Source organism: Pleurodeles waltl, chromosome 6, assembly GCF_031143425.1.
Source record: "Pleurodeles waltl isolate 20211129_DDA chromosome 6, aPleWal1.hap1.20221129, whole genome shotgun sequence".
NCBI classification, from domain to species: domain Eukaryota; kingdom Metazoa; phylum Chordata; class Amphibia; order Caudata; family Salamandridae; genus Pleurodeles; species Pleurodeles waltl.
In genome coordinates this window covers 1115606452-1115750630 of record NC_090445.1, presented here as the reverse complement: position 1 = coordinate 1115750630, position 144179 = coordinate 1115606452, and the positions used below count along the sequence as shown (strand labels likewise).

At 44.0% G+C, this 144179-nt stretch overlaps 1 protein-coding gene across 2 annotated transcripts; it reads left to right on the top strand.

Moving 5' to 3' along the window:
• Window positions 1–45674: 45674 nt before the first annotated feature.
• LOC138302095 (trypsin-like) lies at window positions 45675–134972 on the top strand. 2 transcript variants are annotated; one of them, XM_069242480.1, is made up of 7 exons: window positions 45675–45860; window positions 64436–64465; window positions 86141–86204; window positions 123843–123996; window positions 124073–124214; window positions 132574–132825; window positions 133490–134972. In XM_069242480.1, the coding sequence occupies exons 2-7, from the start codon at window positions 64457–64459 to the stop codon at window positions 133634–133636; spliced, it is 768 nt and encodes a 255-aa protein (XP_069098581.1). In that variant the 5' UTR covers window positions 45675–45860; window positions 64436–64456; the 3' UTR covers window positions 133637–134972. The 2 variants fall into 2 exon arrangements, with proteins under 2 accessions (XP_069098581.1, XP_069098580.1); XM_069242479.1 differs by lacking the exon at window positions 64436–64465 and having other exon boundaries at window positions 45677–45860.
• The last annotated feature ends 9207 nt before the right edge of the window (window positions 134973–144179 follow it).

The following is a 144179-nucleotide window of genomic DNA, read 5'->3' as shown; positions in this document are numbered from 1 at the left end:
GCCGCGTCGGTAGGCGGTATTTACTGCCAATGTTGTAATGAGGGCCTATGTGTATTGCTCCCAGACAGTGAGACAAAGAGCGGTAGGTGTTGGCAGGATAGGCCATCTCTGACTTGATGAGAGAGAGGAGCTGTCACCTACCACAATTTCACATCACAAAGGTTCTGCCTGAGCACCCTCACAAAAGGTTTGACACTGATCTTTTGTGATGCCAGACATGCTGGGACCAGGACAGGGAGGGAGGAAATTCCAAACACCTCTGGGAGTGGAAACCTCCAGAACCTTCACCTACTTCCAAACTGGCACAGGTATAAACATTGGACTCTTAGGCCCAGATTTGCAAGAATCTGGCGCAGCAGTACTAATGTGCCAGACTTTGTGTGCTCCCCACCTCCATATAATGATACCATAGGTGCCCCATATTTACAATAAGGCGCACCATTGCACAAGGTTAGGCCTATTGCGTCAAAATGTTTAATGCAATTGTGGCGCTTTGCTCCAATAGCCTCAAAAATTTTGACGGTAATGGAGCAAAGTACAAGGAGGCCCATTGAGTTCAATGGGCGTCCTATTATTGCCTGCTTTGAGCAGGCATTAAAAATGACACCAAAAATGGCCCAATTAAATCTTGTAGATTTCATTGTGCTATTTTTGAGGGCCTCCTAATGCTGGGACGCCCCCCCCGGAATACATTATGCCTGGCGCAGGCATAATGTGGCGCAAGGGGTTGCAAAGTGGGGCAATGCAAGCATTGCCCCACTTTGTAAATATGGCGCTGCAATTTTTACCTCATTGAGCCACATTAGCATAAAAGAATCATGCTAATGTGGCGCAAGGAGGCAGTAGGGCCATGGAAATCAGGCCCTTAGACCCAACTCCTCCGTACACGCCTAAACCTGTGGAAGGCTCAGAAGGACTGCTGTGCTGCTCTGCAAGAATGACTGTTACTGTGCTGCCCTGCTGCCTAAGTGAAGGGACTGGATCTGCATCCTGAACCCAGGACCACCAGAGTGACTCCAAGGTCTAGTTGGCTAAACTCCCGATCAGAGCCTCAGGGACAGAAAAGGCTCTTAGCACCTTGAACCCGGCACCTTGACCCTGTCCCCTGTGAGTTCTACCCCCAAGTGGTACCACCCCAGTTCTGGACACTTGGAAGAAGGTCTGAAGGTGCTCTGTCAGCCCACATTCAGTCCTGTGGGTAGAACAGACGCAGAGCAATGCATCTCCCAGCAACTCCAGTTTTGTACTGTCACAATGCCGTGCATCCCCAAAACAGGTATCACAAGCCCTTTGTTGAAGGCATCCTCAACGATGATGCAGGGAATCTCATCGCAGTTCAGTAGCTTCTTCAGGAACCACCATTGTGCAACACATCCTTGACGCTCAATGGCATCCTTGATGACAATGCAGGACTTCACAATGGATTGCGCAGCAGCAGTTCCTTGGAATCTTCGCTCCACAACGCATCCTCAAGTGGGATCTAGTAATGCTCCCCGAACCAGGATTTAAGGTACTCTGTTCAACGGGGCTAACTTGGTCCCTGCCTCCGGCCCGTGCCCCTTCGTAGTTGACCTGAAATTGTGATTTTGTCCTGGTCTAGGCAAACAGATAACCACAGTTGTCACTTCGTACTTCTAGATATTATTTTTCACTTAAATCTCCAACATTGCATATCTCTTGTTCTACTGATTGGATTTTTGTCATTTTGATCTCAAATCATTTATCACATTTACTTTATTTTTCTAAATTGGTGTGAGATTTTTCTTGTGTTGTATTTTTGCTTTATTTCTGTTTTAAATGCTGCATAAGTATTTTATACGTTGCCTCTAAGGTACGCCTGACTGCATTTGTGCCAAGCTACCAGAGGGTTAAGCACGGGTCAATTGGGGTTCACTTGTGTTTCACCCTGACAAAGATTGTGAGAGTTTCCTGCTCGGGTAGTGTTAGAAATGGGGTCTTTGGTTGACAGTCAGGTTACCCCCTGTTCAAGCAAGGACCCTCACTCTAGTCAGGGTAAAAGAGAATCACCCTCAGCTAACCCCTGCTTACCCCCTTGGTAGCTTGGCAGAGCAGTAGGCTTAACTTCAGAGTGCTAGGTGTAAAGTATTTGTACCAACACACACAGTAACTTAATAAAAACACTACAAAATGACACAACACAGGTTTAGAAAAATAGGAAATATTTATCTAAACAAAACAAGACCAAAAAAACAAAAATCCACCATACACAAGTCAAGTTATCAATTGAAAATCAAAAAGAGTCTTTAAGTAGTTTTAAAAACACACTAGCGCTGCTAGAGTGAAAATGTACCTGGTGCGCGTCAAGAATAACCCCGCACGGGCGGGTGTGCGTCAAAAATTATCTCCGCACGGCAGTACGCGAGTCGAAAATCCAGCTGCACAATGATCTGAAAATCCCGCAGCGCAGGTTGTGATCTCCCAGCCTCCGTCAGCGATGCTGCGCGTTGTTTCTCCTGCTCTGTGCGTCGATTCTTTGGTCGCGTTTCCTGCGAGTGTCGTTTCTCAGCTGCAGAGCCGGTGGCGCGTCGTTTTTCCAGCCGCAGATCGGATTTGCGTCAATCTTTTCCCCGCACGGTGCTCTGTGCGTGGATTTTCTTGTCTTTAGGCTGCCAGCTTCTCCTTTCAGGGTCCCAGGAACTGGATGGGCACCACAGGGCAGAGTAGGAGTCTCTCCAGAGACTCCAGGTGCTGCCAAAGAGAAGTCTTTGCTGTCCCTGAGACTTCAAACAACAGGAGGCAAGCTCTAGATCAAACCCTTGGAGATTTCTTCTCAAGATGGAAGGCACACAAAGTCCAGTCTTTGCCCTCTTACTCTGGCAGAAGCAGCAACTGCAGGATAGCTCCACAAAGGACAGTCACAGGCAGGGCAGCTCTTCTTCCTCAGCTATTCAGCTCTTCTCCAGGCAGAGGTTCCTCTTGGTTCCAGAAGTGTTTCTAAAGTCTGTGGTTTTGGGTGCCCTTTTTATACCCAATTTCTCCTTTGAAGTAGGCCTACTTCAAAGTAAAGTCTCTTTGGAATGTGAAATCTTGCCTTGCCCAGGCCAGGCTCCAGACACTCACCAGGGGGTTGGAGACTGCATTGTGTGAGGGCAGGCACAGACCCTTTCAGGTGTGAGTGACCACTCCACCCCTCCCTCCTAGCACAGATGGCTCATCAGGATATGCAGACTACACCCCAGCTCCCTTTGTGTCACTGTCACTGTGAGGTGCAACCAGCCCAACTGTCAAACCGACCCAGACAGGGAATCCACAAACGGAGAGTCACAAAAACGGTATAAGCAGGAAAATGCTCACTTTCTAAAAGTGGCATTTTCAAACACACAATCTTAAAATCAACTTTACTAAAAGATGTATTTTTAAATTGTGAGCTCAGAGACCCCAAACTCCACATGTCCATCCGCTCCCAAAGGGAATCTACACTTTAATCAGATTTAAAGGTAGCCCCCATGTTAACCTATGAGAGGGACAGGCCTTGCAACAGTGAAAAAACGAATTTAGCAATATTTCACTGTCAGGACATATAAAACACATTACTATATGTCCTACCATAACCATACACTGCACCCTGCCCTTGGGGCTACCTAGGGCCTACCTTAGGGGTGTCTGACATGTACGAAAAGGGAATGTTTAGGCCTGGCAAGTGGGTACACTTGCCAAGTCGAATTTACAGTTAAAACTGCACACACAGACACTGCAGTGGCAGGTCTGAGACATGATTACAGAGCTACTGTTAACGCGTCCTTTTATGTTAATTTATTACACATTAGGACTTGTTTTAGGCCAATGAATCTTGTGACCCAGTTGAGAGACACCGTTGGACGAGATAGCTAATCAATATGTCAATCAATATATCAATAATGTCATCAATATTTATCACAACAATACACTTTACTTTGGTTAAAGACATTAATCAAAATTGACGACCCAACCATGACTTTTCAGCCATGAATAACCACACCTTTAATAGAATTTTATGAATTGTATTCCCTATTACTTACAATCTAAGAGCAAAAGGGTTAATCTCAATACCAAGAAGCATAATAGCATAGTCACGATGTGGCAACTGTGATAAGATTTCATTAACGCGAGAATCACAATATTAGAACATAACACAGCGTAAACATAGATCAAGATAGCAGAGTTCTGAACACACGCCGATTCAATATAGCATCATGTCAGTCGTTTGTCTATTTGCGTCAGATTAAGTGAACCCCTGTCCTAACCACTGATTAGCATTAGCATGTTGGGCTTCATCCAAAACAATTTAGAACAGCAATTTGGAAAACATCTAACTATGGTCTCTAACAAAATGAGCAGTTGGTACTTAGAAAGGAAAAGCAAACAGACAAATTACAAATTGCATTGTCATAATTACCCTCCAAGGATTAGGTCAGCACTCAGGATCAGTCTTCGTCTTCAGGACATCAGTCAAAACGCCATCAGTCTAAACTCAACTAAAGGGCATGGGGGACACTTCCCTCATAAGGAGGAGAAGTGAAAAATGGGCAGTCTATGGGTGAGGATGGTTTTAATAAGTCTCAAAGTCACCAAACAGAGTGACAGAGTTTCTGGATAAAATCAATAGCATTCCCTACCTAGTTCTAATGACCCTTCTGTGACGTGGGTTTTTATCCCTTTTCCGTAGTACATTCCCCCAAAATTCTATTGGACATTTAGTATACCCCACTATCTCCAACCTATCAAACTTAGCATTAGGTAATTCCAATTGTCACCACACATTTATTCATAACACTTTGATTGGTCTCCATAATTGACGTCTTCGGAGGTGGCACGTCCGGTGTTACTTCACTCCTTGGCACGTCTTTTCAGGTCAGCAGATCCATTGTCCATCGGTCTAAATGACCTTGTACATTACATTAATCTACATTTGTTTCAATTTGTACACAATTCTTAAACCAAGGCACCAAATATGCGCTTGGGAACGGAATCAACATAGATACATTCATCTTCCAAGTTTGAAGAAAAAGAACATTTGCAGGGTCGGCACACTGGAAAAACAGAAAAATGCATTTAATATGAGAGCTGGGCAGCTAAACCCACAGCTTACGCTAACTTAAGGCCTATAAGGATTTTCAATATAAATTCAGTAATGCAAATGTTAATATAAGCTTAATCGAGCATAACATAACATTTTATTCATTATTATTATTTGCGTATACATTGGTGACCACCCACCGTGGTCACAATTCAAGTGCACGTTTTAAACAAAACCGCTATTATTATTATTGTTTTCTATGTAGCATCGTTACACATTGATATAAGCATTTCATTTTAGTATATATTATTTAAACTACGCTCTCTCACTAATTATGTGGGTGGCACAACCAGTGCTGCAGGCCCACTATTAGCATTTGATTTACAGGCCCTGGGCACCTCTAGTGCACTGTACTAGGGACTTACTAATAAATCAAATATGCCAATCATGGATAAGCCAATTACATAAACATTTTGTAAAGGAGCACTTGCACTTTAGCACTGGATAGCTGTGGTAAAGTGCCCGGAGTAACAAAAACAGTAAAATCAGAGTCCAGCACACATCAACAACCTGGGGAACACAGGCAAAAAGTTAAGGGAGACCATGCCAAGGATGAAAAGTCTAACAGGTAGGGTTTCACCCTCTCGACCAATAACCCAATTTCCAAAATTGGTGTTCAGTGGTGGGATTAGGACATGTGTTTGTTTAGTGCTATACAGTAATTTTATGTTGCATTAATACCCCAGATAAATGATTTGATTCCAATTTGAGTTTTTACATTCTTCTTTATTGGCTCTTTTGCTTTTTTCTGATTCACCCTCATTCTATATGACTGTCTGTGCCTGTGACCAGACCTGCAAGAATGGAATTTGAGCTCACCAACATAGATGTCTATGCTGTTGCTGAACTCCAAGAGGTCTGTAAGGAGAGGGGGCTTCCAGTCGAGAGGAATACCAGGAAAATGGAACTCCAGAAAATCATAATGAGCTCCTGTGTGGATGTTCACCAGCTACTCAAAACCACAGATGAAGAGAATGAGGAGAATGACATGGATGAGCAGGAGCAGGGCCTGGATGCAAGTTCTGAAATGCAACACTCAGGGGAGAGGGATGCCTCATTTCCTGAACTGGAACTCCCTGCCAAAGTGGAGAGGGTCTTCACAATGCCTGTCCCCAGAACAGCTGATGAACAGAAAGGCAGAGAGGGAGTTTAAAGGACCAAGCTCAAGTTGGAAAATGAAAATGAAAATGCTGAGAGATCCTTAGCAAGAGAGAAAAACTGGCTATGGGAGAGAGAATGATGACCCATGAGTTAAATCTCAGAGTGCTGGATATAAGAGCTAAGCAAGCAGAGTCCAACAACAATAGTGGCAGCAAATCAAGAGTGTCTGAGGAGCACGAAAACGTTCACATACCTAAAGATATGGTGCACAGCTATGTAGTAGGGGATGACATAGACAAGTGGTTTCTGCTTATGAGGTGGTCCTTAAGCTGCAAAGGGTCCCAGACAAGTTTTGGGGGGCATTGCTCTGGAAACACATGCCTACAGTGGGGAGGCATACTTTACTTACACTGTAGGTGGTGGATCAGATGAAGTACATCCCATTGAAAACCATCCTTGTCTCCAAGTTTGGATTCACCCCAGAGAAGTATCATATCAGATTTAGGGATATCCAACAGATGCAGATCCATGGTTGTGGGATTTTCTTCATCATGCCAGCAAGGCACTGAAAGGTTGCGTGTGAGGCAGCAAAGTTGATGATTTTACTGGGTTGTTTAAACTGATACTAGGAGAGGACATGTTCAATATCTGTTTTAAAAAGCTGCACCAGCACCTTGTTTATAAAAGCATACTGACCCCAGGGAGGCTGCAAAGGAAGCCGACCTCTGGGTCAGTACAAGAGTGTTAAAAATGGTATGGGGGGGTCACTTGAAGGTTGCCAATGACCCCACCAGAAGGGAGAGGAAAACTTAAATATAAGGAGTTTTCCAATGGCCCCCAACATTTTTTTTAACCTGTCTCAGTCCGAACTTACAAGAAAAGGTTTCTTTAACAAACAGACAGGGAGGTTTTCTCCCCAGTGTACTTTTTCTCTCCTGCCACACAGTCTTGCGCTGCATGGCCTTTTATTTATTTTGGGGTGGCCGGTCCCACCTGGGCACCCCGTGCAATGCCCATAATGGGGGGGCAGCCCAAGGAGCCCACCCCTGACTGCCCCCTCTGGCACCCTGCACGTGTAGCACTCTTTCATGCTGCCATGGGAGCCGGCCGATCTCTTCTGCCCTTTCAGCTCCTGAGGGCAGGGTGGAATGTCATGGGGGCCTCCCGCTCCCTCATGACATGGGCACGGGGAGCGGGGTGGGCCAGCTACTACGCTGGAAGCTTGACAACACTCCCTCAGCTTTCCCTTGATTTGGGGGCCCATGGATGAGGTCCCGACCCCTTCTTCTCTCCTTATCCGGGGAGAAAGGTGCTCCTCTGCCATCGCCTGCCATCAGGGGCCTGAAGTTGGGGTCCTTGGTCCTCCGAGAAACTAGCCTGGGGGTGGTGTCTACAGGTCCACAAAACACTGGGAGGGAGGGGGCCCAACAAACACACCCCTTCCAAGCATACAACTTGGGACTTTTCCTTGCGGCAACACCCGGATTTAAGCCCACCCCAGGGGGTTACAAAGGTTCATGCAGTGGAGCTCCACGTGCTCCGGGCCTAGCTATCAAAAATCATGATCCTTCTTCTGCTGATATCGTGGGCCCCATTGGGCCATTATACATGCTTTTGGGCTCTTTGCGTTATAAGTGGCAAGCCCTAGCCACCTGGAGAACTTTCCTTAGGCTTCCTGGCATCAACCTCTAACTTTGCAGGGTGAGGGTTTCACTGGTTCCCTGCACCAGACAAATCTTCACAGAAAGCCCCCTCCTGTGTTGGCCCCAGAGGTCAGGGCTCCCTCCTTTGTTCAGTGGGCTTGATCAGGCCCATCCATTGTACAGTTTGACAGCTGATTGATTGATTAATGCAGATCATTCCGTCCCACTCCTTTCCTACTCAGGAGCTGAGTGAATCACTGTTAATTGCTCCCTTTGTGTGGTGAGGCCTTTATTACTGTTGCTAGATAGAATTGTAATTAACTTGGCACAGAAGGGTGACAAAGTCCTGGGGTCTGATCCTGAGCTGAAATATTATAATCCTGGATGACTCATAAGCTGTGCAGATATATTTTTGGAACTTGCAGAATAGATTTTCCTATACAGGTTACACCCCAATTCAATATGTCACAGGTCTCTGTAGACCAAAGAGAAGCAGAGCTGCACACTAAGGCAGCCTTCCTCATAGGTCGATAATGGAGTGTCACTGCAGACAAGACAGTAAACCACACTGACTTTCCCTATGAGTGAACACCAACATTATGAGGCTTACCCCAGGTCAATATCTAAAGCTGCAGAGGCCTTCGGCACCAGGCTACCTGTGCAAAGTTGCTGGGCTGCACATGACGGGAGTCTCCCATGCATATCCCTCATACTTGTAACCAGCCAAGTGCCCCCTACCTTGCTGCATTGCAGCAGCCTTATCTTGAAAGGGGGACACTGGTGGTAAACATGCACAGTCCATTTACCATGAGTTTACCGTGGATCAGTCGCAGGTTGTGGGGCTCACCCACAGTAAAAAGGTAAAAAAACAGGTAGTCGAAAAGTGCAGACCTAAAGATACTACTCGTAAATGCCATTTGTGAATTCCCAGAAACGTAAACTTAGATGTTTGATCTAAGTTTAGACCAAACATCTAAGTTTACCTCTGTGAGTCAAGCCCAGTGTGCTTAAGTCACGCTTCATGTGTTTAGACCATTCTGGCGGGAGGTGCTTCTACAACCCCCAATGGTCTGTATGATAATCTCAGTATGTGCAATACTGCACAATATCTGGGTCAAAACAAATCACCCCTGGGGCTTAAAAGGTACTAGTACATCTGAGGAGGAATAGGAGGCCGAACCAGGTGAGAAGATTTAGGTTTTAAAAAGTTCATAAACCTACAAAATACAGCATATAATTTTGCCCTAACTTTGCACATATTTACACTTAATGAAACTGTATCTTTCTCATAATAGAAAAGAAGTCATCTTGTTTTGTCTCAATTCCAAACAAATAATGTCCTGTGTATGTAGAAGAATCATAACAGCTAGACATATGTCACGATACACTGATTGTTACAGTAAAAGTCTGTGACACAGATCCAGATTTGTAGAATCATGGTGAATGTGTGCAACACTAAAAAAGGAGATGAGGTGATGTGTCTTGGAGTATATGTGGAGTTTCAATAAAAATATCAATAGGTATCTCATGTAAATCACATAATGTGATTGCAAATAATAACCTACTTCAAAATAAAAAGTACATAATAAATATGATAGTTCGTTAGAATTACAATGAACAATCAGTCATGGTCTCATAGGGAATTGTTTTCATGTAATAGTTAGCGTATAATACCAGTTTTGTAAGTGTATGAACACATCATTTACATATATAAGTTGATATGCATTAATACATAGTAACCCACTTTGTGTGGCAATTTGTGTGACATGAAATTACTACAATTAGGGGCAATGGGTGTTGCTTCAGTGGGCTAATGTTAGTTGTAAAGGAAATACTCATTAGGATAATGTGTGTATCTAAGGATATATCTATCTGTGTGTGTAGCACATTTAAGTGGCATTGCATCAAAAGCAGTATATATCATCATGCTAAAGCAGGTATGATGTGGGGGAGGACCTGGTAATACGTGTAAACAGAGTGTCAATAAAGGGATGTACACAACATAGTATATCTTTATTGTAAGTCATGACATCTGTATTTTAGAAAAGAGGTTTGGGCCAAGTTATCGCCTTGCCCTTGCATCACGCAGGGTGTCGCAAAGCCAAGGAAATCTCCTAGGTTAGATTTATCAAGGCATGCAAGGCCACCTTGTGTGGCTCTGGGCAGCTAGCTAAATCTGGAGTAACCAAGGCAGCGCAAATCGCTTCTTTACATTACACTGAGAGATGGGAGTTTTACATGGGTGGAGCACGGGTGTTCCCACACACCAATTGTTAAACTTGGCATCATTGGCATGGTCTCCTCTAACGTTTTGCCTTTACTTCCCAGGTTGTTTCTCGGTGCTGGACTCTGTGTTTGCTGTTTTTGTTTGCTCCGCAGTGTAACCTGTATAATCTGATGGGCCATCTGGACAGAGGGGAGAAGAGGAGTGGTGACTTATACCTGAAAGGGCTGTGCCTGCCCTCACACAATGCAGTCTCCAAGCCCCTGGTGTGTGTCTGGGGCCTGGCCTTGGTAAGGCAGGATCTTGAAAACAACAGAGACGTTCCTTTGAAGTAGGCCTACTTCAAAGGCAGAAAGAGGTATAAGAAGAGCACCCAAAACCCCTGAAAATCAGATTACTTCTGGAACCAAGAGGAACCGCTGCCAATGAGAAGAGCTGGAGAAGCTGAAGGAGGAGTACTGTCCCTTTGCCTGTGACTGTTTTTTGCTGGGTTGACCTGCAGTAGCTGCTTCTACCTGAGAGAGGACAAAGACTGACTTTTGTGTGACTTCCCACTGGTGAAGAATCTCCAAGGGCTTGAAACTGAGATTGCCTCCTGTTATTGAAGTCTCAGGAACATCAAAGACTTCTCTCTGCCAGCACTTGGGCTTTCAGCTGAGAGTCCTGCCTGCCAAGTGGTGCCCTAAACTGTCTCTGGGCCCTTGAAAATTGCAGCTGGTGGAAGAGGACTGAAATCCATGCAAAGACCGTCGTGCTGGGAACCATTCGATGCACCACCCACTTCGCGGCTGAAAAACGACGTGCCGCTGGGCTCGCTGCTAAAATCAACGCTCCACCTGCATCGCGACTGGGAGATTGACGCTACGTGGCTGGATAAACGATGTGCAACACCTGCAGCGGCTGCTGTTAACAATGCAAGCCGCTACACAGCATGGTTTCTTGACACCATGCGACCGGATTTCAACGCAACATCACTGGATGCAAAAAAGTCAGCGCAAAGCCTGTGCGGACCTGAGGTGCCCGTCCGGATCGACTCATCGCTCCCTTGCAGGAGAGAAGAAACGATGCACGCCGACCCGACCGGAGGAGGAACGATGCACGCTCTCGCTTGCAATTGAGAAATCGACGCATCGCTGGCCTTTTTCGACACACGCTCACCCGTGCAGTTTTATTTTGACCCTACCCAGGTACTATTGTACGCTAACATCTTTCTCACTGTTTTCTAAAGGATTTAAGACTTTTGCTTTTTAAATTCCTAACTTGACTTGTGTATGTTGGATTTTTAGTCATTTTGGTCTTGTTTTGTTTAGATAAATATTATCTATTTTTCTAAATCTGTGTTGTGTCATTTTGTAGTGCTTTAATGGAGTTACTGTGTGTGTTGGTACAAATATGTTACACCCTGCTTCTGAAGTTAAGCCTGCCTGCTCGTGCCAAGCTACCAAGTAGGTGAGCAGGGGTTAACTGAGGGTGATTCTCCTTTACCCTGACTAGAGTGAGGGTCCTTGCTTGGACAGGGGGTAGCTTGACTGCCAACCAAAGGCCCCATTTCTAACACCCATCCATGTATACTGAAGCATTCCCAGAGTTACCAACACTGATAGACCTGGGAATGCGACAGAATGGAATGTCTTCCCACCAGAGGCTCATCAAGGAGAAATATCTTTATATCTGCTCTTTGTGTCCTCTTTCTAAGTGTGTTGCTTTCTGCAGCACACTTAGAAAGAGGAAATAGCCTATAAGGATTGCTTTTGTGCAGAACGGTGTCCCTTCCTGCCCTAAAACAACCCTGCGTGTAATGCAGGCACCCTTGTTCAATGGCGCAATGGTGCTTGCATTGGTGCTAGGCTGCTTATTGTGCCCCAGTGCTGGGAGAGGACAGGAATGTGCTATATCTTGATAGAGAAGGTTCATTCCTGCCCTCTCCGCTCATGTAGTTGTATAGCTGCACTGCATTGTGTGACAAAAAAGGTACATTAATTCAATAAAGTCAGTCACTAACCCAATCTCAAATGTCGATGTGTGATGCTAAATGCGGCATGCATAGAGAGAGGAAGCAAAACAGCGCAACTAAATATAGATGTTGATATAGTTCCTGGCCTTGGAAGACATCTTTATTTGACACATTTCCAGTACTTGAAGTCACTATGTCTGTTTGCCACATACCATGGACGCATGTGTGGGGATACCCAAACTCCACATGTTACACCTTTACAGGGCAGAATAATGCAAGGTTTTGATTTGCACTACCTTTTGTGAATCCAGGTACAGCATACTATAACAAGTAATGCAAGAAGGCTCCATTGGAAATATCAAATTAAACTCAAGTGTCTCTGTACTGTTGTGCTGTATTGTGGACAAAAGTAAGAAAAGCCAGATGGTTGAGAAGTGTCATTTTACTTCACAAATACAGAGTTGTGAATTAGATGGAACATCGATGCCAACATGCAAGCACAAATGTATGAGATGTATACCTACCTTTAAAAATTATAAATTATTTTTGGGTGTGTGCACGAGTGTTACATATTCACAATGTCTGTGTAAGGAGCATTAAAATGTAATAGGGTATGTGTAATGGATACTTACCATGTGTGCTGACAAAGGCAATTCATACTGGCCGAAGGCTGAGTGAGCTAAAGGTACAGTAAAGCATGGAGTGTACGTTGGGAGAGATTCCACAAACGCATGTGCTGTGTGTCAGTGGTGGAATTGAGCATCAACCTCCTGCATCACAAATGGGCTGGTATTGGTGCTAGGGAGCAGACCTGTTGGACTTCCGTGGATTGGAAATTGCAGGACCTGTTGGTATGCTTGTGTTGAATCACAATATACCTTGATTAGTTATGTTACATTGTTTGTTTTGAAAAGGACATACTGTGCTGAGACATTTGACTTAACAAGTAACACACTGTATTACTGTGAGTCACAGAATCACTCCAGGGGACGTATGAGACATTTTTCCATCCCTGGTCACAATGGTTTTACAGACGGTCTTGCAGATGTTTGCATCTCCTTCTTTAATACTGACAGGAGTGGCCTACATTTTGCACCATTGCTATTATGAGATGATGTTTCCTCAAATTCATGGGGGCTCGACACTATTGAAATGAGTAAATCACGTTGCCTCTGCACCTGCATTGTATAATGAACTGTGCACAGTGGCAAACACGCCTTTAGGAGGCTCACTGAAAGTCCAAATACAAAAAGTTTGCTGCATTTTCAGTGTGCTGCCTGAAAACACCCCTCTAGGGGAGTGAAAGGTGCTCCATGGACCCCACAGGCATCCCCCACAGACTGGAGCAGTCATTCACTGTTGCAGCCTGCAAGAGGATCTCTCTCCCCACTTCAAAGTGCAGGCACCTTGCTTGCTGCACTGTCAAATATACAGCGACATTTAAGCAGCCACTCTTATTTCATTGTAATTTGCTTGCCAAAATGCAGTATGAGCTTCTGGGGCAGTGATTCTTTTTAATTGGGCGCACTGCCCCTGTTACAGCAAGACACACCTTTTCAAAGGTGTGTTGTGCCGCAAATAGGTAAAGTGTGTTGTATGATTATTGCATCCCCATTATGGCACATATAGTTAATTTGGAAATGACTAATCCACCAAGCACCTGTCAAGTAACCACATTAGATAATTGCCAGTTTACACAAATTCTGGCATCTGGAATGTGATTCTGAATACAACAGCTTTTGAAACCATTCCTCTTTTCCTCTATATCACATTAACAATGATGTATCATTCAATATTATGTATAGTGCATTCGCTTACTTGGTGGGAGGAAGTTATCTACTTAATGGAGATTGTCGGAAACCTTTATCATTAATTTATCAATGCTATGCAACAAAATACTTTGCTGAGCTGTGCAAAAGGGCAGGAATGTGAAATCTTTTACATCACATGGTACATTTGTGCTCTCTGCCTGTGATTGTGCTGAATCTCCCGGCTTCTGTCAACCCATGGACCCTTGCCCCATGCTCCAAGGGTGCATGTGCTACAGTCAGGGTTTGTTATTTTTCAGGTAGGGACATTGTCCCATCAATGGCACCTATGATGTTGGGGATATGTCCCAAAGCATAGAAGTCACCTTTCACTGTAGGCAAATCCTCCACCAGAGGGAAAACAATGTAGCTGCGCATGTGTTTCAGCAGGGCAGACAACACTCTGGACAACACGTTGGAGAACATAGGCTGGGACATCCCTGATGCTATGGCCTCTGTCATTTGAAAAGACCCACTTGCCATGAAATGGAGTACTGACAGTTCCTGCACTAGAGGGGGATACCTGTGGGATGGCGGATAGCTGACATCAGGTCTGGCTCCAACTGGGCACACAGTTCATGGATTGTGGCACGGTCAAGTCTGTAGGTGAGAATTACAAGTCGCTCTTCCATTGTTGACAGGTCCACCAGCGGTCTGTACACCGGAGGATGCCGCCATCTCCTCACTTGCCCCAGTGGACGTGCTCTATGGATGAGAACAGCGAGCATAGGGTCAGCCAACACTGAGGTACGAAAACACAACTTTATTCCACACATTTGTCAATCCGCTATGTGCCTGTCTCTGTGTGTATGCAAGGCCTAGATATGTGTGACGCATTTTAAATTAATGCCATGTGGCCCCCTGAAATGGCGGCTGCCTGACCTGTAAGGTGGGACAATGGGATATGAAGTAACTGCGCTGGCATTGTACACCGTCACAGTAGGCGGTCGAAGACCGCAGTGCAATCCTGCATTGGTTAACATTGGACCCTATGGGTCCCAGGAGCCAATGACAATGTACGCCGGCGGTGACGTTACGCACCGCCGCGGACGTGACCGCCATTTTCTCTGTGTTCACTCACTTGATACCTGATCTTCGACAGGAGAGGACCTACACTGCAATTGCTGCTGTGACCTCAGTCTGGAAGCGACAATGGCTACAGTGTCTGGGGAAAGGGCCCCTGACTTCACTTCGGAGGAGTTGGAGGAACTAGTGGATGGGGTCCTCCCCCAGTACACGCTACTCTATGGTCCTCCAGACAAACAGGTGAGTACACTGTGAGCATGCTGTATGGACAATGCCTGTTTGGAGTGGTGTGGATGGGCGATGGTGGGGGGAATAAGGTGTTCAGGAAATGACGGTGAGTGTATGTGTGTCAGGGCAAGGGTGGGAACGTGGGCCAATGACAGTGACCGTCCGGACGGTTATATTTTCTCCTTTTCCCCTGTACTATTCCTCTAGGTCAGCGCCCACCAGAAGAAGGATATTTGGTGTGCCCTGGGGGTCCACCACAGACGGAGCACCCACTGCAGTAAAAGATGGGAGGACATTCGCCGCTGGAGCAAGAAGACGGCGGAGGCCCAGCTGGGGATGGCCTCCCAACGTGGGAGGGGTGCCTGTCGCACCATGACCCCCCTGATGTTCCGGATCCTGGCGGTGGCGTATCCAGAGTTCGATGGGCGCTTGAGGGCATCACAGCAGCCACAAGGGGGTGAGTACACTCTCATTCAGCTGATTCAGCGTGCATGGAAGGTGTCTGGGTGGAGGAGGTGGGCAGTGGGTGACCCTAGGCCAGGGCAAGTTTTGCAGGCAAGGACCCTTTGTGATGCAGGCTCAGTGGCACCCCATCCCCACCAGTGGTAAGAGCCATCTACACCTAGTCAGGCTCCTGTGACTTCCATGTGTGCAGCAATCGGGCATAGGCATTGTACCCCATGGCCCTGTGATTAATTAGGGAACTCTAAGTGCATGGCGTAGTGCAGAGGGCTGCTGTGTCTGTAGTGTCTGCCAACAGTAGCGATTTTGCATGCACTGAACATGTCTTTCGACTTTCTCCCCCCCCCTTTTTGTGATCTCCCTGTTGCATTAGCATCATCAGGAGGAGGAGCAGTGCCACCAGAGCAGGAGGGAGCTGCATCCCACATGGCCCTGGAGGGCGAGACTACGGACTCCGAGTTCACCAGTGGGACAGAGGGCGAGGGGAGCTCCACGGCGGGGACAAGAGCTGAGACCAGAGACACCGACTCCTTCTCTGATGGGAGCTCCCTTGCGGTGGCGGGCCCTTCTGTGCCCACCGCATCTACAGGTACAGCCGCCACCCCCTACCAGCACCGCCCTCCCAGCAGCCCCTCAGCGTGTGTCCCGTGGCCGCTCACCCAGGAGGGTGGGCATCTCCTTTGCCCCAGGCACCTCAGCCCCTGCCCCTGTCAGCACTGCTGCCCTCAGTGAGGAGGCCATTGACCTCCTCAGATCCCTCACTGTTGGGCAGTCTACCATTCTGAATGCCATCCAGGGTGTAGAGAGGCAGTTGCAACAGACAAATGCATACCTGGAGGGCATTCATTCTGGTCAGGCAGCCCAACAGCAAGCTTTTCAGACTCTGGCCTCAGCACTGATGGCAGCCATTTTCCCTGTGTCCAGCCTCCCCCTCCAACTTCCTCCACCCAGACCCAATCCCCAGTACCTCAGCCTATCCCAAGCACACCATCAGACCAGCATGCACACACCTCAACACACAAGGGTAGCTCTGGCAAACATAAGCACCACACATCCCACAGGCACTCACACAAGCATCATACCCATGCACACATGCCTACATCCACTGCCTCCACTGTGTCCCCCTCATCCACGTCTCCCTCCTCCCTCCCTGTCACGTCTCCACTCACACCTACATGCACTACATCTTCAGCCACTACGTCCATCACCAGCACGCCCACCACCACACACCGCTCACGTGCACTCACCACCCCCACTACCGTTCACACATCCCCTGTGTCCTCTCCCAGTGCGTCTGTGAGCCCTCCTCCCAAACTACACAAACGCAGGCACACACCCACCCAACAGCCATCCACCTCACGACAGCCTCCAGCCCATGCACCTTCACCCAAAGTCAGCAAACTTACACCTTCTACAACCACTACTTCTTCCTCCACTCCCAAACCCCCTCCATCTACCTGTCCCAGTGTGTATAAAAAATGTTTCCTGTCAAACCTTGACCTCTTCCCTACACCTCCCTCACCCCTTCCGTCCCCTAGGGCCCGACAGGCCAGGTCCCAACCCAGCACCTCAACCACCACATCACCGGGAACAGTGGTTCCAGCAGTAACCGGCTTCTGGAGTGCGCCAAGCAGCAGGGCAGCCAGTGTGCAAAGGAGCCAGCACAAGGACATTCCCCCACCTCAAAAACTAAAGAAGTTGGCCACAGGCCGGAGGGAGAAGGCCAAAACACCTGCCACCAAGGGCTCTCCCAGGACTACAGTTGTGAGTGGCAAGACAGCTGCGCCACCATCCAAGGTGGGGAAGGGCCAGAGGAAGAAAGGGAAGTCGCTGCCAACCTGCACGGCGGACAAGACCGCCACTGGCACCGCCACATGCACCGCCACATGCACCCCCGCCTAATGCACCGCCGCCACGGGAACCGCTGCCCAGGACACTGCTGCCAGCAGAATGCTCACTGAGCCACCCACCGGCACTGCTGCCCAGGACACCTCCGCCAGCAGCACGCTCACTGAGCCACCCACCAGCACCACTGCCCAGGACACCGCCGCCATGCACGCTCACTGAGCCACCCACCAGCACCGCTGCCCAGGACACCGCCACCAGCAGCACGCTCACTGAGCCACCAACCAGCACCACTGCCCAATGAGCACCGCAAGCACTGCCGCCACTGAGGCCGCCACCAGCACCACCAGCAGCCACACCACATCCTGTGCCAGTGGCACCACCGCAGACATGGCTGTCATCCCCAGTGGTCAGTCGTACGTGGCTGGTGGTCAGTTCCAGGGGCCTGGACAGCTTCCATGTTGGACCACCGTCAGTGGAGAATGACATCCACTACCTCAGTCCTTGGCAGGATGAAGCACTCTGGGCACAAAGCCCCCTCCAGAACCAGTGGAGAATGACATCCACTACCTCAGTCCTTGGCAGGATGAAGCACTCTGAGCACAAAGCCCCCTCCAGAACCAGTGAAGACTGTTATCCACTTGAGAGACTGTGGCTTTGCACTCCCCAGGATGCAGCAGTGGGCAAACCACCCACTGGAGAGACTTGATAGACTGTGGCTTTGCACTCCCCAGGATAAAGCGGTGTGCAAACCACCCACTGGAGAGACTTGAGAGACTGTGGCTTTGCACTCCCCAGGATAAAGCAGTGGGCAAACCACCCACTGAAGAGACGTGAGAGACTGTGGCTTTGCACTCCCCAGGATGCAGCAGTGGGCAACCCACCCACTGGAGAGACTTGAGAGACTGTGGCTTTGCACTCCCAGGATAAATCAGTGGGTAAACCACCCACTGGAGAGACTTGAGAGACTGTGGCTTTGCACTCTCCCGGATGCAGCAGCGGGCAATCCACCCACTGGAGAGACTTGAGAGACTGTGGCTTTTCACTCCCCAGGATAAAGCAGTGGGCAAACCACCCACTGGAGAGACTTGAGAGACTGTGGCTTTGCACTCCCCAGGATGCAGCAGTGGGCAAACCACACACTGGAGAGACTTGAGAGACTGTGGCTTTGCACTCCCCAGGATACCACAATGGGCATGGAGCTCCCTCGTGGAGCTGGCGTCGTGCACTCATCTGGCTGAGGTGCCCCCCTTCACTTCCCCCTGAGGTGCCTGTTTTATTTCGATCTGATGCCCCATCAGTGTTCTCTCCGTTTGGATCGGGTATCATGTGTGGGCCTCGCCCATGCATTTTGGGCCCAGTGGTCCACGGACTATGTAGGTGCAGTACATGGACTTGAAAACTTGGGGCCATATTTATACTTTTTGACGAACAACTGCGCCAACGCAGTTGTGCGTCAAAAATGTTAACGCCGGCTAACGCCATTCCAAAGCGCCATGGGGGCGCCATATTTATTGAATGGCGTTAGCCGGCGCTGCGGACTGGTGTGCGTCAAAAAAAATGACTCACACCAGGCAGCGCCGGCGTAGGGGAAAATGGAGTTTGGGCGTCAAAAAATGGGGCAAGTCAGGCTGAGGCAAAATTTTCACCTCAACCCGATTTGCGCCATTTTTTTGGACGCCCAACCCCCATTGAAATGACTCCTGTCTTAGCAAAGACAGGAGTCATGCCCCCTTGTCCAATGGCCAGGCCCAGGGGACTTATGTCCCCTGGGCATGGTCATTGGGCATAGTGGCATGTAGGGGGGCACAAATCAGGCCCCCCTATGCCACAAAAAAAATACGTAAAAAAATACCTACCTGCACTTACCTTAACTTCCCTGGGATGGGTCCCTCCATCCTTGGGCGTCCTCCTGGGGTGGGCAAGGGTGGCAGGGGGTGTCCCTGGGGGCATGGGACGGCACCTCTGGGCTCCTTCTGAGCCCACAGGTCCGTTAACGCCTGCCCTGACCCAGGCGTTAAAAAACGGCGCCCATCAGGCTGGGCGCCGTTTTTTAAGGCCTGCCCACTCCTGTGCGTCAAAATGACGTCACAGTATAAATATGGGGCACAGGCCTGAAAGTCATTTTTTAGACGGAAACGCCTACCTTGCATATAATTAACGCAAGGTAGGTGTCCACGCTAAAAAATGACGCACATGGTGGAACTTTGACGCCCGCTGCGTCGGACGTCAAAGTATAAATATTGGTCAGTGTTTGCGCTGAATGTGCGTCAAAAATTTTGACGCACGTTCGGCGCAAACAGAGTATAAATATGGCCCTTGGTGTACATATTTGTTAATAGTGTATATATATATTTTTGACTAATGGATTTTAACTCATTACAATCGTTCAAATCATTTCCTTTTGTCCTTGCGTTCTTCCAGGCGGGGTTGGGGGGTGTAAATGTAATGTTTCAACATGTATTTGTGTGTAAGTTGTTGTGGGTGAGGGTGGGGGTGTTGCGTGTTGCCTGTGTGTGTCACTCTCTTTTCCCTCCCCCCTCCCCTGTGTCGTAGGTGCAGTACTCACTGTGGTGGTCGCCGCTGTCGGTCATGCTCCTGGTAGAGGAGCAGGAAGAGAATGGCAAGTAGAATTTGGAGTTCCGGCTTCATGGCGTCCTGGTTCCTCGTGGGGTGTGTAGAGGTGAGAGTTTTCCCTTCCAAGTCCTGTTTCCGCTGTGTTTTTGTTCGCGTTAAATCCGCCCCAGAAAAAGTGGCGGATTGGCCTCTCATAATGGTGTGGGCGGTACATTGTCTTCCGCCTGTCTGTTGGCGGTGACCGTCATGCTGTTAGTTTGTACCGCCATGGCGGTCGGAGTGTTAAAGTGGCTGTCTATGTTGGCAGTTTCCGCCACAGTCATAATTCAATTTTTGCCGCCGGCCTGTTGGCGGTCTTACCGCCGCTTTAACACCGACTGCCAGGGTTTTAATGAGGGCCATAGTCATTTATGCACAACCATTTATGTGGTTAACCATGTTACAATATGCAAGTAAGGTATTACAGGTGTTAGTGCATCCCAATTGAGGCCCAGATGTAGGAAAGCCTTATGTAGGCCTTGCGTTGAGCAAGGCAGAGCAAGAATACGGTAGTAGGGAAGTGGAATATTATGCTGCACACAGAATCATCCTGCGTATTTTTGTGTGACATGTCATATCAGGAGTAATGCTAGGTGGCAAAAGTTGCAGCCTTTCTGTACACTCCCTCTGGAATAGTTTATATGGGTGGAGTGTTGATGTTCCTACCCACATGCCACTCGTATTTTCAACATTGACCAAAGTTGCATGCCTACTGACCATGGAAATATGTTGGATTTCAATACCAGTGGCGGCCCGTCCTTTAGGGCGGAGGGGCCACACCCCCTCACCTTTTGCCCCTCATTAAGAGTGTCTGTCAGGCTGAACAAAGGTCAGCCTGACAGACACTCTCCATGTTCAGCTCAAGCAGCCAGGAGCAGACATGCGCGATTTGCGCACACTTCTGGCTGCCTGAGCTGAACTTTGCTGGGCTGAGGAGGTCACAGCTCCTATGGGCATGACCTCCTCGGCTCAGCAAAGGTGCCTCGAGGCCCTTCCCTGGGTGACGAGGAAAGCGTCACCAATTGACACTCTCCCTGGGTGCTTCAGGTTTAAGCCCTGAAGTGCCCAGGGCGAGTGTCAATCAGTGACACTTCGTCACAGAGTGGGGTGGTGTTGTCGCGTGGGCTCTCATTATCCTAAATGAGACTACTGGATTTCTAGGCAGCAGGATCGATAACGGTGTGGGGACTGAGTCTGACTCACGTGTAAAGAACTCTGTCACCCTAAATCCGGTTCTTGCTCCGGCTAACTAGCAGTGCCTCATTTCTCCCAAGGGGGAGAGATGATTGGGCAGCCGAGCACATGACATCTTTGGAACTTCTCAGGGAAGTCGTGGTCACTCAGATCAAACCAACTCTTTCATTTACAGTATGATCGCATATACAAATGACAAAGACAGTATAAGTTTTATAAAATGTTTTAATAAAACGACTGTATTTTAGATAATAAGGCGTGAGCCGCAATAACCAGAACCATACAACACAGTAGGATTAAAATAGTCACCAGGAGAGTAAAACATAAAAACAAAGCTATCATTGTGTCTAATAGTTTCTACTCTCCCTCTGCTTGTTCTATTTAGAGCACAGCATGTTAAGCTTCTAGCTTGCCTTTCTGAATCACTAGGGAGACATCAGCCCTCATACCTGAGCAAAGGCCTGTGATCTTGGTTCAACATCTGCAACGAGGCAGCCAGCGTCTAGTTGTGGTTCCCTGGTCGGAATCTCCCTCTCCCTTGTATTGGGACAAGGAAGTGATTTTATAACTAACATGTCAGCGTGATCACAAAATGTCCCTAAGCAGGAATGCCAAAGACTAAACTTATACCACGTCTATCGGCAATGTACCAGACTGTATCCTTGACTGGAGCACAGAGTGAACAGGAATGTGTTATGGAGAACTCCAGTGTTGAAGTACGGTAAACAGTGTGATATGAATAAAAAACAAGACCGTAGAACTGGCTATTTGAAAAATAACAGTACGAAGCCTAATAAAAAGCATTTAGAGCAAAGTGCACCGAGGCTTCTAAGCTGCAAGCAAATGAATAAAATACATCCAGGGCAAAGTGCACAAAGGCCTAAAGCCTGAAGCTAATGCGCAAAGGATACGTAAAAACTAACCACACTACACCCTCCCCTTGTCGGTAGCAAGTGGTTCCAATAATATAAAAGTATGCCCCAAATATAAACAATACATAAAACTATATATTTCGACAAGGTCAGAAGACAACAAAGTCATAAATTTAGGAAACATGTGACAATAAAGCCAAATTCAATATAGTGTCAATTTCGCAGGAGAGAAAAAAAATCCAATTGTCAGACAGAAGCAATAGAACGTAGGAGCTCCTCCACTTCAATATATGTCAATATCGGAAGATCCACGCCACAAAGTACCATGGAGCAGGTGTGTTCCAAAGCCCCAAAACCATTCAGGGTGGCACCCCGTGCAGGGCCTATGAATGAGACAATACCATCTTCCTCCAGGAAGGGAATCTCATAAACTGCCTCACGAAGCAAACGCAACCGTAGTGCACAAGTCTGGGAATGAGCCCTAATCGGGAACATCAACAGATCAGTTTCGACCACTGGAGGGCGCTGCAGTGAGAGACAGAAAGCCAGTGCATGTTCAAACGAGCACCAAAGGCACCGAAACACGGGTTGCACACAATCCAAAACTGGTCGGAATGACAGAGACCAGTCACACTCCAAATGTCCCAGGAGTGTCGCTCCAAAATGCTGCATCATGCGTTCACGACACAGCTGCGCTGACAGGAGCAGCAATATAGGATCTCGTCGTGGCGGGACAGCCATAGCGAAAAAATAGCAACAATAGCAACACTCCAGCCAATAAAGCCAAAGTAATCGGGAAACCCCCAAAAATGCTTCAGAAAAAAGAGTGTATAGCCGAAGGTATTAAACCGAATATGGAAGAGAAGGTGTGAGCAAAACCAACACCAACGGCTTTGTAAAAATGTGCAATTCCAGCAGTGCTGGACGCATTAAATATACGTCCCACAAGTTCACCAAAGTGACTCGGAAAGTAAGTATTCAAAAGGGACTGTATTTCCGCTGATGACCTTGCCACCTGTAGTGCGTAGGTCTCGCTCGCAGATGTAAGGGCCACATGCTTTTGAAACAACAAAGCCTTCAGTCGACTCAACTTGTCGAAATTAACCTTGGAAGTAGCAATATGAGGCCAGATGTCCGCTACCTCCCTAATTTGAGTGGGGGGAAACAACACATTCCCGCAACACGTAACGGCCTTGGTGACAACGACAATGTAAACTATTCCGGCACGCATGCCACAGCAGCGTTCGCTGTTAAGAACAATGTAACTGCCGTTAGAAAGCACCTGGAAAGTGTTTTTAATAACTGGGACTGGAACTCCCTTCAGATAACAAGCTAAGTTAGCAATCGAAGCGTTACACGCTCCGTACAAGGACAGCTGTTTACAAACCATGGAATGTCTGACAGAAGTTTCGCATTCACTACCGCTAAGAAAAACCTCCCTAATACATCTGTATAGAAAGGGAAGCTCCCACACCTCGGGTATGTAACTGTCTCCCAACCGTTCATGTCTACCCACCGGAATGTGCTTCAAACAAGAAGTAAATTGCAGAGTGGAGATAGGCAGATTAATTACCCCATGAATCAACCACTCAGCTGACGGAATCTCAGCAACCGTGAAAGGCAGTTTCTCAAATTTTTCAATATTCAACATGACATATGTCGCTTCCTTTTTAGCCATCAGCTGTTGTTGACGAGTTAAATTAAAGGAGACAAAGATCTCCCTGGCACGAATGTGCTGCCACGGAACGCGACCTGCCTTCAAGGTCTGAAGAGTCCAACCCAGCTGCATGATGAACCGCGTCTGACTCTGTCCATGATATAAAGAAGACATATCTGATTTAATAATGTCTATAGCAGAGGAAACGATGCTGTCAATTGTGTAAACACGGTCAGAAAGGGTATGCATGCCATTATCCACAACAGATAAAGCCTGTATCAGGTTTTCCTTATCAATCTGCCTCAACCGGGCCGCTGCCTCCTGTTGTGAAAGCTTCCAAATCTCATTATATACTTCGTATAGAAATCGTTTCTTCCGTGGTACCTTAGGTCCTGACAAAAAATCTTGTAAGTCAGTATCATTAGACAGTAACGTGAGATGTGATTTAACTGCATCCAGTGTGGATGACTTCAACCATTGCTGACAAAGCTTCCCCACGCTGTATGTAGTTATGATATCAGCATGTTCTGGTGAAATGTAGCGAGGGTCTGCCCTACTAGTCCTGAACCCCCCTGAAGAGGTGACAAAACGTTGATGACATTTATTAGTGTCTACAGGCCATAATAACCACCCGCCTGGATGTACCAATGAAGTGTTAAGCGTACCATTCTGGACCCAGTGTGTAAACTCACTAAACGTAGCATTAACAGATCGCTGCCAATTGTTCAATTTGGAAGGGACAGGTATACTAGGCAAATTCAACTCTCTAATCGTTGCCAAGCCCAAACAGCTAGTCTGTTCTACTGTGTCATTGAGGAAAATCATCTGCACAGGGATAATACATGCTCTAAATAATGTGTCCCTGCCTTGCATTTGCCAATTTTTCGTTCCCCAGACACTTTTTAAATCAACAGTCTTAAACCAATATTCATACCCCTCAACCGAAAGTTTAGACACAAATAAATTTGAATACAGTAATTTAGTATCGGTCAATAACATTTGCTTATTAGCATACGGAGTAACTTTAAAATAGTAAGACTTAGCATTTTGTTGATTATGCCCAGAAAAATATGCAAATTTATCATAATACGTTTTTGAACTCCCTTGTGGAGGAGTTGGGCAATGTTCCCATTGCACATAATCAAATATGGACTTAGGGCTACTTGCTTTATGAATAAAGTGGTGTCCATAATAGTTGTAGCAAAACATGTCACCATGATTATCTCTAAATAGGTAAGCATCTTCATCGTCATAGACAGTATAATATTGCAAGTCTGTCAGCACAGAATCTACTGTCTTCACATCCCAATCATCAGAAACAATGCCTGGTATAACAATATCATTCATTGATAACTTGAGGACATACGGTATTTGAATCAATTCTGTGGGACCATATATATCAAACATTACTTTATCCCACACAATTCCATCCGGAATCGGTATTGCAGAAATGTTCACATTGGACAAGTCTCTTCGAACCATATGAGACGAAAAATGTTGTTTTAACACAGTTTCCATGTGCTCAATGTCAGATCGTTCAGGAAGAAAATGACCATGTATTCTTAGAAAAAAAGTAACTACAAATCCCAGCCACAAAAAAATAGTCAGAACAGCCATAAAAAGCCACAAATAGTTCCAAGGAAAGACAAAATATGTGCGTTTAAGCCAATACAGCAGCTTACGTGGACCTCGGACTGAAGACAATGAGGACGAAGAGCCGAACACAGCATCATCAGTGTCGTTGAAGCAGCCAGAGGCAGTTCTAGCAAAAGGTGCAACTGTGAACAAAGAAGCAGATGGAGGCTCTCGCCTTGGCACACTATAAACCACATGTTCAGAAACATCAGTAGAACGAACAGCAACTTGATCAAAAGATTCCAAATGAATTGTTGTCTGTGGAACAATCGCAAGATCATCTTCCACCCTCCCCAAGCTCGGAGAGGAAACAGTGTTGGTGTAAATCACCTGCAGCGGGACTTCTTCCCCAGTAGTGAGAGGGATTCCGGAACTACTGGGTGTCCCTCTTGGTCTCCTGTGCAGAATCGGCCACATGTTGTAACTTGACATTATCAATGGAAACTAAGTGATTGCCTTTGGCCCCTTGCAGCGGTGGTAAAATCACAGTTCTCGTGCCGCTAACCTCTAATACAGGGACTGGTGCTCGATAAGAAGGACCAAATTCTTTCTTTACTGCGACCTTTTCACGCACTAGATCCCCAATCCTGGGTATCCAACCAGTAGGAGTTACTGGCTCGTCCTTAATTCCTGAGGAGGCAGCACTTGCAGAAGAGTTATCTTCATGGAATTGTTGTAAATCCTGCAAAACAGTGACACGATCATTTATGTCAAAGGGCGTATCTGCCGCCTCCACACCAGGACCATCTAGATCAGGAACATACATTCGTGTTCCAAACAGGCACTCATATGAAGTACGACTCCCCAGTGACCTTCTAGGCAAGTTATTAAGTGCTCTCTGTACTCCATACAGGTGGGCTAGCCAACTACGACCCGTACCTATAACTCTGGCCGTTAAGGAATGCTTTAAATCACGATTTAATCGTTCCACGACAGAATTTCCCTTGGGATGAAATGGAGACGAGAATTGGAGTTGGACCCCCAACGAAGCCGTGGTGTCCCTGAATGCCTTAGAGGCAAAAGCAGGGCCCTGGTCCGAATGAAAAGCCGCAACTGCAAATGTATCAACAAAGATGCTCAAATCTTTAATAACAGTCCGAGCGTCAGCCGAGCGTTGTGGCCAGACCCACACAAATCTGGAGCACGAATCTACAGCAACCAAAATATATTTGTATGCACTGTCTGGGGTCAGTGGACCACAATGATCCAACTACGCACACTATAAAGGTTTGTTTGAAATTAGAAGGGGCGTCTGCTGCGGGCGTCTAGCCGACGAAGCTTTAATTTGTTGACAAACGTCACAACAAAGGACATATTGCTTTGTCTCTTTATAGAGACCAGGCTACCAGTAACGAGCCTGTAAAAGTGAAATCATGGCAGCCACACCAGCATGTGCAGATGCCGCCCCCTCATGTGCTGCAGAAATTAATCGAGGTCTCTCAATTTTATTTGGTATTTCACGTACAGCAATGCCTGGGATATTAACAACAGCATTCAGCGCACTACTCAAACAGTAGCTATATTTAGAAGGAAATCCTTTAGGAAATGGCGTGCCATCAGCCGTAGCTTTAACGGCAGCCGAAATCTCTGTGTCTCGTTTGGAACTCGAACGAGTCACTACGGCCACAGTGGCGACTGCCACTGCCGACTTTGCGGCTTCATCAGCCAAAGTATTCCCAGCAACGTGTATCCCAACGCGCTGGTGTCGAAGTGTATGCACAACATGGACTTTAGGAAGCGTTTCTTTCAGATCCGCAACCTTACCCCACAACAATTTGTGTTTAATGGTGTTGCCCTTAGAATCTCTGAACCCATTCAACTTCCAATAGTGTAAATATTCATTGAAAGACTGAACACAGTAGTAGGAGTCACAGACCAGCAAGGTTAAAATCGCCGGTTCCGTGTGTTCCAACGCTAACAATAGAGCTTTGAGCTCAGCCAGCTGTGCCGTGCAATCTCCCAAGGTTTTAGTATAAGTATGTCGGGGGCAGAACACTTCCCCCTCCATAGTGCCGCACAACACCGCACATGCAGCAGAATACTGTTGTTTAGTCCCAACCGCCGGTTGCGCAGAGCCATCGGTATACATGACCACTTGATATTGGTCAATAGGCAATGTGCCAGCAGGAACTGGGTACTCTATTTCATATTGAAGAAATTCCTGAGTCTGCAGTTTGGGGTCAAATATGTAATCTACATCAGTGGCTGTCAAAGACGTAGCCCATTGTATCCATCGCGGGTGTAATGCTTTCGAATTAGGAACACTCGCGTTTGTAACAGCCTCTAAGGCTGGAATCGGGGAAACGACAATGATGCGTTGTCCCTGGGCAAGCGGTCTTTCTTTAATCACCGGCATCTGTACTGCAGTGAGTATTTTCTCAGTCTGTGCAAATCGTTGTTCTGCAACAGAATACAAGTGAGACTTGTATGCAATCAGGACTGTCTCACCTTCATTAAAGGTGACATACGTAAATCCAACAGCCCCAGATATCACCCTGATGACCAAATGTGTCTTATTGTCCCGTGTGTGTAAGTGTTTAACTGCTAAGAGATCAGTCTGCAAATCTCGTAGTATATGTGTATGCTCAATCGTCTAAAATCTACTCAAAAAATTCGGACGAATCAACTCATATAAGGGTTTTATACGCGTAGCATAATCTGGAATGTAAGGTCTGCCAAAATTCAGTAACCCCAACAACGACTGGAGCTTCCGAACTGTATTAGGAGGCTGCAACTGAGCACATTTCTCCAAAAAATGTGGCGCTAAGCTCCTGCCCTCTCTCGACAACTCATATCCCAGGAAAATGACGCTGAGGAAGGCAATCTTCGATTTCTTAAAATTAAACTTATAGCCAATTTCAGCAAACCCCACAACAATGCGTGAAACACGCCTTAGATGCTGCAGAATCTCATTGTCTGTCAAATGTATATCATCAACATATGATAACGCTTCAGGGTCCAACTCGTGCAAAATTTCAGTTACACGAGCCGAAAATAGACCTGGGCTATTCTTATACCCCTGAGGCAAACGTCAAAAAAATTTCTGAGAGCCAAACGCACTGAAACTGGTATAGTCCCGACTTTCGGGCGCTATATTTTGGCAGAAAAATCCATTCGAGATATCTAACGTTGTTTTGTATTTTTTACGCACTATATTATTCATAAGCGCTGCGCTATGTGAATTCTGTATAGCATATGTGCGTGTATGACCATTTAAATGTCTGTAATCCACCACTATCCTATAGGAATGGTCCGGTTTAGCAACCGGAAATAAGGGATTATTCATCGGCGAGACACAGGGCTCAATTACACCCTGATACTCCAATTGTGTAAGAATTTTCCTAACCAATGCCCTTGCTTCAAATTTGATAGGATACTGCGGCTGTGGCTGATGTTCGCCCTTTATCGGAATTACATGATAAGGTGATTGTCTATCCCACCCCACATTATTTCTATATAGAGCGGGGGCCTGTGCAAGAGCCCATATCTTACTATAGGACTCCGCTAGTTCTCTCGGAGCAAGTGGTGAGAAGGAAGGTGTAATAACCTCTTCCTCCACCGGACACTCGCGAACAAAGTCAGGCGGCCAATCTTGTTTGGCCAGTAGAACATCATATGATTTTACCACATGGTCCCAAAAGATGGCGTGTACAATGCGGTCAATGTCCCCTTCTAATTGCAGAGTCACTTTATATACTCTATCAGGATCAGAGACTCGCATATCCGCCGTTTCGACTTGTATGAAATCATCAGTTGCTTTGACCTCCAGATGCTCTAGAAGACTCCGGCGAACTATTGTGACCTCTGCCGCGCTGTCTAACAGTGCCAACGCCCATGTCTTGTTCGTCAAGAGAACTCTCTTCTTGAGCGGCATATCTAACTGAGACTGCTGCCACTTTCTTCTTTTTAAATTGCTGTTTCTGTTGCAGTGGTTTCTCTTCTTGTTTAATAGAAACCTCCGTTGAGCGTTGTGAATCCTGTCTTGGTTTCACGTACTCTGTTCTCCGCTCTGACCGCCCACCTCTCTCCCTTCTCTTCTCTGAGGAGTCCTGAAAGGAACGAGATTGGCGTGTATCAGTATATTGATATCTATCAGGCGTCTTCAAGTTATCCCTATTCCTGAGATTATACCTATTTTGCGGGGTCTCGGGTTGTGGAGACTGTCCCCCATCTTTCTTAGGTGTTTGCTGTTTCTTTTCCCAGCGCTTTTTTGTACCCTCAGGTTGCTGTTGTTTAGCATTATCTTTATTATTTTTACCCTGTAATTGGGGTTTTTGCGGTCTAGCCCATAGGCTATCGCGACCAATACTGGAGTATGTCTCTGCTATTATTCTCGGAAGTTCCCGCTCCTGATTAATCTGCGGAACATCCCGAAGACGCATTCGCACTGCTAGTGCTACTGCCTCTCCCTTGAGATTACTCAAAATAATAGAAGAAACTGCGGCAAAATTGCCCATCTACTGCATGCCCAAATCCAAGGCATGGGCAGCTCCATATTCATCTTGAATTTGTTTAAGCACTTCCGGTAAATTGGCTAATGTCGGTGTACCGTGTGCCGTAGTATAGAGCGCGGCAAACACTGTGCCCCAGGTATTACTAAGGTCCACCGTAGGAACCATCCCATACGGCAAACATATTGTCAATATTCTATGTTTATCCTGAGGTCCCGTATGGGGAAATACTGGCTCCGGCGTATTAATTTTTTGCGCCAGACAAAATGGAGTCTCCTCACGCTTAGCCGGTACTTTACCCATAACTGAGTGCACAGTGGCCGGATTAATGCCCGGAACCACTGCTTGTGGGTGCGCCGGAGCAGCATGCGCTGCGTTCGTATTTAGTGTCTGCATTACAAACTGAACTAATCGTCTATATGTAGCCTTTAAGTCTGTATATAAACGACGAACTTTAACCACTGTCAATTGAGCAGCCGCAGGATGTGGTGTATATGTAGCCAATAAAGGCCAGGTAGGACCTTCATTACTTAGTGGACCTAACCTAACTTGTGCTACTGTGTGTGGGAGGGCGCCATCAAGCCAATTATGGTGTTCTTGATAAGATAAAGGTATCTCTAAATATACATAGGCCCTGTATTGTCCAGGGACATTCGCAACAGTGTATTCGTGAAAAGTGTTTGTACCCCCATCAACCGCTGGAAATACGACCCAAGAATAAAAAAGTTCTGTTCTATAGGCTGCATGGGCGTCCACCACAAAAGTGACCGGACCCCCCTGGACTGTCAGTCCATGTGCTACTAGATGTCCTGTGAGCGGTTGTCGCACATTGATTGCTATATTCACTACATTAGGATTCGCCATTTGTAAAAAACAGCACCAGGTCAGAGACGGCACACCAATATCGGTGTTTTTCCTTTCAAAGTTTAAGCTTGAACAACCAACCACTAAGTAACAGGATGTACCTATCCCGTGGCGGCGGAAATCCTCAGCCCCACGGACGTCTCCGCTTACGGAACCGAGTAGTCAAAATATATATGAGACCGAGAGAGTCAGCCGGACCTAAATATTAGAGCCAGACCAATCGTTGGTGGCGCCATGTCGCGTGGGCTCTCATTATCCTAAATGAGACTACTGGATTTCTAGGCAGCAGGATCGATAACAGTGTGGGGGACTGAGTCTGACCCACGTGTAAAGAACTCTGTCACCCTAAATCCGGTTCTTGCTCCGGCTAACTAGCAGTGCCTCATTTCTCCCAAGGAGAAGAGATGATTGGGCAGCCGAGCGCATGATATCTTTGGAACTTCTCAGGGAAGTCGTGGTCACTCAGATCCAAACCAACTCTCTCATTTACAGTATGATCTCATATACAAATGACAAAGACAGTATAAGTTTTATAAAATGTTTTAATAAAACGACTGTATTTTAGATAATAAGGCGTGAGCCGCAATAACCAGAACCATACAACACAGTAGGATTGAAATAGTCACCAGGAGAGTAAAACATAAAAACAAAGCTATCATTGTGTCTAATAGTTTCTACTCTCCCTCTGCTTGTTCTATTTAGAGCACAGCATGTTAAGCTTCTAGCTTGCCTTTCTGAATCACTAGGGAGACATCAGCCCTCATACCTGAGCAAAGGCCTGTGATCTTGGCTCAGCATCTGCAACGAGGCAGTCAGCGTCTAGTTGTGGTTCCCTGGTCGGAATCTCCCTCCCCCTTGTATTGGGACAAGGAAGTGATTTTATAACTAATATGTCAGCGTGATCACAAAATGTCCCTAAGCAGGAATGCCAAAGACTAAACTCATACCACGTCTATCGGCAATGTACCAGACTGTATCCTTGACTGGAGCACAGAGTGAACAGGAATGTGTTATGGAGAACTCCAGTGCTGAAGTACGGTAAACAGTGTGATATGAATAAAAAACAAGACCGTAGAACTGGCTATTTGAAAAATAACAGTATGAAGCCTAATAAAAAGCATTTAGAGCAAAGTGCACCGAGGCTTCTAAGCTGCAAGCAAATGAATAAAATACATCCAGGGCAAAGTGCACAAAGGCCTAAAGCCTGAAGCTAATGTGCAAAGGATACGTAAAAACTAACCACACTACAGTGTCAGCAGTCTCATTGACCCCATCCCACTCTGTGACGAGGCTAGGACTGCTGCCTTCCCTCATTGGCTGACCTAAGGTCAGCCAATGAGGGAAGGCAGCAGTCCCAATCCTCCTGGGACCTGGAGGCTGAAGGTAAGTGTGTGTGTATGTGTGTGATGTTTTAAATTGAATGTTTGGTGCAAGCGTGCATGTTTGAGTGCTATGAGTGTTGTTAATGGATGTGCGTGCGTGCATGCGTGTGCGTGTGAAAGAATGAGTGTATGCGATCTTTTAAAATGAATGTTTGGTGCGTGCGTGCATGTTTGAATGGTATGAGTGTTGTTAATGGATGTGCGTGCGTGTCTATGTGTGAAAGAATGAGTGTGTGTATGTGTGCTTGTGTGTGTCCCGCCCGCCCCCCTCCCTTCTAAAGCTGCCGGACGCCACTGTTCAATACCATCCCAGGTGAGACTTAAGAGGGGTAAAACTGTTAGTTTTTCATTATACTTTCCACCTGCTGTGTGTGCTGCATAAAACAAAAAACACATACAGAATGGAATATGAATTGAATCATTTTTTGTGTGTAGGAAGGTGTCCCCTTCCTTTAAAACTTAGTTAAATTATTTCTTTGACCATAGCACTCTTGCACTATGATGAATGGCTGGCCATCTTGGTGCAAGCCTGCCTAGTAAGCATGTGGTACAAGAATTAGAACAAGATGCATATATGTTTACATTCTTCAATTTTATGCTATGTTGCAGTAATATAACGGACAAATGCAAATATACTTTACGGCCTACAAAACTCACATAATCTATACAAATGACATGCAGGAGTTGGGCGTTTTAAGAAGGATTTTCGTTTCATTATGTCAGATGTCCCAAGCCCCATCAGCCCACCTAGAGTGGGCTTGTGTAGGTTGCAAAATCAGGAGAAACACAATGTTTCCCAAGGTGAAGCCTTTCTTTAGTCATCACAAGGTAAGCATTAGATGGATGGTGCAAAGGTGTTGTCGCACATTCACTCATGTATTTTGTACTCATTCATAAGTTTATGTACAAGGGTAAACCTGGGAATGTACCCATATCGTATGACCTACTAGGAGACATATAAATTTTCTTTTTTCCCCTCTGTCGATGTGAGCTGCATTCTATAGGACAATAAGATAGAGGGAAAATTCTCTGAGGATTGTTAATGTGCAGGGACACGTCTCGTCTCACACAAAAATAATCCTGCCTGTAAAACAGGCACCACTGCACCATGGTTCAAGTGTGTCTGTGTTGGCACTAGGCATCAGATTGACACTGAAAGTACATACACACATACATGTGATTCACAAATTGCTCAGTGACAGTGAGAAGGGATATCATATTTCAGTCACTAACAATTATTCAGACAAACAGTAAAGATGGCTTTACATTGTGCTTGCATCACCCAAGATTATAAAACGACAACGTAAAAGCATCACTATCATGCAAACTGCCACACAAATTCAGATTTCCATGGACTTACATGGCTCGGCAATGACACAATATAAGGCAGATGATTGGCCTGCAACGATCTAAATTTCAGGCTACGAGGCATTCCACTGGTGGATCTTGGGCATTTCTATGAATCTCAGCATATTTCCACATTTTACAAGACTGTTTAATCTGGGAATGCTTCAAAATGATATGCCTTACCAATGCAGCAATCGTTCACAGTGTGCTGCATTGTGCAGCCAACATAGAAGAGGAACATTATTTTTGTGCTGGGAGGATTTGGCTCCAGCCCAAATACAATACTGATTGCAACGCAGGCACCCTGGCACCATAGAGCAAGGGTGTCTACATTGTCTCTAGGCTGCACCAGGTGCACCATCACAAGAAGAGGACAGGAATGCACCATACCCTGGTTGATATGATGCATTCCTGCACTCTCCCTTTCACACAGCACACCACAGCAAGTTGTCTTGCTGTGTTGCATAGCATGAAACAGTAATAAATCAGGCCCTATGTATTTTATAACATATATTGACTATGTCAACATCTATTATTACATGCATTTTGGTATGTCTCATCTCAATGTCAGCAGTCTCCATAGCCTTGATTCCTGCAACTAACTCCATAGGAATGAAGTTGCCACCTCCTCCTCCAATGGGGTAACTCCTCCTGGACATCAGGTCCTCCTCCAGCCATCATACCAGCCGTCTGGTTCCTAGCCAGTTTTCTTTGATTCTTTATTGGTGATCATGCCTCCATTTCTTGTGCTCCAATGTAGTCTTTGTTGTTAGTGCAACACAGTTGATCTTGTCCACCACTGCTTGCCATAAAGCATCCTTTTTAGTGAATGGTAATTTAGAGGTGACAAACAAAAGATGTTCATTTTTGGACACCTCACTGATTAATATTTGGCTTTCTCCTCTGTGAAATTCAGATTCCTCTTACTCTTTGTTTCCACCTCAGGTCCATCTCAAGGACTGATTGCCTCATGGCTTCTTGATGCTCCTTCCATAGTGGTAGATGCTGAGTTGTGTTTTGAAAATACTTGAATGGTGCTGTGTGGCTTTGTTAAGATTTACACCATGCATTGGTCTGCTGCATGCCTGTAGACCGTCGGTCAGCTAATGACCAAGAGCACATTGTCTGGAAGGAAGTAGAGCAGAGGCCACAACTGGAGATGTTAGGTTTGCCTGAATGGGTTTGTATGACTACAAGGATTATGGCTGCCCTCTTGGGGTGTCTAGGAATTATGGGGCCTGGAAGAATGGATTGGACAGACAGCTGCAAAGATGAGGAAGAACAAGAGGCACTGTAAACCACCCCCTGAACTTCCCACAGACCTGGGAGATCTCCCTGAGCTTGTTGGATGGCAAGTTGAGGGTAGGCCCACAGGAGGATTTCTGCAAAGCACAGAAAGAGTGCCCACCTCTAAAGATCTTAAAAGCAGCGGGCTGAGCCCCAGGCAGCAGGTGATACCTCTGGAGATCACTCTACTGATTGGGGGAATTACCTCTTTTACAGTGAGCCTAAGGCACCTGGACCGGGCAGCCTGTGTTTTGTTGTTCCCCCCTATTATCTGGCCTTCCTACTACTAGCAATTGCTGTGACTAGGGTCCTGGTGAGGATTTTAACTTACGTGGGTTCCCCAAAGAAGTAGTGTTTGACAGCGGCACTAACTTAATTTCAGCATACATGAAGTCCATCTAGAATGTGTGCTGGGTAACCTAAACGATTTCCACATTATCACCCTCATACCAATGGACTTGCTGAGAGATTCAACAAGACCCTGAAAAGAGTGATTATGGGCCTGCCTGTGAGGTGGACGTGGGACATCATATTGTCATGCCTCGCCTACAGGGTGGTGCAACAGAAGGTGATTGGTTTTGGCCAGTTTGAGCTCCTTTATGGCCACCCTGTTAGGGGACCTGTCAGACTTGTGAGAGAGGGGTGGGAACAAGCTCCCAGGAAACCCCCTCAGGATGTGGTTGTATGACATTGCAACATGTGCCTTCACCACACATGCGTTTACCATGCAGTCTTTACCAAACTTTTATCATTATCAGACATGTCTTTAGCCCCAGAAAACATATAAGTAAACTAAATAAGCCATAATCACACATAACATTACCACACAGACATTAACCATGCACACCTTTACAACATAACTTTTTTGAGTATAAATAAATCATAATTAGTATGAAATTAATGCATTTATAGATTATATAATTATATTGTGAGGTATCATATTTTTTCAATCTTTGTTATAGAAATAAAAAATGATCCAGTGCGCCTCCCATCACATCAAAATACATCACTAGTCAACACAATACATCGAAACTCTATGTACATTTTTCCAAGTTGATATCACTGTGCAACACAAATCAAAAAAATGCATCAGTACTCAAAATCCATAAACATCATTATAAATCAACACAACGCCGAATTTCTCATCCATTCAAAAATCTTAAAAATAAAAATAGAAGGAAGCAACACATTACAACATGTCACAAATATTTTCTGGAGTAGTTCAACAATATATAACTTAAATAATCCAAGTTTCTTTGATTTCTGCATATGCTAAAACCATGTCCCCAAACAAGATGGCTGACAAAATTTGTGAAGAAGGTCAAAAACATGTTACATTTCCCAACAAAAATATAGCTTTAGTAACAATTTGCTGCAGAAAAAAACGTAGTTTTCAACATTTCTTTAATTGTAAATTATAGTATACCCTTCAAAAGCATATTTAAAAAAAGTATCCACCATTTGGTTTTCAGTGGTACACTGCCTTCCCACATGTTCACATTCAGCAGGGTGACAAAGGGAGTTCATGAGAGACAGTACAAATACTGACACTATTCTATTCAAGTAAGTATAATTTAGGAAATTAATAGGCACAGAAATAGTCAAGTATATCACAGAATAGGTTTTATTTTAAATGTATTCACTTTTTCAGACATTATGAAGCTTTTGAAGAGAAACAAATTGTGAAACTTTTTATAGTACTCGTTAATGTAAGGTTAAATGCAACCATGTTCTCCTTTTATTTGTAATTCATTAAAATAAAAAATAAAAACATTTTTTACAAACTGCAATCTACTCAGGAAAGATGCTGGGCAAAGGCTGGGGCTGGTTTACTATTCTAACTGTGCCAAGTACTTACCTCAGGGAATGTGCTGGACACTGGCTGGGGGGAAAACGTACTATTCTAACTCCGCCAAGTACTTACCTCATGTAAGGTGCTGGACAGTGGCTGGGGGCAGATTTAGAATTCTAACATTTCAAAGTGCTTTCCTCAGAGAAGGTGTTGGACTGTGGCTGGTGGGCACATTTTAAATTCTAAATCCACCAAGTACTTACTTCAGGGAAGGTGCTGGAATGTGGCTGAAGAGGGGCCAGATTTACTATTCTAATTGCTCCAAGTACTTACCTCAGATAAGGTGCTAGACAGTGGCTGTGGGGACGCAGATTTACTATTCTACCTCAACCTAGTACTTACATCAGGGAAAGTACTGGACAGTGGCCTGGGGACAGATTTACTATTCTGACTCTGCCAAGCACTTACCTCGGGTAAGGTACTAGACAGCGCCTGAGAGGCAGATTTACTATTCCAGCGCTGCCAAGTGCTTACTTTAGAGAAGATGCTGAACACTTAAAATAGTGCACATTTAAGGATTTTAAAAAAATGAACACCAAAGCTTCAAAAGAGAAGAAAATGTCTACAAACCAATAAAGACTCCTATTTCATCAAGCCACACTAAAATAAATTTAAGCAATTTAAAAGTCAATAGTAAACAAGAACATTTCAGAAAGGTATAAAAAGCAGAAACTATTTTAAACGTTTCTTTCTCACCTTAGATACACTACATAGAAATCAAGACTACAAAGACCTGAAAATATCTAACAGCCAAGAATACCACCTACACAACCCTGACTACAAAAATCACAAAGAACGAATCAACAGGTAAATTATTTCACATAGAAGTACATGTACAATAATAGCCACATTCTTTTTTCATAACAGGAAACTAGCAAAGGTTTAATTTCCTCAGGTTTAACAGTACAATGTAATGTTTTTTTCTCAACAGACTCCATCAATTAACCTAACAACATTTTTTCCTAATCAGGGCCAATCACAAAGAAGAACATAATATAATTATAACATTCAATGCATATATAGATTACCTACTGGCAATAGCCAGTAGGCAGTTATAGATAGGACCAACTTTTCCATAGACAAAGCGTTTTTGTTTTGCTAATAACTTTAGTGCTGTTTGATGAATCTTTACAAAATATTCCAAACTAGTATGTAAGTGAGTTCCTCTGCTGTCTGGAAAGTTTCAGGATGATTTGTCAAGTGGGGGGTAAGAAAAAGGGGTGGCCCAAAAAACGTTTCCCCCATTTTATGTTTATGGGGATTTTGCAATCTTTAGGCACGGCTACAGCCTAAACCACTGAAATGAATTACACCAACTTTTGCACAAACGTAAATCTTCGTATAGAAGGAGCCCTTTTTGTAATTTTGTGTAAATCTGCTAAGTAGTTTTGAAGTTATTAAAGGAAGAAAAATATAGATATCTAAGGGTGTGGATCCTCTGCGGACCCATGGGTACCCGTGGATCTGAGCAAAAAGCGAGGCCCTGATTGGCCGGCTGCAATCTGAAAGGAAAGTTGTGGCTGCCATTTTGTTTCTTGGCTAGGCCCCTGGGGAGAAGACATAAATGCAAATACACATAAGAGGTCAGGTTAGAGGTATCCTGACTCCATAAGACAGATGGAGCGCACCCCTCATGGGCAAAATATTGTCGTTGTTTTTGGGTCAAATTCATGGGTCTGTGGATCTGCCACGGCACACAATGTGACTCCCAGTATAAATCTGTGATGGATCTGTGGATCCAAAGCCCAATGGAAAGAAAAAACGTATCGTGCCACACACCATACCCCTGCCACACATGGCTAAAGGCCCTGCATAGCCTGGGGTTCAGTGCATAAGGGGGGTTGGTGGCATGGCCTGGCCACAGACCAGGTCCTGTTGGTGGCAGTGGTTCTATTAACATATGGTATTTATATATTACTTTTAAAAAAACATAGAAATTCACTGAAAAAATCAAAGCTTACAGGGATGTTATAGTTTGCATTTTACCCACACAAAACCGCAGAAGTTCAGCAGTTATAGTTATATTTATCTGAAGAAACTATAATTTGTGCCAGAAAGTAACTTTAGAGTTACAGTTTTGTAACATGAGTATCACAGGTCATTTAAAAATGGAAAACACAAGAGAAGCAAATTACATCAAATCTAAACATAGGAATAGACTATTAAAATATGGTGGCTATATTTGTTGTGAGGAGAAATTAACTGAGCCAAATAGTAATTTGAGGTGTGTTGAATACTTTTTATCCCATTGAAAAGGCTGAGCTGTTAGTCTTGGTGACACAGCATACTCAATAGAAATTGAAGTTATGGAAACTATACAACAAATAAACACACTTGCAGTCACCTCCATTGAAATCTGTGGCTCAGTTTTGAAAGAGGTGGCATGGAACATCACCATGCACCTTGCAAGTAGTATGCCCACGATCCAGAATTTAAGAAGAATGGTTCAATGACAAAAACAGATGATTTATCTGCAAAGAGTAACTCCTTCAGCCTACTCTGACATTAGCATCCTGCTGAACATACTGTTACGTTTACTAAAAAACCTTTTCTACTCTATGATAGCGAGAACCATTTAAAATTAATACTTATCTTTAGTACAGTATATAACACAGAAACCCTGAAGAAGAGTGAAATTTGGATGATGGATGTGACTTTTAAGTTAACTCCCCATCCATTCACCCACATTTATGCTATTTATGCAAACATTAAGAACACTACCATCCCTTTATGTTCCTGTTTACTTCCTGACAAACAATTCTCAACTTACATTGAACTTTTATTAGGTATAGTAAGTAAAACAGTAACTAAAAGTCCTAGGAAAATTATAATTGACTTTGAACTACAAATGATTAATGCAATTACTAAAATATACCCTAACACACAAATTCAAGGATGTTTTTTTCTCTTTTCCCAGGCATATTGGCAAATAATTAAAAACACATCCTTATCTGAGGTTTATTTGTCAAATAGTAAATTGAAATATAAACTAAGAAAGCTAACTGCATTCTTTTTTGTACCACCTGGATATGTGTATGACTTCTACACTTCAATTACACAATCAGAATTTTTTTCACAAAATGAGTTCAAATTGGCCCCACTTCTAAATTACTTTGAGGATGGCGACCACACAAATTGCATAGAAAGGAGCTCTGTAGCCCTCAGCTCCCAGAATAACGTCCTGTAACATCTCTGAAGCCCTCCACTATCTGAATAGTTGTCGGATGCCCCCAGCAAGCATTGACAGGTTGCGGATGCCTCCAATCCACCTGCTGCATTCCCTGGGGCTGCGGGGATTCGGGAACTGGGAGACATGGCCTGTGGCCTGTGGTGTGAGGGCACAGGCCAGACTAGTGTGGACCACCCGAGCCACGATACGGGGTGCCTGGACGGAATCTCCTAGGAACCCCACAGAAGAGGGATCCCCCCACTGAGATGATCGCTGTTGCAACAACCACCTCGCCTCAATGCTGCAAGAGGACACAACTGAGCTCCGAGCACAATGCCTACTCCGTCAAGCTCATCTGGGTGAGTGACCTGCATGGGAGTCGGCATTTATGCCCATGGACTCTCCTCTTCTCCCCTCAGTGAGGACTGGGGCGCCTGCCGCCATGCTGCCTCCTTCAATGGACCCTCATTTCTCCCCCCCTTCATTGAAGACTTATGCTGGCTGTCTTGGCTTGTTAAAGCATACAGCATTTAACGTAGCGGGGTCCCCAAGGTGCAGTTATTTGTGATTCAGCTGCAATAAGATGGGGCTTTCTCCTTTGCCGTACACTTGCAGGCCAGCATCAGCACTCTAAGAATACAGCCAGGGACTGGGAAGATCATGTGCTCAGTCTTTGCACCACTGCCTTATAACTTTCTCAATTGAACCTGCACATTTGTCCCTTTGTGACGCTGCCTCTGGGCAAGTGGTGATCATTTCTCCAGTGTAATATCCTGTGGAGCTCAAGTTCTGGAGCGTTCCTTTCTCTCCCCATCCCCCTTCCCTAGACTACTAGAAGTCATATGCTGACCTGAGCCTTGGATTGCACATTCCTATCTGCGCACAGTGCTTTGGGAGAAGAGAATTTCCAAGGCCATCCCACAGCATGCTCAATGGCATGGCGAACTGCCACCATGGTCTCCCCTAAGCAAAATAGAACAACGGTGGTAGCTCCTGGTGCCCAGGGTGGTGGCACAGAGGGGGAGAAGCTTCTCACCTCGGACGAGTCACTGGATGACACATTTACAGCACACTCATATTGATTTGATGAAATCCTCACTGCCATGCTGGCCATCACAACCACCCTGGAACTAAAGATTGATGTCCTGTGGATTAACATGGACCTCATGAGAGAGGATCACAAGAAGCTGAAGGAACGCGTTGAGTCAGCAGAATCTGCTCGAGCATCCCTTGGCTCATCGTTCTCCGACACTAGCACACACATCAAGGCCCTGCAGAAAGATGTAGCATATCTCCTATGACATGTGGATGACTTGGAGGGCAGATCTCGTCACAAAAATGTATGGCTAGTGGGCCTCCTGGACAAGTAGGGAGCCCAGCATGGAACTCTACCTCGAGGACTGGTTCTCAATGACAATCATGTAGGGCAGGCACTCCACTTTCTTTTTTGTGAAGTGCACCCATAGGGTGCTGGGCAAACCGCTCCCTCCAGGAGCTCCCCTGCACCCAGTGGTTATCTGCCTATTTAACTATAGAGATAGGGATCACATCTTGCAGGTCACCCGAGCCAAAGGTCCGAGGAAGGTGGAGAACTCCCAAGTTATTATTTTCCCAGACTACAACCTGGAGGTGCAGCAAAGGAGGCCCTACTTTTTAGCCGTGAAAAGGTGCCTCAGAGAGCACAACATCAAATATGCCCTCCCATTCCCTGCAATGTTCTGGATGATGCAGGGTGACAATGCCATCTTTTGTGCCAGCTCAAAGGATGCATGCTCCTGGCTGGAACAAAGGGCATCCCAGCCTCCCCACAGAGACCTTGTACTCTTCCACAGAGTGGAAGGTACAGAGATGACGCAGACCCTGAAATAAATGCTACCCAGCCAGCCCAATGAGGGACAAGCAACCAAGGAAAGGGTGCAGATGGTTGAGGAGGTAGGGCAACATGCAGCGACTCCATCCCCCTCTGGTTCAGTTGCGGGGAGTCAAAAGGATGAGACACTGGACACTGCCCTTATTTTGGTAGATGCAGTGCTTGGAGGAGGCACTGTAGTGACTCCTTAAACAGCTGAGAAAATAATATAGGAGTGCAATCATTCTGGGGTTGTCCTGCCTTACTTTATGTTCCTCTGTACAACATGCGTGGCAGAGTGGAGGGATGACATACCACTGGTGTACTGGCTGAAGGCTGCCTGTCCATACATAAGAATACCATTGCTGATATTTTACCACTACCCCAATTGCGGACAGTGACACAGAAATTGACTTGCTTATAACTTTGTTCTTTGTAGCATCACAGCGTTATTGGCCGGACACGAGTTGGTGTACAGCCCGGGTGGGTGTTTTCAATGTCATTCACAAGTTTCCATTAATTAGTATTAGCGTTGTTTTGTTTTTTCTTTCCTTTCTCTTGTTACACTGTCTATGTGGATGAGTAGACTGTAGGTTGTGGGGGCTTGCACATGTTTGGGGGAGCTAGGGCGATGCCAGAGATGTTTTACTGTCTTCTTCACTGCAAGTTAAATGGCTACATCAGATAGTAGATCTGTGTCACAATACCTATTATTGATCTGGAACGTTAAGGGGCTAGCAGGTTATGTGAAACTTTAACGTATGCACCAATATTTATGTAGGTACAACATTTATGTAACATTTCTCCAAGAGACCCATCTCAGTGCCCTGAACCTCGAGAACATGCAGAGACGATGGTGAGGCACTCTTGTGGGGATCACCTACTTCTGTTATGCTACAGGTGCCTCATATGGGTAGCACTAGGGATACCCCTGGAGGTGCTGTACTCTAAGTTATATCCAGAAGGGAGATATGTGGTTTTGGAGGGAGTCCTAATTGGCTCCCCTGTATCACTAGTCTACTTCCACGCTCCCAACACCAACCAGGCACTTTACATGCTATCCCACACTCCTTCTCTGATACATAATGCACTAGTGTCCTGGTGCTGGGGTGGAGATTTTAACTGTGTCCCAAACCTAGACCGAGACCGCTCACACCTGCCAATGCCTGGTGCTCATTCCACAGCGGTTACTCACCACTTGAATCACTGGGTTTCCTACACACAGGTGTCATATGCTTGGTGCAGCCTACGCTCCCACATCACCATAGTATTCCTATCACTATGAGCTTTATGATTTCCACACTAGGATTGACCTTTTTTACTGCTTTCCAGAGGTGCTAATGAAGGTCACCCCCACTGAATATCTGGGACTCACCTCTTCGGACCACTGCCCTTTACAACTCCAACTTTCATGGGGCCGGTGGTGCTCCTGCATTACCACAAGGAGGCTCATCAGAGAGACCCTGTGCAACAGGCCCTTCCTCACTACCCTGTCAGAACACATACCCACATATTTTAACGAAAATGAAAGCATTTGGATTGGGTCCTTCATGGACACGCCATTAAGACGGTCTATGGTGCCAAGCTGGTCCTGCACAGGTAGCTTCACTCCCTGGAAATGGATATCCTGAGAAGCAAGCGGATGTTACCGGATCACAGGACGGCAGCCGCTACCGTAGTGCGGGGACGGCTTGCTTATAACAAGACCCTAGATCAATTAGGAAAACTGGATTATAATGCTTAACTGACTAGAAAACATGTGGAAGGTGACAAGGCAGGTAGGCTATTTGTCTGGCTCCTCCTTTCTGACTCTCCCCAGATCCCTATCACTGCTTCTACAGTGAGGCGGGCACAATGCATAATACCCAAGAAGCCATCCATGATGCCTTTTGTTCTTACTTCACAAAGCTGTATGCAGCCCCAGCCCGGTAGATGTATCCCTAATTTTGTCATTTCTAAATAACATATGCCTACCACACCTGCAGGTGACACAATGGGCAGATCTTGAAGCTCCCCTATCAGACACCAAAATTTCATATGCAGTAAAACAAATAGCACACAGTAAGACTCCTGGGCCTGATGGTTGGCCGACTGGAAGACAACTCAGGTGGTTAATGGTCATGCAACAGAGGCCTTATGCTAACATCTGGTCATAAAACATCTTAGGCGAGTAATGTGCCTACACAAAGAATTGTGTATAACTTACAAGTTACATATTCAATTCTTAATATAGTGCACCCAGTACTAGTATTTTTTGCTGAGATATTTCTATAACCTATGGGTCACATATTCCTTTCCCGATTCACAGTTCAGTAGAGTTAGCATCTGCTACAAACACATACATGTAATCAATAACAGGGGCATAGCCCAGGCCCTGAGGCGCAGGGGGACTTTCAAGTATTCGGAGGGCCCCCCCACTCTTCAAGGGTCCCTCATTCAGACCAAAGTCAATGAATGTCAGTGAGATATGGGAAACTCAATGAGCCCTCATTCCATTCTGCAGGGAAGCCCCATTACTTTGCATTATGTGCTGAACACCAAGGAGCATTGGAACCTTTCAGGTCTAACCAAACTTCAAGTGTTCTGACTGAGGTTGATAAAATGAGCAACAGTGAGTTAGGTGGCAATTAACAACTAGAATCAAATTCAAAAAATCCCAAAATTATTGTTTTGATTTTTGTGCTGTACAAATGGACATTGTTGGCATAATTATACCTGGACACCAGTAACTGTCCTCCATCAAACAGGGCTCCCCCCAACCAGAGAACCACCATTCTAGCTAAGGCATCTGAGATGGTGTACCGCTAAAATCCCACACCTCTAAAGACACTTCAGTAGCATGCCCACGGGTCGTTGGATCATCGATAGTGTTAAAGCTCAATTTCATGAGGAAATGTGTCCCACAGACAAGATATAAAATGAGGGCATCAAAACAACTTGTGAATAAAGGAATTCATCAATAAGTGAGCTCTATGGTGGAATTAGAAAACGTACAATGATTTATTACAAATGTTTACAAGGTACAAAACAGAAATTGTAAAGTGCTGATGTGTAACGTCAGTGCCATGAAGGCTCTCAGTAATAGGACATTACAGAATAACAGGCAAAATTAAAGATAGATGAAGTCCCAAATGTGCATCAAAACCTGTAAGAAAGTGAACATCCCTAATAGTATAAGGAAGGTCTCCGACTGACTCCTAACTTTGAGCATTTATATAGGAAATCTCCTCATAGTATAAAATGAAGAGTGCAGATTCACCAAGGTGTGAGGAAAGAAATACATTTTCAATAAATCAGCATTCTAGAGTTAAGAGTGAAATGCAGCCTTACCACTGAAACCCTATCCCACTACATGAATATTGATTTAATCCCTCTGAACTATAATCATACATAGGTGTCAGAACAAACTAGTTACAAAAACAACAGTGAACCATTGTAAGTGAATACAATACTATGTGCAGGCCTGAGATCCTTAATGGAATGTTACATATGTGAGTATATGCTAGAGCATCTTCTTAGAGAACAAGATTATTTCTTAGAGAAATAAGCCTGACTTGGTTTACAAAGTGGAGTAGAAATTATTAACAGTGAATGTGTCATCCATTTTAGACAAGATGTTGTGGAGGCCAAGCTGAGGCATAGTTAAGATAAGAGGCCTCGTTAGCAATAGCACAAGCCAGGCAAAAGCACTGTAACAGGTCATATCAAATTTGTTTTAAAAGCAATAGTATCATGAATGTGTGAATGTATTAGAAGAGGAAGTTTCTGCTTTCAAAAAAAGACACCGCGCTGAAATGTCTACACTATGGATTAAGTCCCTGAGCAGTCCTCTTGTAACTGTGATTCCCCAGGGGTCCGGTTCTCTGGCCACGTCGACCTGTCAGGGGTGTAGCATTCCTCCCTGCCGTGCAGGAGCTCCCCAACCCTTCAAGGGGCTCCGATGCAGCCCAACACCAACGAATATCTAAGACATGCGGGATTCGCGCCCCTCATAAATGCCTGCAGCAGTGCCATCATCTCGTGTTGCGCCACTCCCGACCTGTGATTTCTTCTGTGGACTCCACCCATGCCCTCAACTGACGACAAGCGACACAAAAGGCAGAAATGCCCTTTTCTCGAGGGAACCTCTTCTCAATGGAGGAAGTTCGTCGTTATTAGGTCACTGATTGTGCAGTAGGAGGGCGAGGGCTTTTGTGTGTAGGACACAGTGGAGCTGTCTACCCATGTCAGCAGGGCCTGTGCTTTGCCGCACTGTCCCACTGAGACATTTTCACCACCCAAAACCCACGCTCCCATTCCACGACCGATCCTTCAGTGGTGAGTACTCACTTCTCTTCCCTCTCGGAAACATCTACGTTTATTGTTGTTTCTTTGGCGGGGTTTTCGAGTACCACGATCTAGTTGGGATGAGATCGCCTCTTAGCGCTACAACGTGATTGACAGTTTCAGCGTTTTTTTTCTGTTAGAAAGAGCAAGCAGTGTTGTGAGGTTAGTTGGGGCAATATGAGGAAGACGAGAGCATAGCGGAGTCGGCTGAATCTCAAATGAACTGACACAAAATCTATTTTCTGTATTCAACACTCTTTTATGGCACGTCGACGTTCGAAGGGGTGTCTGACATCAGTTGTATTAACTAGTCCTCAATTGTTCACTAGGGGACTCCACAATTGTAACAGATTCGACACTTTAGTTGACAAGGGCAGAGAGCAAACTATTTTTTTCGGGATCGCACCGTTTGATAAAATGGGGACTCTGGGATTGAAGGTATGTCTCCTGATTGAGAAGTGCGCAAATGTGATCCTAAACTACGCCTCCTCTTAAGTAACAATAAGTAAATTATCCAAAATCACTATTGCCAACCAAGCGCCTTTATCATTCAGCCCATCAGGTTGAAAGCTTTTGGATATTCAAAGTATTACACCTGGAAAAAGCCACCCTGCTATTTTCATGTGTAGGCACCCACTTCTAATATTTAAAGTCTATAAAGCAGATTTCAGTTTCACAATATTCAAAAATATATCCAGACCTCAGCAGGAAACAATCCAACACGATTTTTTGTGTTTACTTTGTCTTCAACTAAGTTTAGTAGCTGAAACACAGATGTGCGAAAGAGACCACTTAATATTTTTAAACCTGGGTTTTAATTTGCTCGCCTTTAGGTAAACAAAACACTTTTTTTCCTTCTGGATAGGTTTCCATATCTCAAATTCAATTTATTCGGAATTATCAACATCTAAGTTCTTGAAAATCACAGTAAACTTAATTTTAAGAAAAGTGAAATCATTAAAATAGAATCTGAAATCCCTAATCTAAATTATTGAGATTTCCATTTCAAATGCTTGTTATACACCATACTAGAAAAACTAAGCATCATTATGTACCAACATACTACTTAGAACATCCTTAGCAGTTGAACCCAATCTCAGGCCAGCATCTCTGGCTGCAGCAGTGGTAGAAAGCGATCCTAAGCAATTGCCAGATTGGAGCCAGGCCCGGTAGGAATGTCATCAGTATCAGTGGTCTTAGTTCCAGCATGGAATGTGAACAAGACATCTACATAGTTCTTCTTTTGCTGAAAAAAAAATCATGGGATTTCCTTCTAGTCCAGAATTTGTGAGGAGCAAATAGTGGTTTTCACAGGAAGAGCTTGAAAATGTTGAACCTCCAGGTGAAAGCTCCACATGTTAAACCAGCAGATTTTCTTAACATCATGTACCTATGGCGAAGTTTAGTCAACGAGATTCGGGGGTGGGGGGGGGGGAGAATCTCGAATTTCCCTACTAAAAAAGTAGTGGGCCACAGGGGGTATATGTGAGGAGACTAATGCTCATGATGGACTGTTCCAAGGAGGAGCAGGGTCAGTTCTATTTTACATTAGATGTTCCTCTAGGGCTGATTTACAGTTTGGCAGAGAGGTACCCTCTCTGCCAAACTCAAAGTCCACACCCCCGATTGTGACTCAGAGGGACAGCAAGTGTTACATTGTCAGAGTAAAATTTGCTTTGTCAGTGTAAAACATCCTTTGACAACCTGAAAGAGTAAGTGCCAACGGAAGAAAGCCATCCAACTGTCCACCCTATTTAGAGTGAAAGGTCAGATGACTTTTTTTTATTGGCTGTCACTGCCTGGCATATCCTGGTGGTGAGGGAGAGTAAAAGAAATATGATCCCCAAACCATGTGAGAAAAATAGTGTGGGTCATTAGTTTTATTTTTCCAAGCTAATTTCTGCTTTGATAGTTTGTTTTTGAAAAATAAAAACAAAACAGCGGCGGCTCCAAATGATACATTGAGAGCTTGCCAGTGGTTGAACTATTTGCAAGCATTCGTCCCATCACCTTTTAGGTGTTTGATAACCTGTTGTGTGTCTGGAAACCAGAGACTGGTGTAGCATCCCAAGCCTACCACTGCCAATGTTTGTGAATTCTAAGAGTAAAACATTAGCATCCATCCGAGAAGTACTTCTGCTGGTGCAAACTTGCTACTTTTTTTGTATACCGGACACTGAGGATCATATTTACAAAGAAGTGGTGCAGCGTAGCACAGCAAGCAATGTTGCTGCCTTGCACTACGTTGCATTACTTGAAGGGAGTAGAACTGCACCATCGCTTCAAATAAATGGCACAGTGCTGCTCTCACCATGCACTGCAGCACTTTATGCTGCCTAGCACCAACATAGACACCCTTGCACTGTAGTGCAAGGAAGGCTGTGTTATGGTCAGGATAGTTTTTGTGCAGGAAGAAATGTACCTCCCCGTTAAAAAAAACTATATTTTGAGTTTTTTTTCATCTTTGTATGTGTGCTTGGAATGTAGCACGCATACAAGGAGGAAATAGCAAGGAGAAATAAAGATATTTCTACTCATTACGCCAGCCTCAGGCAGGCTCACCATTCTGGTGCAAGCACATGTCTACAATGCTTTGTAAATATGGGTTTGCATCAAAAACCATGAGAGGATGCATGGAAACACCCAGGCATCACCTATGGAACACCTACCTGATGCAAAGGAATGCAAATCAGCACAATGCACTGCGCTGCACTACTATTTCTTACAAAGCCACGTGAATCAGTATTAGTGTGGCGTTATAAATACAGAAAATAATTTAGCATTGGTGCTGCCCAGAAAAGTGAGACAATTTAGATGCAAAATCTTTGTAAATCGTAGCCTAAATATGTCTAAGTACATGAGCCAAAAAAATGATCAAGTTGAATCTTTTTTAGTGAAATCAGGATGTCAAGAAAAACTGACACAGGTGTTACAGACTTGACTAGGCCACCAGATCCAACTACCAAGCCAATAATACATATATTTTGGGGGTGTCACACACCAAACACCCTCCCTTAATCTACACCCCTGTATAGCACTCACACATGGCCATTCCTATTAATCCCGCACTTCAGCACTTTCTGATGAAAATCTAACTCCCTAGCTTACTGGCCTTCCCTTTCATCCAGCCCCAGAGCACTCTTTGCTACGGCTGAATGCACTCCCCTAGGGAGCCACTTAGATCGCACTGTACTTGAATGACTGGCTATCTGTGCCGCTTCTTTTTCATATGTAAAGGGAGATTTCAAACAAATCTGTATACTATCTCTATCCCATGTAATTATTTTATTCTTGGCAGTGCTTCGCCATGACAGAAGCACCAGGGGAAACAGCTGTTCTTTTAGTCTCAGCTGCCTCTGATTTATCGGAGCTCTGGATCGGAGGACAACAAATCATCAGGCCCAATAAATTCCCCTTTCTCCCTTTGTTATGCCGCGGTTCCCAGCTTCACAGTTTTTTGGTGGAATGGGACAACCTGAATGAATCATAATTTCCCGAGATCTAGAAAGAAAATGTTATTTTTACCAACCTGATTTGACAGGGAACACCAGAGCTCTCTTAGGCCAACATTTATACTTTTTTAGCGCCGCATTTGCGCCGCTTTTTGACGCAAAAGCGGCCCAAACTTACAAAATACAGTGGTATTTTGTAAGTTTGGGCCGCTTTTGCGTCAAAAATGACTCAAATGCGGTGCTAAAAAGTATAAATATGGACCTCTCGTTCCATATTTATACTTTTTTAGCGCCGCATTTGCGCCGCTTTTTGACGCAAAAACGGCGCAAACTTACAAAATACAATTGTATTTTGCAAGTTTGCGCCACTTTTGCGTAAAAAAATGACGTTAATGCGGCGCTAAAAACGTATAAATATGGGATAGTATATACCAGCTGTTTATTCACTTTGTGGTGATACGCGCACGGGAACATTGTCACTCTTTTCACGGGAGGTGAAAGAATACCTTGTGGGTGACCTTAAAAAATTTTGGAAAATGTTTGTTGCTCCATTTAGTAATAAATGTAGTATGCCTAAGGGAAGTAGAGTGACAGAAAAAGGAGCTCAGTGTATGTGACGATAATAGCCCATGGATGTTTCTCTGACCCTAACGGATCTTACAAATCTGTTTTGTTGAAGGTCTAAATAAACATGATATTGTTTACTGGATATGTTTTTTAATGGCCGTTTTATGTCCGGGTTTCAAACAGACCTTTCCTGACAATACACAGGTCTGCTGCTGAAATGCCTGGTGCCACGTAAGCGCAGTGCAGCCACAGGAGAGAGGATGTGGCGGAACAGCCAGAGCTGCCGACCTTGGAGCTGGGGAACCAGGTTCGAGTGTCGGAGTTGGTTCACAAGCACGCTTGATATGTGTGGTAAAACAAAAAGTTTAAATCAAAGGGAGAAAGAACCCAAGCATTTGCAACACAACGGTTCTCGCATTTCTCCGAGTTAGAGCTTTTAGCAGTTGTAAACTCCCAACCGGTCTTTTCTAGCCTCATTAAATGGAAAAAAAACAAGCGTGAGAAAAAGAAGTCCACAAACCGGACGTAAAATAGCGAGCCTCGTATGTTTTCAGTACTTGTCCTGAGCTCAAGGAGGGCTAACCACCAGAAAAGGCATGACCTATGCATGCCTTCCACTAATTGTATTGTATTGTATTGTAATCGTATTTATATAGCGCTTACTACCCCTGACGAGGCGTCGAAGCGCTTTTCGATGAGTAGCACGCTACTCCGGAACCCAACAAGAATTAGTGATGGATTAGTATCATTTAATAATGAGTACAGTTTTAGTATTATTATGAGTTAATTTGAGCCGCGGATATGAGAGTTTGTTAGTTAGATTGACTGGAGTAATGGGGGGGTGGAGGAGGAAAGAAATCCAGAAGTGTTAATTGGGAGTATATCCTTCATTTACTCAATCCAAAGGCTTGGGATGAATAAAGGGGGGTGAAGGGGGGAAGAGTATGTGGAAGGGTTAGGGAGAGCATAGTAGCAGGGTGAGATGAATGCAGGAGAATTTAGTAGGGTTGTGTGGGAGGTCACAGAGGTAGAGTGAGGTTTGGTGAGTTAGATGTGGAGGGAAGAGCTTAGGCAGAGATATTTAGGAGATGAAAGTGGTCGAAGGGATTTGGGATGAGTCAAAGTGAGAATGGAGGATAGTTTGATAGAGACATGACATAAGAGTGATGAAAAATGAGAGCAGAAATTCATAGATATCTAGTATAACAACTTAAAAACCAGGAGCCATGCAATGATCCACAAACATGCCAAGCACAGAAACAACATATACACATACACATATATATATATATATATATATATATATATATATATATATATATATATATATATATATATATTTATACACACACACATGAATACACACACATATGCACATACAATACATAATTAGAATCATGGGTAAAAAATACTTAGACAGGATTAAAAGAGTGTGTGTGTATTTTATTGTTATGACAGTAGCAATACATATTTTCCAAAGAAACTATAAATAAATAGAAATATACATATAATCTGAAAAAATATTTATCCACATAGGCATATGCAGTTCATAGTTATTTGAAAAAGGTGGTTATGAAGGAAAGAGCCAACTCTTGAGTAGTTTTCTGAAAACAAGAAAGTTATCTGTGGCTCTTATAGTTGGGGGTAATGAATTCCATAGTTTGGCTGCTTGGACGGAGAAGGATGTACCACCTACAGTCTTTTTCTTGTATGGTGGTGTTCTAAGGCGGGGTGCCAGTCTTGAGCGGAGGGTTCTTTGTTGGATGTATTTGGTAATTTTCTTTCCGATAAAAAGCGGTCCTGTTCCATGTATAGCTTTGTGGGTGATACAAAGCAGTTTGAAAGTGCATCTTCTGGCAACGGGTAACCAGTGTAGTGCTCTCAAGGCAGGGGAGATGTGGGCTTGCGGCTTTATATGTAGTAGTAGCCTGGCTGCGGAATTCTGGATACGTTGTAGTTTTTTCATAACAGATAGAGATGATCCATGGTAGAGGCTATTGGCATAATCCAGTTTGGATAATACAAGTGAGATAGTAGCTTGCACCTTGTGTGGAAATCCGAGGTGGGGGAAGATGCGTTGTTAAGTCTTTAAGGTGATGAAGCTTGTGCATGCTAATTTGTCTACTTGGGCATTCATAGTTAGCTTGGAATCCATGGTGATTCCTAGGTTTTTCACTTCCTTGGATAATTGAGGAGGTGGTCCGAGATCTTCAGGCCAGATGCACAGAGGGTCATAATTTTTCCAGTCACCACATATGAGTATTTCTGTTTTGGAGGTATTTAGTTTGAGATGGCTCCAGGTCATCCACTGATCAACGGCTCTGAGGCAACTGAAGATTTGTGAGTTTTCAATGTTTTTGGGGTCTTCTAATTGAAGTAGTATTTGTGTGTCATCTGCATAGTTGTAGCATGTGAGATGGAAATCATTGATCAGTTCTGGTAAAGATATCATGTAGATGTTAAAAAGCAAAGGTGAGATGATTGACCCTTGGGGGACCCCTGTTTTTGTGAGGTAGGGTTCGGACGAGAAGGAGGGCGAGTGGATGATATTCGCTCTTTTTTGGAGATAGGAAGTAATCCAGTCGAGAGCAATCCCTTGTATGCCGGCTTCGTGGAGTCTTTGAGTTAGGGTGTCATGGTCAACCGTATCAAAGGCAGCTGAGAGGTCCAAGAGAAGTAGTGCAGCAACTCCATTTCGGTCGACTGTGTTTTTAAGATCGTCCCAGATTGCCATGAGTGCCGATTCAGTGCTTCTTCCTGGGCGGAATCCAGTTTGGAAGTCTGAAAGTATAGAATTGTCTTTAATGAATTGTGACATCTGGGCGAATGCTGCTCTTTCTATCAATTTGCCCAGGAAAGGTCCATTTGTGATAGGTCTGTAGTTGTTGGGGTCTTGAAGGTCTAGGTTTGTTTTCTTTAATAATGGTCGTATGTATGCCTTTTTCAGGTCTGTAGGAAAAGTTCCTGAAGTTAAAGAGTTGTTGATGATTCTTCTTACAGGTGTGGCAGCAGAAGTAGATAGCAGGATGTTCTTGAAGATTTGTGGTGGGCAAGGGTCAGAAGGGCAACCAGAAGGTCTGCTTGCTTTGACCAAATCCATAAATTCATCCTGGGATATTTGTTTGAAAGACTGTAGAGGTTGGGATGGTTTATTCTTAAAGGGTATTTTAGTAAAGGGGTTGGTGCTGATGGTTTTCTTCTGTTTTAAATAGGAGTCCAATGTGTCTGCCTTGGTTGTGTAGTGTGTTGCCAATTTGTTTGTGAAATCTTGAGTGGTGGGATGACTTCCTTCCATGCATGTGGGTTTTCGAAATTCATTGAGAATTTTATAAAATTCCTTGGTTGTAGATTGAGCATTTAGAATTCGGTCCGAGTAGTATCTTTTTTTAGCTTTTTTGATTGATGATTTGTATATCCTATTAAGTTTGTGAACTAATGAAAGTAAGCAGATTTTAAAAGGCAAGCCCACGAACCAATGAAAGACACTGACGTGACATGGACGGGGCTCCGAGCCCTTTTCTACTACTACAGCGCGTGCTACGCAGGCTCGACCCTAAAAACATGCAGACAACAAGCACGCTTCAAATGCGTGCTGGCGGGAGAGATTAGATAACAGCGCAAACAAAGGAGTTCCACACCAATGCGGATAAAAACGGACCTTAAGCCACGGGACACTGATAATAGCAAATAGATGAGGGGCAAGCATTGACAAATGCAGGAAATAGTGCTACAGCCAATCAAAAGAGAGGAAAAATAAGTGGCAAGTTCAAGGAAAGGAAAGTTGTGGAATGTAAGTCCCATCTAAGATTTATATTATATTAAGATTTATATTAAATACATTAGATTCCACAAGTCCAGCGTAAGCGCTGTGCAGGCAAAATCTAAAAAATGAAATAAGAGGACAAAGAACTTGTAAAAAATGGTAAAGTCACAGGGAAAAAGCACAGATAAAGAGATGGTCACGATTACTTAGTAAAAGTGGACATATATACAGAACAGTTAGGCAATAGTAAATGTGCAAGTTAAAATGGCAAATGTAAGTGGGGAAAAAGTCGCAAGGAGATTGTAGACAAACAGCAGGAGAGGAAATTGTATATATCCTTATATTTTGTTTACGTTTAAGTTAGGTGTCATATACTGCATCTTGTAATGTGGCAAGATGTCCTTCGGGTGGGATAAAGATGGTTGCAAGTAAATAACAAAAAAAGTTCTTTATATGTCTTTATTTATATTTTTAAAATATGGTGTGACATGGTGTACTTTGCGACTGGAATTTTTACAGGATAGGAACTGCTTCCTTGCGCTTGGTAAAGGTGTTTAGGAACTCCTCTTCTTGTGACCAGAGCTGATGATTCGGTTCTCTTAGTTGCTAGGTAAGCTGACCATCATGTCCTGGTTACAGTCTGGTGGCCTGGTAGAGTTTAACTGATTGAGACTATAGCTCAATGGACAGTAACTCTTTTAACTCTTGTATACAATTCACTTGCCAAAGGAATGGGGGTTGGATATTGGCCACTAGGTAATGTCTGCGATCTTTGGTGCCTAAAGTAGTTTCATAAGACTGTTAGATGTCCTGTGGTTGCAAAGTGGCGTTTGGGGTCTATTTTTAGATGAGTGAAATTTTCACGACTAGGACTATTGATGGGCCAAGATAGAAGTTTGTTTAGTTTTTTCTGAGCGTTGTGTATTCCGCCCACAGAACTCTTTATTTGTCTTATCAATGTGGGGACAGGATATGTTTTTCAAATTTGGGGAAGTTAAGGTGAGCAGTTACATTAGATGTAATGTTGGATTTCTCATGTGGTTCACGAGAATTGGTTCAAATGTTGACAGGATTTGAGCGCTGTTGATCAAAGTGAGTTCTTGGAAAGGGGTGGTTATCTTCTTTGAACCAAATAGCAGGCTCCTTTTGCTTCTTTATTTATTTAGTGCGTTACACGTACTCCTCGTGTCAGTTAGAGGGGGAGCAACAGAGTGTATTATCAATTAAAGAAAATCCTAATTGAAGGTTTTTTGAATTGTAATATTGTAGTTTGTAATGATTCTTGGACCAATGGATGCTTATAGTAATTCTACAATTCCTAAGAAAATAAAATAGAAAAAGAGGGGGTCTGCCCATCTCACCCCTCGTAACACGGACAGTGCATCTAAAGCACAAATACTGTGGTGACCATAGGGTCAAATTAGAGTGCAAAATAAGGGATCAAAGAGGAGACTAGCAGTTTTCACCAGTTAATGAAAATTCAATAAAAAATAATGTTAAGATCATATGCCTGTCTCTACAAACCTTTACACTCTGTATTGTTGTTTTCAAGTCTCAGATACTTACACAACAAAGTAAAAATACATATACCTACAAGTATACACACAAGAGTATGTACAACAACATTATACAATTCAAACATACATCATATTCCCTGATGAAATGTATAGTTATGTCATGCCTCTTTACATTAAGGATCCTTCAGTTACTCCTAAATTCCTTATTATTCAGAAAGTGGTGGTTACATTAAAAGTCCACCCAGAGGAGTCCTAGGGCACCAGCACCTTGCCAGGACTCCTTATGATTGTTCTAGTAATCTCATATTATGTTTTTTGGGGCTCCTTCTAAGCAAAAACTCAACATGTGTTGGCCTTAATACATTTAAGGCCTCCTCAGGACTCAGAATACAAATAGGAACTAAACAAAATTAAGGGCCTTATTTATAGTTTGGCGGAGGGTGTTACTCAGTCCCACACATGACAGATATCCCATCTGCCGTATTACGACCCCATAATAATCTATGGAGATCATAACATTTGTGACACAATAACCCGTCCTTTAAACTCTAAATCAGGCCCTTAATTATCTACCACACACATCCAAGGTATCAGTTCTAATTCCAGAAATCCAAATGGAGAGTCTCCACAAGTGTAGTAATCCCTATATCTTTAATCATGCTCCTCATGCTCATAAAAACTGATTCAAGAAGGGAGCGTGGCACATCTACAACGGAAGCCGAAAGTTGCATTGTGATATTCGGTATGGAATTTGAAGGTGGTGATTAAATTGTAAATAAAAGCTATGATTACAACGTTTGAATTTTTAAAGTTTGTGTAGTTTAAGTTTGATTGTCTAGGGAACAAAAAGTTTTCCTAACTATAACTAATCTTTAACCTTTTTTTATTACATTTTAATGTTTTTTCAATGTTTAAATAATGCGTTTGAAATGGTAGAGTCCATTGTCGTTAAGTGGAATGTTGTTATTTGGAGTGTTGTACAGTACGGTGGAGGAGAGTGTGGTAATGTCTACTATAATACAGAGGAGTGTTGTAGAGTAAAATAGAGTTGAGTAGAGTGGAGTGGCATATCTTAAGGTGTAGCAAAGTGTTATATAGTGTAGGGGCTTGGTGCCTCATATAATGGAGTCAAGAATTGCAAGACTGGAGCAGCAAGTTGTACAGTGGACTGGTGTGTCATACAGTAGAGTAGGGTGTCATAGGCTGTCTTAAAGTGGAGTTGAGTGTTTTAGAGTGGAGTAGGGTGAAGTAGAGTGTCAAAGAGTGGAGTATCATCGAGGGGAGTGTCATCCAGTATGGTGAAGGAGAGTGTTTCAGAGTGGAGTGCTGTGTCATATAGTGGATGTCGTAATATAGGGAGGGGTGGAGTTGTGTGTCATTGAGTGTCATACAGTGTAGCACAGTGGCATAGTGTGGATGGGCATAGAGTTTCATAGAGTAGCATAGAGTGTAGGACAGTGTTGTAGAGTGGAGTTGCATACAGTGGACAGTGGTGGCCTTTCGTTGCTTTGTATATCTGACTTAAGTATTGTGTTTCCGATATGAAATCATGTGTGATGCAAGGGTACCACAATACAATAATAAAAGCTAGGTATTAGTTATATTTTGGGCCATGGTATAATGTGGTACTTTTGCAGTATACTGTGGCACATGGAGATAGCAAATTAGTATATAATTTAGTAATGGCTGTTTTTAGAGACAGCCATATTGTTTTACTACACTTTGTCTGCATTCTGGATCAAGGCCTTTAATATAGGTAAGAAGTAGGCTTTATTGTTGTTCCCTATTTTTTAACATTATTCTAAATAGGTTTAAAGAGCACTGCTTTAGTACCTAGTAAATACGTTATGTTTTAGTTATTTTTTTCATTTATTAAATATGTTAAAAGTTTAAAGCAACTCTACTACACAATATTTGTGAAATCCAGTATATTACAGAGTTTTTTCAATTTTTTAAGATATATATATTTTTTATGTAGTCCAGTACTTCCTAGGTAGTACAGCAGTGCTCTATAACATATTTTATAATTCATAGAAACTAACAATATTTTCCCCTACTTATTATCCCTTTCTTAAAGTGGAAATATGTAAGGGAAAATATAAATATTGATACTTACCTATACTTACCTACATATAAGGCCCTAAGCCAGAACACTATCCAAACTGGCCTTAAAACATCATGGCTGCCTCAGATTTATGTAACGGCAGTCATCATTCAATCAGATAATGACTTTTCATCGCCATGTACCATGGTAGTTTCACAAAAGTTCTTAACATTTCATGAAAGTACTGTGGTAACAGAGATCACTAAGTTTAAATGCCTTATAGCTTAAAAATTCTCATCCTACTTACCTGTAGTACCCCAAAACTACCATTTGCACACCATCCTGTACAATCTTTGCAAACTTCATGCAAATCAGTTTGGCCGTTTTTGCACAATGTCAAATAGAGTAGTCTATGGAAAATGTATTGGTGGAAAAATGCGTTTGAGACCCCCCCCTTTTACCTTTGCACTCCCTTAACAATTCACCAAAAAATACAGAAAATACTTCATGTCTGGAAATTTGTGTGGTAATTTGTCAAATTAGTGGAGAGTTAATAGGGACCAAATATTTGAATTACTCTTTCTGGAAACCCTAACTGTAACTACAGAGTAGTAATTAGATTTATTATGTTTTCTCTATTCATATATTTTGTATTTGTTATGTATTTGTTTATTGGTTTACATAATCATGTAACCATAAATATGTCTTTAGTTGTTCATGTGGTAATTCTGAAACTTTACATATGCAGTCAAGTTTTTTTGGGCTTCCTTCCTACTTTTTTTAGGATTGTGCTACATGTGAAGCCTAAAGTGAATTAAAGCCTATCATTGTTTTTATTAAAATCGAGATTAATATTTGTTATCCTAGTGGCCAGTTATCATGTCCTCTATCTAGTTGTAGCTTACTGCTAGGTCACTTTTCCATTTTGTTACACAGGAAGCCATAAGGAGATGTTTTTGTTTGGCTTGTAGGACAGAGTTATATTTTGTGAACAAGAGAGTGTCACACACTCACCTAGTTCAAACCACGCCAATATGCTGGATCTCCAATCCTGGCTGGGGTAGCGAAAACAACCTAATTTAACTCACTCCCCATGAGGGGAAGAGGGGATAGGATAAGCAAGAAAAGATTAAATTGCGCCACTGGGTCTGCTCTGCTGCCTTGCAACACTATCTAGTAGGGTCTATACTCCGTCGACCTCCTTAGTGCTGATGCATACGCGGAGCACTAGAATCAACAAGATGCATTGTTTACCTACATTTCTTAGCTTATAATGTTTTAGCAATTGTTTTACAAATAATGTACACTAACAGGCTTCATCATAAATATTGCACGAGAGAGCAGGGATGGGGGTATTTATGCTGGAAGGGAGAGACTGCTGTAGAAAGGCAGGTGTCTCATGTGGAAGAGTAGAAAGGTCTAGGGAAGCCTGAGAAAGAGTACATGTTGCAAAAAACTGCATATGACCCCTTCTAGGTGCCCACTCAAGTAGAAGTTGGAAACAATTAACCATGATTAACGGAACCCAAGAAAACTATGGTAAAAGTCAAAAGGTCAGGGCGGATACTGTTAGTAGCCCAGGAAACATATGGTTCATCTTGCAGGTGCAAGAAAAATCTAGCAACAGTACAGGATGTTCAAGGGTTCAAGAACCTTAGGTAGGAAGACCATGGATTGCATGAGACAGAGAAGTGACACAGGGGAAGGGTTGCATGAGCCCGCTGTGTAAAACCTACAGCTCAGAGGGCACAAGAGGGGTTTGTGACAGAGAGCATGCAAAGAAAACTAGTGCAGGTTAAGAGGTGCTGTATTTGTTATGTATTATATTAATGGTTTCTTATCGCATGTGACCATAAACAGGTCTTTAAGATCATGTAGTAAATTTGAAACTTTACATATGCAGTCTAGTGTATTTTTTGGGTTTCCTTGCTACTTTTAATAGCATTGCGCTCCACAGATATCACTACGCTTTCGGCTCATGTGCAATAGCATACACATTGTCTCTAGGTTAAGCCTGACTGCTTTTCTGACAATGTACAAGAGGGTTAAGCACAAGTTCATATAGTGACTTGTGTTGTTCACTGGACATGGATTGTTGTTGTTACTTGAGAAGGGCTTTCACACACACTTTGTAGGAGGCTGGCCTGGCTTATAGTGGGTACCTAGTGGTACTTACACCTTGTGCCAGGTCCAGTTATCCCTTATTAGTAGATTAGAGGTGTTCTAGCAGCTTAGGCTGATAGAGGTAGCTGTAGCAGAGCAGCGTAGGCTGAACTAGGAGACATGCAAAGCTCCTACTATACCACTTATATCATATAGCACTATATCACAAGAAAACACAATTCTCAGAGTTACTAAAAATAAATTATTTATTTTAGTGACAATATGCCAAAAGTATCTCAGAGGATACCCTCCCTTAGGAGGTAAGTAATATACACAAATTATATCTACACAGACCAAAAAGAGGTAAGTAACAGTTAGAAACGTAGTGCAAACAATGTAGAATCACAATAGAATGCAATAGGTAGAAATAGGCCTAGGGGCAACACAAACCATATACTCCAAAAGTGGAATGCGAACCACGAATGGACCCCAGGCCTAGTGTAGGTATTAGAGGGTCACTGGGAGTGTCAGAAAACACTAAGGTTGTTCAAGATACCCTACTCCAAGACCCTGAAAAGTAGGAGTAAAGTTACCCTACTACCCCAGAAAGACAGTAAAGTCGAGATAGGGGATTCTGCAAGGACAACAACTGTCAGCAAAACACTGAAGACGGATTCCTGGACCTGAGGACCTGTAAAGGAAGGGGACCAAGTCCAAGAGTCACACAAGTGTCCAGGGGGGGGCAGGAGCCCACTAAACCCCAGATGAAGGTGCAAAAGGGCTGCCTCCAGGTGGAAGAAGCCAAAGATTCTGCAACAACGGAAGATGCCAGGAACTTCTCCTTTGGTCAGAAGATGTCCCATGGCGTGCTGGAGGATGCAGAGTTATTTCCATGCAGAAAGACCACAAACAAGCCTTGCTAGCTGCAAGAGTTGCAGTTGAGAATTTTGGGTGCTGCTGGGGCCCAAGAAGGACCAAGAGGTCACCCCTCGGAGGAGAAGACAGAGGGGGTGCTCAGCAACTCAGAGAGCCTCCGCAAAAGCAGGCAGCACCCGCAGAAGTACCAGAACAGGCACTTAGAAGTTCTGAGGACAGCAGTCAACTCAGAGTCACAAAGGAGGGTCCCACGACATTGGAGTCCAACTCAGCCAGTTGGGCAATGCAGGACGGAGTGCTGGGGACCTGGGCTAGGTTGTGCACAAAGGAAATCTTGGAAAAGTGCACAGAAGCCCGAGCAGCTGCAGTTCACGCAGTACACAGGATTACTGTCTGGCGTGGGGAGGCAAGGACTTACCTCCACCAAATTTGGACAGCAGGGCCACTGGACTGTGGGACACACTTGGACCCAGCTCCTGTGTTCCAGGAACCACGCTCGTCAGGATGATAGGGGACCCAGAGGACCAGTGATGCAGAAGTTTGGTGCCTGTGTTGGCGGGGGAAGATTCTGTCGACCCACGGGAGATTTCTTCTTGGCTTCCAGTGCTGGGAGAAGGCAGGCAGCCCTCAGAGCATGCACCACCAGGAAACAGTCGAGAAAGCCGGCAGGATGAGGCGCTACAATGTTGCTGGTAGTCTTTTTGCTACTTTGTTGCGGTTATGCAGGCGTCCTGGAGCAGTCAGCGGTCGATCCTTGGCAGAAGTCGAAGAGAGAAGTGCAGAGGAACTCTTATGAGCTCTTGCATTTGTTATTTGCTGAGATACCCACAGGAGAGACCCTAAATAGCCCTCAGAGGAGGATTGGCTACAAAGAAAGGTAAGCAACTATCAGGAGGGGTCTCTGACGTCACCTGCTGGCACTGGCCACTCAGAACTGTCCATTGTGCCCTCACACCTCTGCATCCAAGATGGCAGAGGTCTGGGACACACTGGAGGAGCTCTGGGCACCTCCCCTGGGAGGTGCTGGTCAGGGAAGTGGTCACTCCCCTTTCCTTTGTCCAGTTTCACGCCAGAGCAGGGCTGGGGGGGATCCCTAAACTGGTGTACACTGGCTTATGCAAGGAGGGCACCATCTGTGCCCTTCAAAGCATTTCCAGAGGCCAGGAGAGGCTAATCCTCCCAGGCCCTTCACACCTATTTCCAAAGGGAGAGGGTATAACACCCTCTCTTAGAGGAAATCCTTTGTTCTGCCTTCCTGGGACCAGGCTGCCCAGGCCCCGGGGGGCAGAAACCTGTCTGAGGGGTTGGCAGCAGTGGTAGCTGCAGTGGAGACCCCGGAAAGTTAGTTTGGCAGTACCCGGGCTCTATGCTGGAGACCCGGGGATGCCTGGAACTGTCCCCCCAATACCAGAATGGTATTGGGGTGACAATTCCATGCTCCTAGACATCATGTTCGGTGTTACCATTGTGAAGCTACATTTAGGTGTTGACCTAAATGTAGTGCACGCGTGTAATGGTGTCCCCGCACTCACAAAGTCCGGGGAATTTGCCCTGAACAATGTGGGGGCACCTTGGCTAGTGCCAGGGTGCTCACACACTAAGTAACTTTGCACCTAACCTTCACCAAGTGAGGGTTAGACATATAGGTGACTTATAAGTTACTTAAGTGCAGTGTAAAATGGCTGTGAAATAATGTGGATGTTATTTCACTCAGGCTGAAGTGGCAGTCCTGTGTAAGAATTGTCTGAGCTCCCTATGGGTTGCAAAAGAAATGCTGCAACCCACTGGGATCTCCTGGAACCCCAATACCCTGGGTACCTAGGTACCATATACAAGGGAATTATAAGGGTGTTCCAGTGTCCCAATGAGAATTGGTAAAATTAGTCACTAGCCTGCAGTGACAATTTTAAAAGCAGAGAGAGCATAAACACTGAGGTTCTGGTTAGCAGAGCCTCAGTGATACAGTTAGGCACCACACAGGGAACACATACAGGCCACAAACTTATGAGCACTGGGGTCCTGGCTAGCAGGATCCCAGAGACACATATCAAACAGACTGACAACATAGGGTTTCCACTATGAGCACTGGGGCCCTGGCTAGCAGGATCCCAGTGAGACAGTAAAAACACCTTTACATATACTCACAAACAGGCCAAGAGTGGGGGAACAAGGCTAGAAAGAGGCTACCTTCCTACACACATTCAATGAAAAACCCAATTTCTTACAAAACATCATCATTATCAAGTTCTGTTAGAAAAAATTATGACATAAGACAGTATCTTACATGTTTCAGTGCCAATGCTAGAGCTGTCAAAAATAGTATGTGGGGCAAACAGCTGGACACCTACATTTATATATGTAGGTACACAGATGTAGAGTTAAGATTTGTAAATCTATTTAGTCAACTTAGAGATGTATGCTAGTGGTATCCTGGTGTCAATCTTTTTGTAGGTCAGTATTAAAAACTCAATATTCTGCTTCTGCACCATATGAACCCTGAGAGTGAGAGCCAACTAAATTGTCTTGATTTAACAGGAAGGAAACGATGAGTTCATAGCATTAGACCAAGTTGGGATATGGGTAATTCCCATCTTATCTTGGCAAAGTAAGCTTAATGTAGCATCGAACAAATGAAAAGAAAAACACCAACTTCTAGTCAACGAGGGGATCGAGAAACTGTGAGAGGAAAGAGAATGTGGGTGAAAAAGTGCCATAAAAAGGGAACACTATGACTACCAAACAGCACGGATTTATTTTGGGTGAAGAGAGGAATGCAAGAGAAATGGCAGAAATAGAAAAATAGAAAAGACATAGATTATTTTCTGTAAGGCAAGGATAGAGGGATAGCACTACCATTCTTGCAAGACCAGGTCTATAATCCTTGCCAACACTAGTCTATTTTTGCAAGCATTTACAGCAAGAAGTACATAATCTAGTTTTTTGTATTAACTTCAGCATTACTACTGGTTATCTTGTGCTGTGGTCGCAGGTGGTGGAAGCGCAACTCAATTTTAGGTGCTGGGACTTGTTTTCATCACCAGGTGTTGAACAACAGAAGGAAAGAGAAATCCAGAAACTAGAAAAAGAGAGAGGGAAGAGAAAAGTAGGAGAACAGAGACGAAAGGAGAAAGTAGGGAAGGCAAAGGATCCGTAAAAGTGAGATAAAGAGACAGAAAGTGTATGGCGGTGGAAGAAAAACACATGAGGTGGAATCAAGACTAGATATTCAACAGCCTTGGTATTCTGCACCCCTGGCACTCAGCCGCTCTGCTGGTGAGATTCTAAGAAAATATAACAAAAGACCTTGCAGCAGGATGAATGATATCTCTATGTCACTCTTTTTGGCACCCAGACCAGGGGGAGTCAGACGGATGGTGGACTTTAAACAAAGAGATATGTACCACATGCACGTGAAAACGGAAGCACAAAAGCGTTCGGACTGACGGGGTTACATAGCATGTGGTCATGTGGTGTCATATTTAGCAGATTCTTTGAGTGGCTAGTGAAGGCTTTGCCTGGGTATAAGCATGTGCTGCACTACTTCTTGGGTTGTTTTGTTTGTGGGCAGAACTGATTGAAGTGGTTGAACACAGTACACTGTTGAGTGGGGAGTACATGATGGTACAGTTTTTCTTGGTGTTGGTAAAATCGATAGGAGGCAAAACTTTAGATTTAAAGTGTTTGTTATAATTTTACATTGATTAGTGAGTTACAAGTACTCTGCAGATAACCTTTAAAATGTGACAATCTTGGTCAAAGTGTGGGCACCTCATCAGAGGGACTTGTCCAGGGTTATTACTGACTGGTAAGCTACTTGGTATAATGACCTAGAAGGCCTGTCACAGGGCCAACAGTGATTTATTTGTGCTAGTGGTTGAATGTGGTAGGCTCCAAATCTCATTTTTAAGGACCAAGACTTATTTTGTATCACTGGAGAGCAAGACAGAATGAAAGACAGAAAAGGGGAGAAATAAGAAGGATATTAAAGTTGGGGGAAGAGTGTCAAAGGGAGAAAATTATGATTTCAAACAATTTGAAATATTGAGATAAAGAGACAGGAGTTATAGGCCGGCAGAAGGAAAAGGCATGCATTAGAATAATAACTTGCCTGTCTTGTTATTCTGCAACCATGGGGTTCAACAGGTCTAGTGTCGGGCCTCTAACAAAACCTTTTTGTCCCTGTACTCATATATTTGTGTGTATATATATATATATATATATAATTTTTTTATTTTTTATTTAAGCACTGACAGACTGGTGTACCAATGAAGCAGGTAAGGGTTTATGTAGGTAATCTGACTCCCATATTTAAATTTTTTGTTCTACTTAGAACTCTTTGCACTAATACCCCTGCTAAGTAGTAGAATGCATGTACTCACACTTAACGCATGGTTAGATTGGCTTATCCCTAACGGACATATTTAACTTTCGTATAAGTCCCTAGTATGTGGTGTAGAAAATGTACCCAAGACCTGGAACAAAAATGCATTTCATGTAATCCACAGTGTGAGCCTGTAAAACGTGGCTTCAGGCCTACCATGTATAGCCTGACAGCAGGAGCTAAAGACCTGCTGTGCAGTCTTGTCAAAATAACCTTTTTTGACAGAAGGGGAATTTTAATTAAAAAAAAATAATAAGTCACCCCTAAGGACACCTTGTCATCCACAAAGTAGGGTGACTGATATTTAAAAGTGGATCATGTGGGAAAATAAAATAGGCATGTTCCTTCAGTGCCTAGGCCCCAAACCCTATTTGTAAAGGCAGGGCTGGACCTTAGAAAATGTCAAAGTGTAAATGTTAATCTGTAACATTTGACAGGAAACAGCTATAGAAGGCATTCAAAGACTAATATTACTTTTTATTGAATGTCCAGTGAAGGTACATTTTTTTAATACATATTTGAGCAACGTCACCTATTAGAAAGTTACCTTTTTAGTGCCTGAAGCTCCAGAAGGCTAATTTGCATTATCTCATTGGCAGCTCCCAACAAGTGCTTACGTGTTGTGGGCATCCTGAATCCAGACCGTCTATCCCCTCTTGAACCCTGTAAAACCCTGTTTTACACAAGGAAGGCAGGGTGGACATCCCAGGTATGCAACCTGCTATTTCAAGCTGCTGGGACCTGGTTCGCAAAGGGTGGGACAGCCATATGGCCATTAGCACTCAATGATGTGGCTCAGGTTGATAGCATAATAACACTGATTAAAGTGGCTCAAGTTGATGGTGCAGTGACATTTAAGGTAGGCCCCACCTGTTAACTGGGGTTTGGCATATATGAGGCTGTGTATTGTGTCCTTGGCATCATGGAACTTTCTGGAACTTCAGTGGCCTTCCTGGAGGGCAAAAATACCACTCTCTTTGGCCCGCAGCCTTGCTAGGCAATCTTCCCTCTAGTAGAAAATGGCTCATCGCTCACACTTCTACTTACCCAAGTATTGGCAGAACATCACAGTGCATTCTACAAGTCTCTCTCAGCGTTAGATGCCTCTTCAGAAGAGGGCTTCAATTAAACAAAGACAACCCAAAGAAAAGAAGATAAAAAATTAAGACCCATATTTATACATTTTTAGTGCCGCATTTGCGCCGCTTTTTTAACACAAAAGCGGCGCAAACGTACAAAATACAATTGGATTTTGAAAGTTTGCGCCGCCTTTGCATTAAAAAGCGGCACAAATGCTCTCTAAAAAAGTATAAATATGGGCCTAGGTGCCATAGAACCAAGCATCACAGGCACGGGCATTGTAAACAACCAAACAGTATCCAAGATAATTCCAAGGCTACAAGCAGAACAAAGCTGCAGACACTTTCACGCTGAAGTAAGCATTCCACAGAAAGTTAGTAATCAAGCAACATTCATTCCACTAGAAGAAGGAACCTTTGGGATGAGACCATAAACATTCATCAACCAACTGGCTAACTTTTCTTGTTTTAACCCATTCCCCCAATCCCCTTGGCAACTTACCAGAGTGAGTGGTTCAATCACTTTCTCGGTCGAGCACTAGTAGGGGTGAACAGACTGTCTTCATCGATTGCACCTGCTGGGCCAGATTCACAGGTTAATGCAATGTTGCTTGTTAGTCATAAAACATTTGACATTGAGCTTAACATGGTGTGAAAACAGCTCCCAAACCAGGAACAATGGCCTTGGTCTGGGGAGGTGTTAGTCTTCCTCTTACAGGAAGACCAGTTAGGGTGGACCCAGGATCTTCATTAACTTATGAAGGGCTTGCAATTTCACAAGTAAATGTAAGGTGAGACCTGGAGAAGACAACCCTTTGACCCCCCAGCCCTTCAGCTAGCACCAAACCCAGTGGAAGCAGAGCAACCCCTGGAACCAGTTTGAGTGACCACAGAGCATGGCACTGCTCATTTTCTTGGCCGACCTATGAGTATACACATGTTCCCCACACAAGGGAGTAAGGGTTTCCCCTTCTTAGAGTTTAAGTGTGAGGAACACTGTGGGATGGTTTGCAGCAGGCCAAACTGTAACTTCTGAAAAAGTGGGTAGGGTTGCCCTCAAGAACGTTTTTCCCATTGGTTAGGGAGTGTCCATGAGTAACCCCCACCCACTGGCTAGTGTCAATCATAAATGTGATATTCCAAGGATCGCTCTTCAGAGCAGATTCTAGTCCTGTGGAAGAACAGAAAAGTGACTTCAGAGGATCTCTTAAAGACTAGGTTTGCTCTCTCTTTTACCCAGGATAAAGAAGTTGACTCCAAGGGTCAGTGGGATGACCTCCTCGATGGCTAAAGGGGCAGAACAAGCTGGAAGAGACCATATTCCTGAAGTGATCAGTTGACCAGTACAAACTAGACCTGGACTAGACCTTGCTGGTCAACTCTGCTATAGTGAGTCCTGACCCCTAGGTGCTGTTCCTGAGGTCCTGCCTTAGCTGCTGAAGCCCCAAAAGGTTGGGACCTAGAACATTTTTGAACTTGCAAGACCTCCAGAGCTGCCAGGCATCCCACACGGCAAATGTGTTTGATTTCCATCCACCTTCATTGCACATGTCTTTGGGCTTGCCTTGCAGGAGGATTTTGACCTTCATAATAGCGATTAAGTCAGATGATGAAATCTTTACCTGGAACAAAGTTTCCCAGGGTATCTGACCCACGCTGCATCGCAGTTGGCCTGAAACCATGCTTGGGCCCCAGCCTACAATTTACATAGAATATTGTTGCTTCCCTATCCCTTTTGGCTTCATTTTTACTTAAAACCTTACACATTCATATCTCCGGTTCCCCCATTGGATTTTTGTCATTTTAGTGTCATTTTTGCTTAATACATTTTACTCTATTTTACTAATTTGGATTGTGATTGTTATTGTTTGGTGTTTTGACTTCATACCTGTTTCGGTACTCCATAAAATACTTTACATATTGCCCTAAGTCAATTATATTAGGTTCATAGCTACTATAGTTTTGGGCTTAGGTTAATTTAGTGACTTTGGGGTTTACCTTCACAATTTAATGTCATTTGTTGCTTGAGGAAAGTGACCTCACACTCCAAATAATGATCCACTTTCTTGTACTGGTTTTCAGCAGTGGAATCCTGGAATTGTGGTTTGCAGTACCATGCAGTGATTGACGTTGAAATTGAAAGCCTTTTCTGAATTGACAGCAACAATAGGCTTTTTGGATTTTTAGTTGGCTTTTGACTTTTATTGTGTCCTTTTTGATTTATTCATTCTTGTACTCAATTGTTTTTGCTTTTAAGTCTTTGGGGAACATGGAGGTGGATCTGACTAACATGGACAGCCTTAGCATGACAGAGAAGAGGAGACAAATTTGAACAGTGAGGGCTGATGTTGAGCAGGGAATCCAAAAAGGAAGCTTACCACAAAGCCCTCAGAACTTTGGAAGAGATCTGTCAGCTACAGTCCGCCATGGGGGAGAATGTGGTTGACGTTGTAGAGGAGAATGAGGAAGAAGCTGAGCAGGCTAATGTGCCAGAGGATGTTTCTCCCCAAGGAGTGGCATCAACCCTGTTGTCCAGGTCAGGAAGCAGTGTGTCTTCCTGCTTTTGTTGCCATTAGAGCTGGAGGATAGTCAGGCTCTGAGAGCCTTGGAAAAGCTGCTGCTACCCTTATCCCTGAGGAATAAAAGTTGGCCATTAGCTGCTGAGGAGAAAAAGTTGACCATGGTTGTTGAAAAGAAAACGTTGATCATGACCGTTAGAAGAGAAGGCTTTGCTGGTCCACAAGAGAAGCCAGCAAAAGGTGGACTTGAAGTTCCAGAGGGCATCCCAGAGTAGGATTTGGAGTAAGTCTGTGGAAGCACATTCCTAGTATTTGCCTGCAATTTAGCTGAGTAGTTAAGTATGCCCCCATGAAGGAGGCCACCACAATCAAACTTGGTCTAACACCAAAGAAGTATCGCATGTAGAGCGGAAATAGCAAGAAACAATTACACCATTCGTGGGAGAATTATATGGACCTGTCAAGAAAGCTCTACATGGTTGTGTCAAGAGCAGTAAAGTAAAAGATTTTGAGCAGCTGTATCATATATTTATGCAGGAGCACATCTTAAGTAATTGCTTTACAGATCTACACTAGCAACTGATAAACTCCAAGCTCACATCCCTTGGAATCCTGGAAAGGAAACAGACCTCTGGCTCAGGTTGGGATTTTTATCGTTTGGTGTTCTTAATTTATAACTGTTTTAGAACTGCATACATATGTACACATTGCCCTGATTTAAACCTGTCTGCACTGTGCTCTAGCAACCAGGGACTTACTTCAGATTAATTTAACGACTTGCAGTTCACCTTGACAAGTTAGTCTCACTATTCATCGAGATGGACCACCACCTATACCAAATAATAATCCACTCTCTTACGGCATAGAACCCAGAAAAGTTGTATAAAAGGCAAAGGGAGTGCCACTAGAGCCAAACGTGTGTAAGGGTGATTTGTTTTTGGAATAGTCCTAAAATAAGCAACATAATAGTATGTTTTCTAGAATTCTATTAGTTGGCTCAGCAAGGTGCAAAGCATCTGTAATATATACAATTATAGATGGGTAACATGAATTTCAGGGATGCTTTTCACTGAGAGATTCTGAGTGACATAAAATAGCAACAAGAGCGAAGCTCGAGTTACCTACAATGCCACTCAGAACCTTGAGGTGAGAAAAATCCCCGTAATTCACTTTTTACACATCTATAATTTTATGTTATGTGTGCCACTGACCCAAAGTCATTTGCCCCTGCTTTTGAGTGCTACACAGGGGCAGTCGAGAAGTTCAGGATCCATACACACCATGGCCTCTCCTCTGTGTCCCAAATTAAAAAAATACCCTACCTCCTGTCACCTACCCCGACCACTCTCTCTGCCTCTCCTTCAGAAGCTGTGCTCCCTGCATTCCAGTGCTACTCTGACAGGATCTTACCAAGCCCAGCCAGAGTAGCCTGGATGACATAGCAACAGTGACTTACAAAATCTGTAACACACCAACACAACAGTGAATTTCCGATTTATAATTTGTCATTCAAGCTAATGACTCTCAGTGAGAGCCATACATAACATTAAGTATTATCCTGCCCTGGCAGCAAAATCACAGTTGACAACTGTTCTGCTTGGTTATACCCACTAACAAAATCTATGCAGTGAAACCTGCTGAACCCAACACCCTGTATATTTTGACATTAGCCAAGCATAGAAGTTGCACCTAATGCACGTGATGTTGAAAAATAAGGCAATTTTGGTAACTTGACGAGATCTCACTGCTTCTGTAAATGAATAGTGTACTGTTGAAAATAATAATAGTAAACATTGCCATCTACTCATTTGTTAATGTTATGTCCCTATTGACTTATAGTGGCTAAGCAATTACAGTCAGTGTCACTTTTTAGGTTTAGCTAGATACATCTTTACCACACAGGAGTTTATACCCTCTACACTTACAGATGGGTAAAACAGCATCTATTGGTTGTTGTGGGTGTCGTTCACATTTTAATTAGCCATACCCACCAGTCATTGGTTGTTTGTAACTGTCATTTATCCACATCAAGTTTTTATTTTCACTTGACCCTGGCTTTTTCTGTGATGTATGGCGCCTGGTTGACTTAATGGCAAGTGGGACTGTTATTTGGGGGGGCGATTTTAATGTTGTTTTGGATACGGAGCGAGACCGGGAGAGTGCAACTAGGCCTCGACATTCTGCTGCTGCTGCATCGTTAAAGACTGTCATGAGCGATGGATCCCTAGTTGACCTATGGAGGGTGAAGCATGGGGATAAGAGAGAGGGCACGTGTGTCAACTACGTCCATAATAGCCGGTCTCGCCTAGAACGATGGCTGGGCACTCGGGATGTGGAGATGTGGACGCAATCGGTGGAGCATTTGGCTCGGACCCTCTCGGATCACTCCCCGGTCAAGTTGCGACTTTCCATACCTGGGGCCCCGAGTACTGCGTTTGCCTGGCGTCTGCCACAGGGGGCACTTCGAGATGAGGTGTTTCGAGAAGAGATTCGTGAGGCCATCTTGCATTTCCTTGCTGAGAATCGCGGGTCAGTTGACTCGGCAGGAACGCTTTGGGAGGCCTTCAAGGCGGTCATTCTAAGCAGCATGGGGTGCTTCACGCGTTACGCCCGGAGTTGGCTGACCTGGAGTTGCCTAATCGGAGTTGGAGCCAAAATTGGTAGCGGGCTGGGCTGGCGAGATGGTGGCGGCTCTACGTGCGGCGATCTCTCGATATGAGGAGGCCGCTTACCGGGAAGTTTGTTTTTTGGGTAAATATGCCAGGGCCCGGCGCTATGGTGAGGGCAATAGAGCGGGTTGGTCACTGGCCAATATGCTGCGTAAGCCTTGGGCGAGTGGTTACGTTACTGGAATAGATGGGCAGGGGGGAGAATGTGTGCTAGGCACGGAAGGTGTCATGAAGGTTTTTCTGAAATATTTTGCGGATTTATACTCTGCCCGATGGGCAAAATCTTGAAGCGGCGCAGGCTTATTTTTAAGAAATTAGTCTGCTTTGGTTCGATGAGGCTCATAGAGCTTACTTTGATGAACCCTTCTCGGTGGAAGAGATTAAGGCAGTTATTGGTGGCCTGCCTGGAGATAAGGCCCTGGGACTGGATGGCTTAACCCCTGCCTTTTATAAAGAGTACGCCAATATTCTGGCTCCGTATCTGCTGGAGGTATACGCCGAGGCCTTGGAGGCTGGGTCTCTTCCTGCATCCCTGAGGGAGGCGTTGATTGTTACGATCTTTAAGCCGGGTAAGGACCCTTACAGCTGCGATTCATATCGCCAGCTATCTATGATTAATGTGGACAATAAAATTATGGCCAAGTTGTTGGCGTTGGTCTTGCAGCCCTTGATGTCGTGCCTGGTGCTTCCGGACCAGTCTGGTTTTGTGCTGGAGCGGTCGACGATGCATAATCTGCGTACATTTTTCGCGGTGCTGGGTGGCCTTTTGGCAGACGATGAGGCTGCTGCTGTGTTTTTAGACACGACTAAGGCGTTTGATTCCTTAGCCTGGCCATATTTATTTACGCTGTTGGGCAGGGTGGGCATGAGTGTCCGATTTATAAAATTGATTTGCTTGTTGTATACGGATCCGGTTGCGAGACTGAGGCTGAATGGCTGCATTTCGGCCCCCTTTCCTGTGGCCTGGGGGACTCGTCAGTGATGCCCTCTGTCCCCGCTGCTTTTTGCTATCGCCATGGAACCATTGGCGGCCTATTTACGGCAGCATCACAACCACAGGGGGCTGCAGTTTCGGCAGTGACTGATTCTGATTTCGCTGTACGCGGATGATATTGCGTTGTACGTGCGGGAGCCGGTCGTGAACCTTGATGTCCTGCTGACGGAGGTTGTTCGATTCGGTGGCTTCTCTGGCATCACAATGAATTGGTCTAAATCGGTGGTGCTTCCCCTTACTAGTGGTACTGCGTGTTGCTTGTCGCATTACCCCGTTGAATGGGCGGAGGGCCCGGTCCGTTATCTGGGAGTATGGCTAAGCTGCGATGTAGAGACTCTGTGGCTTGTCAATTATGGCAGGTTAGTGGCTTGGCTGGAAGACAGGCTTGAGGTGTGGCGTACGTTGCCGCTTTCGCTTATTGGGCGCATCGGCATTGCTAAGATGGTTGTGCTGCCAAAGTTCCTGTATCTTTTTGTCAATCTTCCGTTGGTGCTCACTGTGAGTTTCCTTCGGAGGCTCAGATCTGCTTTGGTGCGATTAGTGTGGTCGGGTGGGCAGCCTAGGATTGCCTGGGAGAAGCTGACGCTGATGTTCGAAATGGGGGGCTTTGCTGCCCCAGACCCGGAGCTTTATTATTACTGTGCGCAGGTCCATTTCGCGTATTTTTGGATTTGTCCTATAAAGTATTTGCCTCATCTTGCGCCTGAGAGCGATTCGGTGTGGCTGGATCGACTGACAAGAGTTCTTGGATGTATGTCTCGGACTCGTGCTGGGGGGATGGATACCGTGGCATGCACTTCTGGAGCTTGGGCTGCTTTGGTGTGCCGGTCGGGGACGGGTGCGCCCTTTGCCTCCGCGATGCTGGTGTTGGATGTTGCAGATGAGAGGAGGTCTCATGATGCTCGCTGCGTGAGTTTCTTGCTGCCTTTGAGCTGTCATTGCTGGGGGACTGGTTTGTGAACGAGCGCCTGCTCTCGCCATAGGAGGCGTTGCAGTCTGGAGCTGATAATGGACTGCACAGGTTATATTTACTGCGTGTCTACGCGACGCTCTGTGTGCGGTTTCCTGGTCTCCCGGCCATGCCTAAGACCTGTCAGGCGCTTGAGTTGCTTTGGTGGGCGCAGTCACTGCGAAGGCTTATCACCAGATTGTATGGGTGCATGCAGGAGCAGCGGAAGGCAGTGGTTGTGGCTGCTAAGGCTAAATGGGAGCTGGATGTTGGGGAGGTGTTAACTGAGGAAATGTGGAGAAGCTGCTGTGCACACATGCGAATGCTGTCGCCTAATTACAGACTGCGGCTCATACACTTTAAATTCCTTCACCAGTTATATTATACACCTCGTGGCTTGTGTGATATGGGCATGCGCGCTGATGCACGCTTTGAACGTTGCCATGCGCTGGATGCTGATTTTCTGCATTTGGCGTGGAACTGTGCTGAGGTGCGCACCTTTTGGGAAGAAGTGATGCTTGCCATTGCTGGAATGACTGGCTTGGTTTTGCCTTTTTCTCCTGTGCTGGCGTTGCTTGGGCTGATGGATGGGGTGCCACCGGTATGGAGGCATCTGGTGGGCATGCTGCTTTTACTGGCAAAGAGAAGAGTGGCGATGTGCTGGGGGTGGGGCAGGGCGCCGCGAAGGGCTGACTGGCTGCGTGATGCTGCGTTTTGTCAGGAGCAGTTGTCAATCTTTTGGGAGCAGGCCCCCGCGGGCTCTCGCCCTAGAGATATCTGGGCACCTTTTCGCTCTTTCCTGGACTCTCATGATTGAATTGTGAGGGCTTTGGCTCTATGTAACAGATCGCACACTTGCATTGACTGGATTAGATGTTGTTTCCTGCAAGTGCTGTATGTGCTGCTCGATGGTGGACCCTGCTGTTTGTGTCTGCTCTGCCGCCTCTACCTTTATGATGGTTGATGTTGGTTGTGTTTGTGCCCTGGAGAGCGCTTTGCTTGGTTTACCCTAGTGGTGTGCTTTTTGAGGTTGTATTCCTGGGTGGCTGGGAGGCTGCCGGAATCTGTTGATCTAGACATGCTGGGATCCCTGAGTTATTGTACTCTACCTTTGGCGTTCTCTTGCGATATTATGTGTGCACATCTATCCAGCTCCTGGGGCTGTTTTTTGTTGTTGTATAGTAAATTTGTATAAATAAATAAATACAAAAAAAAAAAAGTTTTTATTTTCACTAGATTTGGCCATTTCCTTGGTACTAGCATACATGGTAACAGATCCAATTCAGGTGGGCGACACATGATGATTAAGTCCAAAGTGGCTTTTTTAAGTGTCTTCCACATTAAATCTCCTCTTCAATTTCAGTCAACTGTGAAAATCAGTTCCCCTGATTTATTTCCAAAATCTCACTCTTACCAGGTTCAAAACTTTGGCATATATAGTACAAGTGTTGTTTAAATCCACATATTGAGGAGTGCACTCTTTTCTTTATGGCACTCCCTCTTCTGTAGAGTCAGAAATGCTTCACTCCATTCACCATGCTGGATTTCTGTAAAGATGGCACAGGCGTCACTTTCCTGCTGTTGTCCTATGCCTGCTATGCTTTATATTTTGTCTTTTTATGCAAAACGTGTTTATCTATTTACAAGGTACTCCTTGTATTAATTCAATTTCACGTTACAAAAGTAGCCAGAAAAACACATATACTGTAATAAGGCAGGAACACATACATATTGTTAGAGCTGGCATCCTTGGCGTGGTTTCCCCTGTCTTTTTGACTCCTGTATTAGTGACTGTGTGTGGACTTCGTTTTTACTGGTTTTTGGTACTCTGGGCACTTTAAAACTGCCGACCAGTGCTACAGTGCAAGTGCTCTCTGTATAAATTGTAATTATGATTGGTTATCTCTGATTGGCATATTTGATTTACCAGTACGTCCCTAGTAAAGTGCATTAGAAGTACCAAGGGCCTGTACATCAAATGCTACTAGCTGGTCTGCAGCACTGATAGTGCCACCCACATGAGTAACCCTGTAAACATGTCTCCGACCTGATACGGTAGTGTCTGTGTGTACAGTCTTCCACTACTAATTCGACCTGGCAAGTATGCCGGGCCTAAACCTTCCCTTTAACTACATGTACGTCACCCCTAAGGTATGCCCTAGGTAGCCTCATGGGCAGGGTGCAGTGTATTTAAAAGGTAGGACATGTACTAGTGTGTTTTACATGTCCTGATAGTAAAATACTGCCAAATTTGTTTTTCACTATTGAAATGCCTATCTCTCCCATGGGTGATGCCTTTAAATTCCTTTTAAGTGCAGTTTCCCATTCGGAGTAAATGGAGATTTGCAGTTTGGGGTCTTTGAACTCACAATTTAAAAATACATCTTTTGGTAGAGTTGGTTATTAGGTTTTCTGTTTGAAAATGCCACTTTTGAGAAGTGGGCATTTTCTTGCTCAACCATTCTGTGGCTTTGCCTGCCTGTGGAATCCACATCTGGGATGTTTGTGAATTCCCTCAAGGCAGTGACACAAAGGGAGCTGAGGTGTTTCCTGCCTATACTGATGAGTCTCCTGGGCTAGAGTTGGGAGGGAGGAGCTGACACCTGCACCTGAAAGGGCTTGCTTGTAATCACACAATGCAGACTCCAACCCCTGGAGTGTGGCTGGGACCAGGCCGGGGCAAGGCAGGATCTTGTGAGCAATAGAGACTTTCCTTTGACGTGTGCCTACTTCAAAGACATACATGAGTATAAGTAGTTGACTTACAACCCCAGACTTTTAGAATACTTCTGGATCAAGAGGAACCTCTGCCAAGGAGAAGAGCTGAAGAGCTGGAGGAGAAGTACTGCCCCTTTGCTGTGTGTGCTTTGCTGGGTTGGCCTGCAGTTGCTCCTTCTGCCTTTAGGGAGGACAAAGACTGAAATTTGCTGTGCATCCTGCTTGTGAAGATTCTCCAAGGGCTTGGACTGAGCTTGCCTCTTGTTCTGAAGTCTCAGGGCCATCAAAGACTTCATCTACCAGCACCTGGGCTCACTTGCTGAAACCCCTACACTGACAAGTGGTGCTACATCCAGTTCCTGGGCCCATGAAAAGAGAAACTGGTGAACCCAAGGCGAAAATAGACGCACCAGAGCTGAGCGGCAGAAAAATCAATGCAGCGCATGTACTGTGGCTGAAAAAGCTAAGCTGTGATGATAAAAATCGGCACATTACGAGCTCCGGGTGGATTCATCGCTGCTGTGCGTCTGGATTTTCCATGCATCGTCCCTGGGCATCACAACCTGCAACATCACCGCAACGACCTGACACTGCTTGTACAAAAAACAACACATCTCTCCCCTGCGAGGAAAGAATCGACTCATCGCTTGCCCGGATGGTGAAAGAATCGACGGACGGCCTCACTTGCGAGTAAGGAATCGATGCTTTGCTTGCTTTTGCGATGCACGCCCACCCGTGCAGCTTTATCTTTGATGCATACCAGGTACTTTTTGCTAAAACAAAGCATCCATTTCTGTGGATTAAGACTCTTTATACTTTGAAAAAATCATATCTTTCCTTGTATTTGTTGGATCTTTGTCATTTTGGTCTTGTTTGATTTATATAAATATTGGTTATTTTTCTGAACTGGTGTGGAGTCCTTTTATGATGTTTTCACTGTGTTACTGGGTGTGTTTGGTCAAATACTTTATGAATTACCTCTGAGATAAGCCTTACTTCGTGTCCCAAGATATCAAGGGGGTGAGCAGGGACTATCTGAGCTGTGTATCTCTCTTACCCTGATTAGAGTGAGGGTCCCTACTTGGACAGGGAGTAAACTGACTGACAACTAGAGACCCGATTTCTAACACCTAGCAAAATGTAAACAGTGCCACACAATAACATATTCATGGTTTACAGGATTCATTCATACCACTTGAAGTCCTCCATTCAAAAAAATAAGGTTGAAACAAAAGTGCTAGATTCTATCCTTCTTCCAAGGACATTAGCTATGATTAAAAAGCAAAAATCAGATAATAGAAGATAAAACGCATCCCAAAGTAAAAACCACATGCTCGACCAAATAACTTTCCATTAAAAATCAACAGTCACAATACATGTCTCTATGAGCCTGGTATTTCAACCCACTGAGAAGGTTTGATTCCTTTAAAACATCAATGATTTCCTTCTGTTGATTGCACATTGTAAAAACGAGCACATATTAACAGTTAGATGGGGAACAGAGTTGCTGCAAATAGACCAAATGTAGTCTTGAATTTCTGCTTCACTGCAACCTGATAATGGGAATTGAAAACCTTTTAGTGAAATCAAGGTAAATTTAACAAAAGAAAGTAAAATGCAGCATGCATTGTGGGGGGGATTTATCACAAGGACATACTAATACTTGAATTGGCCGAGGGAGGATCTGAGACGCTACCTCAAGAAACCAAGCTTGAACCTGGTTAGTAGTAGTCTGTCCCATGAATCTGTTCCAATGAGGTTCCAGGGATAGAGAACTATGCAGTTCCACATACTCCCTAAATATTGGTTTACTAAGTTCTGGTTCTTCCCTAGGAGCTGTTGTCCTTGACCTAAATGCTCTTCTGACCCATGCCGAGTGAGTTTTAGATATAGTGGTTGGGTTGGTGAAAAGAGTCAACCTACCCAGCTTCGTCAGTTCTGACTTGATATATCTAAACCAGGGGATTTTCAGGTCTCTCTCACACAAGAGGCAATCCTTGATGATATCCCTGTTTAGTGAAGCATGAGGGTTTAACCAAATCGAAAACCACATAAGCAAGAGGACCAACTCAATCATGCCCTCAACATAATCCATCCGCAGCCACTGGTGCATGATGAAGGGTAGAACAAGCAGGTGGAACACCAAGAATTCGCCTGAACACTGTTTTTTGCTCACTTTGAAGGGGACTTTTATTAGAGTATCCCCTAGTTTCTGAGCCATATGTAAGGACTGTGAGACACTTATTCCTATAGATCTCCTGGAGGAGGGATACTTGTTTATTCCCAATATGATTGGCCAAACTAAAAGTATACCCCACCAAGCTTAAAAATTTCTGATGCAGTCTAGTATTAAAGGGTCACCACTTTCTCCACGTATCCATAACTGTGCCCAAATAAGAAAAGTCTTGAGCCTGGGCAAAATGATGGGCTTGTAATAATATGCCCCACATCTTATGCTTTTGGGCTTGCAGACCATAATGTATGTTTTTGCTTAGTTAGTAACCAAGCCTAATGACCTCATAAAGGACACAAATTCCTGAAATAAAGCTCTAAGACCATTAGGGTGTTGGAAGAGTAAGACAGAATAATCTGCATACAGTAAAACTGGAAACTTTTCCCTGCCTCCTTGGATTAAAACTAGAGTGGACCCCACATAAAGGTTTTGACCTGAACTCCACGAAAGCTTCAGACAGGCCTGAAAAGAATGGTGAGAGCACAAGTTTTGTTTATGTGTTGCTCTGGGAGGAGCACAGCAAGGTCCAGTGCCTCTATCTCAGAATCCTTTCAGGTCCAGTGCCTCTAAGTCCTATCAATGTGACACAGCGCCAAAATTTGCAGCACTCTTGTGACTTTTTGCGTGCCTTTGAGCTGAAGCATCAGTAGAAATACAGAACTGACTGACAGTCCCACCCCAAAGGTTGTGCGCTATATGCACTGATGCCATTGTGTAGAATGACTACTCCGGGTGGTTAAAGTCTAATGGAATACATTTGAAATGCAAGATAGTGCCTTTAAAGCAACACAACACACATTCAGATGGCCTCTATCTGCCACCAACGAGCAAGCATTACTAAACCACCATTTATGGACCACCACTTACTATCTGTACTCCCTCCTTGCCACTGAATTACTGCATTTCCTGCAGTGTGGCAGATTTGGCTGAGCCAGATGGCAGTTTTTTAGTGTGAGGGGGGTTGCTGAAGGGGTGCTGTGTCTCCTTTGCTCATTTTGGAGGTGCAGCGAGGCTGTGCAGATCATCAGGGCCCCACCTCGGGGAACTGGGTTTGAGCCCTCACTTTAGCACTGCAGCCCAGAACCTAAAGCATTAAGTGGGAAACAGCAGGCAGCAGAAGCTCCATGGCCATATCTCTATCACCTTCAAGGAAGAAAATTTGGAAATAGCTTTTGCAGAGTTAAAATGTAGAAACTGGCTTCCATCATAAGAAAGAAGTCTGCTCTTGAATTGGAAGGACTCTTGAGGCATCAATACAACTACTCTCTGTGGGTGGAGGCCGTGATCGAGATATACAAGGCAAGTGGTGATTTTGATTTCTATTTTATAGTTCTAAAAGTAGTGAATTAACAAACATGATGGCCATTAAACAAACTAAGGGGTTGCTCTATTCAGTAGAAAAGGCTGCCTGTGAATATTAAATTAATAGGAGGAAGGAAAAACTTCCTCCACGTTGGATCAATAGGCCTTTTCCCCTCTTTTCCTGAATGTTTTTTTCGGTAAAATGAAAGCTTTACCAACAGGAAAACACTCCCCAAAAAGGAAGTAAAATGCAGCAGAAGATCCCCTGACATAGGAATGACTTCTAAAGTAGATACTGAGAATACTTCTTTGAACAATCCGTCTTTGTCTTCTGAAGCCAATAATATTCATTCTCAAGGAACTATGATAAAAAATGATGTTTCAGAAGAGACCAGATAGGAGTATTACCCTTTCACTCTAAGATGTGGATTTTAGTATGTTACCTCAAGAGAGAATGAACAAAATCTCAAAGAATTCAATGGGATGTTTCAATTGTACATCGAGTGAAGAATCAACTTGTAGTAATTATCATTCCTATCACCCAAACGTATGCTGAATGGCTCTTTTCACCCTCCAAGAGAATATGTACACATTTCTGAAGCATTGCACACGCTTCAAAGAACTCTTGAATCAATGCTGTCGCTCACTGAAAAAACTACATGTGATTCAGACAATAATCATGAAATTTTAACTGTAACATTAAAATCCTTTGCTAAACAAAATGGTATCGAACAAGATGTGCATGGAAAGTTTGTACAAAAGCAAACCGCTATTGAGGTTAATAAGTGTAAATTAGCATAGAACAATATGAAACAAATAAGATCATGAGCCACGCAAACATGGAAAAGACAATTCAATAACGATAAAGAAAAGCAGTAGCCAACAATCTTAGGAAATATCTATTCACCACAGAAACTATTCCATGAAATATCAGAGGTCCAACAACAACCCTCAGTATTCATCTCCCCACCATGCTGCTCACTTTTTTTAAAAAACTAAAAAGATGAATGACAAGGAAGATGAATCGAAATTAAGTAGGCATAATAAACAACAAGGAGAAGAATTATCAATCATTCCGAAAAGGTGAAAAATAAAAAAAGCAAAATGGAGAATTTTTTAAAAAGTTACCAATACTAAGAAGATTTGATACAAACACCAATCCAAAACTGGACAATGAACCCACCTGCCCAACTAGCATCAAGGCAGATACTGTTGAAAGGATGGAGATTCAGCCAGCCTTTCCTCTTCTGTTCGTAGGGAACTTATTTCTAAAGCTCTGAATAGCGGATTAGGGCTTATCACGCTGTGCTCTAACATAGTTTAGGTAGGAAACAACTACATCATTCCTAGTGACAGTATGGTGGGTCTGTTTTTGTGTTTCACTCTCCTTTTCACAATTTTGCTTTTAGTGTGTTTTACCATCCTAGTTATTGCAATAAATGCCATTTTATCTAAGATGCAGTTACTGCAATAAATCTTATTGAACTATACTCTGCTTCTTATTGTCTTTGTATGTGTGAGACTAATGTAACGGAGAGAAAGGGATGAGATCTGATCGACCACGATTCCCCTGAGGAGTCCGCTGTGTCAGGTACCCGTTTGCCACAATTATCCCTGCTCTTGGGTGGAGATGAGGCACTGCTAGTTGGCAAGAAAAACCTGGATTAGGCCGACAGGTGTCACGTGGTGTGGGATTGTACTCAGTACTCTACAATCCAGTTGATTCTGCTGCCCAAATCCAGTAGTCTCATTAGGATAATGAGAATTTACGCAACACTACCTAGGGCCCACCTTAGGGTTGACTTATATGCAATAAAAGGGGAGTTTAAGGCTTGACAATTGGGCTATATTGCCAAGTCAAATTGGCAGCCTAGAACTGCATTCAGGCTGCAGTGACAGACCTGGGACACAGTTTAAGGGGCTACTAAAGTGGATGCCGCAATGAGTGCTATATGCCCACTAGTGACATTTAATTTACAGGTCCTAAGTATAGGTTGTACCACTTTACTAGAGATTTACAAGTAAATTAAATATGCCAATCAGGTTTAAAACACTTTTACCATATTTCATGACAAGAGCACAAGCACTTTTGCACTGTTTAGCAAGTTTAGAGTGACTGCGATGGAGCTCTGGCTGGCTACGGGGACCAAAATAGGCTATTGAGGATGCGTCATGCAGCAGAGGCGATGCAAGGACCTCACGAGCCGATGTGTCACACAGCACCAGGTCTGGGGAGCTGTGGTGGGTGATACTTGGGGCCTTATTTATACTTTTTTAGCGCCGCATTTGCAGAATTTTTTTATGCAAAAGCGGGCCAAACTTACAAAATATAATTGAATTTTGTACGTTTGCACCGCTTTTGCGTAAAAAAATTACACAAATGCGGTGCTAAAAAAGTATAAATCAGGCCCTTGGTCCTTTCATGGAGATTGGTCATGCACCTGCAGTTCCTGGGAGCTGTGGTAGGTGATGCATGGTTCTAGGAGGATGCGGGGGTGATGCAAGATCCTTGCAAGGAGATGCATTGTGCACTGGCGGCACCAATGGGCTGTGGAACTGCGATGTGAAGTCCTGCATCAGGGATGCGTTGTGCAGCAGTTCCGATGCAGTGTTTGGCATGCCCCAGTCATATGACCCAGGTGAAGGCTGCAGAGCCCAAAAGACAACAACAACGAATTTAGCAAACTAAGTTGTGTATAGGCAAAACGTTTGGGGAAAGACCATCCTAAGGCTGACAGAAGTAACACATCCAGCACAAATTCTGTGCTTTACAAAGTGTAACCGTTTTTCAACTTTGGATGTGTGCTGTTGCTATTGGATCACTTTAATGAAGCCTTGCATGTATGTTTTAATAATGCTTCTGTCAAGTTTTAACGATCCAAGCAAAATTCTCTAAACTCACAAATCTCACATTACTTGAATTTTATGCAATTTCAACATATTTGGCATTAGGCCACTTTACAGGTTTTTTACCCAGGGGAGACTGGTTCATGTAGAACGTTTCTCAGTGTCAGGCAATTTCTGCAAAAAAACAGTCTCCTGACAGTATCTTATGAGATATTTTTGAGCGACTTGTACTTCTTGCATTAAAAAGTCAAGTGAGATGCCGAAAATTAAATTTTGACCTCAAAAAATAATTTTGTGACATTTTAAAGGAATAAAGTGAAACTTCATGACAAAGTGCAGTTTCGAATAGACCCTGGATTTAACAAAGCTCCGTACTCCGTAATAAAACTCACTCTTATGATCTTTGTACGACCCTCAGGTTACAGGTGAAGATTCTGATATGTGCACCTGAATCTCTCATCTTCTCAATGTGATTTGGTAATGATTGCATCCAGAATGCTTTATAAAGCACCTTGGTCGAATTCAATGTATAAATAAAATCTATTTTTTTTTTTAAAATAACAAGTTATTTTGTATTATCTTCTACTGGTGTGTTTTAACATGAGTCAGTATGGCAGTCAATTAGTGTATGCTGTCAGAAGATTAACAAGCATTTGCAATGCAATGGGTTAGAGGTATTGGCACTGTAAATTCATAACTGGACTTTTCTTGCCACATAAATTGGTCAACCCTGCATCATAATTTGCTTTTTCCCTGCAACATAATTCCAGTGGCCCTGCATATAATTAAAGCACTTCGATTTACCTACTTCTTCTATCTGCATCCAAAAATGAAAAGAGTGCAAGGATGGCAGAAAAGTGCAAGTGAGGAAGGTTCATTGTGCCAAACAACAATGTAGTTACTTGGAATTAAGTAACACAAATACAAATCTGACAGCCTATATTCCACTCATGCACTAGGACCGATCCTAGAGCTAAGGAAAAGTAAAAGTAATGTATTTATGTGCCTGTCAGTTTGATTACAATGTAGTGTAGGGCGGCACTAGTCACAAGAAGAAAGTGCATTGTGCTTAACAATATTATTTTAAGCCTTTGGATAGTAAATGACTTGGGTCATAAGTTGAATGTGGATTCCTTTCTTCAGTAAACAATGGCGTCTCCCTTTCCTATTAATACCACTATGAGCCAAAAACTCAAGGAACAAATGCCAAATGTTGTATGATGCTACCGCCTCTGTAGTGTACCCCCTGTAGAGTACAGCAAAATCCCATGCACTATATCTGAATAAAAAGACCATCGGCAGGATGCCCCTTTTGTAAAGAAGAGCTATCCATCCACCTCTATGAGCATATGGCAATGTGGGAAGCATGTAGCAGAAAGTCGAAATGCCCCACAAAAACAGGGGATTAGCGATCTTTTTGGGCTTGGCCTTTATGTCCAATAACAATAGCCAAACTCGTGACACGCAGACCAAGTTAAGTGAAACGCATCTCTGAAACCTGAGAGACATTTCAAGTCTGTACCAAGAACGCGCAAACAAGTCAGATGAAGGATTACCAGAGGCTTCCTCACCGGTAACATTACTGCTCACTAGTTGCATCATGTGAGACGTGAGGGAAGGCACAACGGAATATCTGAATAAAAAGACCATCGACAGGATGCCCCGTTTGTGAAGAAGAGCTATCAATCCACCTCTAAATACATATTGTAAGGCAGGGAGCATGTAGCAGAAAGTCGAAATGCCCCACAAAAACAGGAGAATGGCGATCTTTTTGGGCGTGACCTTTATGTCCGATAACAGTAGCCAAACATGTAACACCAGACCAGGTTGAGTGAAACGCATCTCTGAAGGCAGAGAGACATTTCAAGTCTGGATGAAGAACACGCAAACAAGTCAGATGAAGGATTACCAGAGGCTGCATCGCCGGTAACCTTACTGCTCACTAGTTGCTTCATGTGGGACGTGAGGGAGGGCACAACAGCACGCTCAACACTGCATAAAACCGCAAGGAAGTGGCAACAACGTGCTATTTGGAGGACAGAAGTGTATTAAATCGATGCTGCCATAGAGATGTTAATGCTTTGCCTTTGTTGCATGCGATGGTTGCATCTTCACAGTCTGCACTACTGTTAAAAGGCGGGGCAGAGGCGAAAAACAAATGGTACAAGTGGTTGAGAGCTATGGAGGGGCATTAGAAAGGGAACGAAAATGGTCACTTGTGGTGTGAAGAAGGGAAATTGCCCCCTGATTTATGGCCGCACTTCAACATTTGTTTGGGCTTGCTTGAGCAGGCCAGCGGCTGGGTGTGAATGGGCGCAGCAGGGACCTCTGACTCCTAGGCACTGACGTCTAGTGTAATGAACAGAGCCGGCCGCTGCAAATCTCAAGGCGAGGGCGGGTGGGACTGTGGATGGGGATGAGGGAAATTTACAAAAAAATATGAAAAAAAAAAACCAAGCGTGATCGTGCTGTGTAAAACCCAGTGAGATCGCGTTGTGTAGGAAATAGAAAGAAAAAGTAGTCCAGAAATCATGCCGAAAATATGGAGCCTCGTATGTTTTCAGTAGTTGGCCGATGCGCTTGAGGAGGGCTAAACACCGGAAAAGGCATGAGGTATGCATGCTTTTCAGAAATGAAACCAAGTGAACTTTAAAAGGCAAGTTCACGAACCACTGAAAGTGACGGGTGTGACATGGGTGTGATTAAAAGCCACAGAGCAAGTACAACAGAGGCCAGAGCGCTTGCCTGCTCGGCCCTAAAAAGCGCCAACATTTAACATGTTTGTGATAACATACAGTGACAAAGCTCGCTAATAACAATAGAGCGGCACATGATGGCAGCACCATACTCAATACATGGTGTTTCCGCTAACCGTGAGTGCCACAAGGTGGTCTCGTGAGGCAGCAGAAAGATGATGTCCATGCATGTCTTATGTCCACCATCTACTTTTATCCTGATCAAAACTCTTTTGCCAATATGTGGGGCTAGGTAGAGCTTGTGTGTGTGTTTGCACGTGTGTGTGTGTGTGCTCTAATGCGAACACGTGTATGTGTCCTTCTATATGTGTCAATGTCCACCATTTATCCAGGAACTGAGGTAGGGCTTAGAGTGCTAACCAAGAGGTAATAGTTATCTCCAGGAGTTGGGTCACTTGACGTGGCATCAAAAGGTGTGTGTAACATGACATGTAACACTGGGAACATCCCATTGGTCAGATGAAAATAGGAGTGGGTGCAAAGGTTTAGCACCCTGTACCAAAGATCCCACAACACCCAAACTTAGCTAATCACAGGCCAATGATGGGGGATGGTCACCGAGACTTTGGCACAGGCAGCTTAGGCCAGTGAATCGTAAAGGGACAAGTAGATGATCCCTTCTTTAGCTGTGTGCTGCCATACTCACAATCAATGACTGAGCGATGTTGCACCGGGGAGTGAGCGCTTACAAAAGCAAAAAAGAATACTAAAGAAAAAGAGCGACCTTATTCAGGAGTATTTTTTTTTCAAGATCCTTTGACAGCACTCGCTGCCAAATGCTACCCGGCCTCTGGACGATTGCAAAATACTCGAATATGCATTCCAAAAGAACACACATAAAGCACGAAAGACAAACTGTAAACCAAAATACTCCAGTGGTTTGATTCAAGATGTGAATGACGATGTTGCAAGCGAATGGCAGAAGGTTCCAACACAAAAGAAGCCAATGGCAAAAGGTGGTTGACTGAAAGCTCCTAAATGAAAGTAAAGAATAAAATATGTTAGCTGTCAAAGCTGCAAGTGCAATGTAGTAAAGAAACAGGCAGCTTCTACGGAGAACTCAATTGAAGCAAAACGAAAATATAAAATGACCATGTTAGAAAGCATCAACAAATTGAACAATGACAGAAGCACTTTAAAAAGTACCTTTTAAATCTCACTGTGACTTATAATAATGGGATGAGTATCTCCTATCTAATGCAGTTAGAGTCACCTTGTATTAAGTATATATGCATGTACAGTTACTTTTTACAGTGATAAATGGGAGAACTGCCTCCCACTATGTCCTGATTTGTACGACTTCTGTGTAAGAAATTTTTAAATGGAGACTCTTCACGGAAATGTATTGGGAGAGAGTCACATTACGACACCATTTGGAAGATAATTATGTGAGCTACAAAAGAGCTCCTTTTAGGTATTTTAATATGATAGCAATATTTTTCCAAAGAGGAGGGCTGGAGTTTAGATCCTATAAGTGAACTGAAATGTTTTTTTTGTTTCAGGTGCTTGGCGACATGTTGGTCCGATGGCTTCTGCATTTCCTGTGTTTCCTCATCATTGCTGAAGGTGACTGCACTTTTTGAAATACATTTCAATTAGTTACACAACGGAAACACAACTCACTTATGGTACAGGGTAAAATAACAAGCCCCAGCAGATGCCCTATTCATTGCAAAAAATATAAAACATACATTGACTGTTCTTAGCCTTGCCCGTTGTGGTGCAAACTGCTTAAATATCTGTGATCTAGGACACCTTTCCCAAAAGACTTCATTGCCACCCAATAATCCAGCTTTTGTTTTGCACAGAGAACAAGTAGTATCTTGCAGTCTTCCTCTCCATAAAATGGCTCCAGTCCTTATTCAATTTTATTGGAATCCTCAAAAACGAACCAAGGGAAAAGTAAACATCTGCATTGAGCAACTTAAACTTTGAATAAAGTAAACACTGGCTACTGGGGCTTTTACCCAAGCAGACTCCGCCAGAACAACCTCTCCTTCCTCTAATATCGAAACCCCTCTTCTGGTACTTGTAGTGGCTGCTCATTTTCTGTTGGGCCTTTCAGAGATCCAGAAGACTTTATAATTCTCACTTTAGGTAGGTTTTGGTAAGATTGAGAACGCAATCATAACTTTTAAGCCAAAGCCTATGAATGCCCTCTTAATGGCCAAGTTCTTTCTAATTTTCTCTATTGCCTGGCTAAAATCTGGCAACAGCAAATTAAATAAAGATGATATTTTTATTTCTCAATGCTTTATCCAGGATTTTATCCTGTCCCTCCGGAATGATCCATATGACCATGAAAGTTGCAACACAAAATCCCCTCAGGGCTACTCTCTTCCAAGTTGAATGCAATAACAACTCACCACCTCGATTTCAGGGAACTCCTTCACAAGACCCAGTTGCTCTTCAAGCCAGGATTGCACAAAAATGGAAGGTTGCCCCTTTCAGCTCCAGTTAGAAATCCGATCGTGCAAATTTCTAGATCTCATATATTTCACAGTTTTTTCTATACATTCGGTACTTTCTTCCAACTTTTATCTGCTGAATCTTGGTCTTTCTTACAAAAATTGAATTCGCTGAACTCTAATGGTACCTTCCATCACATCATTCTCTTTTCCAATTTATGCGTAAACTCAGTCAGTTTATTCAGCTTATCGTTGGGCTTGGCAGATATTTTCTAATTTCTTGAGAGTATATCCTTCGGAGCAAGGTAAGAACTGAAGGCAAAAGCCCTGGGAGAATGTGAGCCACAACGTTCATCCCTTTGGGACTCTTTTCTAAGGGAGAAAACATTTGTTTACCTTGTTGGCCTCGGCTCCAAGTCAGTACCAGCTCTCTGTTCGGCAGGATGATGCAAGGGTGACTCCCAAGGCCCTGCACAATGTGCTCCATACTGGCTCTATCAGCTGTACTCTGCACCCACACCACCAGAACAATCATGTCATCCAGGACTGTCTTTATGCCCGCTTCACTGCCTACGTGCAGGTAACTCTGGTTTTACTAATGGTGTTATTTTGCATTGACACGATTTGAGGTAGCACTGTGAAAAAGATTCATTGAATGAAGACAGGCAGAGACTACTTACCCACAATGGGAGGTTGCCGAGTTGGATCACCGCTTCTAATTTTGTTTATGAATGACGTTTCTGTAAAACAATGCCTGTGGCTATATTTTAAAGAAGTATTTCTAAATGAATGTAGGGTTTTGCCAATGCTGTACCAGGCAAAGTTAGGATTAGCGTGTGTCCGTTTTTTGAACAAATTACAAGGTATGTGTAGGCTAAGTTTAAACAATGAGGGGTATAGTTACTAACCTTTTACGTCGTTTTTGACTCACAAAATGAAGCAAATCGATACAAAATCTTTTTTACCTATTTACTTTCCAGAGAAAAACTTGTTTTGCTCTGGAAAGTGCCCTACAAGTAACGCATAACAGCACAAATTACTGCTTTGTGTAACTTAGCGCCCAGGGGTTGTTACATGGGTGGTACATGGGTGGTACATTTGTGTTCCCATGCAACCACCCGTACCTTTTGATGCAAAATTCTATCTACAAACAATAGTAGACAGGGTTTTGCGCTAAAAGTTAACAGCATTTGAAAGCAGGTGTTGAAAGGAAAAATGTTTCATTTCTCCTTTCTTTTCCGACTTTATATGCGTGCTGCACTGTGCAGCACACATACAACATAGGAAAAGTTTTAAAGTGTGTCTACGCACAGTATTTTGTACTGAAAGGATACCTATGCTAGACCCAGGCACACATCCTTGCACTATGGCACAAAGGTGCGTGTGTAGCAGCAGATTTCTGCACTGGCGCTAGGGTAAATGTGGTGCTCTCTTGCCCCCTCCTTCTCACGTAGCATAGCACAGTTCTTTTGGATGCTGCTCTGAGCTGCGTGAGAATTTAGTAAATGTGGGCCTGAGTCGTCTTCTAATTTTAGTGAAAATTATTTTTCCATAAATAGTTCTACCATTGGCAGACGGTGAATTTGCTCACAGGAAAGACATTGTAGTATGCTCGTTTCTAGTAACGAAGAAGCAACAGAGATTTAAGTCCACCAAGAGGGCACTGAGGGACATAAGAGCAAAAATACAATAGCAATTAATGTGGTCTCAGTGCCATTTACTCCAGTTCACGCCTTCCCCTCTCCCAACTTCATTTTCATCCACCTGCACTTCTGGAAGGCGTGTAGGCGAAGATTCTCAAAGGTGTCACAGAAAGCAGCACAGCAGCCAAACATGCTGCGCTGCGTGACAGGGAGAGAGCAGGAGAGCTTCATATTCACAGAGATCTGGCTCTCTCCTCTCCCTAGCGTCGTCAATGATTTCAGCTGCCATGAACCAGGCAAACACCTTAACGCCATAGTGCTAGGGTGCATGCTTGAGTCTACCATAGGTTTTGTATAGGAAGGGTAGCCTTCTTGCACAAAATACTATGGCTAGACAAGTGAAAAACATCAGTGTTAATTTTTGGCACTAAGCCCTGTCTACTAATGTTAGTCGATAGAGTTTAGCATCAAAAAGCATGGGTGGTTGCATGTAAACACCCATGTACCAACCATGGAACGCCCCTTGAAGCAAAGTAATTCAAAGCAGCGTTTTGCTCTCCTTTGCATTACTTTTGGGTACTTTCTATCTAAAAACAAGTTTTTCACTGGAAAGTGAATCAGGAAAAAAACATTTTGTTCAGGTGACGCTAACCCAGATCAAAATGTTTTAGAATCTCCCCTGTAGTCTCACTCCTCCAGTGACCAAGATCTCAGTGAACCATGGGATAGAAAAACAAAATTAAAAAAAGATTGTAGAGCTGTAGCCACCTTGCCAGCACACATCTTGCATTCTACTTGCAGGGAGAAGGTGGTTTTGCCTTCACAGTCAATGGATGTTGGGCCGTGCTAGCAACAGTAGGGAAGCAGGTAATGGGAAAAAGTGAATACTATGCAAATAGGACCCGAACAAGGGCTACACAAGCAATGCTCTCTCCTGGAGAAGCAAAGTGCAAGGGTAGCCTGAGGACCCTCAGTAACTGTTGTGCTTTGGAGCAATGCTGAACAAGTCATAGGGGAACCTCTTAGAGTGTTTCTCTTTGAGAAATGGCTCTCTCAGAAAGAAGAAGCTAGAAATATATCATATTCTGACTTTGCCAAAAGGGGGCTGTATTTTGCTCATTGCCGTAAGCAATGTAATTTGTAAATCCGACTGTCACTGGAAGAAGCTTGGCAGCCATGTTAGCGAAGGAGTAAGAACGTCAAGAGTTCCACATCCAAGGCAATAGTGTGCTTAGAATGCTTAATCCTCCTGGTGGCCCTACTTTATCATACTACCCAGTCCAACACACTGGCAGCTCAGGCTGCTCTCTTGTGGGTGACAAAGAGTGCATTTCCTAATCCTGCTGGCGGCATGCTGCCCACCACTACAAACTGTACTGCTGGCTACACTACTGACGGTAAACCTATGAATGCCTCATCTGCAGGAGCAAGGTGCAGCTCTTAGTTTCTCTGTTGCAGAAACTAAAACTTTGGCTTAGCTCTACATGGTTGGTTTTCACTCCTATGGGTGACATGAGTGAACTTAGTTCAATGCAACGACACTTGAATGTGCAAAGGAAGCCAAATACATAGTTGAGGTGGTGTCAATGCTTTTGGGATAGGTGATTTGAAAACAAACTAAACTAATCACATACAATACCATATTAGCACAAATTAGTGTGGCAAACAAAGAGAAAAAAAATAGTATTTCTACCATACTTAAAATGTCATCAAAAACCTAACACCTTAGAACCTACTTATACAGGAGAGGAGCAAGTGGTAGTACAACTTGCATCTATAGTCTCCTAAGGAGAATTATTTCACTGCACACCTATTTACAGCAAAGCACTGTCGCTTGTCAAGAGTTGAGGAGGCCATGTTCCCTCAAAAGGCAAATACGCTTTGCATCAACCCCTCCCTTCCTGGACTTGACTCAATATCGGCTTTTAGGACAGAGTGCAATACAGCAGCATCTCTGGTAGTAAAGATATTCTCTAGCATTATCTTGCACGATAATTTGGGATGAAGGAAATTACTAACAAGTGGTCAAGTGGCAGCCCTTTTATGCTGTATCTTGTTTCTCATTATGCATAAATGTAACTCCTTAAAGAGGCATGATAACATAAAATATTAGTAAACAGTTCAAAAAGCTATAGGTGAATGTTTTATTAAGCCTTGCCTGTTGCAAGCTGCAAGATATTGAAAATGTTGTAACAAACAAAAGGGCATTACAAAAGACATAATCATAAAAGCATTTATGTCAGTTAAGAAAGCTGCATATTGCCAGTTAAAGGGATCAGGAATGATGCAACATTGAAATTTTTTCATCATCACAACACAGTCACTGTGATTGATTTACAATCCTGTGCAGGTTTCTGATTGAATCACACATTGTTTTCAATCTTCATCTGAGGACTTGTGGATGACATCAGGGTTACATGCAGAATACTTGTGATCATGGAGAAAACCAGTCAATGCATGCCTGTTATCATTAGCTCGCACATTAAATGGACCAGAAAATGGGTGCTGTTCCAAAGTACTCAGTTATCATGACAATACTGCATTTGGAGTCTCGAACCATAACAGTGAGTCAAGCCAGTCATCAAGCAACTTGTTGACAAGTGTCACTGGTGAAGTTGATCCATCACAGTTAGCATTTTGGTGTAGAGACAGTTGCATTGATCTGCACTGTCTCTAGTGTGATTTCATTGTTTGCAGGAGCATTTTCCCATTAAGAAAAGCCATAAGGGATTGCTCTGGATGTAGATCCAAGATGATTTCAGCTGGACAGTGTATGCACCAGAACACAGCTTTTACTTGCTTAGCGTCTATTTTGTGAAAGGTCAGCATACAGTTCTCGCTAAATTCAGAAAGCTAAGCATGTTCCAGATAGCAGAATAGGGTCTCTCTGCATCTTTGTTCAGCTGGATACATGTACTCCATGTTATTGATTATCTTGTCGGGTCAGGAAAAACATGCCAATACCACAGCTGATGAGCAGTAGAATGGTTGGAAATCCTGCAAAAAGACTGGAGAATAAAACAGTGACAAAATTATCATATCAGTCCAACACTGGTTTAAATCCATCACCAGACCAGATGCAATGTTCTTATAAAGATGCAGAGTACAAGTTGTTGTAGAATAATTAATTATTATCGTGTCTGTAACAGCCTCTGATCCTCCAAAGCAGGTCTGGCTGTCTGCAAGTTGTAAGATTCAGCTGCAGAAGTCAAAGGGAATTCTCCTTGTAGTAACACAGCAACCAGTTTGCTAATTATGTCAAAACACATGCCTCTAATATAAATACTAGGCCAAGGGACATTTTTGATTACACTGGTACAAGGTTCTATTAGTCCTTGTTATTGATTTCCTCGTTGGATCAGGAGAAAGATGACAATACCACAGCTGATGAGCAGTAGTATTGGTTAGACATCCTCCAAAAAGACTGGAGAATAAAGGAGTGAAAAATATTCATATCAGTCCAAACACTGCTTCAGATCCAGTCACCAGACCAGAAACAACGTTCTTATAAAGAGTCACAATACAAGTCACTGTAGAAGAATTAAATATCATAGGTAGAATATCAGCAAAGTGAGTCAGATATTGCGTCTGTAACAGTCTCTGAACCTACAAAGCAGTTCCGGCAATCTGCAAGTTATAAGACTCTGCCGTAGAAGTCAAAGGGATTTCTTTTGTAGCAACACCGCAAACAGTATTCTAATTTTGTCAAAACATATGCCTCTCTTATAGATTCAAGGTGAGGCCAAGGGACTTTTTTGATTAGATGTGTACACCTCAGATCTGATAGCACTGGCCCTCATGAGCGACAAAGCAATCAGAAATAAACGGGTGCTTTACTCTTGCTTTGTGGACTTTAAAGCTGCTTTTGACAGTATACTAAGAGGTCCCCTATGGCACAAACTGCAGAACTGCCAGGTGGAGCATTGAGAGCAATTGAGCAGCTGCATACTAATACCTAGGTGTGGCTCAAACTAAGAGACGGCTCTTGTATCTCAAGAAAGATCCCTACAAATTCTGTACTGAAGCAAGGCTGCATGCTTGCTCCATTGCTTTTTAATTTATATATAGCTGACATGTTGAAGCCACTTTATGAAGCAAATTGCCACCCTTCCAAATTGTGAGGCCATTGTATGACTCACTTGCTATATGCTGATGACCTTATGCTCCTCAACCAGACAAAGATCGGCCTTCAGTTGCAACTCTCCACATTACATGCCTATACTGTTAGGAGTGGGCTGGAAATCAATCAAACAAAAACCATGACAGCTACATTCGGACCAAAATTAACCCATCATTGCAGGTGGCAGTTTAATGGCATATGGCTCCGCCACTGTAATGATTTCACATATCTGGCATTCTTCTATATAGTAAAGGATCATTCTATCTCACTTGCACTCTATGAACAACAAATACTCTAGTTTGATGTTTGCTCTTTCAACTGTCGCCCTGAAACTACAAGGGCCAAGCCCTGACCTAAACAAGGTCAAAGTGAGGTAGACAATTAGCCATGTGATGTTAATATTGTTACATTTCTGCCCACCCTAGTTAGGTATATGTCTAAGTCATCAACAGTGAGATACATATCATTATTATATGATGATTCCTTCGGATCTGGTTGTAAATTATCCATGATGCATGCTGAGAATAAGCCAGGGCTGTTCTTATACTCCATAGACAAAAATTGGAATGAGAACTGCACCCAGACGAAACTAAATATGGCTAGATACTCACTTTCAGGTGCTATGCTATGACTAAAAAAACATTGAAAATATCCAGGGTAGTTTTGTATTTTTTCAGCAACAAGTTTGTCATTAACTCTGTGCTATGTGCATTTTGCACCGCATATGTCCACGTGTGAGAGATTAAATTCCTACAGTCTAAAACTATCCTATAGGATCCACCTGGTTTATAGATGGAAAGGGTTGTGTTCATTGGTGAAAGACAAGGCACTATTAGGCCCTGATATTGCATTGGATCTGAAATTGATTTAATACCACGTTCTGCTTCTAGCTTTAAAGAGTGTTACGCTTGTGCTTGAGGTTCACTGCATAAGGGATTAACATGGGGATTATCAAATTTATTCCACTCCACTTCGTTTGTTTCCGAAAGCCTGTCTAACAGCCCATTCACTGGTTTAAATTTCTCTGATGTCTTCAGGTACTATGGGCGAAAAATCTTCCCTTATTACTTCCTCCCCTCGGGTGCTTCCCTAACAAAGACTGGATGCCAGCCATTAGCTAGTATAATGTCGTAATCCTCAGATAAATGTGGTCAGAAGACTACTTTAATAATGAGTGGTAAATCCCTTTTAGTCTGTATCTCTAAAGTATGAGCCCCATAAGGAGGATGTAAATGCTTATCTGGAGTCTCAATTTGTAGGAACTCATCAGTTGTACTTGCCACCAGAAACTTCTGAAGCGCCTGATGCACTATTATGATGTCTGCTGCACTGTCTAGAAGCACTCTCACTCAAGTCTTGCTTTGAAGGAGCATCTTTAGCTGGATCAGCATGTTTCCTATAAATCCTGCTACTCTTTTAACTGGAGTTTCAGAGTCCTATCCTTTCTCTTCCCTATTTATGCTGATGTCAGCCTCTCGTTCTGTTTCCCCATTTCCTGTTATACTCTTCCTTTCTTCGATACTCAGATTGACTCAGTCTCTGCTTGTTTACCATCAGTGTCCTGAAAATAATGTGGAGAGCAAATATCAAAATACTGATACCATTCCAGGTTTTTAGTTTACCCCCCAACCAGATTCCCAAGATGCGTGCGACCCAGTCCATCTTTCATCTCTTTGTCGTTGTTTCCTTCTACCTTCCATTACAGATTTCTCTGTAACAAAACCCTCAATGTCATGTTTAGGTTCTAAATTTGGCTTACAGGTTCACCTAGCCAACCCCCAGAGGTGTAAACTTATGCAATTATTTTTGGTAGTTCCCATTCACGATCTGAAACTAGAACTGCTTCCATTCTTTGGCATATGGCCAGAATCAAGCCTTCTCCCTTAATGTTGCCAAGGATAATCACAGAAACTGTATAGAAGTTCCCCATTAAAGTAATTCTTAAATCCAGTGCTGTTGTAGCCCTGTGCTCATCCTGTACTTGTTTCAGTACCTCAGGTAAAACTGCCAATGAAGGCATACCATCTGTGCTGGTGTAATGCATGAAAATATGCTTCCCTATTTGTTACATTCCTCTTCGGTTGGCAGTACCCCGAGATGAAGGCACATAGTCAATAGTCTATGTTTGTCTTGGGGTGTTTTGTGTGGAGAGACCACTTCAAACTGGTTGGTCTAGTGAGCAATCCAGATGGCAATTTCTTCATGCTTCATGGGCATCTTGCCCATGATAGTGTTTATAGTCTGAGGATTGATGGATTGTACCTTTCGTGAACTGCTGGTCCAGCCAAAGTGCTGGTCAAGAGTTTATGGAATGCAATACAAACTGAACAAGTCTCCTCTATAAGGTGACTGTGCAATCCCAACTACATCAATGTGTGCTAATGTTTCAAGATGTAAAACGGGTGTGTAGCCAGCTAGTACTGGCCATGTAGCTATTTCATTGTTCAGGAGTCACCAAAGGGAATTCCTGTATGTGTGTGGTAACCAGTTCTGGTGTTCCTGGTAAGCCAAAGGGATTTCAAGATCTTTATAAGCCCTAAAGTTTGCAGGTGGTAGTACAGCCTTATAAACCTGAAACTGCCTGGAGGCAGCATCTATAGCCTCAAACTTCATCTGTGAGTAACATTTCTCAAAGGTATATGCCGCATGAGCAGCTGTTACAAATGTCAGTGCTTACTCCATGCATCGGGAACACCTCAAAGCTTGAGCTGCTGAGTAACTGCTTCCAGGGTATTGGCTCCTGTCACAATAGGGGCTGCCTACAAACCCACAGTAATAGATGCACTCTTATTTCAAGTAGGAGGTAACTTAATTACTACGACCATCTCAGTATTGATGGAATAATAGTTAACGCATGTGTGCATGTGAAAAATAAACTGTTCAAGGGTTTCCCAAAAAATCCAGGCCCAGTGCTGGATGTCAAGGTTGCATAAACTAAGACTTTGGCTTAGCTCTATAGGTTTGTTTTAAAACCCAAGGGTGACACGATGAACTTAGTTCAATGCATCAATGCTTGAATGCTAAAGACAGGTTATTGTAGCCCTGCAGAACACTGCGTAGCTGAAGTGGTGTCAATGCTTTTGGATTACTAACCATCCCTGTAAGGAAATGCCTCTTTGGCATGGTTACCCCCTAACTTTTTGCCTTTGCTGATGCTATGTTTTGATTGAAAGTGTACTGGGACCCTGCTAACCAGGCCCCAGCACCAGTGCTCTTTCCCTAAACTGTACCTTTGTCTCCACATTTGGCACAACCCTGGCACTCAGATAAGTCCCTTGTAACTGGTACCCCTGGTACCAAGGGCCCTTATGCCAGGGAAGGTCTCTAAGGGCTGCAGCATGTCTTATGCCACCCTCGGGACACCTCACTCAGCACATGCACACTGCCTCACAGCTTGTGTGTGCTGGTGGGGAGAAAAAAGACTAAGTCGACATGGCACTCCCCTCAGAGTGCCATGCCAACCTCACACTGCCTGTGGCATAGGTAAGCCAACCCTCTAGCAGGCCTTACAGCCCTAAGGCAGGGTGCACTATACCACAGGTAAGGCCATATGTGCATGAGCACTATGCCCCTACAGTGTCTAAGCAAAACCTTAGACATTGTAAGTGCAGGGTAGCCATAAGAGTATATGGTCTGGGAGTTTGTCAAACACGAACTCCACAGTTCCATAATGGCTACACTGAAAACTGGAAAGTTTGGTATCAAACTTCTCAGCACAATAAATGCACACTGATGACAGTGTGCAATTTATTGTAACATACACCCAGAGGGCATCTTAGAGATGCCCCCTGAATACCAATCCGTCTTCTAGTGTAGGCTGACCAGTTTCTGCCAGCCTGCCACACACCAGACATGTTGCTGGCCACATGGGGAGAGTGCCTTTGTCACTCTGTGGCCAGGAACAAAGCCTGTACTGAGTGGAGGTGATTCTCACCTCCCCCTGCAGGAACTGTAACACCTGGCGGTGAGTCCCAAAGGCTCACCCCCTTTGTTACAGCACCCCAGGGCATCCCAGCTAGTGGAGATGCCCGCCCCTCCGGCCACTGCCCCCACTTTTGGCGGCAAGGCTGGAGGAGATAATGAGAAAAACAAGGAGGAGTCACCCACCAGTCAGGACAGCCCCTAAGGTGTCCTGAGCTGAGGTGATCCCTGCCTTTAGAAATCCTCCATCTTGAGTTTGGAGGATTCCCCCAATAGGATTAGGGATGTGCCCCCCTCCCCACAGGGAGGAGGCACAAAGAGGGTGTAGCCACCCTCAAGGACAGTAGCCATTGGCTACTGCCCTCCCAGACCTAAACACACCCCTAAATTCAGTATTTAGGGGCACCCCAGATCCCAGGAAATCAGATTCCTGCAACCTGAAGAAAAAAGAAGGACTGCTGACCTACATGCTTGCAGAGAAGGAGGAAGACGACAAATGCTTTGGCCCCAGCCCTACCGGCCTGTCTCCAACTTCGAAAACCTGCAACCAGTAACGCATCCAACAAGGACCAGCAACCTCCTAAGCCTCAGAGGACTGCCCTGGACTAAAGGGCCAAGAAACTCCAGTGAGCAGCGGCCCTGCTCAAAACCAGCTACTTCTTTGTAACAAAGAAGCAACTTCCAAAGACTGCACGTTTTCCGCCGGAAGTGTGAGACTTCTCACTCTGCACCTGACGCCCCCGGCTCGAGATTCAGAAAACCAACACCTCAGGGAGGACTCCCCTGCGAGCCCGTGAGTAACCAGAGATGACCCCCATGACCCCCCACTGCGACGCCTGCAGAGAGAATCCAGAGGCTCCCCCTGACCGCGACTGCCTGTAACAAGGGACCCGACGCCTGGAACCAACACTGCACCCGCAGCCCCCAGGACCTGAAGGAACCGAACTTCAATGCAGGAGTGACCCCCAGACGACCCTCTGCCTAGCCCAGGTGGTGGCTGTCCCGAGAAGCCCCCCCTGTGCCTGTCTGCACCGCTAGAGTGACCCCCGGGTACCTCCATTGTTTTCTACCTGAAACTCGACACCTGCTTTGCACACTGCACCTGGCCACTCCTGTGCCACTGAGGGTGTGTTTTGTGTGCCTACTTGTGTCCCCCCCATTGCTCTACAAAACCCCCTTGGATGCAGGTACTTACCTGCTGGCAGACTGGAACCGGAGCACCCCAGTTCTCCACAGGCGCCTATGTGTTTTGGGCACCTCTTTGACCTCTGCACCTAACCGGCCCTGAGCTGCTGGTGTGGTAACTTTGGGGTTGCCTTGAACCCCCAACGGTGGGCGGCCTATGCCCCAGGACTGAGAATTGTAAGTGTTTTACTTACCTCCTAATCTAACCTTTACTTACCTCCCCCAGGAACTGTTGATTTTTGCACTATGTCCACTTTGAAAATAGCTTATTGCCATTTTTCCAAGGACTGTATATGATATTGCTTTTATTCAAAGTTCCTATAGTATCTAAGTGAAGTACCTTACATTTAAAGTGTTTACTGTAAATCTTGAACCTGTGGTTCTTAAAATAAACTAATAAAAGATATTTTTCAACATAAAAACCGATGGGCCTGGAGTAAGTCTTTGAGTGTGTGTTCCTCATTTATTGCCTGTGTGTGTATAACAAATGCTTAACACTTCCCTCTGATAAGCCTACTGCTCGACCACACTACCACAAAATAGAGCATTAGAATTATCTAATTTTGCCACTATCTTACCTCTAAGGGGAACCCTTGGAGTCTGTGCACACTATTTCTTATTTTGAAATAGTATATACAGAGCCAACTTCCTACATTGGTGGATCAGCGGTGGGGTCTAAGACTTTGCATTTGCAGGACTACTCAGTTAATACCTGATCACACGTCTAAATTCCCAAAATTGTCATTAGAAACAGATTTTTGCAATTTGAGCTATTTTTCTAAATTTTTAAAAGTCCTGCTAGGGCCTTGTGTAAGTCCCTGTTAGCATTTCGTTTAGAGTTTAAAAGTTTTGTAAAAGTTTGGATTAAGTTCTAGAAATAGTTTTAGATTCTTAAAAAGTATCCCAATTTTTAGAAAAATAATGTCTAGCACAGAAGAGATGGTGGTGGAACTCAACCTTGACCCTTACCTGCATCTAGGGATGTCAGAGTTAATGACTCTCTGTAAACTAAAAAATATAAACACTGGTTCAAACCCTACCAAAGTTAAGCTCCAGGAGCTTTTGGCAGAGTTTGCAAGAGACCACCCCTCTGAGGATAACCCTACAGAGGGGGAAGCTAGTGAGCAGGAGGATGATTCCCTCCTGCCTGTCCTAGTTGGGGAGGCAAGGGTCCCTCAAATCCTGACTCCACAAGTGATAGTCAGAGATACTGGTTCTTCCACAGGGGAGTTCAGTAACTCTGGAAGCATTGAGGGCAGCCTCAATGAAGATGACCTCCTGTTAGCCAGGATGGCCAAAAGATTGGCTTTGGAGAGACAGCTCCTAGCCATAGAGAGGGAAAGACAAGAGATGGGTTTAGCTCCCATCAATGATGGCAGCAACATAAATAGGGTCAGAGAAGGTACTGACATGCTACAAATCCCCAAAGGGATTGTAACAAAATATGAAGATGGTGATGATATCACCAAATGGTTCACAGCTTTTGAGAGGGCTTCTGCAACAAGAAAAGTAAACAGATCTCACTGGGGTGCTCTCCTTTGGGAAATGTTCACTGGAAAGTGTAGGGATAGACTCCTCACACTCTCTGGTAAAGATACAGAATCCTATGACCTTGTGAAGGCTACCCTGATTGAGGGCTTTGGATTCTCAACTGAGGAGTACAAGATTAGGTTCAGGGGGCTCAAAAATCCTCGAGCCAGACCTGGGTTGATTTTGTTGACTTCTCAGTCAAAACACTAGATGGCTTTATTAATGGCAGTGGTGTAAATGATTATGATGGGCTGTATAACTTGTTTATGAAGGAACACCTTTTAAGTAATTGTTTCAATGATAAACTGCACCAGCATCTGGTAGACCTAGGTCCAATTTCTCCCCAAGAATTGGGAAAGAAGGCAGACCACTGGGTCAAGACAAGGGTGACTAAGACTTCCACAGGGGGTGACCAAAAGAAAGGGGTCACAGAGCCTCCCCAGGGGAAGAGTATTGAGACATCCAAGGGAAAAAGTAAAGAGTCTTCTACAGGGCCCCAAAAACCTGCACAGGATGGTGGGTCCAAAGCCTCTTCACAATCCTCATTTGGGTACAAAGGTAAAAACTTGGAGCTGGAACCTTACCAGGCTGAGCTCTTGGGCCCAGGGAGACCCTCAAGGGAACAGCTGTGCAAGGAGCAATAAACATGTCCCTCTCTTAAAGGCCTAAGACAGCAAGCAGCTGAACAAGAAAAAGGAATTGTCAGTGGAACACACAGGGTCTATTGGGAAGATGGACTCCATTACACTGAGGCAAGAGATCCCAAACCTGGTGCCACTAGGAGAGTGGTAGTGCCTCAGGAGTTTAGGGACTTCATTCTGACCTTAGCCCATGACATTCCCCTGGCTGGGCATTTGGGACAAACCAAGACATAGGAGAGGTTAGTCAACCATTTCTATTGGCCCAACATGTCCCAGAAGGTAAAGGAGTTTTGTACCTCCTGTGTCACCTGTCAAGCCAGTGGTAAGACAGGTGGCCATCCAAAGGCCCCCTCATTCCACTTCCAGTGGTGGGGATCCCCTTTGAAAGAGTGGGAGTGGATTTAGTGGGTCCACTTGAACCTCTCACAGCATCAGGGAATCAGTATATCCTAGTAGGAGTGGATCATGCTACTAGGTACCCTGAGGTAATTCCCCTTAGGTCCACTACTGCCCCTGCAGTAGCCAAAGCACTCATTGGTATTTTTACCAAAGTGTGATTTCCTAAGGAGGTGGTTTCTGACAGAGGTACCAACTTCATGTCAGCTTACCTAAAACACATATGAAATGAGTGTGGGGTGACTTACAAATTCACCACACCATACCATCCACAAACCAATGGTCTTGTTGAGAGATTTAACAAGACATTGAAGGGCATGATCATCGGGCTCCCTGAAAACCTCAAAAGGAGATGGGATGTCCTCTTGCCATGCCTGCTTTTCACCTACAGAGAGGTGCCTCAGAAGGGAGTAGGGTTTTCCCCCTTTGAACTTCTGTTTGGCCATCCTGTTAGGGGACCACTAGCTCTTGTAAAAGAAGGCTGGGAGAGACCTCTTCATGAGCCCAAACAAGATGTGGTGGACTATGTACTAGGCCTACGTTCACAGATGGCAGAGTACATGGAGAAGGCAAGCAAAAACCTTGAGGCCAGCCAACAACTCCCGAAAATGTGGTATGACCAAAAGGCTGCTATGGTTGAGTTTCAGCCAGGGCAGAAAGTCAGGGTTCTGGAGCCTGTGGCTCACAGGCCACTTCAGGACAAATGGAGTGGCCCTTACCCAGTGCTAGAAAAGGAGAGTCAGGTCACCTACCTGGTGGACCAAGGCCCTAGCAGGACCCCCAAGAGGGTGATCCATGTTAACGGCCTCAAACTCTTCCATGATAGGGCAGATGTAAACATGCTGATGGTTACAGATGAGGACCAGGAAGCAGAGAGTGAACCTCTCCCTGATCTCCTCTCCACTGATCCTAAGGATGGCGCAGTAGATGGAGGGATCTATTCAGACACCCTCTCTGGCCAACAGCAAGCTGACTGCAGGCAAGTCCTCCAGCACTTTGCTGAGCTCTTTTCCCTAATCCCTGGTCAGACACACCTGTGTACCCATGATGTGGACACAGGAGACAGCATGCCTGTCAAAAACAAAATATTCAGAAAGTCTGACCAAGTTAAGGAAAGCATCAAAGTGGAAGTCCACAGGATGCTGAAGTTGGGAGTGATTGAGCACTCTGACAGTCCCTGGACTAGCCCAGTGATCTTGGTCCCCAAACCTCACACAAAAGATGGCAACAGAGAGATGAGGTTTTGTGTGGACTACAGAGGGCTTAATTATGTCACCAAGACAGATGCTCACCCCATTCCAAGGGCAAATGAGCTGATTGACAAATTGGGTGCTGCCAAATACTTAATTACCTTTGACTTAACAGCAGGGCACTGGCAAATAAGAATGACACCAGGAGCAAAAGAGAAAACAGAATTCTCTACACCTGATGGGCACTACCAGTGTACTGTGATGCCCTTTGGCTTAAAGAATGCCCCTGCCACCTTCCAAAGGTTGGTAAATCAAGTCCTTGCTGGCTTGGAACCCTTTAGTGCAGCTTATCTTGATAATATTGCTGTCTTTAGCTCCAGCTGGCAGGATCACCTGGCCCACCTGAAGAAGGTTTTGCAGGCCCTGCAAGCTGCAGGCCTCTCTATCAAGGCATCAAAATGTCAGATAGGGCAGGGTACTGTTGTTTACTTGGGACACCTTGTAGGTGGAGGCCAAGTTCAGCCACTCCAACCAAAGATCCAGACTGTTCTGGACTGGGTAGCTCCAAAAACCCAGACTCAAGTCAGGGCATTCCTTGGCTTGACTGGGTACTATAGGAGGTTTGTAAAGGGATATGGATCAATAGTGACACCCCTCACAGAACTTACCTCCAAGAAAATGCCCAAGAAAGTTAACTGGACCGTGGACTGTCAAAAGGCCTTTGACACCCTGAAGCAAGCAATGTGCACAGCATCCGTTTTGAAAGCTCCAGATTACTCTAAGCAGTTCATTGTGCAGACAGATGCCTCTGAACATGGGATAGGAGCAGTCCTGTCCCAGACAAATGATGACCTTGACCAACCTGTTGCTTTTATTAGCAGGAGGTTACTCACCAGGGAGCAGCGTTGGAGTGCTATTGAGAGTGCCTTTGCTGTGGTCTGGTCCCTGAAGAAGTTGAGACCATACCTTTTTGGTACTCACTTCTTAGTTCAAACTGACCACAGACCTCTCAGATGGCTAATGCAAATGAAAGGAGAAAATCCTAAACTGTTGAGGTGGTCCATATCCATACAGGGAATGGACTTTATAGTGGAACACAGACCTGGGACTGCCCATGCCAATGCTGACGGCCTTCCAGGTTCTTCCACTTAGAAAAGTAAGAGTCTCTTGGGAAAGGTTAGTCTCATCCTCTTTCATTTGGGGGGGAGGGGGTTGTGTAAGGAAATGCCTCCTTGGCATGGTCACTCCCTAACGTTTTGCCTTTGCTGATGCTATGTTTTGATTGAAAGTGTGCTGGGATCCTGCTAACCAGGCCTTAGCACCAGTGTTCTTTCCCTAAACTGTACCTTTGTCTCCACAATTGGCACAACCCTGGCACTTAGATAAGTCCCTTGTAACTGGTACCCCTGTTACCAAGGGTCCTGATGCCAGGGAAGGTCTCTAAGGGCTGCAGCATGCCTTATGCCACCCTCGGGACCCCTCACTCTGCACGTGCACACTGCCTCACAGCTTGTGTGTGCTGGTGGGGAGAAAAATACTAAGTCGACATGGCAGTCCCCTCAGAGTGCCATGCCAACCTCACACTGCCTGTGGTATAGGTAAGCCACCCCTCTAGCAGGCCTTACAGCCCTAAGGCAGGGTGCACTATACCACAGGTGAGGGCATATGTGCATGAGCACTATGCCCCTACAGTGTCTAAGCAAAACCTTAGACATTGTAAGTGCAGGGTAGCCATAAGAGTATATGGTCTGGGAGTTTGTCAAAAACAAACTCCACAGTTCCATAATGGCTACACTGAAAACTGGGAAGTTTGGCATCTAACTTCTCAGCACAATAAATGCACACTGAAGCCAGTGTGCAATTTATTGTAACATACACCCAGAGGGCATCTTAGAGATGCCCCCTGAATACCAATCCGACTTATAGAGTAGGCGGACCAGTTTCTGCCAGCCTGCCACACACCAGACATGTTGCTGGCCACATGGGGAGAGTGCCATTGTCACTCTGTGGCCAGAAACAAAGCCTGTACTGGGTGGAGGTGCTTCTCACCTCCCCCTGCAGGAACTGTAACACCTGGCGGTGAGCCTCAAAGGCTCACGCCTTTTGTTACAGTGCCCCAGGGCATCCCAGCTAGTGGAGATGCCCGCCCCTCTGGCCACTGCCCCCACTTTTGGCGGCAAGGCTGGAGGAGATAATGAGAAAAACAAGGAGGAGTCACCCACCAGGCAGGACAGCCCCTAAGGTGTCCTGAGCTGAGGTGACCCCTGCCTTTAGAAATCCTCCAACTTGAGTTTGGAGGATTCCCCCAATAGGATTAGGGATATGCCCCCCTCCCCACAGGGAGGAGGCACAAAGAGGGAGTAGCCACCCTCAAGGACAGTAGCCATTGGCATCCGTCAGGGACCAGCGACCTCTGAAACCTCAGAGGACTGCCCTGGACTAAAGGACCAAGAAACTCCCGTGAGCAGCGGCCCTGCTCAAAACCAGCTACTTCTTTGCAACAAAGAAGCAACTTCCAAAGACTGCACTTTTCCCGCCGGAAGCGTGAGACTTCTCACTCTGCACCCGAAGCCCCTGGCTCGAGATTCAGAGAACCAACACCTCAGGGAGGACCCCCCGGTGACTGCAAACCCGTGAGTAACCAGAGACGACCCTCCTGAGTTCCCACAGCGACGCCTGCAGAGAGAATCTAGAGGCTCCCCCTGACCGCGACTGCCTGTAAAAAGGGACCCAACGCCTGGAACCAACACTGCACCCGCAGCCCCCAGGACCTGAAGGAACCGAACTTCAAAGCAGGAGTGACCCCCAGGCGACCCTCTGCCTAAGCCCATGTGGTGGCTGTCCGGAGAAGCCCCCCCTGTGCCTGCCTGCACCGCTACAGTGACCCCCGGATCCCTCTATTGTTTTCTACCTGAAACTCGACGCCTGCTTTGCACACTGCACCTGGCCGGCCCTGTGCCGCTGAGGGTGTGTGTTGTGTGCCTTCTTGTGTCACCCCCAGTGCTCTACAAAACCTTCCAGGTCTGCCCCCGAGGACACAGGTACTTACCTGCTGGCAGACTGGAACCGAAGCACCCCTGTTCTCCATAGGCGCCTATGTGTTTCGGGCACCTCTTTGACCTCTGCACCTAACCGGCCCTGAGCTGCTGGTGTGGTAACTTTGGGGTTGCCTTGAACCCCCAACTGTGGGCTGCATATGCCCCAGAACTGAGACATGTAAGTGTTTTACTTACCTCCTAATGTGACCTTTACTTACCTCCGTCAGGAACTGTTGATTTTTGCACTGTGTCCACTTTGAAAATAGCTTATTTCCATTTTTACAAAGACTCTCTATGATATTGCTTTTATTCAAAGTTCATAAAGTATCTAAGTGAAGTACCTTACATTTAAAGTGTTTACTGTAAATCTTGAACCTGTGGTTCTTAAAATAAACTAAGAAAATATATTTTTCAATATAAAAACCTATTGGCCTGGAGTAAGTCTTTGAGTGTGTGTTCCTCATTTATTGCCTGTGTGTGTACAACAAATGCTTAACACTACCCTCTGATAAGCCTACTGCTCGACCACACTACCACGAAAGAGAGCATTAGAATTATCTAATTTTGCCACTATCTTACCTCTAATGGGAACCCTTGGACTCTGTGCACACTATTTCTTACTTTGAAATAGTATATACAGAGCCAACTTCTTACAATCCCTAAACAGGGATACTTGGAAACAAACTGATTTCGTTCTCCTCAATATCACACACACAAATTCCACTACGAAAAACACACTTTAACTAAAAACTGTTTTATTTGAACAGTCTCAACCTGTTGCTTTGCACATCTAAAATAGCCACTCAAAACATCCTAACACTGGAATAATTGAGTGTGGCAAATAAAATGAACATTTCTACCCTAGTAGTAGTACCCTAGTCTTGTTTTAAAACCTACCCCCCCCCAAAACCTACTTCTGCGCTATGGCAGCATGGAGTAGTATAACCTTGGTCTATCATTTCCTAGGAAGATTAAGCATATTGCATACCTGTTTGCATCAAAGAGCTGTAGTTTGTCAAAAGCCAGGGAGGCAGTGTTCCCTGCAAAAGCAAACATGCGTCGCCTCCTAGACTTGTCTCAATATTAGTTTCCAGTAGAAAGTACGATAGAGAAGCATCTCTGGCAGTCAAGATCTTCTTCAGCAGTATCTTGTGCGATAATCAGGGGGGGAAGAGCCTCTACTGACAAGTGGTCAAGTGGGATCCCTTTTATATTATCCAGTATGGGAATTTTCCACATCACTTTAGGAATGTTTGGCATTACCACTAGGCATCAAGAGGCTGGTCTAAGACAAATAAGTCAAATTAGGTAAACATGACAATTCAGGCTACACTGCTTAGAATATTGTTCTTGTTTGACCTTGAAATAGAGATACCAAGGCATTTGTTCCAGTGGATGCAACATCAGACTTCTTATCAATGTCTATGTCTCAGTGACTCAACAGTTTCACTGGTTCTTGGAGAACTAAGTATAGACAACATTGTGCGTCAAAGGCAGACTTGTTAATGATTCTGCAAAAATGCAGAAAATTAAGTCTCATCCTGCTCAAGATGGAATCGGTCCTTGTAGTCTTTATGTCAGATTAATGTTTCAGATCCAATGTGATTGAAAATCCACTGTTTGCCATTTGTTCGAAAAGAACTAATTAAATAATGTAAAACTGCATTTAAGTTCTATTCAGATTTCACCAATGTTACTGAAGTAAGGTACACTAAACCACTCCATTGTTCACATATGTTCCAGAAATGTTTAGGGGGGAAATCTATCACACGGCCAATAAAAAGTATGCCATTGCTTTAACAACTTTCAGAGTCTACTGTGTTTAACAAAGCAACATTTAATTTTACTAATTTTCCAAAATAGAAGTTGTGGTAGAAAAATACCAATAATTTGAGAGAATGGGATGAAACATATTGTGATTTTCAAAAACACTCATAATCATATAATTTAAAAAATATATATTGTGAGCAGTAACTTCCTCAGCAAACCCTCCAAGACCCCTACAACATTATTATTGTAACTAGGGCCATGACTCACAAAGTATATTGGGTCATATGGATACACGTTAGGGATCGTGATTTCTTAATTGTGATTATTTATGAATTGCAATTATGAAATCATAATTTCTAATGTATGAAGCCCATTGGAATTTATTTAGTGACTCCTAATGGGATCACACTTGACCTACCTCATGAATAATAATGATGTAGGTGGCAATTTGTAACCCATTAGATATCGCTAACGTCATATGGATGCTGGACCGCTGAGATCAGCAAGCCACCATGTTGTTATTGTTTTTTAATCAAGCAAACTTTTTCTTTTTTAAATTCAGCCCATTTACCCTAAAGGAAAACAGGATTAATTTTCAAAAAGAAAATTCAACTTTAAAGTTTCTTTTTTTAAGAGTAGGCAGTGATCTGTGGGACCACTGCCTGCTCTTCCAAAATAATTTGTTTCATCATTCACAAAGGGGGAGGGGTCTCATGCAAATGGTTACCATCACTCTTCAGGTGTTGGTAAAAAAAATGAATGTTTCGAGACCATAATTCATTTGTACAACATTCATACATACCACTGCAGTTTGCTATTTGCAAGGGATGCCCTAAAACGCCCTTTCCAAATATCAAATTGCTAAACACAAACTGTGATTCAGCACCATGTTACAGCTGTTACTGACTGCAAAAATGCTTTTATACATATTCCCCATAGGTCTACCGTCTGGCCTTTCAGACCTCCCTTCAGAAAACATTATATGCTTGAGCATATTACCAGCTGCACGTGAAAAGCTGCCTCTGAATGCACCCTATATCGAAAATAGATTAGACCTAGAACATTGAACTTAACTTTCCCCAATAGACAACTCAGGCCTAAAGCTATTGTCATTCATTTGCCAGAATAGCCAGAAAAGGCCACACGTTATAAAAACGTGCCAAATCCCAATTGGCATACCAATATAAACATCTCCAAAAGTGGCCTAATAAGGATTATTATAGCGCAAATCCTTTACACCAGAGTTTATCATATGGGATAGCCAACATCACTGTCCTTGCCTAATACAGTACTCTGTGAGGTTTCATGTAACAAAACACTGGTCTATATGCTTCAACATATTATTAACAATCTACCTTTGACAATTAGACTTATGCAATTAACTTATGGCATCATAGCCTAGTCACCATAATCAACCCAGGCTTACTGTGTTGAGCACAAGCATTCTAGTAAGGTATAAAGGGCCAGATGTAGCAAAGGTTTTTACCCATTCTGGGTCTATGGGAAAAAGCGTTCGTACATATGGCCCAAAGTGCAGTAAAATCACTGTTTTTCAGTAGAAGGAAGATAACCGTGTCAAAGCACCATTCTCTTTAGTGCTTTTTATGGCTCTTTTTCTGTTCATTGCATAAGATCTGGTGACAATTGCACTGCAGAAATAAATATGCATTGGCAAAGTCAGCTGATCTGCTGTTGGCTGCAAGACTTTTGTCTTTGTTAATGCTTGTTTTCCAAGTCATGGGTTTGTACAACTTTGCTGTTGAGGGAGCTGCTGGGACCTCACCAATATTAAAAAAAGATAGGGTAAATGCAAATTTATTTTTGAATATAAAAACACACACATTGCCATAGTGGTCTATGAGAAATAATTTGTGAGTGGATGTGCTGCTTGTGAACGAGCAGGATGTCATCATTCACAGTGAAGTTAGCAAATGGTTGAAGTGTTTGATCCATTGCCTCGTGCTGTATCCTGCAGTGGGTGGAAAACATATGAATGGCACAACATCAAATGAAAGAATGAAGAGTGCTGATTTAAAGCTCCCTCAAGGCAATATAAAGCACTGTTCCATTCCGAAGATTTGCCAAACTCACCTAAAATCACGAAGAAAATTAGGTTGCCTTTGAAGACGCACAAGGTCCATATAAAATTCACATTTCTCTGATAATAATTATGGGGCATCATATTGGTACCGCTTTTTAAATATTGTTTCTTTTCCAATAAGATACCTATCTTTTGGCAATTTACAAACAAGGATCCCAAGAGAATACCAAAAGAGTTTTTAAAGCATTTAGAGGAACCGCTGTGATGGTGGTTCCAGTTAGTCCAAGAGATATCCAGTGGGCCAAAAGGACATCTCTAAATTTGGCAGGTGGAGTACCCCCACCATGGTAGGAGTAAAGTTCACGGCCATTGCGACGATACATACTCCTTCCACCAAAGTCTAAGTCAGGCCCCAAGTCTTTTTTTATGTCTCGCAAAATCCTGGTATGGTATCCTTGAAGCTGTATCTAACAAAGTTGCATCAAAATCAGAGACCTTTGCTGCGAGGTCCCGCTCACGGCTCCGGGGGCTTTGAAAGTCCAAAGAATAATTTCAAAGTCCTAACCTTTCAGGATTTCTGGAGATGCCTCATTAGGTCACTTCAAAGGGTCTCAGGACCTCAGTGACAGAAGTTAGGGATCAGGACCCACAGCAAGAGAAGCCACTAGCAAAGTCCTGTCCAAGTCCAGTTGGTCCTGGTTAACTGGGTAATTCATGTTCTGCCCCCATAGCCACACATGAGGTTAGCCAACTGACCTTTGGAATCCACTTCTGTGTTATGGGTACAAGAGCAAGCAGGTGTAGTCCATCAGGACCCCATCAGGTAAAAAACAGCAGGTCCAGACCGTTGCTTACATTCTGCAGGTCTAGAAACTGTTTTAAGGAGGGTTCCTTAGGCTGTTACATTCATGGTTTGCACTAGCCTGTGGTGGGTGGGATGACTCTTGGATACTTCTAAACCAATGGGGAAAAAGTTCACTGGGACACCCGTATCCACATTTGCAGCACATCCTGATTGCCCCACAGATATCCTACATTACACCTTTCTAAGGGAAATCTCAGATGCCACAGGCCTTCCTCCTTGGAGAGATCTTGTGTGTCAGTCAGGGGTGTGTTTAGGGTAATGAGCAGTTTCCTATCCTTTGTCCACTCATTATCGTTCTAGGGTTAGCTTCCCCCCCACTGGTTTCAGAGCCAACATGGCTACTGTGGACCTTGTAGACAAAAGATTTTCCTTCTTCAGGTCCATTTTTTATCTAAACCAGTGGTCTTTAAAGTGTTTTTTAAAGCAGCGCCCCCACCAAATAAAAACTAAAATAATCAGACACACCCCTAGAATCTTTCACAATTATTTTATTAAATTGGCAATGTTTAACTATGTCTAAACATATTTAAACATTACAGTTGAGTTTGGTTACCCTTTTTAAAAATGTTACCAAATACTTGATTGCCAGACAATTTATACTGGTCTGCCAGGTCTTACTAAAGTTTAAATATATCCACAGTGTGATTATCAGTAATGTTGGGGGAAATGCTTGAGGAATTTGGCACCTACTCTATTGACAAAAGATGTTAGTGATGGCCCATTACAAATTGATTTATTGCCGCTTATTATTTCAACATAAAACAAAACACTTTTATCAGCATGATGCTTCCATAAGTCAGAGCCAGTGCCCTCCCTGTGATCAATTATAGCCTCCCATGAAGACCTGCCCCCAATTTGAAGACCTCTCCCTTTAAACTATGAATGAAGGCTTCACCTATGTCCCTATCAAGATAAAGAAGTTCCTGGCTCCAACTGACCTTCCTGAGCTGATAGGAATCATATTCCCAACACCAAATCCATTCTACCACCAGGCCCAAGCCATGGTTCTGCACTGGGATCAATTTTCATACCTCATTAAGGTCAAAAACATGCTGGGCAGGTGCTGGCTGATCAATGTAAATTAGCTCCCAGAAGCGTCAGGCAAGGAAAGGGTAACTATCTAAAAGTTTCTTATCCTAAATATTTATTAAAACCCAACTTCACAAATTAATTAGACTTTTAATATATGTGAAAAAAGAGCGTGAATGATTATTTTAGCCATTTTCTATCAAAAGGTACAAATTAAAGTTTATAATCCATACTTTGACATTTTCTAGGATCCATCTACAAACCAGCCAGTGAAAATAGCATTTGATATATAGTCACTGGAAGAACATGCCATCTTTAATTTAGCACATGTTCCACTTTTAAGCATCAGAGACCCTATCTTGGGGGCAACAAGGTGTCCTTAGGGGTGGCTTATTAGTATTTAAAAGCTAGGGTTCCCATCTGTCAAAATGGCTGGTTTGACATGTTTCACAGGTCTTCAGTCTGCAGCAATTACATTATACGTTGTAGACCTAAAGTCATTTTTTGTCAGACCAACCTGATGGATGGCACAATAGGTGTTAAAGTCCATAAGAGGCATTTAGCTCCTAGGCCCTGAGTACATTTTCTACACCGTACACTAGGGAAGTATAGGCAAGTCACATGTCATTAAGGGATAAGCTGGTTTAACCATGTTTAAAGGGGCGTTGGTGCACAAATTACATACAGGACTGGACATATTCATGGTGTCATCAACACTGGTACTGCAACTGAACAGTGCTGAATATTTTTGTTGCACTGAATCTGATCATAACTGCCTGCTGAAAACACTAATAATGGTATGAATATCTTTGATAATCACAACATGGTGGCTATAACCGGGTGCACTCCTAGATGCCCCCTACTGCGAAAGAATAGGTGAGGCGATTACTTCAAAGACAATGAAGGCACAGCATCACACATAAACCCTGAATGAGATGCTTTTAAAGTGTTCACATGGGGGTATGCATAATGACTCCTTACGGTGTTAAAAGAACACCGCTACAAGAGATTTTGGAAAAAGAAAAGATACAGTGTGATCTAGAGTTCAGTGGTAATGAACCCAAAAGACAGTACATGCTTTTTAACTCTGATGATGTTGTACTGAACACTATTGGAGCGACTTTGATATCTACACTTCAAAAAATACCTTCTGGGGCAGCATGGATGGAAGGATAGATTGGACTTACTCCTAGCATGGCTAATAAAATCGGACACAACACAAAAGCCCATTGGAGCCATACTTTATAGAGTACTACAAAACGTTATATAAAAAAACACACACAACATGCCATACCTCTGCTTCCCATTCCCTGACCAACACTCGAATACCTAGACCCATGGCACCACAAACAATAGCGCTGCACACTGACCTAGAAGTTCAGGAGCTGAAAATGGGCATATCCCAAATGGCCACCAGGAAAACACCTGGGATGGATGGGCTACCTGTTGAATTTTGCATCATTCTTCAATCCCGGTTTGTGAACAAACTGCATGCAAAGTATAAAGAAGTACTGACTAGGGACTGACTGCCAGACGGTGCAGGAGAGGCCACCATTGTAGTCCTCCAAAAAAACAGGAATGTGATGCATTTGATGTGTGGTCGTATGAGCCACTTTTGCGTCTACCCACAGAATACAAAATACTGGGTAAGATTATAACAAACAGATTACTTCTGTGTTTACCAGGCCTTACACATCCGGATCAAAGCGGTTTTGTACCAGGCAGTAACACACATACTAACATCCACCAACTACTACATATCATGGTTTACGTCAACCTGCTTTTAGATGACCCTTTGGTGTTCCCCATTTAGAAAAAGCCTTTTAACACTTTGCTCTGGCCTTACCTCTTTGGGGCCCTGGTCGCCATGGGGATTGGAGAAGGCCTCCTGAGATGGATACACCTACTCTACGCCCCTGGCTCAGGTTCGTACTGGCTGGTATTCTCAGATAGATGGCAGGTACCCAGAGGTACTCGACAGGGCTGCCCTTTGCCCCTGTACAGTTTATCTTAGCTCTGGAACCCCTGGCATGTACAATATAGAAGGAGGGTCTGATGCGGGGGTCAAAGTGCTGATCAGTGACCATGCAGCAGCATGGTATGATAGTAGATAGTATTGATCTTCTTATGGGAGCCAGAACGCACCATACAACAATGTGGTGCTAATGCTCAGTGAATTTGGAGAAATATCAGGACTTAAAATGAACTGGGAGAAATCTTGTCTTTACCCTCCAAAAACCACACACCCACTTCAACACCCAGCATGCCTGATCACCTCCCTCAAGTAGGAAGTGCAGATGTATCACTGAGATGATAACATCCATCAGGGAAAACATTCTGGGGCCGACTCCTGTTATTTCCAGTTGGTTATACTGAAAATGATTGTCCTACCATGTCTTTTGTACTTCTTTATGCCTCCTCCCCTAAAACTCCTGAACTGCTTTTCGGGACTTAAAAACCATGTTTTCAGATGTTATATGGGGACACACTGTAGGGAGGGAGGGCCAAACCCAGAGGCCAGCTCATGTAGCTTGCACAATGGCATGCAGTGGACAGTGATCCTGAGGGATGGGACATCAGGCATATGATGTTGCACAAGGGCCTCCGCCAGACCCTGTTCCACAAAACTGATGCTAATTACTTTGACTCATATGTGCTATGCACTTCCAAGACCTGCCAGGACCCTGGTTTCGAGGGAATGAACATACTTGTCCCATATTCCCCAAAGTTCCCAATATGGATAACATCCAAACTTGTGACCTTAGCTGGAAATCACACCATGGGCCTCATTATGACCCTGGCGGCTGGCGGTACACTGGTGGTAACACCGCCAACAGGCTGGCGGTGTACCACCAGTGTATTATGACCGTGGTGCATTAGCCACGGCCATAATTCGGGTAGTGGAAAGTGCGACAGGGCTGTCCATGGGGGCACCTGCACTGCCCATGCCAAATACATGGGCAGAGCAGGGGCCCCCAGGGGGTTCCAAACACCCCATTCTGCCAGCCTTTCCATGGCTGTCCAACCGCAAGATTGGGGAGTCGTAATCCCCAGGGCGGTGCTGCATGCAGCGCCACCCTGGCAGATTACCACCAACGAGACCACCAGGATGTCAACTGGCAGCAACCTGGCGGTGTCGGCGGTCGTAATGTGACAGTCTGGACGCCATGACCGCAGCGGTCTGACCCCCAGACTCGTTATGAGGGCCAAAGTCTGTACTAGATAAGTAGTCACCGATGATAAGTAACTTGTTCATCCGATAGAGACTTCCAGCTGCAGATTCCTTACCTTAGTATAGATACTTTGGTAATACTATCCTAGGAAGTGTGTCTGCCGACCAGTTTCGAATGAGGAAGTCCTACAGGACCAAATGGGCAAAGTGCCCATCCCTATGGGCCTGACTGTTTTGATAATAGTGATGTGTGAACATGTGCGAAGGGGCCCACGTTGGTGCCTGGCAGATATTCAAGACCAGAACTCCATGTGCTAACACAGTGGTCGCAGCTTTAGCTCGGCTGGAAAGAGCTTGCAAGCCCTCAGGATTGCTTTTTGGCCAGTGCTTAGAAGGTCTCAATGCAGAGTATGACCCATCTGGAGATGGTCTGCTTCTGCATGGGCCAACCTTTCTTTGCTGCAGCATACCCCAAGAAGAGTTAGTCGTCCATCTTTGAACTCTTTTGTTTGATCAAAGTAGAATGACAACACTCTTTGTAAGTCCAGACGGTGGACTCCTTCCTCTTTTATAGAGGGATGCAGAGGAGTGTAAAAAGTAGGCAGGGTGATGGACTGGCCTACGTGAAATGGAGTGACCACTTTGGAAGAAAGGAGGCTTTTTTGAGAAGCACCAGTTTGTCAGGATAGATGTTGAGGTAAGGAGGCTTCGATGGCAAGGCCTGCAGCTCACTCACTCTTTGGACTGATGTAATCACCACAAGGAAGGCTGTTTTGATTGTAAGTAGCCTGAGGGGACAATTATGGAGAGGCTCGAAAGCAAGACAGATCAAGAGCAATATTAAGGTCCCACTGGGGCATGATGAATGGGAAAGGGAAAAAGAGATGTACAAGCCCCATTGAAGCCTATTTACAGTAGGGGACTTGAAAAGGAATGGCAGGTCAGGCAACCACAAAAAAGAAGAGATAGCGGAAAGGTAGCCCTGGGGAATGTCGTGCTGGGCAAGAGAAAGTATGAAAAGGAGAACCTGAGAAAGGGGGGCAGAAAGAACTTGTGTTTCTGCACACCATGCCACAAATGTATTCCATCAGCCAGCATATACCATCCAAGTGGAGGTCTGCCTGGCCACCTAGATAACATCACAGACTTTGGGAGAAAGGCCAAAAGCTGTCAACTGCTGCAGCTCAATCTCCACACAAGAAGGTGGAGACTGGACAGGTTTGGGTGGAAAACCCTCCCCTGCTACTGTGACAGAAGATTCACCCGAAGGGGCAGCCCGATTGGAGGATCAATGGCCCTGCTCAGTAGCTCGGGATACCAGACTCTTTGTATCCAGTCCAGAGACACAAAAATAACTTGGGCTCGGTTGTTCTTGATCTTCTTGAGAACTCTGGGCAAGAGTGGTATGGACAAAAAGGCATGCAGGAGGCCTGAGCTCCACTCAAGATGAAAAGTATCTCTGAGCGATAGTCACCTAGGAAACTCCAGTGCACGCAACTGCTGACATTGCGTGTTCTCAGTGGCTGCAAAAAGATCTAACCAAGATTCTTGCCACTGCCAAAAAGAGACCTTGCACCTCCTTCAGATGGAAATGCCATTTGTGATCCATCAGGCATCTTCAGCTGAGTTAGTTTGCCCAGGCATTTAGAGAGTTCGCCATGTGTTGAACCACCAGAGATATTGATGTTCCAGCCATGCCCAGAGACATAGACCCTCTTGACAAAGGGTCCACAACCCCGCTCCACCCTGTTTTGTTGCAGTACCACATGGCTGTGGTGTTGTCCAAGAACACCTGCACTAGCCTCCCCTCGATGGAAGGTAGAAAGACTTTCAATGCCAGTTGGGTCACCCGGAGCTATAGTAGATTGATCTGGAGTCCGAATTCTGCCAGAAATCCCTAAGCTCTACCACTCCCAGTTGACCTCCCCATCCAGGAGTGATGCATCTGTCACTACTGTGAGATCTGGTTGCGGAAGGGACAAGAGTCTGCCACTGACCCAATCATGGTTCGTTGACCACCACTACAGGTCTTTCACAGTTCCCTCTGAGATCTGGACCATGTCAGAGAGATTCCCCTGATGCTGTACCCACTAGAACTTCCCACTGCAGAGCCTGCCCATCCCATCGTGCATGTGTTACCAGCAGGATGCAGGAGGCCATGAGTTCCAACAGCCTAAGTGTCTGTCCCACCCAAATCCAGCATACAGGCTGAAACCTCAGTGTTATAGCCTGAATGTCCTGGACTCACTGTTTGGGAGGATAAGCCCGAAACTGTACTGTGTCCAGACCAGCTCCTATGAAAGGGAGTGCTTGAGAGTGAGTCAGGTGTGACTTTGGCACATTTATAGTGAACCTCAGTGAATGGAGGAGGTTTCCCGTAATCTGGAGGTGGGAGAAGACATCCTGGGGTGAGCCTCCCTCAACAGCTAGTTGTTGAGATAGGGAAAGGGCTATACCCCTGATCTTAGCAACCACTGCCATCAGGCTGGTGAACAACTGAGGGGCTCTGGTGAGGCCACAAAGGAGCATAGCAAACTGAAAATGCTTACGGCGTACTGTGAACCGCAGTAAGTACCTGTGAGCAGGCAGGATGGGAATGTGGAAATATGCGTCCTAAAAGCCCAATGCCACCATCCAGTCTCCCGGATCCAGGGCAGACAGAACCTGAGGTAATGTGTGCATTCTGACCTTCTCCTTCGAGGAAGTAGTTGAGAGGCTGTTTGTCCAGGATAGGACAAAGGCCTCCGTCCTTTTGCTGAACCAGAAAATAGTGGGAATAACAATCATGACCTACTTCTGGCATCAACACCCTCTCTATGGCTCCTTTGGCCAAGAGAGCCATGACTTCCTGGTGGAGAAGGGAGACCTGTTGTAGGATGGTGGCATGCGTGGGGAGAGGTGGTCATGAAGAAGAGGGAGTTGCCCCTTTGGATGGTCTGAAAATCTAACCTGTCTAATGTTATGGACTGCCAGGGGGCAGGTGATGCCAAATCCTGCCACTAACTGGATGACTATGATGGTATAAGTGCAGATTAGAAGGTTTTGGAGGCTGCCGATGCCAGGGAGGTGGTGGATTGATTCAACTGCTATCTGCCAAACCCATGAGGTCTGTGGGTACTGTGCCCTCGGACAGGCAAAGGTTATGGAGCATGCACAGCAAGGTGGCTGGGAGGGTATTAACACAGCTGGAAGCTCCTATCAAAGCCACAAAAAGAGCGAAATGCGGATTGTGGGTGACGTGGGGCCAAAGTTAGGTCCAAGGCCCGACTGTCCTTAAAGTGCTCCATGCTGAATCTGCCTTGTCTCCTAAGAGAAGGGACCCATCAAAGGGCATGCCCAGCAGGGATGATTGGACATCACCCGCATAGCAGTGGTCCGCAACCAGGTATGGTGCCTCTATGGTCAAGTCCACAACTGATGATGAATTTCACTGCATCTTTCCTATCTGCAACAGCCTGAGAGAGCACAGCCCGGGCCTCCTCCAGACCATTGGCAGTACCTGTTCAACCGTGTCCCACAGAGTGTGGGAATAGCGAACCTAAAAAGCATGCAGCGTTTACGAACCACAATGCCAGACTGGGGAAAAAAACATCTTCTTCCCCAAGGTTTCCAGTTTCATACATGATACTTTTCCTCACATTAATAGTCTTTAAAATATAAAAAGCAACATTAAAACATAAACAGGGATCATTTAGTGCAAGTAGAAACTTCAAAGCAGCTTTGTAAGATCTGAGCAAAAAGATGGGTTTGAGATAGAAAGACTTAGAATGCAAGTAAAATTTACAAAACAGCATAAAGTGCATGTTTGTGTACTCAAACCATCACACAGACATGGGAACCTATCCAGTGGGCAAGCCTTCATGTTGGGCAAAGCCACCAAGTGATTCACAGTACCAAGTCTAAATCTTATCAAAACAAAGTGATGCTGGATATTTATCACCCAAATAAAAAGCTTTTACAGCCCTCCTCAAAAAGAAGAGACATATAGAGGGCAGCTGTCCGTTTTATCATTTCTATACCCATTCTCCATTCCATCCTATGCTGCAAAAATGATTTTTTAAAAGACCTCCTGGTAAGTGACACACTTGAAGGGGATCTGACCATACTGATAATTTAAACAAGGTGCTAAAATAGGATTAAATATAGGCAAGCCAAAGAATACGTGAGACATTATCCAATTTTAGGCAATCTAAAATAATTGTTTTAGTAAAATTAGTTTGTTCTTTTGCCCATATGGTAAACCATAATACCAAAGGTCTTACTAAGAGCATATCTTCTAAATGCTTTAAGCCTACCTCCTGATGTGTAATCATAGTTGATACTGGGACAGGTAGATAGAGAAGGCATTTTAAGAAACTATTTTCCTCGACTCACATGGGTGTACTTACAGTTTAACCTCATAGACCAGCCCCGTAAGTGGCAGTGCCCACAACTTTAGCCTTTTATATTACCATCACATCTCTAATGGGTTGGCTACCTAATGTACTAGAGAACCTAAAAATCCCATGCACATTTCTGCTCATATTGGCTTTATCAGTTAGATCTGGTGTGCCCAAGACCAACTGCATGTAAAAGAAGCCTCTAGATAGCAGAAAGAGTTTACATTAGCAATGACAGTGTTATCGATAAAAAAAAAAGTTCTGCATTCATTTTGTTAATCATCATTCCCATAGAGGGCATAAACTCCCCCAAAGGCACTCTTCAGTTTCTGTATGCCAACCGGAGTCCTAGATATCAGGACGGCTCCGTCAGCATGTAACAACACAGGTATAGGACGTCCTGCAGCACTGGGGGCATCTGCCTGCAAAAATTGCAGCTAGTTTTCCATGCCGTTAATAAATAATAAAAACAATAAAGGGGTTAGAACACAGCCTTGTCTAATGTCCCTCCCAACTTTGAAAGGGGGTGAACACTCAGCTTGAGTGCCAAAACGAACTTTGCAGGATAGATTTCCATACAAACGAGCCAATAATTTCCCTCGTTGAGCCAAGGGTAAACACCAAAGACCAGAGAATAGTACGGTCAACTAGGTCAAAGGCACTGCTTAAATCTGCAAAACAGAGATACGGGGCCCCTGGTTTGGCTCTGGTGTATTTACCAATCAATAAATCTACATATTGCACACACATTGCTTAATGCTACTAAGTGGTGTTCTAAATCCATACTGAGCTGGTGATAAAATGGAGTGTTTTTTGACACATTCCTCCAACCTCTCCCACAGGATCCTGCTTAAAACCTACACAGAAGAATCCAAAAGTGAAATGAGCAGATAATGTTTAGGGTTAGAATGATCTCATTTTTCATATAAAGGTACAATAATGGAAGTGCTCCAGGAAGGAGGGAACACACCCGCAGCTGCTGCATTAAAAACCCTAGTAAGAATGGGTCCTCATAATTTAATGGCTGATTTAAATACATCTACAGGAACCCCATCTGGGCCAGGGGCCCTACCCCCTGCAACATCATGCAGAGCTGAGAGAAACTCTTCATAGAAATATCCAAAGGGAGGGGATTCCGTTCACATATCACCTCCTGCCCTTCTAAGCCACATTCCCTATTACTCTGTTTAAATATTTCAGAGAAATGGGCCACCCAGGAGTTGCAGGAGACAAGGGAGCAAAGCTCGAGGTAGTATCATTTTTTTAAAGAATGGCACATTATCTTTATCTCAAAACGTATTGGTTTTCACAGCTTGGGCCAGTTGTGCTTCCTCCTGGAGAGCTTTTTCCTTGTCGCCAAGGCCTCTCTATACTTTAGAGAGGGGCCTGATTGCCATTGTAACCTGGGGGTGCTATGTAGGGCCGATTTAATATGTCACGAGGCCTGGGTACATGCCTGATCAAACCATCTCCTTTTTTGTTATCTTTGGAGCCTTCAGATGACTGTCAAAAGTGCATCAATAGAACAAATAATGTGATCAAAGCAGTCCAACAACATACTAGGAATTACCTAATCCTAAAGCCAATAACTCCGGGGAGTTCCTGGTAACAATATTTTGTAGTATACTACCAGGGTCAGTTCCCACTTAATTCGCACACCATTGGGCCTAGTGGGAACAATATTATTGAATGTAGAGAATACTTCACGTTTCATGACCCAGAAAAAGAACAGGAGTACAATGGGGGTCATGATCACTTAGTATGGACTGAGCAATGCTAGGGGTGCCACACATACCACTTGCAGAGAAAGACACCAATATATGATCCTTAACAGAAGAGACATTTCCCCCAGTAAAGGTTGGAATCAGCTCCCCATTGGCATCACATTCGCACTTCAGTAACAACAGGTCATATTTAAAAATAATGACATTCAATATATCCCCATATTCTTTATGACTGAAATGTACATTGCCCACCCCGTCCTGATTAATAATTCCACATACATGTGTCACCTGTAAAAGACAAGTCTAGCTATTAAACTGAACGACCCATAGTAATACAATATTAGTATGAATAGGACGTAAAAATGTTTCTAGGCCAAGGATAAGTGCACTAGCTACTCCACTATGTGTAGTATCAAAAACATTATTGTAGAAAAACAGCACCAGGTCACTCCCCTCTTAATAGTTAACCACAGCAATTGGGAATGTGGGCACACCAAAGAGAACTTTTTAACAATTACAAGGAGTTTATTAAAGATGAGAATCTCGAGCCCACCTTTAGCCCTCCAAGCTTGGGAAAGAATAGAGCCAAGAGCATAAGACGAAACCCCTTGCACATATACCAGATTCACACACCAGGTTTCTTGGCTACAGATAACATCAAAATGGAGTAGACCATAACTTATTCATTAGTCCACCCACATTCCAGGTTGCACATTTATAGCACCCGTCCAGGCTTTGGTTGGTATCACCCATGCTACTGTCGTTAATATACGGGCAGGTAGTATTAAGATTCTCAGCAATATTATTAACAATAGACCTGTCATTGCTGACATTAGGGCTTTTAAACAGAACAGTAGCATCTACTGGGCCAGCAGGGGACAACCTGTTGGTAATGACCGTCGTAGAACCCTCTGGTTTATCAGCAACCTCCCTTGTATCATTGCCCCCACATTTGATTGGTCAGTCATTATCACTTAGAGAACTCAGTACCTGGTACCTATTAGATACGAGCAATGGAGGATAAGCAGGGTATCTAGGCCCAGGCAATCTCTGCAGGTTCAGTGTAGCATTATGCAGTTGGGTAGGAAACCGTAGATGGCGATAGAAAAAGCCCAAAGTAAAAAAAGCCATAGACTGAACAAACAGAGAAGATGGCATCGACCTTGCAAGGATTTCCCCCATATACCTAGGGCGTTGGAAATTAACAATAATTAGAACATTGGAATGCTGGAAGCTCCATTGAAAACAATGGAGTGCTGCGGGCTTTTACTGGCCAGTAAAAGCCCGCAGCGCCAACATTCCAATGTTCGCTTTGTTCACAGCAGCAGCTGTGAACAAAGCCTCACGAAGCCCGAGGGGATTTTAATCCCCTCGGGCTCCGTGAGCAATTTGTTTTTTTAAATAGAACATTCTGCCCTGAGTGGCAGAATGTTCTATACAATCACCTTTCATCCTTTTTCTTAGAGGCCCAGCCCATCCCACTCTCCTTGTGAGCAAAATTTGATGTGCTCTATCAGATAAAAATAAACGATTTGAGCCAAGCCAATGCACAATTGTGTTCTTCAGGGATCAGGAATTTCAGTTTGACCTGGTTTCAGAGGGGGAATATTGACCAGAACAGTTACTTACAGACAACAAGTTGGAGGCAAATTGATTGTAACAGGATCACATGGAGGTATTCGGATGTTGGAACCACCATGATTCTGTAGAAGGATGAGACAAGAAGCCAGCGATAGGGATTGAGTTTGAGCAGGCAGGATCCGTAACAGATGACTGTATTGGATGCCTATGGTCCACCTCCCATACATGCCCTTCGATAGAGCCCTCAGAAGACTTCATTGGAAGGAGATAGGGCTGTGATACATCCCATTGGTAGCCGGATCTGGAGTGATATTAATATTATCCTGCCCATGATTTAATAAAGTGATCCCTGCTGCGTTGGCATTTGCCAAGTTCACATTATGCATTTTCTGGCAGAATTAAATCACTTTCCCAGTTTCCCCTTCCAACTTATCCAGTTTTTCTCTGAGCGGTGATAACAGGTCCTTAAAGTTTACTCCAAGATGGATCCCCAAGGGTTTCATCCGAGGGGGAAGAGTGGTTAGCAGCCCCAAGCTGGTTTATTAGGTTGACTGGATGGGCACAGCTAAGCTCACTTACTTTGGTGGCTGACAAAAATGTATCAGGATGGTTTGACCCAGTAACTGGTAGCTGCATTGGATAAAGTCAGGACCATGGAACCAAAGGGACCAAAGGAGCCAAAAGAGCGGGCCCAGCCCAGCCTTGAACAGCCGCGGACAGGCCCACTCTTGGCTTGGTCTCCTCTCGGGTGCTGCAGGGGGCCTGGCCTGTCTTTATGCACCTCCGGGCACGGTGATGGTATTGGCGGAATCAGCCGCGATTCCAGTTAGATGCTGACACTGTGGGCAGCTCCCCACTCTTCTACTTGGCGTTTCCCTTTTCTTAACTCTTTAAGTTAGGCGGGGTTCCCTTCGCCTCCTGGAAGCTCAGGGAGGCATGGAGCTGGCCCTGTTGCAGGCTTTATCGTGGAGCCAGGCCTCAAATGCTGATGCTTCTGTGTCTCGTTGGCCAATGGACATGAAGAAGTCAAAGAGCTCTTATTATTATTATTATGGCAGGACTTAATCAAGTGACCCGACGACTTGGGGTGCAACAATGACCTCGGGGTCCGCGACCTTCCTCTCGACCAGGACCTCGAATGGTGCAGATTCACATGCCGAGTGGACAGCAGCTTGAGGGATTGCTCCCTCAATCCGTTTGAGTGCATGGCGCGGCAGTCAGAACACAACTTTGGGTCATGCTCTAGGCACCACAGGCATGCAAGGTGTGGCTCCATCATCAACATCAGACAGGGACATGCGCTCTTCTTAGATGACATTACCTGCCACACCAGGATGAAAACCTCAAAAACAATTTGACAAAACATCGAAAACAGTTAGTCAAAAAAAGACAAGGGTTAGTCCCTTTCCGGATCAGCGCTGGCTGGATCAGAAAGACTGACGTCAGTGCGCCTGGGTGGTGCCTATATAGGTGCCGCAGACATCATTTTCGGCATGGACAACCCCGGCGATGCATGCAAGGCCAATTGATGCCAGCTACTGGCAAGCAGGAGTTCTGCTCACAAAAAAATCTTCTGGATCCAGTCTGACACCTGGAGAATTTCTAAGGTAAGAAATCTGCAGCTAGAAGTCTCTATCAGATAGAAGTGCTAGAAAGGAGTGGGAATCTGATAATGATGGGATGCATAATAATGTTGTGAATAATGTGATGAATCAAAGAAGATGGATTGGAATTCCAACGGGCAAGTTGTAGTGGGACTTTAATTTTGTATTAAAGCTCAAGATTGACACGTATTAATACACGTAATTATGTATCCACTGTATTATCGATAAAGATGATACTGGTGTTCTGCACAAAATTGAAAATTGGACGCATGGCTGGCTTATGCTATGTTAAAATCAAATAAAGAGCTATTTAAAAAGAAAGCCATGTTCAAAAGCAGACTATGGGCATTTTACCCCTGTTTAGCAGAGAAATGTGCACCGAATTCCAATTCCTGCATAAACAGTTTCTAGAAAAAGGTGAAGAATATGGGATGACCTTGCAGAAAAGGCGATTTTGCTACAACCAATATTTGTTCACCCAGTAGGACTGTGAGGTGATCACTGGTAAAAGTGACTGAAAAATGGATCCTAGAGGAACAAACTGTTGATCTTTTCTCTAGCAAACATGTTTCAGATGATTTTGTCTGCAGTCACTCCCACTAGCAGGCTGTTCACCTACTGATTTCAAATTTAACCTAGTCCCTTATTCAGTCCCAATGCAGGTGAGAGGAGACATCCAAATATCCAACAGAATAATGGCAAGACTTAAACCCTCCAGGAGGCTTATCTAAGAAGTAATTAACAATGTCTCAAATCAATGGCGAAAGTTGCAGAGCAAAAGAAGCTATTGGCTAAATTCAAGCTCCATTATGTAATGTACAGAATACGAAATGTTTTTCATGAGTGATGCAAACGTCATAAATGTCAAACCTTAAAAAGAGATGTGTGACTCAAATAGAAGGTCTTTGTCATCTGTTTACTCATGACGTGCTGATTATTTGTCTCTGTTTCTTTCTCCTTTCTCCAGGAGACTATGTTGAAGATAGGATTATTGGAGGTTATAAGGTGGCAAAGAATTCAGTGAAATACATGGCATCAATCCAGGGTCCATCAGGACACTTTTGCGGGGGGACCCTCGTAAACCCACAGTGGGTTCTCACAGCTGCACACTGCTTCTATCCGTATGTTTCCAAACAGGTGTCAACTTTTGATAACATTGAAAATTACTTCAAATGAATGCCTACTTTTTTGTTCCAGAATCAGCACACTAACCATCATCCTGGGATTATACAACCTCAGTCTTCAGGAACCTACTTCCCAGAAATTTTCTGTGATAAGTGTTGCACTGCACCCTCAATTCAACTCGAAGACTCTGAATTATGACGCCATGCTCTTAAAGGTAAGTGCAAATTGGACTTCAGCACTATGATTCCACCTTCCGTAAAATGCAGCTTTGCCAATGCACATCACTCATGACTTTGATACAGTCCCAACAATCTTCTAGTGTAATCTACCTACTGAAAGCGTCCTTTTCCATTGTCTCTGCAGGGGTCAGCCAGGGCCAGACTGACCGTAGCGGACATCGGCGTTTTCCTGGAAGGGTGGAGGCCGGTTTTGCAGCTGTGGGGATTGGTTTTGTAACTGGGGCCTATTTTGCTGTGAAATCGGCTCTAGTAGCAGTGCTTCATACTTCCCCTCCTCACCTGGGGAGGCTGGTCTGACAAAGTTGAAAGGGCTGCTTTGGATTCCCAGTCCCGCCCTGGGGGTCAGCCTTCAATAAAGGACACTGCATTTCCTTCTGCTGGAGCCAAACCATGCTCCCCACCAAGCCAAACAGGGATGCTATCTATCTACAGATGGGGGCCAGCCTCCACAGAGGTGGAAGGTTTTTCTCAGTGTTTTGCACGTGTGCCAAAGTCTTATATTTCCCTTATTGCAATAGCGAGTCACGGATTTTACGGTCGCTGTAAACACCACGGAGTCTGCCTCTCACATCCCTACTTCAGTTATGCAGCATTATTAAATAGGAACTGTCTTCCATCAGTCTCCGCACATCCATGGACGTTAATTCACCAAAATGCCAGGGGTAGCGAACGTGACATCACACGCCATTTCACACTCCTCGCTGTGATTTGCAAGTTTTGCAAGTAGTTTATTTGAATAAATTGCTTGTAAATCACAGCGAGGAGTGGGAGTATTTATGTGCTGATACTGCTGTGACACAGCTTTCATGTTTTATGACAGTCTCAGCGTCTGCAGCTCTGCACCGGCCCCGTATGGTGGACGAGTCTGGAGTATGCGGTCTCAACTGAAGGATATATATATTTAAATATATTTATTTAAGGTACGTAGATTTGGAGTGAAGTACACTTACCTATATATCCTCACCCTGGCAATATTTGGTTACTGATATTTTCACAGAAGGATATTTTTTGTGTGATATTTCGGTGCCCACCTGTTTTAACCATGTTATAGAGAAAATCGCTATTGGTTCATGGACCACCACCTCCCTGGGGCAGGGTGAATTCTTACAAAGGGAGGGGGGCTGCGCAGCCCCACTCCTGGAACATTTTCAGCCTCTGGACCACCACGTCCCAGGGCTATCCCTGAGGAACAAAGATGGGGGGCCCCTTCTGGAGCCACTAATGGCCCTGGGTGCCACCACCCTCTAGGGCCGCTCCTGCTACCTCCTGAGGTGCCCACCCTCTGGAGATAGCAATTTGCTTTTGCTTAGCAGGAGCTTTGACAGCTCCCCCCAAGCAAGAGCAAACAGTAACTTCACTCCCAGCAAGCTAGAGGAGGAAAACTGCTCCCCCACCTTGCAAGCATAGTGTGCATCTGTTTCCCTGTCCTCTGTCAAGCGGGCAGGGAAACAGATGAAAGGATTTCTCCTGCACACAGGGATCTGCATATTTGATAGCTCCCTGCATGTGGGAGCAATGCTGGCTCCCGCAGGAGGCATGGAGCTGGCAAGGACCGCAGGGCAATGAGGCTCCCTCGCAGTTCCATCTCGATGCAGAAAAATATGAGCACATCTCCACCAAACAAAGAAGTACTTTCTACATATAATTAAGAGAAAGTAGCCTTCTTTGGTGGAGATTCAACTCTTTGTAGTCTCGTCATCTTCTGCACATCAGGATTCAAGTTATCAGTATGAATACGCTCGAAGAACAATCACATTTCCAAAATTAAGAACACAAGGTCACTGGAGACATTACCTTGAGATCCTTTAGGCAGCTTGTTGGGAATGGCCTTTCTGCAGAGTCACACCCAAACTTTTTGCCTTCCTCCTTCTATTTTTCTGACCTAATTTTTGCTGGCTTTAGGACTCTGCGCACTTTACCACTGATAATCAGTGCTAAAGCGCATATGCTCTCTCCTTAAAACATGGTGACATTGGCTCATACCCAATTGGCTTATTTAATGTACTTGTAAGTCCCTAGTCAAGTGCACTACATGTGTCTAGGGCCTGTAAAGGAAATGATACTAGTGGGCTGCAGCACTGGTTGTGCCGCCCACATAAGTAGCCTTCTAACCATGTCTCAGGCCTGCCACTGCAGGGCCTGTGTGTGCAATTTCAATGCCACTTCGACTTGGCATTTAAAAGTACTTGCCAAGCCTTAAACTCTCCTTTTTTACATATAAGCCACCCCTAAGGTAGGCCCTAGGTAACCCATAGGGCAGGGTGCTACGAACATAAAAGGCAGGACATGTACCTTTGCAGTTTACATGTCCTGGTAGTGTAAAACTCCTAAATTCGGTTTTACAGTGCTGTGAGGCCTGCTCCTTTCATACGCTAACATTAGGGTTACCCTCATATACTGTTTGAGTGGTAGATTCTGATCTATAAGGAGTAACATGGTCATATTTAGTATGGCCAGAATGGTAATGCAAAATTATGCTGACTGGTAAAGTTGGATTTAATATTACTATTGTAGAAATGCCACTTTTAGAAAGTGAACATTTCTCTGCACTTAAATCCTTCTGTGTCTTACAATCCACGTCTGGCTAGGTTACTTGACAGCTCCCTTGTGCATTTCACTCAGACAACCCCAAACACAGGCTGCTCAGTCACACCTGCATACACCTGCATACTGAATGGGCCTTCCTGGGCTGGGAGGGTGGAGGGCCTGACACTTACACTTGAAAGGACAGTGGCGTGCCCTCACACAGTGGACTGCCAAACCCCGTACTGGGACCATGGCAGACAGGATGGAACTGAAAGGGGAATTAGTGCACTTCTAACCCACTCTTCGCAGTCTCCCCCACTTCAAAGGCACATTTGGGTATTTAAACAGGGCCTCTGACCTTACCACCTCAGACACCTCTGGACAAGATACCACTGGAGAAGAAACCCTGAACCAGAACCTGCAACCTGACAAGAGGAACTGCATGGCTGCCCCAAGGACTCACCTGTCTACTTTTCTGTAAAGGACTGCGGCCCTGCTGTTGCCCTGCTGCCTTGCTGTCCTCTGGCTCTGCTGAGAAGTGCTCTCCAAGGGCTTGGATAGAGCTTGCCTCCTGTTCCATGAAGTCACAGGACCAAAAAGACTTCATCTCTGCAAAAGAACTCCTTGTGCGGTGAAAATCGACACACAGCCTGCAAGAAATGACGCACAGCCTGCATCGCGGTGAGAAAATCACCTCACGCCGAACGGCGCAGCTTGAGTTCCCGACGAGGAGATAGATGCAGCACCAGCGTTACGACCGGATATTCGACACACAGCCCACTGGATCGACACAAAGCTGAACCGAAACGATACAGCCCGACTTCCTGAGAAGAATCGACGCAGCGCCTCCCGTGCAGCAGAAATTTCCACGCAACACCCATCGGATTGACGCAACCCCTGTGACTTCGACCTGCACGCCCAGGATTTCAACGCGTTGTCCCCGGGGCTTCCGAAAAACCCTCAACACAAAGAGGATCCCAGTCTACGCGCCGGAAATCGACGCAAAGCCTGCCCTGCGTGAAAACTCAATGACGCATCACCTGTGTGCACCAGAAAAATCGATGCACACTGTTTTCCACTAATCTCCTCCTCTGTGGTCCCTTGCGGAGAATTTGAACGCAAACCAGGTACTTTGTGCTTGCAAGAGACATTTGTTGCTTTTTAAGAACTAAAGACTCTTCATATCATTTTCTAAGTGATGTTCAACATGTACTTATTGAATCTTGATCGTTTTGACCTGCATTTTACCAGATAAGTATTATATATTCTACTGTGTTATTGCATGATTTATTGCACAAATACTTTACACACTGCCTTCAAAGTTAAGCCTGACTGCTCAGTGCCAGGCTACCAGGGGGTGGGCACAGGATCATTTGGATTGTGTGTGACTTACCCTGACTAGAATGAGGGTCTTTGCTTGGATAGGGGGTAACCTGACTGCCAACCAAAGACCCCATTTCTAACATTGGTGGCAGCGGTGGGATAGGACTTGTATTTGTGCAGTAAGGTATAATAGCTAAGTGTTCACTACCTACCCACAGTTGGAGGTCAACTGGAGTTTTTTAAATCTTTTTCTGTAATTTTATTTTCTGCCTGATTTTTAACTAAATCCTCATTCAACATGTCTCTGGCTGGGTCTCAAGCAGGAGCTGAAGATTTTGACCTAGCTGAGCTGGAGACATACACTGTCAAACAGCTGAAGGGGTTCTGCAAGGGGTTGGGATGTTGAGGAGGAGGAGCAAGATGATGGCCCCTCAGAGGATTTCTTGCCAGAAGTGGGGGATGTTACCCCTGGAATTGTGTCCCCTTGTAGACCAGGCAGCAGTGTCTCTTGCCATGGCCTGACCACAGAGGAAAGGAAGGAGGAGAGAGAATTCCAACTACAAATGGCAAGGTTTAAAATGTGAAGCTCCACAGGAGGAGAGGAGAGCATAGAGAGAAGCCAAACAGGCTGAAGCTGAGAGAGCAGTCAAGAAATTGAGGCTGTGAGAGCTGAGGCTGCAGCTGAGAGAGCCTTGGCTGAAAATAAACATTTGTTGGCTCATGAATTAGTCTCAAGGAGCTGGATATTAAGGCAAGACAGTCTGAGTGCAGCAGTGATGGTGGCAGCACACGTTCAGGACCTGCAGGAGAAGGGAAGGTTCGTTACCCAAAAATCTAGTGCCAAGTTATGTGTTGGGAGATGACATTGACAAGTGGTTGGCTGCTTATGAAGTTGCACTAAGGGCTATTGGGGTATCCGAAGAGCAACGGGGTGGCCTTGTGGCTGTATGTACCAGTAGTGGGGAGGGACACACTCCTTGCATTGGATCCTAAGGATCAAAACTGATGCACACCCATGAAAGCTGCTTTGCTTGCCAATTTTGGGCTGACACCTGAGAAGTACCGCCAGAGGTTCAGGGACAGCACCAAGCTCTCCACACAGAACTGAGTAGATGTTTTTGATTTCTCTGGTAAGGCACTGAATGGATGGGTGCGGGGCAGTAAAGCAAATTATTACACAACTGTAGTGTGGAATGTGCACTATATATTTACTTGTGATTTATTTACCCAAAATGTATCATCGTTTTGGGTAAATAAATCATCTTGGAGGTGTCCATGATGTCTTTGGTTTAGGGATGCAAGTTGGTGAAAAAAATATTTATATATTTATATATGTTATTTTGGCTATGATATTTTTTTTAGCACAGTATTTATGTAGATGATTTGTTGAAGTACAACAGTCAAAACAATATCAATCCTGACTGGAAAAATAGGTACTAAGGTCAATGCTGGTGTCACAGGGTATACCTTATTCAAGCAGTCATATTCAGTGTCCCAGTACCACCACTGCAAGCCTTAGTAACTCAGTCAAAGTCAGTTCCAATAACACAATTGCAAACATTAGTTACGCCATCACTATTATTACCAGTGTCAGCATAGTAAGCCTTTGGAATTCAGTCACCCTCCGTCGATCTTATTGTTGGAGAGAAAACCAGTCACAAGTAGGAAATGATGAGCTCATAAAACTGAATTCTTGCTACAGTTCCCATGTGGGAAACTTGCTATTTGTTGATCTTTTTGAGGCAGCCTTTGGGTCGGGTACTCTTTGGTAGCCCATTTTAAAGCAGTTTCTTTCACATTAATGCACAAGGTTTCTTACTTTCTTCTAATTTCTGATATATATATATACATATACATACAATCATCCATGGTTCTTAAAAATGACATTGCTAGTGTATTGAGGTCTCTTGTCAAAATGATTCACACAACTTGTGGGACTGATTCACAGAAAAAGTTGTAGATCTGCACTTGCAGGTTTCTGACCATGCATGGATTGTCCCATGGTACACCTGATAAAACTATATCAATTCCAATTTGTATGCATTGCACATGCACAGTTTTACTTAATGTACAATGAAGATGCCTTCACACTTGTGCAAATGCATTTTTTTTTAAAACCATTTTTGTTATGGTGAAACACCTTCACCAATTTAGGCAGAATTCCATTCTTAGGGGCAGATTTCTGAAAAGTGGTGCTTCACATAGTGCAGCGCCACTTTTCTAGTGCCCCTTATCGCCCCCCCTAACACCACCATGGTAGGGCTGTATTTAAAATACCACGATTTGCAGGATTAGCATAAAAAAATATTACGCTAATCCTGCAAAGCACCCAGAGGCCCATAGTAATCAATGGGAGCCTCTTTTTGACACCTGCACTTAGCAGACGTTAGAAAATGCTTATACAAATGGCGCAAAGGAATCTCATAGATTCCTTTGTGACATTTTTACGACCCCTCTAGTGACGGAATGCCCCCCTTGCATACATTATGGATGGTTCAGGCATAATGTGCCACAAAGGGTCACAAAGTGTCACAATGCAAGCATTGCGCCATTTTGTAAATATGGCGCTACACACATTAACGTTAAAAAAAAATGCTAATGTGACGTTGGAATGGCGCAAGGCCAGCATAAATCTGGCCCTTAGTCTCTTGAAAATAATGTGCCACTGACAGGAGTAGGTCACTCACCACTTCAGTAGTGGGAGTGGATCAGAGAAATGCTTGAAATGTTCCCACACCTTCCGCGAAATCCCCACCTTTCAACAATGATTCCAGGTCTTTGCCCTTGGAGTTATTTAGACACAATATTGAGCCATCACAATTCACAACTTAATATTGTGCCCGGTAAAATAATTCTCAAACTGGCGTCCAATAAAACTGACTACCTCCTTTTTAGGATTGAGCGCACAAGCGCTCTGGCCCCTGTTGAAATCTCTCTGTGGCCTTTTAACCACGCCCATGTCACACCAATCAGTTTTGTTGGTTTGTGGGCTTGCCTTTTAAAATTTGCTTGATTTCAGTACTGAAAGGCAGGCATACGTCATGCCTTTTCCAGTGTTTTACCCTCCTCGAGAGCACGGGTAAACTACTGAAAACATACAAGGCTCTGTGTTTTCCGTATGGTCTCTGGACTACTTTTTATTTTTATTTCCTCAGCCGCGCGATCTCGCTGGGCAGTAGTTGAGCCCTTTGCATGACATCGACCCTGTTGCATGGTTAATTGCACTTTTGCCGGTTACATGGATAATTGCACTTTTACAGATACGTTTGACTGCAAGCAAACTTCTGTTTTCATTTGTGTGTCTCCTTCATGCTCATGGCAGCCATCGGCTCGCTTATGTGAAATTGTTTTACTTTTCATTTTCAGTTTATGTGGCAAGAAAAGTCTGGTTAGAAGTTTACAATGCTAATAGCTCTAACTTGAGCAAATGCGGGACCCATTGCATTGCAAATGCTTGTTTTTTTGTTTTTTTACTAAAGAAGTACCTTGCTGACCCAATGCACTATGTTTTTACTTCCTACAGTCCTATTACATGGCTCCTTTTAATTCCAGTTGGGCGGGTTATTACCAGCCACATCAGCAGCATAAGGTCAGCTGGAATAGCTTTGACTTCACCTAGAAATGTTGACTATAGGAAGAAGCCACATTTTCTAGATGAATATCTGGTGGGAAATTAGGAATTACCAGGGAAACACAATGCAGAATTCAAGTTTATTCCATACCCCATGAGTTAACTGGTGCTTGCTATTTGCTGGGGTGTGGCATTAACACCCCCTACCCGCGGCACTCATTAAGTACTACAGTCCTGTGTGCCCATTGTTATTTCTTGATAGTGATGCAGTTGCTGGACATCGCAAAACCTGGTGAAGATAAAACATTTAAGTGGTAAGAGACACAGGGCACATTACACATGACTTGTCACCTTACCATCCACCATACAGGCACTCAATGCACCATTTTAGATTCTCTGATCAGTTTGTGTACAACCAAAATAGAGAGCCACAATTTCCCTTGTACGTTTTATTTCATTTGGCTTGCACATGAAAATACCAAGAGCTATGCAACTTATCTACTCTCTCACTTATGTCAGTTGTTTTAGCCTTGATATATATTGCTTACGCCATGCTAGTGTGCATTGCGCCATACAATAAGCTGATGTGTGTTCCATGCAATATGTTCATTTTTTTGCACAGTATGTTGGTATGTCCCTCATGCTTTATGCCGGTAATTGTCACATATGCTATATATATCTCCACTTCATGCTATATTTTAGGGACCACCATGTGTCTAATGTGTTACTGTTTAGATTTTACAGTTCATCGATGCATGCCCCTTGATATATAAAAGGTTTTTTGCCACTATGTGCTTGTGTTTGGCCCTTGCTATACACTTCAGTATGCCCCTTTCAACATAGTTGTATTGTCTTTATGCTACCCGCTTTTGCACCCTCTTGAGTTACTTACATAATGGTTTTTCTCTCCGCAGCTTCATGTTAAAGTGATTCAGACTGTGGCTGTGAAGCCAGTCATAATGCCTAAACAGGGAAGCACATTCAGAGCCCCACTATGCACAGCCTATGGATGGGGAGTAACAAGGACCAATGGCTTCGCTCTTTCAGATACACTTCAAGGAGTTGACATTCCTGTAGTAAACCACACCGAATGTAACCATAGGTACCGAGGGGCAATAACTGAGAACATGGTATGCGCTGGTGTGGAAAACAAGGACACATGCAAGGTAGGAGACTCTCAGTATATGCTCCTGTCTTTGAGCCTGATTTTGAATTTGATAGATGGATTTGTGTGCATCCAGGATGACAGAAAACATTACCTCCTTCGTCTTCCAGGCGATTTGCCTGTCAGATTCCGGAGTCATCTCTTTTCATTGAAAGGAACCACCATCATTGCAGTTCCCTACAATATAGTGTGAGTTCCCTGTAACATACTATGAGGCCACCGTCGGTTTATGTGGGGCATACCAAACTTTCAACATTATTTTGTTTTTCAGAAACAAATTCCTAAAGTGAAGTTTGTTTTTGAAAAATACAAAAAACTAATGACCACAACATCCTGGATGTTTTTTTCTAAGGGGCTTGGGGTCTTATTGGGAAAAAGTCATTACATCTTCCACCTTAAATGGGCACAAAATCTAATTTCCTTTCTCCAATGGCCCCTACTCAGGCCATCAAGGGAATCTTTCCATTGGGGAGGCTAGCAGAGGCTCTGTCAATGGAGTACTAAAGGTCCACTGTCTCTAAATGAGGCGGGCGGACACAGGATTTGACAGACCGGTCACAACATACCCTGTCAGCTAAACTCTAAAACTAACTAAACTGTAAAACAGGCATTACATATTTCCTCTAGCCACATCCTTCTCATAATGAATCTTCTTTTTGCCCTAGGGAGACTCTGGTGGACCCTTTGTATGCAATGGGGTGCTGCAAGGAATTACGTCCTGGGGCTACAGCTGTGCGTCACAGTATCCTGGAGTCTATACCAGAGTAGCCAACATTCGAGCATGGATACTCAACATCCTGGCTATCAAATGATACAATTCTTTAATAACTTGTGGATACAAAAGCTGTGAGGCGGGAGCTGGGCAAGAAGATTGCATCCCTCCTATCCAAACACGCTGATAAATTAGAGTCTCTGATGTGCAAAATAATGTCCCTATCTCCCCTGAACTACTCTCTACTGTGGCATCTCCCCTATGGCTTCTCTCTCTCCAATGTGATCTCTCTCTCACTTCTTAAATCATTCTCCCTACCGGTAACCTAAGTCTATCTCTTTTCTGCAGAAGTTGCTGTCCATGACCTCGCCTCTTCAGCTCTCACTTTTTAATCAAGCTTTGCAATGGTCAGAAAAGACTGCGGACCATGTTACAATCTGGAGAACAGTCATTGCTCTCTAGACTCTTTATTTATCACATATAGGTAATATCTTCAAGCAGTAGATATGAGCAGAGGTAACATAAAGTTCCACCAGAAAAAGATACATACACACACTTGCACACACGCACAGACACACACACAAGGCCGGCTTCAGGGCGGTGCGACCGGTGCAGCCGTGTTTAGCAATAATTCACAAAACGTGCACCTGCTGCAGAGTTCCTTGAGTTTCCAGCCTTCAGGAAGCACTACAAATGTCAAGGTAACTTGTGAGTAATGTTCCTGCTAGAGAGAGGACGGAGTTTTGTCTAGCAGTAGCTTTGACTTACCATTAAGTAGCCAGAGGGTGCCTGATCTGCTGTGCCTGCTGCAAAGAACAGATCTGTATTTTATGTGGAAAGCTCAATGGGTTAGTAAAACCAGCCTTCACCAGCGCTTTAAAACAAATGAAATGTATGAGGGAGGGGGGCTATAGAGAGATGAGGGGCACTTTTGCTGGGTGGTAGTTTGGGAATCCAATGAGGTGGTCATGGGGTGAGGGTGCGCCAATAAAGAGTGTCGTACAGGGCGCCACCAACGCTAAAGCGGCCCAGCACACACACACAACACACAACCAGTCCATGGCAAAAAACACCCCTGATCGCCCCATGCTCACATAGAGAACATATGCAGAGCTTAGTTTAAGCATCCATACAAAAATACACATTAGTGCGGCTGTGCTGCTTCTCACTCAGATATTGCTTTTTCAGGACTCCCCTCTGCTCATCTTTCACTAGGTTACAATTATCTATCCTTCTGTCTATTAATCGCACACTGCTCTCCCTCTAGTGCTCTGTCTCATTATGATCCTCTCTCTTGATGTATTTCTCTGTATGATCTCTGATTAGTATCATGCTCTCTCTGATCATCAAGTACTGTTCTTCTTTTCCATTAGTCTTATTAAGTGACTTCTCCATTGGCAAGCCCTGTCTTTTGTTTTACTTTAATAAATTCAGTATAAAATAATAACACCTTTGTGGCTTGTTTATGCAGTAATGTGCGGAAAAATGTCCAAATATCCCTTAATCATGGGCTTTTACAGCAGCCATCAGGCTACACACTGTGCGCATCTCATGACCGCAAACAGCTTTGCTGAGGAACACATGTAGGAACATTGACAAGGCCACTGTGATTCAGCAGGTGTCATAATGGACATCTGCCTAATGTGACAATCAGAGCAGACTGAGCTACCGTAGCTCATTCCTACACCTGCAAAATAGCTTCCTGGATCACCCACAGATGTAGAGGCTGAGCAGGAAAAACTACGGGAGCTGTAAGGCAGAGCCCCTGCCAGCGGTGGAGCACGACAAATGTGAGACAATGGAAAAATGAAAGACAGCGTTCATCCATCTGGCAGGCCACACTGGTGCAGCAGGACTAGATGGCAACCTTTAGGTCTGCTGCCTGGTACGTGGGGTGATTGGCCTTCAGGCAAGGTGCAAGCCACGGAGCAGGGAACGGAGGAGAGGACTCAGGGAGAGGTGGTGGCCTGAGGAGGTGACAAGAAAGGCAGCAGCTATCAGATGGGTCAGACGAAGAGTGAACACAACTCCTTGACTCTTGGAAGCAATCACTTAGGGCGTGCTATGCAGCCCATGGTAATGCATGACCTGGTGGACTACCAGGGCAAATTGCTATAGTTGTGAGCTAAGCATGATGTGGTGCTCCCTGCTCCATGGCTCCTGCTTGTTGTGCTTGATGTAAAGGTCTCTCACTTGATTCCCTTGCAGGTGGCAGGGAAAATTAGCCAACAGTGCAGTGCCCTAATTCAGTGCAACATACTGGGGCAGCCAGGATTGTCCTGGCTGACCAGATGTAGTAGCGATGTGCTTTGATCATACTTTTAGCTGTACCTTGGTTAAGTGGATAGTACCCCGCCAGCACACATCTCACTAGCTGCACCAAAGACTGTGTTAATTGACAAAAAAAATCAACGAAGGGTGACTTGCATTTGTCCACCTCACATCAAAAGGGTAAATAACAGAATGCATCGGACTATTTGGGTTTAGCCTCACAACACTCATTGACCACATCAAACCTGAACATGACATCTGAAAACACAGTGACCTTAACTAAAGATGATTTGAAATCATGGCTTGCTGACTTTAAAGCAGATATCAACAAATTGATAGTGGAAACTATGTTCAAACCATGTACTGGACTCTGCCAGGAAATAATGTACACCAGGGCTGATAATAAAACTTTTGTTCAAAGAATGGAAACCACAGAGGAACAACCAATTTTGTTTTCTGAATTGGACCAGCTCACCACCCCCACTAATTGTCACATAGAATCCAAAATTAAATGCCTGACCTCTAAATGTTAAGACCTAGAAAACAGGTAAAGTAAGGACATATTTACATTCAAAATGTGGAAGAGGGAACGCATTTCACAGAGTTATGGACGGATGTGTAATGGTAGCATAAACGATGAAAGGACGCAGGTGAGTAAGTCAAAGGATTAGTTTATTCCTTCAAATAAAAGGAGCCCTCCGAGAAATTCGTCATCCTGTGCTCACCGATCCAAACCGCCATGGTCGTCTGGATTGGAATGCCCAGCACAAGGAAAATCCAAGGGTAGAGTTTCAAACAACAACAAAACGTGAATGACATAATAACTGTGAGCTGACATTATAATGTAGTTCAAACTCGTGACGGATAACAAATTACTCACTACAACTTCTTTCCCCTTTTGAAAAGAAGAATTGATTAAGAAAGTAAAATCAATAAAGAAGGAAGTCTTTGTACCTAGTAGGTACAGAAACATTACGTGAAGATCTGTTTGCTTTTCCACATGACAAATTTACATTTCCTGTGTCAGATAATGTGTTTTGACTGCTTTGAAGTTGACTAGCAACAAATGCTTGTGAATCATGATCACCAGTGATTTGCACATCAGAGAATATGTTTGGTTGAGTAACCAGTGGTTCATTAGTATCATGCAAAACATAGGGAGCATTTGAGTGACAAGGAGAAATATCAAGAGTTCTGTTATGGGAACAAGTGACATCAAAAGGCCAATTAAATAAATCACCTGAATCATTTCCTTGCAAGTTCTTGTGAGCCAAAATGCTACAAGCCTGTTCCGGAGTAAGTTTGACCAAACATCTCTTACTCCACCATCCTTTTTTATCCAACAAAAGAGAGCCTTTAGAGACCTTTAAAATACGTACAGGATGGGAATAAATAGAAGCACATTTTTTTACTTTCACAGGGCTTTTGATCATAACCCAATCTCCGATACAGAAATGTTGATCTTTAATCCGATGTATAGCATCAAAATAGGTTTTTTGCAAACTTTGTTTATGTGTAGTATTAGAAATCAACGTATTCCTATCTTTACAAGCATAGCAACGAGGTTTACTGTTCAAATCTTTTATCCAGTCAGGGCAAACATTAGATCTAGGATCTCTTTTTCTTAATGGGCGAAAGGGTGAAATGCCAGTAGTGGAGTGTGGAGAAATTAAATAAGACCATAACTTTTTCTTTAAGAATTCTTCCACTGGTGTATTTATAGCAATGGCTGTTTGTATCCCCTCCTTCATGAATCTATTCATTCTCTCCACAAGTCCATTGGAAGAAGGGGAATACAGAGCAACCTTAAAATGAGTGACATGGTTTGTTAACAAGAAGTTACTCATTTGAATTGATGTGAATTGTGATCCATTATCCGTTACAATTTCCTTGGGTGTCCCTTCAATATTAAACATTTTGCTTAAAAAACTTTATAACTGGTGTGGTGTTAGTAACGGACGTGAAATCAAAATATACCCATTTGGAATGATAATCTATCAAGACAAAAAGATACTTTTTGTCGGGAGGTAAAAGATCAAAGGGACCTGATATGTCCAAAGCAACTTTACTCCAAGCTTCATTAGGGATCGGGACAACATGCAAAGATGTATGAGTGGTTTTCCAATGCTTGTCAGACACCAGACATGTTTGACATTTATCAACCCAATGGGAAACATTTGAGTCCAAAGATGGCCACCAGAAATACTGATTTAAAATTCTACAAGTTTCTCCTACTCCTAAATGTCCTTCATGAGCCGCTTCAATAAGTTTATTGCGCAGCAAGGTAGGTGGAATACAAACATCAGCACGCATCAAAATACCTTTAACTAAGGATAGCTCAGTAGCTACCTGTGCAAAGGGTTTTAAAGGGGAGGGAAGTGAACGCTCCTTGGGCCAACCTTTTTGTTACAAAACTAATGGCTGCTTGCAGAATTTCATCCTTCTGTGTAGCCTCAAACCATTCTCTATAACGTATAACACCTAAGGATTCCACCATATCTTCAATATTAGCCACAACACATTCAACTTCATCTTGACAGTCCTCTAATGTGTTATTTTGCAAAGGCATTCTGGATAGACAATCAGCCCTGATATTACGACCTCCAGAAATGTATCTCATCACAAAATTGAATTCTTGTAAACGAGACAAGAGCCTTACCAATCTTGTAGAAGCCTTGCCTGTTCCATTGCCATTCAATAGGTGTAATAACGGTTTATGATCAGTAAAAATTTCAAAATGTGTACCCCACAAAAATGTTTGAAAATTTCCATGGCCCAAGAACAGGCAAGGGCTTCTCTTTCAATTGTACTTTAATGAGACTCTGCTTGTTTGAGACTTCTGGAAGCAAAACCAATTGTATGTTCTTTGCCTGAAATCCATTGACATAGTACAGCACCTAAACCATGTTGACTGGCATCAACAGTGAGGTAGCATTTCTGACCTGAAGCGTAAGACGATAAACCAGGAGCATTAATTATCAATTTTTTTACATTCTGAAATGCTAAATCACAAGTGGCATCCGAGTTGAAGGAAACACCTTTCCTAAGCAAGGAACGTAAAGGTTGAACTACTAGTGCATACCCAGGTACAAACCTGGAATAATATTCAGATAAACCAAGGAAGGATCTAAGAGCATCCGTATCTTTAGGAGGCGGTGCCTCAGCTATGGCTTGTGTAAGAGAAAACTTGGGTCTGATACCTGTAGAGGTGATAGAATGACCTAAGTAGTCCAAATTATCAGATAGAAATTTGCACTTGTGATGACTCAAAGTGATCCCTACTTCTTTAAAGAGATTTAAAACCTTACGCAAAGTTACCAAGTGATCCTGAATAGTTTTAGAAAAGATAAGTACGTCATCTTGATAAGCTTGCACACCATCAATCCCTTTCAGAATGTGATCCATACATTTTGGAAAAAAGCTGGCTGCTGAAGCCAAACCAAAAGGTAAACGTAAAAATTTAAATGCTCCAAAAGGAGTGACAAAAGTAGTAAGATCACATGACTCTGGTGCTAAAGGAATCTGATGATATGCAGACTTTAAATCCAAAAGGCTAAAAATCTTGGCACCCACAATGTTAGCAAGAAGGTCTTGATTTTTAGGAAGCGCGTGACAATCAACTACAATGTTCCTATTCAGTGAGCGTAAGTCTGCACATAATCTGATCGCACTATTCTTCTTGCGGACAACCACAACGGGACTAACCCACTCAGAGGAATCTGTGGCCGAAATGACACCTTCCAAAACCAATTTATCCAACAATTTTTTTAAATCATCCCTAACACTCAAAGGAATTGATCAAACTTTGCGTGAATAGGAATTGCATTTTGTTTGAGTTTTATAACATGTTCAAACTTTGTAATCTTACCAATTTTGGAATCAAAGACTTCCTGGAAATTTTCTAAAAGCATTTGTAACTCAGGGTCTTCTAGTTTAACAGAAACTAGAGCAATTTGAGAATCATTCAACTGTACTGGATTTTCAGAACCAGGAACCTACTTTAACCCCATTTTCGCTAAATCTTGCCAGCCGACAATGTTTTTACCTTTCAGTGCCACATATATTTTGGTAACCACTTGTCTACCCAAACATGAAACAGATTCAATAAAATAGCCTAACATATCGATGTCAGTGTCTCCATAAGCTTTTGGTGATATATCTGTTTCCAGTAAATTAACTTTGGGAAACCAGAGTTTGTAGTATAATTGATCTGAAATTATGGTGACAGGTGCACCAGAGTCTTCCATCATATTTAAAGAACAATCATCAATCATAACCTGACAAAAAGGACCTTTAACAATGACCTGATGTTGAGGAGAAACTACAGTATCAACTGTCAAAACCATCTTCTGAAAATCATTTTGCACGCAATCAACATTTTCCTGAACTAGTACATTGCTTACTTGAAGAACATTTTTAGCTTTGCAGACTGCCTGAAAATGACCTATCTTGTGACATTTTAGGCATTTCTTACTTGCAGCCGGACATTTGGGACTATTAGCAACATGAGAATTTGAGCCACATCTATAACATACTGTGTTTGACTTCCTATATAAAGGTTTGCTGGCCTTATTTTTAATTAAAAAAGCATTGACTGTCTCTGTTTCATGCATTGAATTCATGAAAGAACTACAAGAAGTGTCATTGGAAATGTATTTGGAAGAAATCATGGCTCGTTCAATCCCTTTCGCTATATCAATAACTTCAGCAAGAGAGGGATCCCTACAACTCCAAATTCTTTCTTGTATTTTTTAGAGTAACAGCTATAAACAAACTGATCTCTAATATAGGTGTCCAACGCTGGTCCAAAATGACAGTTTGATGCCAAATTTCTGAGAGCAGATATGTACTCTTCCACAGTTTCATCTACTTCCTGTTTTCTTTTCATGAATAAAACGTTCGAGCATCACATTGGGCTCTTCTAAAAAATTCTTATTGAGTCTCTGAATTGCCTCAGTGTAAACAGTCCAATTATCATCATCATCAGAAGGAGGATTGAGTACAGGAAGATTGTCAAATATTTGTTGTCCCTCAGTGCCAAGATAGCTGAATAGTAATGCCAATTTTCTTTTTGGGTTGTAATTCTCTGCATCAATTGCTGTCACAAAATTCTCAAAAGAACGATACCAAATCTTCCAAGGTATTTTAGGTTTACCAGGTAACGGCAGAAAAGTAGGTAATTGTACAAACTGATGTGCAGTAGCCATGTCACAAGAAGAAAAATGTTAAAAATAAATGTTGTGAATAGATTGCCAAAACATACAAGGCAGAGGTGAAATCCAAAATTTAAAGTATTTAAAACGAAGAGATATTAAAATTGAGGGAAAGAAAAAAAAATATATATATATTTTTATATATATATATATATATATATATATATATATATATATATATATATATCCCAATTCAAGATGGCCACCAAGCTTGAACTCATGACATCACAGATCACATGAGAAGAATCAGCATGAAGGGACTTCCTCCAGTAGGGGGCTAAGCAAACATGACAGGCATACCTCGAGGAGTTGACTTCGCTGGAGCGCTTCTTTTTTTTTTTAGACACAGCTATGATAAAGCGGCAAGAAAAAGAGGCTTGAAAGTACTTCAGGAAGAATCCCAGAAGTGAAAGTGCTTCAAATCTGAACAACAATTACTGTGCATTCTGATCCGATGGGCTCCTGCTGAAACACCATCCTCGTCGTCAGATGTAATGGTAGCATAAACGATTAAAGGACGCAGGTGAGTAAGTCAAAGGATTAGTTTATTCCTTCAAATAAAAGGAGCCCTCTGAGAAATTCGTCGTCCTGTGCTCACCGATCCAAACCGCCACGGTCGTCTGGATTGGAATGCCCAGCACGAGGAAAATCAAAGGGTAGAGTTTCAAACAACAACAAAATGTGAATGACAGAATAACTGTGAGCTGACATCATAATGTAGTTCAAACTTGTGACGGATAACAAATTACTCACTACAGGATGCTAACCCCATTATCATCGAGTGAGCACACAGGGTGGACAGGGGTGGCTGCGGTGCCAGCAATTGCCCAAAGGAAGTGGTAGTGAAAGTGGGAATTTTTCCCTAAAAGAAAAGATTATGGAAAGGGTGCAACACTGCAACTCACACCACTTCTAGGACAATGAAGTTTCAAATTTTCAGGTCCTCACAACCGCTACTTTATATTGCCGTAGAACTTCTGGGAAGTGACCATCAGACAGATTAAGTGTAGATGGCCTTTAATTCACATGGAATGGGTGAGAAGTATCAATCATGACACCAATGAAAGACATTTTGTCTATTAAGCCCTTAGAAAGAGGCAACGAGGCATTGAATATAGGAGGGCCTACCTCTTCAAAAGAGGGTTCTCATGAGCTAGCTTGGTAGTCGTGGCTCCTGTGTTCACAAAGGCAAAGAACCCACAAGACAGACATGAAAAACAGACACACACAGAAGTGATAACTAGGGGGCAGTGCGCAGCTGGGCACCTGACTGTTTACTAGAAATATTCAAAAGTTACTTGGCGAGATTACATTGTCAACTTTAACTGTATGCAAGGCCATATAGGGAACACCATGTAAGGGAACACCTAACATAAACTGTGTTTCTTTGCAGATGACGAATTCCTCACAGTTATAGAACCTAAAGTTATCCTTTCAGAGGTTGTGGAAGTCTTCTAGTTTTTTGAGAGGATATTGAGATTTAAAAGTAGCATGGACAAATCTGAGCATCTGCATACGACTGACGTGGACTGCTTCGATCATCAAATATTTAGGTCTCAGCATCTCAAACATTGTCACATACCAAACTCAACTGGCTCACTTTCAAAGAACAAATTGTTGCGCACCTGGCCAGTTGGCGTGCTCCAAAATTGTGTGGGGAGGATCAAGGTAATTGAACTAAAAATACAACCAGCTTCTCATTAGTATTTCATTCACTGCCCACTGCTAAACCAATATCTGAAATTCAATCCCTGCAGTATACGATATTGCCATTTGTGTGGGCCCAAGGGAAAGTTAGAATAGCAAAAAATGCCTATGATGCGCTGCAATAGGGGGGCTAGCATGCCCAAAAATATTAATGTATTATTTTGCTGCCCATTTGCGAATCATTGTTGTGTTGTCTCTCTTTGAGATGCAGAAGCAGTTCATACACAAGACTCGGGTTTGATATAAAGACCTATATGTGGCACTCCATGCCTACATAAAGACCACAGACTGCACAATCTATAAAGCTCAGATGTAAAAAAACAGACCCAGAGGGTTGGGGAAGAGTAGCAGGGAGAGAGGGGCTCATTGCTTTTGATGAATAATTTAATTAATAATTTATAGAGTGCATGGCTCCTACATAGAGGGGCATACTTACAAGGAGCTTGCACCGCCACTGTGTAATTTTCTTTATATATCAGGTGGCGCATTCAGTGCTCCATATTTAACAAGCAATGCAATGGGTCTCGAATTTACTTGAGTTAAAGTTATTAGCCTTGTAAACTTCTAAGCTGACTTTTCTTGCCACATAAACTAAAAAGTAAAACAGTTTCACATAAGCGAGCCGACAGCCACCATGAGCACAAAGCAAACACACAAAAGGAAACAGAAGTCCGCTCACAGTGAAATTTATCAGCAAAAGTGTCATTATCCATGTAACCACAAAAGTGCAAATATCCATGTAACAGGGTCGATGTCATGGGAACACATTTTTAGTGTTTGACCGAAAAAAAGGCAAAGAGTGAAACAAAGCAGCATCTACTAAAATATCACAGGGGCTAGCCCACCTAGAAATGATAGCATGACTGTGTACATGGACAAAGGACAAGGAAATATTTAATAATAATCCTGAAATGCTGGCCTTGTCGCAGGGTACAAAATATTATTTTATGAAAATGAAAGCATGTCTTTGCCTGGGCACAGCATGGTTTAACATAAGAATGGATGCAGGAAAATGAAGCGGATGGTTGCCCTGACACTTTGGAATGCTACAGTCATGTCTATGCCTGGGCCTGGGTGGGACTAATGGACAGGGCACGCCCATGCATTGTAAACATCAATAGGACCACCATGGGGCAGAGTGGAAGAGTCCTAGTTTTCCAAAATATGTACTAGTGTCCCACTGGCACCACCCGGCGCAATGTAACCACTGGGTTAAGGAGAGGGCACTGTATGGCCATAAAAATAGGGTGGTGGGTAGTTTCATTTTAAGATGCAGGTTAGCATAGGGTCAGTACACATACTTTTGAATCTATTTTACTCAATGTAGTGGTAATCTCAGAAGTGGTAATCTCAACAGTGGTAATCCCTGCAGTGGTAATCTCAGTAGTGGTAATCTCAGCAGTGGTAATCCCTGCAGTGGTAATCTCAGAGGTAGTAATCACAGTAGTGGTA

Bases quoted from the DNA above. Each gene is read 5' to 3' on its own strand.
- LOC138302095 (XM_069242480.1), top strand. The intron at 123,997-124,072 runs GTATGTTTCCAA...TTTTTGTTCCAG, and splicing joins GCTGCACACTGCTTCTATCC to AATCAGCACACTAACCATCA. The intron at 124,215-132,573 runs GTAAGTGCAAAT...TTCTCTCCGCAG, and splicing joins ATGACGCCATGCTCTTAAAG to CTTCATGTTAAAGTGATTCA.